Source organism: Aegilops tauschii, chromosome 5 (assembly GCF_002575655.3).
Source record: "Aegilops tauschii subsp. strangulata cultivar AL8/78 chromosome 5, Aet v6.0, whole genome shotgun sequence".
Classification (NCBI taxonomy): domain Eukaryota; kingdom Viridiplantae; phylum Streptophyta; class Magnoliopsida; order Poales; family Poaceae; genus Aegilops; species Aegilops tauschii.
Genome location: NC_053039.3, coordinates 449,046,872 through 449,191,050, shown reverse-complemented (window position 1 = coordinate 449,191,050; position 144,179 = coordinate 449,046,872). Strand labels below are relative to the sequence as shown.

Below are 144,179 nucleotides of genomic sequence, written 5' to 3'. Positions count from 1 at the left end.
ATATATATATATATTTTTTTTGCAAAACTAGTAATGGCTTACCAGTTACCTGGTGCGCCATTAGTAATCAAGGTTACTAATGGCGCATTTTTAGGTGGTGCGCCATTAGTAACCTGAGACCAGCTAGATATTTTGGACAGCCACCTACCACACTCACTTTCCCCACTTCATTCTCTCCACCTCCTCCTCCAAGCTTGTCTCGGCTGCCTCCTCCTCCTCACCTCATTTGCACCATAGATTCACCCAAATTAAGTGGTTAAATTACCTTTTTTTGATAGGTAAGTAAGGGGAAAGCTTTCTTTATGTTATAGATCTACTTTTTTCTCCCTCCAACAACGTGCACATACACTTTTTATGGCCTAGCTAGATCTACGTATGTTTGTGGTGTTGCATATGTTTGTGGTGTTGAATATATGTTTGTGTTTGCAGGTACCGGTATTTGAAATGCGATAGTTGCCAATATTTTGCCAGAATGTTGATTCATTTCCGTTTCGGCGAGAATTTGGCACTATGCATTCTTTTTGGTCCTATGTTTAGGCAAAGTCATGCCAAATTTTTTCTTGGTTCTAAAATATCGTTTTGCTCTACCCCGCAGGCGACCATGGTCTGCACGATGACCGAAGGCATCGTGAATAGGTTTTTGAGCTCCGCGAAGGCCGAGATGCTTCAAAAGAACGAGACGGAGATAAGATGTCCGTGTCGAAGATGCAAGCTGAAGAGCCTTATTGTGGACCCGGATTCCGGACAGGTGCGGGACCACCTGCTCTTGCGTGGTTTTCATGGATGGCTATCGGTGGCAAGGTGATGAAGATGACTATGAAGTCGTCCATGGGGGTCGGGCAAGAAATGAGGAAGGGCAGCAAGACAACCACCGCGGCGAGGGCGGGCGAGAAGACGAAGAATCTCCAGGACATTATCACGACGGTGATGCTGTACACAGTCATCATGTAGAAGATGCCGGACATGATGATGAGGAAGATCAAGACGAAGGGCATGATCATGAAGATGAAGATGCCGGAGCAGACGACGATGGACCATCGATGGGCTGGGTGCAGGACCCTCATATTCAAGAGCTGCTTCTCAAGCACACGGATAACGCAAGAGCTGCCGCCCGAGAGAAAGCCAAGCTGGATCAACTGGAGATAGACGCGGTTACTCCATTGTATGAAGGATGCAGGCCCGAGGATACCCGCCTGAAAGTAACGCTCATGGCTCTGGAGATGAAGGTAAAACACAAAATGACCGACGCATGCTTCGACGAGAACATGTCATTCTGGCACGAATGTCTTCCCAACGGGAACAAGTGCCCGACCAGTTTCGAGGAGGCAAAGAAAATCGTGTGTCCTCTGGATTTACCGCACGTGAAATACCATGTGTGCATGAACAATTGCGTCATTTATCGGGACGAGCACGCGGAGTCTACCATATGTCCGGTGTGCGGCGTCACTCGATACAAGAAGAGGAAGAAAGCTCCTCGAAAAGTGGTGTGGTACTTTCCGATCACTCCTCGTCTGCAGCGGTATTTCGCGGACCCTAATCTAGCAAAGCTCCTGCGTTGGCACGCGGATAGGGAGGAGAAGAAGCGAGAAGATGACGGAAATGATCCGGAGATAAATAAAAAAGACAAGATGCTGAGTCACCCTAAGGATGCGAGCCAGTGGCAAGCGTTGAACTTCAAACACCCAGAATTTGGGGACGATCCAAGGAACATCGTGCTGGGCGCGAGCACCGATGGAGTCAATCCGTTTGGCAGCCAGAGAAGCACACATAGCACCTGGCCTGTGTTTGTGTGGATGTACAACCTTCCCCCTAGTTGTGCATGAAGAGGAAGTACATTCACATGAGTATGCTAATTGAAGGGCCGAAACAACCAGGGAACGACATCAATCTGTATCTGGGGCTGCTGAAAGAGGAGCTAGACACGCTGTGGAAAAGGCCAGCCAATACGTGGGACGCCGCAGAGAAGAATATTTCCCTATGAGAGCCGCACTGCTCATGACGGTGCACGACTATCTCGGTTACGGATATCTCGCGGGGCAGGTGGTCCACGGATTTTCTGGATGCGTCAGGTGCATGGATGACACAACGTATCGCCAGCTAGATAGAGATCCCGGGTCTTCGAAAACTGTGTTCATGGGACATCGAAGGTGGCTTCGCGATGATGACCCATGGAGAAAACGCAGGGATCTGTTCGATGGTGAAACCGAACCCCGAAGACGCCCGCGTACGAGGAGCGGCGAGGAAATAGACGAGCTGTGGAAAAATTGGAAAGAGTGCCCGGAGCCGGGAAAGAAGCGAAAGGCGCCAGAGCCGCTACTGAAGGTATGGAAAACGAGGTCTGTTTTCTGGGACTTGCCGTACTGGAAGATCCACCGTGTGCCTCACAGCCTTGATGTCATGCATATCACAAAGAACGTGTGCGAGAGTCTGCTTGGTACCCTGCTCAACATGCCAGACAGGACCAAAGATGGGCCGAAAGCAAGGGCATACTTGAAATCAATGGGCATCAGGGAGGAGCTTCACGCTAATGATGATGATGAGGCGAAGCAGGACACGGAAAGTCGTCACAAAGGCAAAAAGGCCAAGAAGACCGAAAATGACTACTCTCCCGCGTGCTTCACTCTAAGTTAGGAGGAGATCGAGCAGTTTTTCACCTCCCTCGTAGGAGTAAAATTTCCTTACGGTTACGCGGGAAAGATAAGCAGATACCTAGACTCAGCGAAGCAGAAGTTCAGCGGGATGAAGTCTCACGACTGTCACGTGCTGATGACGCAGATACTTCCAGTTGCAATCCGTGGGATCATGGACGCGCACGTCCGTGAAACGCTATTTGGCCTATGCAACTTTTTCAACGTCATCTCTCGGAAGTCGGTTGGCGTGAGGCAACTCAGAAGGCTACAGGAAGAGATCATGGTGATACTATGTGAGCTTGAGATGTTCTTCCCGCCCACATTATTCGATGTTATGGTGCATCTGCTGGTCCATATCGTGGAGGATATCATCCAACTCGGGCCGACGTTCCTGCACAGCATGATGCCGTTCGAAAGGATGAATGGTGTCATCAAAGGATACGTTCGCAACATGTCACGTCTAGAGGGAAGCATAGCCAGGGGCTTTCTGACCGAAGAGTGCATCTCCTACTGCACGAATTATCTAGGCATCGAGAACCCCGTTGGTCTGCCCGTCAACAGGCACCTCGGCAGGCTCGTTGGATGGGGTCACCGCGATGGTCGCCGCGAAATGCATGTCGACTTCGAGGGTCGACTCGCTGACTTTGAAAGAGCAAACCTAGTCACGCTACAACACATAGACGTGGTCGATCCTTGGGTGGTAGGGCACAAAACCTTTATTGAGAAGACGTACAATGACCGAGGCCAACAAAGGACGGACGGAGATATAATCAAAGAGCACAACTCATGTTTCACGCGTTGGTTCAAGCAGAAGCTTCTGTCGTACCCTTTACATGAGGATTCTTTCGCGGAAGAAAAACTCATATTCGCCTTGTCACAGGGCGCCGAGCACAACCTGATGACCTATGAGGCGTACGATATCAACGGCTACACATTCTACACCAAGGACAAGGACATGAAGAGCGATGGTTATCAGAACTCCGGGGTAACGATGGAATCCTACACTGGTAACGACAAGGACAGATACTACGGAAGGATCGAGGAGATCTGGGAGCTGAGCTAGGCTGGAGAGAAGGTCCCGATGTTCCGTGTCAGATGGGCCAAGAGCGTCCTAAAAGAAGACCGGTATTTCACCACCATGGTTATACCCGAAGCCAAATCCAAGACCGCGGGCGCAAACGTCACCGCGAAAAATGAGCCATGGGTACTGGCTCCCCAAGTGACCAATGCTTCTTCATTACCGACCCGTCAAAGCCCTGCCGTGTTGTCATGAGGAGAGGCAAAAGGAAGATCCTCGGAATGGATGGAGTCGCCAATGAGCAAGACTTCGACAAGTACGGCGACCCGAAGATGGAACATGACGACGACGATGAAGTGCCATACACCACAAGAAGAAGCAGGACCACCCTACCTAAAGGACATCCGTTGGAGAAGAACTCCATTTGCGAAAAAGAAGGGCAAGAAGATTGTGAAAAGATAGCTAGCTAAGATCGATTGTATTTAAATCGTAGTCTTCATTTCTCGATTGTAATTCGACATATTGAAATGATATTTCTTTTGTTCTAGTCCTCATGAATATTTATTTATGTTTATTATGGTATTGAATTTCTAACTCAGAAAAAGTATTGAATTTGTTAATAATTTTTGAACTCATGAATATTTTTAAATTTCATGGGCACGTTTTGAATTCATGAATACTTTTCAGATTTGATGATATTTTTTCATATTCATAAATGTTTTACCAATTCACAAATGAATGCAATTAAAAATCCAAAAAAACAAATTTGATGATATTTTCAAATAACAAATTTGATGATATTTTCAAATAAAAAATTTGATGATATTTTTTTATATTCATAAATATTTTCAAATAACAAATTTCATGATATTTTAAAAAAAATTATTACTATTTTTATAAAAAATTATTACTGTTTCATATTCATATTCATTTTTCTAAAAAATTGTTAGATGCAACAAAAAAAAATTATAAAGTTACTAATGGCGCACCAGAGGTTGGTGCGCCATTGCTATCACTGTTTTTATAAAAAAAATATTACTGTTTCATATTCATATTCATTTTTTAAAAAATTATTAGATGCAACAAAAAATAATAATAATAAAAAGTTACTAATGGCGCACCAAGGTGGGTGCGCCATTGCTATCACTGTTTTTATTAAAAATTATTACTGTTTCATATTCATATTCATTTTCTAAAAAAATATTAGATGCAACAAAAAATAAAATAAAAAGTTACTAATGGCGCACTAGAGGTGGGTGCGCCATTGCTATCACTGTTTTTATAAAAAATTATTACTGTTTCGTATTCATATTCATTTTCTAAAAAATTATTAGATGCAACAAAAAAATAAAAAAAGTTACTAATGGCGCACCAGAGGTGGGTGCGCCATTGCTATCACTGTTTTTATGGCGCACCCCTTGATGGTGCGCAATTGCTAACCTTCCCCCTTATGTGTGATGTCCATCTCGCCAGCCATTCGTCGACCTTCTCCCAATCCCGCATCTCTCTCAGCGCCCGACCCACTGCGCCGACCCACTGCGCCGCCGCCCCTACTGCGCCGCCGCCTGTCCTCCTCCGCCCGTCCAGCACCTTCGGCCTCCTGCCCCTGACTGACTAGACTGCCCTAGCCTCCGCGCGCAGTTCACCGTCCCGGATCTCCGCCCCGGCACGCTCGACTCCCTGCTCGCCCTCAGCGACGACCTCGTCAAGGTACCTGCTTTCCATCCCGATCTTGCCCCCCACCCTAACTCTTCTTGCCCCCGGCCTGATCTGGCCTCTGGCTGTAGTCCAACATCTTCATCGAGGGCGTCTCGCACAAGATCCGCCGGCAGATCGAGGACCTGGAGCGCGCCGGAGGGGTCGAGCCCGGCACCCTCACCGTCGACGGCGTCCCCGTGGACAGCTATCTCACCAGGTCCGTCTCTGCCTGTGGCCAGTGCTGCTGCTTACATTCCTCATCTGCCCACCAGCGCTTGCTTATCTGCTGAGGATGGATGGATGGATGCAGGTTCTTGTGGGACGGGGGCAAGTACCCCGTCAACGCCCCGCTCAAGGAGACCGTCGCCAGCATCCAGTCCCAGGTCAGTGTGCTCTGTTTCCTGTAAGTAGTGTCATGGTGTGGTACTGAAAACCTTTTGTATGCAAATGCAATAGGATAATAGTCTGCTCGAAAGCTTGCTGAAATGTTTTCTGTTCATAGCTGATGAGTAGCATTTCTTCTTTGATTTAGCCATTGTTTGAGCAATTTCATTTCTGCATACATCTGTACTGGGTTTCAGTAGCATCTACTATGGTCCATGCATTGATGCATAGGTATATAACTGATGAGATAAATAATAGCAAGAGTAAAAATGGAGGTGACTGTGTAGCAGAGGTTCATTATAACAGCAATCTAGAGATGGACTGACCAAGCTTGTATGCAAATTCACTGCAGACTCAGCATTGCCAGCCCATTGAACACTTATCTCATGCATCTATAGATAGATAACTTTGGCTGTAGGGATAATTTAACCGCACAGACAACTGGGAATTGTTCTAAATTTCAAATCGAAGACTATCCACCCATTGAACACTTGTCTCATCATTCTGTATGTGTGCATTGGTGAAAAGAGAAGGAAAAATAATTAACAAGTTTAACATTTGGGCAAGTAGAATCTGGCCAGATAGTAAGGGACAGAAAGTTGTGCAATCTGAAATCCTATCTGAGTGGCACATATAAAAAAGCCTAGATTTATTTTTCTTCTCCTTACTCTACTGTATGCTAGGAAAATGTGTACTAGTGCATCCATAGTACTACTAGTGCCACTTAGTGATGCTCTGTGTGCTTGTTTTCTCGATCCAAATGGGTTACCAAGTTGGAAGTTAACTGCAAACAGATGAGGAAGTTGAAGTATTCAGTGCTATCTTGTGATCATTTCCTTCACACCATCCTGTAGGATGTTTAAGATGTTTTTAAAATGGGAAGTAAAATGACCAAATAATCAGATGTACAGTTTTTCACGATGTACACTCAAAACTAATGACTCTGAATCTCTGCTACTGAACATCATTGCCAATTGTGCAAGGTCTTTGTAAAAATAGTAAATATACCAATGGTATTCAAGTTGATATTCTTGCTGTTCGTGGCAAAAGCTGGGGCGATCGAGTAGGAGTAGCTAGCAGTGTTGATGGTGTGTGGTGTAGAGAACCATGCAGATGTCATGGGCAGGCACTCATAGTCTAAATTTCATTGATGTCAAATTTTATTTATGTGTCAAGTTTGAAATCAACTTGACTGAACATCAACTTGTTCTGGTTTAGTGTAGAATCACTTAGTGTAGAATCAACTTGTTTTGGTTTAGTGCAGCATCACTTAAGTTTGGTTTTAGAAGTATTGCTTGTTTTCCAATTTATGCTGTTTTTTGATCTTTTATGCCAATTAAGTGTATTACTTGTGATGATGATGCTGCTGCTGTACTACTTGTGATGATGCTGCTGCTGCTGTACCGTCAATCAACTTGCTTTGTCTCCCATACTTATCTTCCACTTTGCAAGAACTATAGGTTTTGTGGTAGTATCATGCCTGGTCTGTGATACTCGGTCAAATAACTATCGAAATTAAGTTCCTTCTTTTTGCCTGCATTGTTGTATGCTCCTATGAAGATCCTATTGGTACTACTTGTGATGCTGCTATAGGTTGTTGCCTTCATTGGTACTACTTGTGATGCTGCTGCTGTACTACTTGGGAATTTTGTCAACTTGTGATGCTACTGCTGTACCCCGAGAGGCCCTTGAGTTTGCCGGAATGTCGATTAACTTCCGTTCCGGCAAATTCGGGTACTCCATATGTCCTATTTTCAGCAAAGGTCATGCTGAAATTTTCCGTGAATTTTAGCATGACTTTGCTAAAAATAGGACATATGGGGTACTTGCGACTAATGCATGGGCCGGGGTATCTTAGTACTTAATTAAGTAGGATCAACTGCCCCTTTATTCTTGCTGCATTAAACACATATGTTGAATTCATGTGTGGACAGACGAAACCATAAGTCGTTTATAGTTCAGGAAAAGAATGTTATCATTATTGTTTGGGGGGTTGAAATAATCTGTTTGTTTCACTTTGTGCACTTTCTAGTTGAAAACTGTTAAATGGAGATACTAGATTAGCTTTTTGAGGTATCCCATTAAATATTATTCATTACTGCCCGCTCTTAAATTTTTTTGCACAACTAATATGCAACTGCCATAGGTGGCAATAGAGCCAAGTGATTAGGCCCAACTTAGAATTCTCCTTCCCTTTTCTTGATAGGGTATATTATCAGAAGATACCCATAAATATCAGTCAACCTGGGGTGCCTCGGCATCGATAAACCCTAAATGATGAAAACTTAACTTAGCATTTAGGGTGCCTCAGCGTCGACAAACCCTAAATGATAAAACCTTGGCTTTTAGGGTGCCTCGGTGTCGATAAAAACCTAAATGATGAAAGCTTAGGCTTTTAGGGTGCCTCGGCGTCGACAAACCCTAAATGATAAAAGCTTAGCTTTTAGGATGCCTCGGTGTCAACAAACCCTAAATGATGAGACCATGATCTTGTTCCTTGACAATAACCAACTTTTTGACCAAACTTTTTTTCCTATTTAGAGCGAAACATGGCCCACAACGATGAGGCCGGCGGTTCGGGCAAGGCATTCTGGGAGCTGTCCCAGGAGATGGAGGAAGAACCTCACCGCTATGAGGACGTCGCGGAAGACATCGATCCTGACTACACAACCCCTAGTGGCGTCGGGGATGACACCACTGATGGTGCCGCCGAGGATGCCACCACTGATGATGGCAGCGCACACACAGATGGCAGCCAACCGAAGAGACAACGAAAGGACCAGCGCCCGAACGTGCTCGGCACTGTCAAGGAGGAATTTACTGAAGTGTCCTCCGAGGGGCATCCAACGGCGTCCAAAGAAATAGTCAAGGGGTACGCGGGACAGCTCGGGTGCATTCTCGGAGGACCTTCTCGATCAACACCGAGAACCTAAGGCATCGTGACCGAGGGAATTTGCGCAACCTCCGCTTCACGAAGCTGCACGAACGATACAAGTTCCCCGGTGACTTCGCAAACACACGCCTCTCAGGGAATAAAGTGAACAGTGCCGCCCTCACGAAGATGAGCAAGGCCTTGGCTACTTGGAGAGCCGCGGTGAAGAGCATGATTGACAAAGGTGATAGTTATGAGAAGATCAAGGAGAAAAATCCTTCGATCAGCGAAGATGACTACCTGGAGTTCAAGATCAAGTGTGAGAGCAACGCATCTGCGGAATCAAGTCAGTGGGGGAAAGATATGCGGGACTTGAACTTAGGGGTCCAGAAACTCGGTCCCGGCGGTTATAGAGTGGCGGAACCTATATGGGACAAGGAGGACGCGGAGCGTGCCGAGCAAGGCCTACCGCCCCTCTTCGAGAAATACCGTGACAAGCAGGCCAGGAACTATGTCAGGGCCCGGTACAAGATTGACCCGGTAACCAAGGAGCTTACCACGGATCCGAAGACCAAGGCGCTTGAGCGTGTTTTGGTAAGGAATACACCCCCGCATAATTAGCTCCATATGGTTGCATTCTAATTAATGAAGCCAAATTTCTAAGTTGTTCACGTTCCTTCCGCAGGGCACTGAAAGCAGTAGTGCGGGGTCGTCTCAGAGCTCCCCTTTCGACACCCCTTTAAATAGGGCGTTGTACGTAATGAAAAACAAGGATAAGCTCAGTAAGCCGTCATCAGCTGGTCGTGTGGCCGGCAAAGGCTTGTCCACGAAATGGTCGGAGTACTATACCGCTGGGCGAAAGGAGAGAAAGACCAGCTCGGAAATCCAGGAGCCTGAGGTTCAACAACTCAAGGCACAAGTGGCGCGGATTCCGGAGGTGGTCGAAGAGCAAGTGCGAGACCAACTGGGAGCGACAATCACCGCCATTATACCTACCTTGGTTTCTGGGCTGCAGGCGTGGATGGTGGGCAGCCAACAGGGGCCACCCCCGATTCCCAGCTTCACGGGCAGCAACTCGCGCAACGCGCCGGCGGCGCCATTGGTGTCTCCGGCGGAGGCGGCATTGATGTCTCCCATGGCGGCGCCATTGGTGTCTCCCGCGGTGGCGCCGGCATTGCAGCTTAATGCACCCGGGTGTGGGAAGAATACGCCGGCCGGCACCTCGGCGGCAAGCGGCCCCTCCGTCAATTGCACGCCCGCCGTTGGCGGTGCCTCGACATTAGCCGAGCTCGACGCCATCACGGTAACTAATTAAGCCTCTCGGCCGATGACTTCATCTCCTTGCCTTTGACTGGGCATCCCTAACGCCCTACATGCTTTCGCAGGGCGCCGCCGACGTTCTGTGCACTCTCCTGCACTTCGTGAACGACGAGTTGGTCGATGTTGCCAAGGGCAGAATCGTTCAACCGGGCAGCCGCGTGTTCCTGGTAATCAGATGCCACCCACAGTTTATAGGGTTCAACTGGTTCGGGTGCTGCCGGGCTTCGACGACATATTACCTCTGTATCGACCCCATGGGGCTGACGAAGATGATGTGATGACCCTCAGCGCCTGCATAAGCTGGCCCATGCTTTGGCCAAAGAGCCAGATTCGTTTGGGGGCGGGGGACACCACCCCACAGACAACACCGCCAGTCGTGCCGGCGCCAAGCCATGGCAAGACCCCCGCAACGCTACCGGACATGCCGGACATGCATATGGCACAGGATCCGGACATGCATATGGGACAGGATCAGAACGACGATGATGACAGTACATTTACCAACGTCGATAAGTACTTCAACGAACATGGGTACGATGACGAATTCTTGGGGCCTCCATCTCAAGAACCCAACCCTGCAAAAGACGATCTAGCTGGTACCACGGAGAAACCCAATTGCAACAGGCGTCGTCTGGCGTTCAGTTCTCAGGAGACGCCTCCAGCTGCCGCCTTCACCGAGCCTCAGATAGTCGAGGTGCGAAATATTATCAGCCCCAACACACTCAAGAAGGCGGTCTCTGAGCAGAACTCGATCCCATTACAGCAGAAGAAGAAGGGACGGGAAAGAAAGACTAACAAGGGTGCGAGCCAACCGGCACCGAGTACGATCCGTGCTCGGGACGGTCCACCTTCACCTAAGGATATCTCGAGGAGGGTGCATGTGGCGGGTAGGCCGATGTTACCGACTAATCTGCTCAATGCTGCAACCGGTGCTATGCGGAGTCTGCATGACAGTGTTCTTTCTTTGGAGAAGTGGCGTCTCTCCGAGAATGATGTGGCATACCCGGTTTTCGTGGCCAAGGTGCCAGAGGGCAAGGGCTTTGTGGATAGCGCCATCGGGGGTATGATCGTCCTGCGGTTTGATGACATCTTCGCTATGTTTAACCTTCATCCGCTGCACTACACCTTCGTTCGGCTATTTTCGCTGAGTATGGAGATGCGGATCATTAGAGACAAGACCCCGGACATCGTGATAGTCGACCCCTTCTACATGTGTGCCAAGATCTTGGGCAGCGCTGGGGACCGGCAAGTCGCGAGTTCATACCTCGAAGGCGTCATTCTGGCAAACCCAGATAAGGATAACTTCCTCGTGCCTTACTTTCCCGAGTAAGTCATCCCCTCACCGCCCCGTAACATATGATTTCTTAGATTTCGATCGTTCTTTTTTTTCTAACATTCCGTGTTTTGTGCAGTGACACACATTGCACACTCATCCTCTTAAGCCCGAAATATTCCATGGCCACGTATTTCGACTCGGACCGTCAGTCGAAGAAAGACTACACAAATATCAAGAAAGTTCTTGATGATGTTCTCCCCGGCTATGCCAGATCTGGAGGCACCTTCAGCAGGCCAGTTCGTAGGTACGGCAAGCACGTGTTCACCCACAATACGATGTTCCCCTGTGTCAAGCAGCCGCCTGGCGGTCAGAAGGATGCCTACTACGCCCTCCATCACATGCGGGCGATCGTACGGGACCATAATCACCTTCTGCTACCAAATAATCTCAAAGATTGGCCGCACGCTTGTCGGCAATCCAGGACGCGGGCATCAGACAAGAATTCTTTCGCATCCAGTCGGAGTTTGCGGAAATCATCCATCAAGATGTCCTTCGTACCTCGGGGCAGTTCTACCTCAGGTATCAACCGTCCAACAGTGAGATAGAAACAACGCTACAAATGCAGGCTGACAACGCCCGTGATTTCATGACCATCACGATAGACGGCGGCTTCATCCACGCTCCGGTCCCTGAGTCGAGTCGAAAGTAGTGATGCTATGTAGTTCTGAAATATCGATTAGCTCATGTTGTAATTAAACTTTAATGAACTTGTGTGTCTCTTTGGTTTGGACAGTCGCTCAACTTATATGTAATCGATGCTATTTATTAGTAGGACCATGAATCGTGCTATTAATGTCTTGCTTTTCTCTTCCGATCCTTTTGTTGCATACTTATATATTGCTTATGTATTGTCTGTGAATTGCTACTAACGTTTTGTTTGGCTAGTGCATAGAGATGCCGTCGTATGTCGTGTACAAGGGTAAGGTTCCCGGAGTCTACGACGACTGGGAGGAGTGTCGGAGACAGGTTCACCGTTTCAGCGGTAACAATTACAAAGGGTACACCACTAGGGCGGAGGCGGAAGCTAGATACGCGCGCTATCTAGCGGGAGAGAGGAGGGAGCGGAGGAGGAACCGGATGAAGACCAGTTTCATCGCGATGATGCTAATCGTGATGACCGCATCTCTCTTCTATGTGATGGTAGTTTAGATGATCGATATCGACTTGTAATGTGAAGACAAACTCGCTACTCGCGGTCTCGAGACTTGTAATGTTCTAACTTTGTTTGGTCTTCTGAATTCGGAGACTAATATGATGAATTGTATTCAGAGACTAATCTTCTATTGTATTCGATAAATCTGTTGTTTATATGTTGTGTTGTCTATATTCTGTGCAGTAATATATTTTGTAACCTGTGCAAATATCAGAAAAGAAAAAAAATTCCTAATATTCATACTAGTGGCGCACCACACAGCACTTTAGTGGTGCACTGCAATAAACACACTAGTGGCGCACTATCTAGTAGTGCGCCATTAGTAACCCAGAGCACAAGGTAAATATGGCCCCCTGGGAGGCATAGTAATGGCGCACCGTTTGACATACTAATGGCGCACTCCCTGGTGCGCCACTACTGTCTGGTATACTAATGGCGCACCAGGGGTGCGCCATTAGTATTAGTTACTAATGGCGTGATGATAGTGGCGCACCTGTAGTGCGCCATTAATGGCCAAAACAGGTGCGCCACTAATTAGCCTTTTCCTAGTAGTGTCCCTCATTTAATGTTTGAACACCAAAACACCTTCATGCATTGGTTGATAGTCATTTTGCATAGGTCCACGTGCTTAGCATCGTTTCGTCATGGGGTCACCATAATGCTCTCTCTCCTCTTTAATTGCTCTGCCACATCACTTTTTTGCCTATGTAGCACCCTTAGCACCGGTACAACTTGGAGCATTGGGAAGGGTCTGAGTGCTTCAGAGCGAAGGTCCAAGTTTTGGACTGCTAGTGCTACTCTTTCGCAATGAAGATATCACTACAGATGCTGCCATTTTATTACCATTTGCTATTTTTGGTGGATGTTAACCCTGTTATAGTTAACATTGGCTTTTCATGTACTTACACAGGGCTACAATGGGCGATGTTGTTTTTTGCCATCAAGGTTAGCTGCATCCCATGTCTTATACACCATTCATTCCTAAATATATGTATTTTTTAGAGATTCCAGTATAGACTACATAAGGAGCAAAATGAGTGAATTTAGACTCTAATCTAAACTATATTTATAATTCTATATACATCCGTATGTAGTTCATATTCAAATCTCAAAAAAATACTTGTACTTAGGAAGATATGTAGATGTATTTTACATCATTTGTGCAATCTCTTTAGCTTCTAACATTTACTGGTTGCTTGTAGGTACATATAGGAGCGGTACTGATCCACGCTTCGACCCCTTTTGGGTATGGGGCAATGAGATATTCATGAACAAGCGTCCAGTGAAGAAACTAAGAAAGATTGTTAGGTGAAAAAACGGGTGATTGAAATTAAGCTCTTTATTTACACTTTGTCCAAGACAATAGTGAACTTTAGAATGGTAAGTAATATGTTGCCTTTTCCCCTTGGCCACAACAAGTTACTCTATTAGACCTTAGTATCTGATATTTTTCTCTTTTCAGTGGTTTCCAAAGCTATTTACTAATGATTACCTTGCAAACTACATGAACAGAGTGGAGGCAACTAAGGTTAAAGTATATAATTCATGCTACCATGATAATGCTCTAGAAGTCTTCCTGAAGGCAGTGAAGGATGGGCGGGCGATCATCACAAGGGGTTGGACAAAAGTGGTCCGTGCCTATGGCATGCAGGAAAGCACATTATGGGCATTCCGCTTCTTCAAAACCATCGGTAGTCAAAATGATTTACACCTGTCTCTTCACCTTTACCGTCTTTAAATATTGTGGTTCATCATAGTTAATTGCTGTCAAATCCTATAATTACTGAACATATTGTACTAGCAATTTTATTTATGGATTCGTTGTTGAACCATTGTGCTAAGAATTTGAATTGCACGTTTCATATTTCAAAATTTCCAGTTCGACTCATAAATTACAGGCAAAAATAAAAATATACAGGAGCTAATAAAATAATGTGCACACGATTAGAAAGAAAACAGCGTGTGCTATGTAAAAAGAGAACAGACGGTCATGGAACTTTGCAGACGGTTCTGGCAGTAAAAGCGCTTGTGATGGATAGCCCAATGCCACACAGTTTTCTACATCAAATAGTTTGTGATGTAGTTAATAAAAGCAAACAGTTAACCAAGGCAAAGTGTGTGTGATAGTTACACCTTTCACACACGAGCGTATACATAAAACTGTGTGGGATGTACATACGAACGGAAACGATTTTCCTGGATTGACTGTGTGGGATGTACATAAGAACGGAAACGTATTCCTTGGATTGACTGTGTGTGATATATATACGAACGGAAATGTTTTTCTAGGATTTACCGTGTAGGATGTGCATACGAACGGAAATGATTGGGTTTCGATGCCTCGCCCGATAGCACACGAGCTCATTTTGCCCCAGCCTGTGTCCCAGGAGGCCCTATCCCCGACGATTTCTGGGTCGTGTGGGAAGGACCCCCGTATCGCCCACACTCACTTGGCGACGGTTCCAAATGTCGTCGCGGAAAGGGGTTAAAAAATGTTTGTATAGCACCGATGCGTACCAGTGTATGCGCTCGAACTTAATTAGGTCTGAATCTCACCATGACCTATACTACGATAACACGAACCAAATGAAGAATCCGCCATGGTAACCTATCTTGTTGTCGGTCAAGGTGATCATGGATGTCCACGTGGGCCACGAATATATAGGCTTGTCGCCGCTAACCACGCGAGGGAGTGTACCGTTCAAAGGCAACCACTACATGCATATGTATGGGGGTGATGCGTTCATGCATGTTTGAATACCATTTCACAACATTGATGTGGCGCGTCCGTCGAAAATCATACACTCCCCACACAGAGCGAGATCGGTTCACGACGTGTCGTTGTACTAACCACTTCGACTCGATGGGAGGGATTCATGCGTACACATGCATATGTGTGTGCTCAAACTGTATCATGCATGTCATCCCAGATCATGACCTATATATAGAGTACTACAAGCAAAAAACTAATCCCCTCCTAAGTCAAATTAACCTCTCTCGTTGTCAGTCAAAAAGTAGTGATGGACCAAGCGGGCCCACAGATGGAAAGCATCGATATCACTGATAACCGCTTAAGTGGGTGCGAGAGGAAAACCACCATCGCTTTGCATGTGGGCCAAACATATATATGTTGAATACCCAAAATGCACAACTTTGATGTGCCACATGCCTCAAAAACCGTAAACCATGCACCCACACAGAGCGAGGTTCATGAAGCGTACTACATATGATGGTCCCCTTCCCCCCTCTTCGACGCATACTATATGCTCCTCCCGTAATATGTACAACCCAAAGAATCCTCATCGATGGTGAAATTAATTAACCTCTCCCGATGTAGGTCAAAGTGATGCATGCATGCATCGACGATGGCCTCGTGGGCCCACAGATGGAAGCGTCACACGTGAATGTCCTAGTTAGGATAACCACCGCGTGCATGCATGTGGCCCAAAGATGTGTTGTGTGATGTTTGAATAGCCAATTTCACAATTTTGATTTGGCACGTGCCTCGGAAACTGAAAAGTTCCAACACTGAGTGAGGTGTACTTGTTCACGGACGCGTACGTATAGTATATATGCTAGTCCCCTCCCACCTCTTCGACGCGTACTATATACCAACATAATACAAACAAAAAAATTCTACCTTGCTGGTCAAATTAACCACACTGTCGGCTGTTCCTCGAAGTGATCGACGACGACCTCGCGGGCCCACAGAAAGCGTCACACGCGAGTATCGAGTGTCATGTAGGACAACCATTGACTGCATGTATCCAAAACATATATGTATGAAAGGGTTGTGTAATGTTTTAAATAATGAATTCACGACTCTGATGTGGCACCGGCCTGCCTAACAAAATGGCCAACTCACACGGTGGCTCACAACTCGTAGTGTATTGCGAGCCACCCGCCACCCCCAGACGCACACACCCACAGACACACCGCGAATCCACCGCAACTACGATGCATGTTAAATTAATTATCTCGCGGTGAACCTATGTTACAAAAAGAGGGACGTTCTAATTTCGAAAAAAATAGAGATCATTAAGACGTTTTAGTACATTAATTGATTGATTTTCTACAGGTATAATGTGCAAAAATCAAATTTGAGCTACATGCACACGTGACAGTGCACCTAAATAGATTCCAAAAACACATGTGTCTCACTAGGTGCATGTTTACTCTCCGTGCAACAAATTTCAAACATTGAGAATCTTGATTTTAAATTCTAGTACATCCAAAACTTATTTGAAGTTCATAAAACTTATTGTGTTGTCATATGGACACCAATACAAAGTGCCATTGTACATTTTTGTCAAATTTGAGACCAGTTTTGATGTAATCTTTATCTAATTACAAACGGAAGATTATTAATAATTGGGAACCAATATCCCAAACGGATTATTTATTCGAACCGTGAGCGTTAGACCAACAATGGATACGTGACATGCTTTGGTTAAGCAATAAAGCGGCAGCATTAATCATCCAAATAGAAAAATAATATATGTGCCGCCGCGCGGCCCGTGCGCCATGCGAGCAGGCGTGAGTTGACGGGACGCATGCGAGCAGACCGCCGCGCAGGCAGATCGAGAGGCGTGCGTGCAGGTGTGTGAATTGACGGAGGCATGCTCGCTGCCCAGTGTCATCGGGAGGCGTGCGAGTAGCTATGTGAAACTTTGGTAGGCATGCCAGCAGTCCGGTGCGCAGGCTCACCGGGAGGCGAGCCATTGGTTTGACCGCCGCCCACCTCTCTCCCACAACTCCCACTACTCCATATTAGTGGTTCGCCCAAGCGGCTGTAGGATATATGCCTAGAGGCAATAATAAATGCTATTATTTATCTCCATGTTCATAATTATGTTTATGTTCAATGTTATAACTGCTATGGTTCTCGAGTCTGCAATAACACGAGGCTCGGAGGCAGACTCATATGCACGTGTGGAATAACAAACGGTAAGAAGTATTCCTAGTCTAGCCTCTAAGACTAGCTCAAGTGTTGCATGATGGTTCTGTTTTCTTGATCATGGGCATGTCTATGCTAGCAACTTTGAGGGCACAATGTTAAGAGAACATTTGTGTTGAATCGACCCGGATTGATGTTATGCTATGAGATTCATTCATCGCAAGTTAATGGTACATAACACAGAGATGGTTAACGTTTGCACGATTCCTTAAACCATGAGAGTATCGAGTTTCTTCATGCTTGCTTCATGAACTTTGGGGTTTGTTAAACGTCATCCGTAAATGGGTGGCTATTACGGCGGCTTACGGGTTCATGGAAAAGTATGTCAAGTAACTTGATAGCTCAAGATTGGGATTTGCTCCTCCGACGATGGAGAGATATCTCTGGGCCCTCTCGGTGTTACGGTATCCATCATCATCTGGCCAGACACTTTGTGATTTGATCACGGGGATGCCGGAACACGGGAACGAGAAAAGAGAACAATACCGGTAACGAGGTAAATGGCATAGTGGACAAGTTGTTGATCCACGGGGATGCCAACATGTCTCACCTCGGGTATTTGTAACATATCACGAAGCAACATGAATAGCACACGGCAACTGGAGGTTCACTCGAATATTCGTTCGTGTGGGTATAGGGGTCAATATGGGTCTCCACGGCTCCGATGTTGATCATTGATCGGAAAGTGTTCCGGTCATGTCTATGCTTCACCGAACCTATAGGGTCACACACTTAAGGGTCATCTATCTGCTGAATACTAGACAGGGAGTCTGAGAGAAATTTGCTGAAAAAGATTCGGAATGAATGGAAGAGTTCCAAAGAGAGAATAGCGAAATAGTTTCGTAAAACCGAAAAGTTGTTTCGGGATATACCATTAAGTCAAATTGGTTTCGGGGCACGCCTGATAATTCTTGGAGGGTGCCAGAATTGTTCTGGAAACTTCTGGGAATTTTTTGGGATAAAAACCGGAAATGTTCCGGAGCTGCCGGTACCGGTTTGGTTGATTTTCGCAGATGAAATTTACTAATGCGAAATTGTTTCGGAATAAATCCAAAATCATTTTAGTGGGTACTGGAATTATTCTAAGACCCACAGAAATTTTTTCGGATTTAATGGACGCAAAAAATTGTCTTCACGAATAGTGAAAACGCATTCTTGTTTGCCTTTCGCAGATGAAAATCACTAATCCGAAATTGTTTCGGAACGCGTCGAAAAAAAATTAGTGGGTACTGGAAATGTTCTAGGCCCACATAATTATTTTCGGTTCGAACGGACGCTGAAAAATGACATCATGAATAGTGAAAGTGCTTTTTGCTTGGCTTCTTGGAGAAGCCACCTTGAGGGCCTTTTGGTATTATCCCTTTGGCTTCTTGGAGAAGCCACCCTTGGACTTGGCCTATAAATAGGGGTGGTGGGGGCTGCCTGAAAAACACTCCTTACTCTCACACAAATGCCATTGCAATGACCTGGCGTCTCTCTCCCTCCCCGCGAAATAGTTTTGTAGAGCCCCAAGGTTGTCTGGGTTCCGGTGGGAACTAGTTTTGGACGGCGAAGCCCTGCCGGATAGATGACACCGTATGTGTGCAACTCTATAGAGAGATCGTAGTTTCGGTCTTAGTTCGAGAGTGCCTCCCGAAGGGCTGTCCGTGTGACCGTCCGAGTTTCAAAGGTCCTCCCGAAGGGCTGTCCGAGTGATCTTCCGAGTTTCGAAGGTCCTCCCGAAGGGCTGTCTGCGACACCGTTCGGGGGACTGTCCGACCACCTCCCGGAGGGCTGTCCGAGGGGTGGATGAGGGTATACATCCTCGCGGTTGGGAGGTTGTAAATCCTAGATGCGGGGATCTGCACCACCAATCATCATCGACTCTACTTCCGCTGCGCTACGAGTCGGTAACGAAAAAGATCAAACCTTGTATGCAGTCTCCATAGTGGTCATGGGCTGGTGCGTAGGTCGGATTTTTTTGGTTTCTGCTGCGTTACCCTACAGTGGCATCATGATCCGTGCTATGCGTAGATGCAGGTTGCGATCTAGAATACATAGAGATGTATCGGTGTTGCACAAAATAATTAGGTAGTAGATGAGTTCTATTACTGAAAATTATTTGTGCGGATAGCAAATGAAATCTGTTACCAGATGTTCATGTTACTTCCCTTGAATTTGCATAAATCCTGATCTTGATGGCATGGTGGAATCTCACAAAGTTCTGGCAATCCGCGATCCTTTCATGATGCTCCTGAATATGCTAGCAGTTCTTTGGGTTCCACCATAGTTAAAGAAAGATGGATGTTTCACAGACGACAGGGCAATGCAGATATGATCTGCACGGGGGTCATGTGTATGACGAAGTTTAGTATGGGGTTCGAGATTTTATTATCTCGTGCTTCATACACCCCGCAAAGTTAATCTAGCGACTTGAATTATCATACTTGATGATGGACATTGGTAGCTTTGGTTTGTTTCGAAACCTTAGAAGCCACGAAAAAAAAGTTTTTGCATGAACCGATTAGAGGCGTCTAACTTGGTTTTGCAGGAGGGTTTGCATGTGCATATGATGTGGTATAGCAGTGATCATAATAATTCGATTATGTATGAGATGACTATATGATGTAAATTGATTAACATGACCTGCGTGTCATGATTCGGCATGATGGCTGGAGCCATATGATTGTCACTTTAATGACCTGCGTGCCAACCTTAAGTAATGCACTTATTTTATTAGCTATAGAGATAGCAATATTATCTGGTGCATCGACAAGGTGGTGGCAATCTTCGCGAAGGTGAACACCGACGCAAATGCCGAAGACGAAGAAATGAAAGACTTCTCCGTCAGAAAGGGCTATACCATATCATGCTATTATGAATTGCCTGAGATGTTTATCCCTTATGATGCACCCTTCTTGATTGCGCGGTAGTTGCTTTTTATTAGGGTGATCTCTCACTTAAAATATCAAGTAGTTAGTGTTCTCCCAAGTGTAGCACCGTCACGGCACCAATCTCTTTGGGGTATCACATGGATGCATGGGTACGAATGATTAGAGAAGTATGAGGCGGGTGAGTTGAGACCTCGCAGGAAGATCACTTGGTTGTCTCGATGTTCAGGCATGAAAGTCATGAGCTTAGAACACGCGCATCGAAAGATGAACAAGAGTCACATAAAGATGTGATTGGCAAGTTGGCCTACCGATTGCAATTCTCGTCACTTGAGATGGATGCATCCTTGGCGTTGAATTGTAATATGAATCTTGAATCACTCACAATCAATTATGAGAGATATTGATTTGAGTGGGAGCGCACTATTGAATTAACATGTTTAATTCTCAGTGCAATTAATTTTGAACACCGTCTAAGTGTGATTAGCATAAAAGTTATAGAATAATGGCTCGCGTTTCCACCTTCCCTATTAAAATTGAATAGCTATTAAATATCTGGTTAAAACTTTACGATTGATAACGTAATGTGAGGATTGTCCTCAAGAGTGCCGAGAAGGACTTTGTCCTATCGCATGCTTTAGGTATCATCCCGCAAATGCTATGGATGATATGACTCTCGTCCTTCGATCCAAAAGCTAGAATTCCGTTACGCTCAAGTGCAAAAATGTTTGTTTCCATGAGACCCGAATTTCGAAAGTTTTGGGATAGTTATGTGATATTCATGGAACTGAAAATTGTTTTCAGATAAAAACAGAGCAATGTTTGTTTGCAAAGGATTAGTAAAGTATTTACTGGGCATTTGACTGTTAGGAGAGGGCTCCAGAAGAACACCTGTCATATGATGAAAGGTGAATAAAACAACAACTTAAAGAGAAAGGAAGTGTCCAAAGGGTGTTAGTATGACTTACACGCCTAGGAAGTCTGGGGCTAACGCCACTCTTAAGTTGGGTGCTTCTTTTGCGAGTAGGAGAAGTACTAAAAGTTAAACTGTTAGAAGTATAAAGGCAGAAAGAGAGATGACTGGAATATCTAGCTCATGTATGAATGTCATACAAGTTTTTATGTATAGAAGGCTGGTCAAAGATATAGTTCTTGGGAATTATGGTTAAACATGTTAATAACTAATTCTTGGGTATTGTGAGTTAATCACAAAGATACCTGCTCGATTGCATTCTGTTGCGAATCAATGTAAGAGCTACTATGGCCTAAAAAGACTAGCCAGGAATGAGGTTTTAATACGTGCTGGGAACATAGTAAAACTTACTATACCTTCCATCGGTGTATTACCTATGTATTTTGTGTCATAATTCATTTTAGAGTTTCTCACACTCTAGCCCTTTGCATAAGGTATCTTGCAAGAAGATTGTTCATAAGAGAACTTTTGATGTTCAGTATTATGAATAAACATAAGGGCCATACTTTCACTATGAATGAGATGTATGTTATGAATAATGATATTAATATATTACCTCTGTGTTTACTTTCATAATTCATTTTAGAGTTTCTTACATTCTAGCCCATTGCACAATCTTCATTGCAAAAGGGTTGTTCATAAAAGAACAATTGTTGTTCAGTATTATGAATAACAAGAAGGGCCATGCTTCCATCCAAGATGGGATGTATGTTATGAATATTGATGGTAAAATGATACATCCATAACACTGACGCTAAATGTCGCAAGACTATGAGAATACCACACATGTGTGGCACTGCATTTGGTCACATTGGAGAAACCCGCATGGAAAAATTCCATCATGATGGATTTTGAAGTCGTTTGATTTTGAATCATCTGACTCTTGCAACTTTCCTCCGAAAAGTGAAGTGACTGAAATATTGTTCACGGCCATAAGGAACAAGCAACAAACTTATTGGTGATCATACATTTTGATGTGTGTAGTTCAATAAATGTTGTTGTAAGTACTGGATTTATATATCCTCAGAAATGACTCAAGTAGATATATGGATATTTCCTTGATGAGACGTAAGTGTGGATCTTTTGAAATCATTCGAAAGGTTTTCAAAAATGAAGTAGAAGTTATTGTAACAAGGAAATTATGTTTCTACAATTTGATTGCAGAAAGGAATATCTGAGTTACAAGTTTAGCGAATGTCTGATGAGTTGTGAAAAGAGTTTCATAACTTACACCTCCCGGAACACCACTATGAGTGGAATGTCTGTGAACATGTAATCAAACCATTTATGACATGGTAAGATCAAAAATGACATAAATAAATTTGCCATTATCACTTTTAAAGAGTAATGCTTTAGAGACTGTGGCTTTTACACTGAAAAGAGCTCCATCAGGTTTGTTGAAATGACGGCATGGTATTTACGCCCAACCATGTTATATCTTTTCTTACATTTGGAATATGGGTCTTGTGTAAAAGGTTACAAACCTATTCCAAATCAGACAGGTGCTACTTTGTAAGTTATCCCAAGTCATTGGGTATTCCCCCACCACTATACCGAGGCAAAGGATTTTTGCCACAAAACGGTATGCTTTTAAAGAGAATAGTTCTTGCAAAAGGGTAAGTGGGAGGACAGTGCAACTCGACGAGATAACAAGTATCTTCGTCATCAGGTCAAAGGAAAGGAACCTTGGAAGTGATTCCAGTGTTTCCTACTGCGACTGATACGGAAGCCTCTACATGAGATGTATGGACTTCAGTCGAACTTGCAGCTGAACAACGTAGGCAAAGCTCGTGCAAACCTCTCAGGTGCGCAAACGAGATATTGTTGTTAGACAACAGTATACCTATGATACACAAGGAAGCGTTGATGGGCCCTAACTCCGGAAATGGTTAAATGACAATATAATCCGAGATAGTTTCCATAAATGATTCAAGATTTAAATCTTGATAAACCCTCCGAAAGACTTGGAGTCTAATGGATTGTAATGGGACTATAAAATGATACGGATAAAAATGTTTTATCCATTAAGCTCGACTTGTTGCAGTAACAAGTTCAAGGAGTTGACTACAATGATATTGTCTCACCGTAGCAATGCTTAAAGTCGGTTCGGGTTAAACTAGCAATTAATACATATTTCAAAACGTGAGATATGAAACATGGATGACAAAAGAATTTCCATGAAATGGAAATACAACCTAGGACTTTTATGTGATACAATCCAAAGTATTTTGTTGGTCCATAGGATGCTAGTAAGTATGCTAGCTTCAGAGTTCCAGCAATGGACATAAGAGAGCAAAATGGAGCTGGAATCTTTGTTTTTGATGGAATGGTCAAAGGGGTTTGACTTCATAAATGGGTAATGAAGATGCTTGTGGTTTCAAGAAAGTAAGTGGGAGCATAATAATATTTCCGAAAACCTTATGTGCTTGACACATTGTTAAATGGAAATAAATTTCTTGACACGAATTAGGACGTCATTTGAAAATAGTTTTCTGATGAAGCGCTTGGGCTAAATAGCCTTGATATTAGGCATAATGATTTATGGAGATAGATTTACCTAATGGGGCTGAGCAAAAATACATATTGACATGTTGCTAAAACCGTTTAGCACTAAGAACGACAAGGAGTGATTCTTGCCGAAGTCACATGGAAAGCGTTTTTGCAAGACTCGGTGTCCCAAAACACTGATGAGCAAAATACATGATGGAGATTCCACACACTCCTGTGTTTGGATTAATCATGTATTCCATGGTATGTAAAACAACCAGATATGTCCAATACTCCCAAGCTGTTGCGAGTGTAGATACCACAGTGATCAAAAGTACTGATCATGGGACAACAGTGAAAAAGGGTCATTGAGTGCTAGAGTAGCACTGATGACATGTTTTCTCGCAAGCGGAGATCATGAAAAGTTCGTTGTAAAATGTTACATTGATACAGTCTTCATCATTTCTCCATGTGATTTTCGATTTAAATTGAGGGTTTTGTGTAACACACAAAATGGTGGCACAGTTAGTTTGAAATTGTTCCAAACAAGACACTGTGGAGAATTCTATTACAAAGGCTAAGTATGTTGACGCTTTAGAAACGACAAACAAGATGTTGGATCGTATAGTTCATTAATGAACTTAGTATGGTTCCAAGAAGGCTTTGGTCAATGGGACACTATTGCGGATAGTTGCTCCATAGCTCAGTCTGAGGAATCAGGTTTCGACCAATGATTCACGTATATACAAAGCCAAGTCCGCACAAATATGAATTTTGTGAAAGCGTGAAAACGCGAGGATATGCAGAGATACACACGGAGCTGAAGTTGTCAGACCCGTTGGACATCAGGCTATACCACATGCGAAGCATTTTTTACACCGGTATGCCATAGGTGTAAAGTGCATTAGCATTAACTAGATTATTGACTCTAGTGCAAGTGGGAGTCTGTAGGAGATATGCCTAGAGGCAATAATAAATGCTATTATTTATCTCCACGTTCATAATTATGTTTATGTTCCATGCTATAACTGATATGGTTCTCGACTCTGCAATAACACGAGGCTCGAAGGCAGACTCATATGCACGTGTGGAATAATAAACGGTGAGAAGTATTCCTAGTCTGGCCTCTAAGACTAGCTCAAGTGCTGCATGATGGTTCTGTTTTCCTAATCATGGGCATGTCTATGCTAGCAACTTTGAGGGCACAATGTTAAGAGAACATTTGTGTTGAATCGACCCGGATTGATGTTATGCTATGAGATTCATTCGTCACAAGTTAATGGTACATAACACAGAGATGGTTAACGTTTGCATGATTCCTTAAACCATGAGAGTATCGAGTTTCTTCATGCTTGCTTCATGAACTTTGGGGTTTGTTAAACGTCATCCGTAAATGGGTGGCTATTACGGCGGCTTACGGGTTCATGGAAAAGTATGTCAAGTAACTTGATAGATCAAGATTGGGATTTGCTCCTCCGATGATGGAGAGATATCTCTGGGCCCTCTCAGTGTTACGGTATCCATCATCGTCTGGCCAGACATTTTGTGATTTGATCACGGGGATGCCGGAACACGGGAACGAGAAAAGAGAACAATATCGGTAACGAGGTAACTGGCATAGTGGACAAGTTGTTGATCCACAGGGATGCCAATATGTCTCACCTCGGGTATTTGTAACATATCACAAAGCAACAGGAATAGCACACGGCAACTGGAGGTTTATTCGAATATTCATTCGTGCGGGTATAGGGGTCAATATGGGTGTCCACGGCTCTGATGTTGATCATTGATCGAAAAGTGTTCCGGTCATGTCTATGCTTCATCGAACCTATAGGGTAACACGCCTAAGGGTCATCTATCTGCTGAATACTAGACAGGGAGTCTGAGAGAAATTTGCCGAAAAAGTTTCGGATACAATGGAGGAGTTTCGGAGAAAGAATAGCGAAATAATTTCGTAAAACCGAAGAGTTGTTTCGGGATATACCATTAAGTCAAATTGGTTTCGGGACATGCCTGATAATTCTTGGAGGGTGCCAGAATTATTCTGGAAACTTCTGGGAATTTTTCAGGATAAAAACCGGAAATGTTCCGGAGCTGCCGGTACCGGTTTAGTTGCTTTTCGCAGATGAAATTCACTAATGCGAAATTGTTTCGGAATAAATCCCAAATCATTTTAGTGGGTACTGGAATTATTCTAAGACCCACAGAAATATTTTTGGATTTAATGGACGCGAAAAATTGTCTTCATGAATAGTGAAAACGCATTCTTGTTTGCTTTTCGCAGATGAAAATCACTAATCCGAAATTGTTTCGGAACACGTCGAAATTTTTTTTAGTGGATACTGGAAATGTTCTAGGCGCACATAATTATTTTCGGTTCGAACGGACGCTGAAAAATGACGTCATGAATGGTGAAAGGTGCTTTTTTCTTGGCTTCTTGGAGAAGCCACCTTGAGGGCCTTTTGGTATTATCCCCTTGGCTTCTTGGAGAAGCCACCCTTGGGCTTGGCCTATAAATAGGGGTGGAGGGGGCTGCCTAAAAGACACTTCTTACTCTCATACAAATGTCATTGCAATGATCTGGCTTCTCTCACCCTCCCCGCGAAATAGTTTCGTAGAGCCGAAAGGCTGTCTGGGTTCCGGGGGAAACTAGTTCTGGACGGCGAAGCCCTGCTGGATAGATGACACCGTATTTGTGAAACTCTGTAGAGAGATTGTAGTTTCGGTCTTATTTCGAGAGTGCCTCCTGAAGGGCTGTCCGTGTGACCGTCCGAGTTTCAAAGGTCCTCCCGAAGGGCTGAATGAGTGACCGTCCGGGTTTCGAAGGTCCTCCCGAAGGGCTGTCTGCGACACCGTTCGGGGGACTGCCCGACCACCTCCCGGAGAGCTGTCCGAGGGGCGGATGAGGGTATACATCCTCGCGGTTGGGAGGTTGTAAATCCTAGCCGCGGGGATCTGCACCACCAATCGTCATCGACTCTACTTCCGCTGCGCTACGAGTCGGTAACGAAAAAGATCAAACCTTGTATGCAGTCTCCATAGTGGTCCTGGGCTGGTGCGTAGGTCGGAAAATTTGTGGTTTCTATTGCATTACCCTACAGCGGCCGCACCCCCCATCCTCGCCACACACACAATCCTATCTCTCCGCTTGCATCCTCGATGCCGCTCTCAGTCCTCAAGGCCGTCAGTGTATGAGGATGTCGCCGAAGCGCCCCATCGGAGGGACTGGCGACGCCGGGGCTGCTAAAGCACCGGAGCACGGCGTGGAGATGGTGACAGAGGTTGCCGTCACCGCCGGCGAATGATAACCCACAAGTATAGAGGATCGCAACAGTTTTCGAGGGTTGTGTATTCAACCCAAATTTATTGATTCGACACAAGGGGAGCCAAAGAATATGCTCAAGTATTAGCAGTTGAGTTGTCAATTCAACCACACCTGAAAGACTTAATATCTGCAGCAAAGTATTTAGTAGCAAAGTATAGTATGGAAGTAACGGTAACGGTGGCAAAAGTAACAGTAGCAGTTTTGTAGTAATCGTAACAGTGGCAACGGAAAAGTAACTAAGCAAAGATCAATATGTGAAAAGCTCGTAGGCAATGGATCAGCGATGGATAATTATGTCGGATGCAATTCCTCATGCAATAGTTATAACATAGGGTGACACGGAACTAGCTCTAGTTCATCAATGTAATGTAGGCATGTATTCCGAATATAGTCATACGTGCTTATGGAAAAGAACTTGCATGACATCTTTTGTCCTACCCTCCCATGGCAGCGGGGTCCTATTGAAACTAAGGGATATTAAGGCCTCCTTTTAATAGAGTACCGGACCAAAGCATTAACACTTAGTGAATACATGAACTCCTCAAACTACGGTCTTCACCGGGAGTGGTCCCGATTATTGTCACTTCGGGGTTGCTGGATCAAAACACATAGTAGGTGACTATTGACTTGCAAGATAGGATCAAGAACTCACATATATTCATGAAAACATAATTGGTTCAGATCTGAATTCATGGCACTCGGGCCCTAGTGACAAGCATTAAGCATAGCAAAGTTATAGCAACATCAATCTCAGAACATAATGGATACTAGGGATCAAACCCTAACAAAACTAACTCGATTACATGATAAATCTCATCCGACCCATCACCGTCCAGCAAGCCTACGATGGAATTACTCACGCACGGCGGTGAGAATCATGAAATTGGTGATGGAGGATGGTTGATGATGACGATGGCGACCGATTTCCCTCTCCGGAGCCCCGAACGGACTCCAGATCAGCCCTCCCGAGAGAGATTAGGGCTTGGCGGCAGCTTCGTATCGTAAAACACGATGAATCTTTCTCTCTGATTTTTTTCTCCCCGAATGTGAATATATGGAGTTGGAGTTGAGGTCGGTGGAGTCTCAAGGGGCCCACGAGGCAAGGGCGCGCTCCAGGGGGGTGGGCGCACCTTGCACCCTCGTGGACAGGGTGTGGGCCCCCTGATGCTGATTCTTTCGCCAGTATTTTTTATTAATTCCAAAACGTGTCTCCATGGATTTTCGGGTCATTCCGAGAACTTTTATTTCTGCACAAAAAATAACACCATGGCAATTCTGCTGAAAACAGCGTCAGTCTGGGTTAGTTCCATTCAAATCATGCAAGTTAGAGTCCAAAACAAGGGCAAAAGTGTTTGGAAAAGTAGATACGTTGGAGACGTATCAGCGAGTTATCGCTGCACCTTGACGTCGTCGAGCTTCCACAGCCGGAGGCGGAGTTCCACACCGACTCTGGTGACGACCCCCCCGGTGACGACTCCGACGACGACGAATAGCTGGTTAGTCATCTATATACATTTATGTGTCAAATATGTCATAGGGTTTCTCTGGTTACTCCTGCCTCCCCCTTTTTGGAATAGAAATCATATGGTTATGTTCTCCCAATCCATGAAATCTGAGTAAGTTTCGTTAGATCCGTGTAGTCTATTGATTGTTTGAATGCTACAAGTGATAAGTGATTAGTTGTTTCATCAGTGAAAATGATTTCTGCTAGTAATCCGACTAGGTTTAGTGTTCGTGCTAATAATTCCTAGCCAAGAGTTGACAATTGATTTTGAATGACCTACATATGTTTATGCCATTATTTTCTTCAAGATTGGTCTGTACATAGACGACTGTGCTTAAATATTGAACCATAATCTCTGGATATGTATAAATAAATAGCCATAAATTCCTAATCCTACTTCACGGCATGTAATCATTGATTTGATGCCAAATTTGTTTTACTATTTCTATAGGTGTTGTCTGACGATGTGGACAGCGAGGATGAAGATGGCCAGAGGAGGTACAAGAGGAAAATCCTGAGGGAGCTTTATGCGGGAAAGCATAACAGGCGTATTAGGACCTGGAACGGTGGCTATCGATGCCCATTTTGCAACCACAAGCTTCATGACGCGTATCTAAGTGTTCTGGCGCATGCAATAGGACGGGCCGTTGGCTACTTCAAGCAGAAGTATTCTCGCAGGGTGGCGCACGGCGCGTACGCCGAGTACCTGGAGAAGCTTCAGGGTCGTGCCGGCATGTGAGATGAGATGTGGGATCGAACTATGTCCGCTTGAGTATGCTTAATGACAGTTGAACTATGTACTTATGATTGAACTATGCTTGTGTACGTGTACGCTTATTATCTATGTCTGAGTATGTTTAATCTATGTTTACTTATGTCTAACCGTGGGATATGGATGCAATCAGTTCGGTTGATGGAATCTAACTCCGTCTTGGTTTATTGGTCCCCTTTATAATTTGTGTTAAATCTTGACCAAAGGTTTAACTGATAAAATGTTAGTGCAGGTCAGCAAAAATTATATCGTTGGATGGGTATTTGAGCATAGTGTTCAATGATATAATTTTTGGTGACATGCATAAACATTTCTTAGTTAAATATTTTGGTCACAATTTGGTAAAAATTACAAAGGAGACCAATAAACCAGGACGGAGGTAGTACGTCAATCACACATGGTTCCCAAAATTCGGACCGTGTGCAATGACTTTCATTTTGCCTGTTGCGTCAATCACACACGGTTGGCTCTAGCAAACCGTCGCCTCCAAAATTCTTTGTGGGACAGAAAATCCTCACCACCCAATTCAAAAAAGAAAAAAGAAAACCCTCACATTCGTCACGTCACAAAAACCCTCACCCCACCCGCCACCCCCTCCGGTCCCCATTCACACCTGCACAAGCTCCTTCGCGTCTATGCATGGCAGCGCCTATCGCGGCGGTAACTGATACGTCTCCAACGTATCTATAATTTTGATTGCTTCCTGCTATATTATATTCTGTTTTGGACATTATTGGGCTTTATTATACACTTTTATATTATTTTTGGGACTAACCTATTAACCGGAGGCCCAGCCCAGAATTGCTGTTTTTTTGCCTATTTCAGAGTTTCGCAGAAAAAGAATATCAAACGAAGTCCAACGGAATGAAACCTTCGGGAACGTGATTTTCGGAATGAACGTGATCCAGAGGACTTAGACCCTACGTCAAGACATCAACCAGGAAAACACGAGGTAGGAGGGCGCGCAAACCCCCCCTGGGCGCGCCCTCCACCCTCGTGGGCCCCACGTTGCTCCACCGACGTACTTCTTCCTCCTATATATACCCACGTACCCCCAAACTACCAGATACGGAGCCAAAAACCTAATTCCACCGCCGCAACCTTCTGTACCCGTGAGATCCCATCTTGGGGCCTTTTTCGGAGCTCCGCCGGAGGGGGCATCGATCACGGAGGGCTTCTACATCAACACCATAGCCTCTCCGATGATGTGTGAGTAGTTTACCTCAGACCTTCGGATCCATAGTTATTAGCTAGATGGCTTCTTCTCTCTTTTTGGATCTCAATACAATGTTCCCCCCCACTCTTGTGGAGATCTATTTGATGTAATCTTCTTTTGCGGTGTGTTTGTTGAGACCGATGAATTGTGGGTTTATGATCAAGTTTATCTATGAAAAATATTTGAATCTTCTCTGAATTCTTTTATATATATTTGGTTATCTTTGCAAGTCTCTTCGAATTATCAGTTTGGTTTGGCCTACTAGATTGATCTTTCTTGCAATGGGAGAAGTGCTTAGCTTTGGGTTCAATCTTGTGGTGTCCTTTCCCAGTGACAGTAGGGGCAGTAAGGCACGTATTGTATTGTTGCCATCGAGGATAACAAGATGGGGTTTATATCATACTGCATGAGTTTATCCCTCTACATCATGTCATCTTGCTTAAAGCGTTACTCTGTTCTTTTGAACTTAATACTCTAGATGCATGCTGGATAGCGGTCGATGTGTGGAGTAATGGTAGTAGATGCAGGCAGGAGTCGGTCTACTTGTCTCGAACGTGATGCCTATATACATGATCATACCTAGATATTCTCATAACTATGTTCAATTCTATCAATTGCTCAACAGTAATTTGTTCACCCACCGTAATACTTATGCTCTCGAGAGAAGCCACTAGTGAAACCTATGGCCCCCGGGTCTATTTTCCATCATATCAATCTTCCAACACTTAGCTATTTTTATTGCCTTTTATTTTACTTTGCATCTTTATTACAAAAATACCAAAAATATTATCTTATCATATTTATCTGATCTCACTCTCGTAAGTGACCGTGAAGGGATTGACAACCCCTTTATTGCGTTGGTTGCGAGGATTTATTTGTTTGTGTAGGTGTGAGGGACTCATGCGTGGCCTCCTACTGGATTGATACCTTGGTTCTCAAAAACTGAGGGAAATACTTACGCTGCTTTACTGCATCACCCTTTCCTCTTCAAGGGAAAACCAACGCAGTGCTCAAGAGGTAGCAAGAAGGATTTCTGGCGCCGTTGCCGAGGAGTCTACGCAAGAGTCAACATACCAAGTACCCATCACAAACCCTTATCTCTCCCGCATTACATTATTTGTCATTTGCCTCTCGTTTTCCTCGCCCCCACTACACCCTTGCCGTTTTATTCGCCCTTTTCCGTTCATCTTTTCGTTTGCCTTGATGTCTTACTTGGCTCGTTTGCTCGTTTGGTTGAAATAGTTGAGTATTTATTCCTAAACAGAGAAGCTAATATCTATGGATCCTCATCCGCTTGCCAATCTTTTTAAGAGATCCAATTATGATGAACCAATTCCTAGTGATTTAGATGCACTAGATTATCTTTATAAGGTTTTGCTTGAAATCCGTGAATCTGAAAATTGTGATGAAGTGCTTTATGAAGTGATTCACGATAGATCTTTGAATAAAAAGCATGATTGCAATGATTTTATTATAAATTCTATTGATGTAAATTATGCTAATAATATGCAAAACCCTAAGCTTGGGGATGCTAGTTTTGCTATGTCCACTACTTGTTGCAATAATCATGATTGGGGAGATTCTTCTTATGATCTTGAAAATTTATTTAAGCCCCATGATGAATATAAGATTGATAATAGTGTTTGAAATAATATTGAAAGTGCGTTTGGAAGAGTGCCAACTTTAGATCCCACATATTTGGATAATATTCAATCTTATGAAATTTTTGATAAAAGTGGGCTTGGAGAAATTATGACTTTAGTTAATGATAATCCCACTATTTTGGAAGAGTGTCAACTTCGCATGCATGTGGGTCGTGTTGAGAATATGTTATGTGATAGTTATATTGTTGAATTTTCTTATGATCTTACATGTAATTATTATGAGAGAGGAAAATATGGTTATAGAAATTTTCATGTTACTAAATTACCTCTCGTTATGTTGAGATTGGTATTGTTCCTTTCCGCTCCGTTGCATATGCTAGTTTTTGCTTGCTATGATAATTTGTTTGCCTATAATATGCCTATGCATAGGAAGTATGTTATACCTAAGTGTGTTTGTCACATGTTTTATGATGCTCTCTTTATGCTTCAATTCTTGTCTTTCACGTGAGCATCATTGAAATCTTAATGCCTAGCTAAAAAGGCTTTAAAGAAAAGCGCTTGTTGGGAGACAACCCAATATTTTTCCTTGCTGATTAGTAATAAATCTTTGATGTAGCCTCTGGTTAGATGTGTTTTTATGTTTTAATTAGTGTTTGTGCCAAGTTAAACCTATAGGATCTTCTTGGATGATAGTTATTTGATCTTGCAGAAAATTACAGAAACTTTCTGTTCACGAAAATAATTGTTAAAAATCACAAGAACGTGATAAAATATTTATTCCAATTGCTTCTGATCAATAAACAAATTATCTAGGTCGTCCTATTTTGGCTGAATTTTTGGAGTTCCAGAAGTTTGCGTTAGTTACAGATTACTACAGACTGTTCTGTTTTTGACACATTCTGCTTTTCGTGTGTTGTTTGCTTATTTTGATGAATCTATGGCTAGTAAAATAATTTATAAACCATAGAGAAGTTGGAATACAGTAGGTTTAAAACCAATATAAATAAAGAATGAGTTCATTACAGTACCTTGAAGTGGTGTTTTGTTTTCTTTCGCTAACGGAGCTCACGAGATTTTCTGTTAAGTTTTATGTTGTGAAGTTTTCAAGTTTTGGGTAAAAGATTTGATGGATTATGGAACAAGGAGTTGCAAGAGCCTAAGCTTGGGGATGCCCATGGCACCCCAAGATAATCTAAGGACACCTAAAATCCAAAGCTTGGGGATGCCCCGGAAGGCATCCCCTCTTTCGTCTACTTCCATCGGTAACTTTACTTGGAGCTATATTTTTATTCACCACATGATATGTGTTTTGCTTGGAGCGTCTTGTATGATTTGAGTCTTTGCTTGTTAGTTTACCACAATCATCTTTTCTGTACACACCTTTTGAGAGAGACACACATGATTCGGAATTTATTAGAATACTCTATGTGCTTCAGTGATATCTTTTGAGCTATATAATTTTTGCTCTAGTGCTTCACTTACACTCCCTCCGTTCCAAAATAGATGACTCAACTTTGTATTAACTTTAGTACAAAGTTGGGTCATCTATTTTGGAACTGAGGGAGTATCTTTTAGAGCACGGCGGTGGTTTTGTTTTATAGAAACTATTATTCTCTCATGCTTCACTTAGATTATTTTGAGAGTCTTAAACAGCATGGTAATTTGCTTAAATTGGGAAATTGATCCTAATATGTTAGGTATTCAAGACTAGTAAAAAACTTTCTTATGAGTGTGTTTGAATACTAAGAGAAGTTTGATGCTTGATGATTGTTTTGAGATATGGAGGTAGTGATATTAAAGTTGTGCTAGTTGAGTAGTTGGGAATTTGAGAAATACTTGTGTTGAAGTTTGCAAGTCCCGTAGCATGCACGTATGGTAAACGTTATGTAACAAATTTGAAACATGAGATGTTCTTTGATTGTCCTCCTTATGAGTGGCGGTCGGGGACGAGCGATGGTCTTTTCCTACCAATCTATCCCCCTAGGAGCATGCGCGTAATGCTTGGTTTTTGATGACTTGTAGATTTTTGCAATAAGTATGTGAGTTCTTTATGACTAATGTTGAGTCCATGGATTAGACGCACTCTTACCCTTCCACCATTGCTAGCCTCTTCGGTACCGTGCATTGCCCTTTCTCACATTGAGAGTTGGTGCAAACTTCGCCGGTGCATCCAAACCCCGTGATATGATACGCTCTTTCACACATAAACATCCTTATATCTTCCTCAAAACAGCCACCATACCTACCTATTATGGCATTTCCATAGCCATTCCGAGATATATTGCCATGCAACTTTCCACCGTTCCGTTTATTATGACACGTTCATCATTGTCATATTGCTTGCATGATCATGTAGTTGACATCGTATTTGTGGCAAAGCCACCGTTCATAATTTTTCATACATGTCACTCTTGATTCATTGCTATCCCGGTATACCGCCGGAGGCATTCATATAGAGTCATACTTTGTTCTAGTATCGAGTTGTAAATAAATAGAAGTGTGATGATCATCATTCATAGAGCATTGTCCCAAATAAAAAAAGAGAAAGGCCAAATAAAAAAAGGCCCAAAAAATAAAAAAATAAAAAAGGGGAACAATGCTACTATCCTTCTTCCACACTTGTGCTTCAAAGTAGCACCATGGTCTTCATGATAGAGAGTCTCTTATTTTGTCACTTTCATATACTAGTGGGAATTTTTCATTATAGAACTTGGCTTGTATATTCCAACGATGGGCTTCCTCAAATGCCCTAGGTCTTCGTGAGCAAGCAAGTTGGATGCACACCCACTTAGTTTCTTTTGTTGAGCTTTCATACATTTATAGCTCTAGTGCATCCGTTGCATGACAATCCCTACTCCTTGCATTGACATCAATCGATGGGTACCTCCATAGCTCATTGATTAGCCGTGTTGATGTGATACTTTCTCCGTTTTTGTCTTCTCCACATAACCCCCATCATTATATTCTATTCCACCCATAGTGCTATATCCATGGCTCACGCTCATGTATTGCGTGAAGGTTGAAAAAGTTTGAGATTACTAAAGTATGAAACAATTGCTTGGCTTGTCATCGGGGTTGTGCATGATGAGAGCATTCTTGTGTGAAGAAAATGGAGCATGACTAAACTATATGATTTTGTAGGGATGAACTTTCTTTGGCCATGTTATTTTGAGAAGACATAATTGCTTAGTTAGTATGCTTGAAGTATTATTACTTTTATGTCAATATTAAACCTTTATCTTGAATCTTTCGGACCTGAATATTCATACCACAATTAAGAGAATTACATTGAAATTATGCCAAGTAGCATTCCGCATCAAAAATTCTGTTTTTATCATTTACCTACTCGAGGACGAGCAGGAATTAAGCTTGGGGATGCTTGATACGTCTCCAACGTATCTATAATTTTTTATTGATTCATGCTATATTATATTCTGTTTTGAACATTATTGGGCTTCATTATACACTTTTATATTATTTTTGGGACTAACCTATTAACCGGAGGCCCAGCCCAGAATTGCTGTTTTTTTGCCTATTTCAGAGTTTCGCAGAAAAAGAATATCAAACGGAGTCCAAACGGAATGAAACCTTCGGGAACGTGATTTTTGGAACGAACGTGATCCAGAGGACTTGGACCCTACGTCAAGACATCAACCAGGAAGGCACGAGGTAGGGGGCGCGCCCTCCACCCTCGTGGGCCCTATGTTGCTCCACCGATGTACTTCTTCCTCCTATATATACCCACGTACCCCCAAACTACCAGATACGGAGCCAAAAACTTAATTCCACCGCCGCAACCTTCTATACCCGTGAGATCCCATCTTGGGGCCTTTTCCGGAGCTCCGCCGGAGGGGGCATCGATCACGGAGGGCTTCTACATCAACAACATAGCTTCTCCGATAATGTGTGAGTAGTTTACCTCAGACCTTCGGGTCCATAGTTATTAGCTAGATGGCTTCTTCTCTCTTTTTGGATCTCAATACAATGTTCTGCCCCTCTCTTGTGGAGATCTATTCGATGTAATCTTCTTTTGCGGTGTATTTGTTGAGAGCGATGAATTGTGGGTTTATGATCAAGTTTATCTATGAACAATATTTGAATCTTCTCTGAATTCTTTTATGTATGATTGGTTATCTTTGCAAGTCTCTTCGAATTATCAGTTTGGTTTGGCCTACTAGATTGATCTTTCTTGCAATGGGAGAAGTGCTTAGCTTTGGGTTCAATCTTGCGGTGTCCTTTCCCAGTGACAGTAGGGGCAACAAGGCACGTATTGTATTGTTGCCATCGAGGATAACAAGATGGGGTTTATATCATATTGCATGAGTTTATCCCTCTACATCATGTCATCTTGCTTAAAGCGTTACTCTGTTCTTTTGAACTTAATACTCTAGATGCATGCTGGATAGCGGTCGATGTGTGGAGTAATAGTACTAGATGCAGGCAGGAGTCGGTCTACTTGTCTCGAACGTGATGCCTATATACATGATCATACCTAGATATTCTCATAACTATGCTCAATTCTGTCAATTGCTCAACAGTAATTTGTTCACCCACCGTAATATTTATGCTCTCGAGAGAAGCCACTAGTGAAACCTATGGCCCCCGGGTCTATTTTCCATCATATCAATCTTCCAACACTTAGCTATTTTTATTGCCTTTTATTTTACTTTGCATCTTTATTACAAAAATACCAAAAATATTATCTTATCATATTTATCAGATATCACTCTCGTAAGTGACCGTGAAGGGGTTGACAACCCCTTTATTGCATTGGTTGTGAGGATTTATTTTTTCTGTGTAGGTGCGAGGGACTCATGCGTGGCCTCCTACTGGATTGATACCTTGGTTCTCAAAAACTAAGGGAAATACTTACGCTGCTTTACTGCATCACCCTTTCCTCTTCAAGGGAAGACCAACGCAGTGCTCAAGAGGTAGCAGTAACCACTTAGCACGCCGCCTGCCGCCGCCACTAGGCTGCCGACAAAGCCCACCGCATTTCGCCACTTCCGCTTGCCGCCGCCTATCGCCATCGACTTTCTCGACGCTGCTCACGGTCGACCCAGCTCCGCTCAGTTGGGGAATCTGCAGTACTGAGGTTTCTTTCTCATGGAAAACAAGGTAACTAATCTAATGATATATTATCTCATCTCTTATCCCAATTCATCTGTCTCCTTTAATCACCCGGCCGAAATCGCCGTGAATTCATTTTTATTCGAGTTGATTTGAGGATTTTTCTTCCGTTCATAGAGTGTACAGTGCGCAGACACATCAGGACCTTGCGGCCTCTGCTAGACATTCCATCTCACCGTACCAGATGACTTGAGGATGTGCGCGGTATGTTCAATCTCACCCTAAATCAGCTGGCATGGCCTACTTTCCTGAACATATTCTAAATATTACTACATTTGGATAAAAGGTGCCAGATGCACCATATACGTCAAAGGGGATTTTTCCCCTCTTCTTTCTATATTAGGCAAATTAATGATGTATTGTTCTTTTGATTACTCTCATATTTTCATGACATCATGTTTATCCTATCTGTTTAATTATAGATTTTTGTCCTTCGATTTTGACTGTTGTACAGTTCTTTCAATTTGGGCTCATATTTGCATGTTACCATATTTTCTTTAACAATCCTACCATTTTCTGCAGCGCGTCCCTTGCTATGCAACATAATCTGTAGTGCACAATCTTTCCCTTTACATAAATCAAGACTGCAGGGATGTCATACTACACACAAACCATGGATTTACAATCATTGCTACTGTAAGACTTGATGAACGTGGTGACTCCTATTTTGGCACTGGCTTTTGGAAAGAAATTTCTAAGTTTTATGAACTGAAAGTTGGCACTAGAATTGCACTGCACATAAAAGGGCGTGGTCATAAGATATATGGTAACTTCCCCGACGATATCATCCGTCCAGACTTTGTTCGAAGTAAGTTTTCTTTTCAACTATCTGCATGTTGACTTACCCAGCAATATCAAATTAATTGTGTAGTATTTAAGCAACCAACTGTTATTCCCTTTCTTACTATATTCCTACCTAATAACTTCTAGTTACCAATACATTTTTTCTATTGCCCTGTTTTAACTAAATACTCCCTGTACTCCCATTTCTATCAGAAAGTGCCGCTGACAAGGAGACTCCGAAGGTGGAGAACGGGGCTGCCAACAAGCGGAGGCGGGGCGAGCTAGAACCGCAAGCGACTCCAGCAGGCCTAGACTTCATCAGCAGCCTCCCCGATGATATGTTGATAGTCATCATCTCCCTCCTCCAAATCAAATATGGGGCACGGACAACCGTCCTTTCCCAGCGGTGGCGCCCCCTATGGAACTCCAGCCCTCTCGACCTCATCGACACCCACGAGCTCTACCATGGCTATCGCAAAAGCTTGGATGCGTTCTCCAAGATCCTCGGCAGTCACCTTGGCCCAACCAGAGGCCTTAGAATGGGCAAGTTCTGTTCCAATGGCAAGGACTGAGCCAAGCTTGACGAATGGTTTCGATCCCCCACCATAGATCAGCTCAAGGAGCTCACTTTTGATGATGGGCATATGCGTTCGCTGCCAACGTCCGCACTCCGCCTTGCGCCCACGCTGCGCGTCGCCAAGTTCAGGAACTGCCATCCCCCCTTAATGACGCGCCCGCTCTTATTCTACCACAACTGAAGCACCTCGAGCTCTTCGTCTCCTGCCTCTCAAATGGTGACATAGAGCGCCTGCTCTGTGGCTGTACTACACTCGAGTACCTTCGTCTTCAGGCGATCAATGGGTTGAGTACCTTCCACATCACCTCCATGACTCTTCGAACTATTGATGTGTGTTGCTGGTGCGGCAGGAAGACATCACAAGATGTGTACCACGGTATGGTCATAGAGGACACACCTGCACTTGAGAGATTACTTGTAGTTGATCAAGAAGGTCCAACAAGAATCAATGTCAATTCTGCGCCGAAATTGATAGTGGTAGGCTTCTCGTCTGACAAATACTCCGAACTTGTTATTGGATCCACACCCGTTCAGGTACAACAGCCGCCTTCTACCTCTCCTTCTACAAATTAACATCATTTCTAATTTTGAAGATGTTTGTTCGTCTGTCATTCAGAAAATGGTTCCGACAAGCTTGACCCCGAAACTGCGCACAGTGAAGGTCTTGGCACTAGAATCTATCAGCCCCAACCTGGAGCAAGTTGTCAGTTTCCTGAGATGCTTTCCATTCCTGGAGAAGCTATATATCGAGGTGATGTTCCTTTCCTGTTAAATGTTAACCATAAGGGAGTTCAATTTGTGACACCTTTTTCAAAGTTTACAATTACAATGTACTACGATTTCTGAAGGATTCTTTTGGAGGATTTCAGTACATACATGTTCCCCCCCATATTGGTTGCTTGATCCATATGGTTACAATCAATAAGCATTTCTCCTTTGGATTCATCTGTACTAGTTTTCTTAGGGAACTTTTCATCCACTCCAACCTCTTGTGAAGAAGGCTACATTTTTCTAGAATGTAATCAAATGCCCATGTTAATCATGTCAGATCGAAGATGGCATGTTAGTGCATTTTACACCTGCAAACCAAATAGGCATGTAGTAATGTTCAAAACTGCATGTAGGCACTAACACGTTTTCTTATTTTGCAGATAAGATTAGGCCCGGTGGTGGATAATGTGATACAATAAAACTATCACGTCGAATGCCTAGATCTACATCTATCAGAAATTACTTTGAACTCCTACCGAGGGACCTTACCGGAGATTATATTCGCCAGGTTCTTTGTTCTCGGAGCAAGGGTGCTGAAGGAAATGGGGTTTGCCCTACATTTATTTTGCAAAAATGAATGGTTTGTTGATCAGCGCCGGCGCCTGCGGCAGAATGGAATAGGCTCCAAAAATGCTGAATTTCATTTTGGAACTTTAGATGACAGAGTAATCGGAAGTCATCGTGTCAACTGATACGTCCATTTTGCATCATGCTTTTATATCAATATTTATTGCATTATGGGCTATTACTTCACATTATGTCACAATACTTATGCCTTTTCTCTCTTATTTTACAAGGTTTACATGAAGAGGGAGAATGCCGGCAGCTGGAATTGTGGGCTGGAAAATGAGCAAATATTATAGACCTATTCTGCACAACTCGAAAAGTCCTAAAACTCCATGAAAGTCAGTTTTGGAATATATTAAAAATATTGGGCGAAGAAAGCACCAGAGGGGGGCCACCCACTGTCCACGAGGGTGGAGGGCGCGCCCTACCCCCTGGGCGCGCCCCCTGCCTCGTGGGCCACCTGGAAGCCCCCCGATGCCCATCTTCTGGTATAAGGTGTCTTTTCCCTGGAAAAAATCAAAAGGAAGCTTTCGGGACGAAGCGCCGCCGTCTCGAGGCGGAACCTTGGCGGAACCAATCTAGGGCTCCGGCGGAGCTGTTCTTCCGGGGAAACATCCCTCCGGGAGGGGGAAATTGTCACCATCATCATCACCATCGATCCTCTCATCGGGAGGGGGTCAATATCCATCAACATCTTCACCATCACCATCTCCTCTCAAACCCTAGTTCATCTATTGTATCCGATCTTTGTCTCAAAACCTCAGATTGGTACCTGTGGGTTGCTAGTAGTGTTGATTACTCCTTGTAGTTGATGCTAGTTGGTTTATTCTGTGGAAGATTATATGTTCAGATCCTTTATGAACATTAATACCCCTCTGATTATGAACATGAATATGATTTGTGAGTAGTTACGTTTTTTCCTGCGGACATGGGAGAAGTCTTGTTATAAGTAGTCATGTGAATTTGGTATTCGTTCGATATTTTGATGAGATGTATGTTGTCTTTCCTCTAGTGGTGTTATGTGAACGTTGACTACATGAAAGTTCACCATTGTTTGGGCCTAGGGGAAGGCATTGGGAAGTAATAAGTAGATGATGGGTTGCTAGAGTGACAGAAGCTTAAACCCTAGTTTATGCGTTGCTTCGTAAGGGGCTGATTTGGATCCATATGTTTCATGCTATGGTTAGGTTTACCTTAATTCTTCTTTTGTAGTTGCGGATGCTTGCGAGGGAGGTTAATCATAAGTGGGATGCTTGTCCAAGGAAGGGCAGTATCCAAGCACCGGTCCACCCACATATCAAATTATCAAAGTAACAAACGCGAATCATATGAGCATGATGAAAACTAGCTTGACAATAATTCCCATGTGTCCTCGGGAGCGCTTTCCTTTATATAAGAGTTCGTCCAGGCTTATCCTTTGCTACAAAAAGGATTGGGCCACCTTGCTGCACCTTGTTTACTTTTGTTACTTGTTACCTGTTACGAATTACCCTATTAGAAAAATATCTGTTACCGATAATTTCAGTGCTTGCAGAGAATACCTTACTGAAAACTGCTTGTCATTTCCTTCTGCTCCTCGTTGGGTTCGACACTCTTACTTATCGAAAGGACTTCGATAGATCCCCTATACTTGTGGGTCATCAAGACTCTTTTCTGGCGCCATTGCCGGGGAGTGAAGCGCCTTTGGTAGGTTGAATTTGGTAAGAAAAAATTTATATAGTGTGCTGAAATTTACTTTCACTTGTTACTATGGAAAATAATCCTTTGAGGGGCTTGTTCGGGGTATCTTCACCCTGACCAGTAGAGCAAAGAGTTGCTCCTCAACCTACTGAACCTATTGAAAATGTTTACTTTAAATTTCCTTCGGGTATGATAGACAAACTGCTAGCTAATCCTTTTACAGGAGATGGAACATTACATCCCGATATGCACCTAATCTATGTGGATGAAGTTTGTGGATTATTTAAGCTTGCAGGTATGCCCGAGGATGTTATCAATAAGAAGGTCTTCCCTTTATCTTGGAAGGGAAAGGTATTGACATGGTTTAGGCTATGTGATGATATTGGATCATGGAACTACAACCGATTGAAATTGGAATTTCATCAGAAGTTTTATCATATGCATCAGGTTCATTGTGATTGTAATTATATATATAATTATTGGCCTCGCGAAGGAGAAAGTATCGCTCAAGCTTGGGGAGGCTTAAGTCAATGTTATATTCATGCCCCAATCATGAGCTCTCAAGAGAAATTATTATTCAAAAATTTTATGCTCGGCTTTCTCTCAATAATCGCTCCATGCTTGATACTTCTTGTACTGGTTCTTTTATGATGAAGACTATTGAAGACTATTATGATGAAGACTATTGAATTCAGATGGGATTTATTGGAAAGAATTAAACGCAACTCTGAAGATTGGGAACTTGACGAAGGTAAGGAGTCAGGTATAACACCTAAGTTTGATTGTGTTAAATCTTTTATGGGTACCGACGCTTTTCGTGAATTTAGCACTAAATATGGACTTGACTCTGAGATAGTAGCTTCTTTCTATGAACCATTTGCTACTCAAGTTGATCTCCCTAAGGAGAAGTGGTTTAAATATCATCCTCCCATTGAAGTAAAAGTTGCATAACCTATTAAAGTTGAAGAAAAAACTATTACTTATAATGTTGATCCTATTGTTCCTACCGCTTATATTGAGAAACCACCTTTCCCTATTAGAATAAAGGATCATGCTAAAGCTTCAACTGTGGTTCGTAAGAGTAATACTAGAACACCTACACCCTCTGAGAAAATTAAAGTTGAACCTAGTATTGCTATGGTTAAGGATCTCTTGGTCGATAATATTGATGGGCATGTTATTTACTTCTATGATGAAGCTGCTAGAATTGCTAGACCCGATACTAAAGGTAAACATAGACCTGTTGTTGGCATGCCTGTTGTCTCGGTTAAAATAGGAGATCATTGTTATCATGGCTTATGTGATATGGGTGCTAGTGCGAGTGCAATACCTCATTCCTTATACAAAGAAATTATGCATGATATAGCACTTGCTGAAATAGAAGGTATTGATGTTACTATTAAGCTTGCCAATAGAGATACTATTTCACCAGTTGGGATTGTTAGAGATGTTGAAGTCTTGTGTGGGAAAATTAAATGTGCTACTGATTTTCTTGTTCTTGCTTCCCCACAAGATGACTTTTGTCCCATTATATTTGGTAGACCCTTCTTGAATACTATTAATGCTAGGATAGACTGCGAAAAAGATATTGTTACTGTTGGTTTAGGGGATATGTCTCATGATTTTAATTTTGCTAAATTTCGTAGACAACCCCATGATAAAGAATTGCCTAGTAAAGATGAAATTATTGCCTTGCTTCTATTGCCGTGCCTCCTAATGATCCGTTAGAAAAATATTTGCTAGACCATGAAAACGATATGTATATGAATGAAAGAAGGGAAATAGATGAAGTATTCTTTAAATAGGGACCTATTTTGAAACACAACTTGCCTGTTGAAATTCTAGGGAATCCTCCTCCACCCAAGGGTGATCCCGTGTTTGTGCTTAAACCATTACCTGATACTCTTAAATATGCTTATCTTGATGAAAAGAAGATATATCCTGTTATTATTAATGCTAACCTTTCAGAGCAGGAAGAAGAGAAATTATTGAAAACTCTGAAGAAGCACCGTGCTGCTATTGGATATACTCTTAATGATCTTAAGGGCATTAGTCCCACTCTATGCCAGCACAAAATAAAAATTGGAGAAAGACGCTAAACCGGTTGTTGATCACCAAAAACGGTTAAATCCTAAGATGAAAGAAGTGGTAAAAAAATGAAATAATAAAGCTTCTGGAGGCTGGTATAATTTACCCTGTTGCTGGTAGTCAGTGGGTAAGTCCTGTTCATTGTGTCCCAAAGAAGGTAGGTATTACTGTTGTTCCTAGTGATAAATATGAATTGATCCCACAAAGAATTGTTACAGGTTATAGAATGGTAATTGACTTCCGCAAATTAAATAAAGCTACTAGAAAAGATCATTACCCTTTACCTTTTATTGATCAAATGCTAGAAAGATTATCCAAACATACACATTTTTGCTTTCTAGACGGTTATTCTGGTTTCTCTCAAATACCTATGTCAAAAGAGGATCAGGAAAAGACCACTTTTACTTGCCCTTTCGCTACCTTTGCTTATAGATGTATGCCTTTTGGTTTATGTAATGGACCTGCTACCTTTCAAAGATGTATGACTGCTATATTCTCTGACTTTTGTGAAAAGATTGTTGAGGTTTTCATGGATGATTTCTTCGTGTATGGAACTTCTTTTGATGATTGCTTAAGCAACCTTGATCAAGTTTTGCAGAGATGTGAAGAAACTAATCTTGTCTTGAATTGGGAGAAGTGCCACTTTATGGTTAATGAAGGTATTGTCTTGGGGCATAAAATTTCTGAAATAGGTATTGAAGTTGATAAAGCTAAAGTTGATGCTATTGAGAAGATGCCGTGTCCTACGGACATTAAAGGTATAAGAAGTTTTCTTAGTCATGCCGGTTTTTATAGGAGGTTCATTAAAGACTTCTCAAAAATTTCTAGGCCTCTGAGTAATCTCTTACAAAAAGATGTTCCTTTTGTCTTTGATGATGATTGTGTAGAAGCATTTGAAATACTTAAGAAAGCCTTGATTTCTGCACCTATTGTTCAGCCACCTGATTGGAATTTACCCTTTGAAATTATGTGTGATACTAGTGATTATGCTGTAGGTGCTGTTCTAGGACAAAGAGTTGATAAGAAATTAAATGTTATCCAATATGCTAGTAAAACTCTAGACAGAGCCCAGAGAAATTATGCTACTACTGAAAAAGAATTTTTAGCAGTTGTATTTGCTTGTGATAAGTTCAGACCTTATATTGTTGATTCCAAAGTAACTGTTCACACTGATCATGCTGCTATTAAATACCTTATGGAAAATAAAGATGCTAAACCTAGACTTATTAGATGAGTTCCCTTGCTACAAGAATTTGATTTGCATATTATTGATAGGAAGGGAGCTGAGAACCCCGTTGCAGACAACTTGTCTAGGTTAGAAAATGTTCTTGATGACCCACTCCCTATTGATGATAGTTTTCCTGGTGAACAATTGGCTGTCATAAATGCTTCTCGTACTGCTCCATGGTATGCTGACTATGCTAATTACATTGTTTCTAAATTTATACCACCTAGTTTCACATACCAGCAAAAGAAAAAGTTTTTCTATGATTTAAGACATTAATTCTAGGATGACCCACACCTTTATAAAGAAGGAGTAGATGGTGTTATTAGACGTTGTGTACCTGAGCATGAACATGAACATATCCTACGCAACTGTCACTCCGAGGCTTATGGAGGGCACCACGCTGGAGATAGAACTGCGCATAAGGTACTGCAATCCGGTTTTTATTGGCCTACTTTTTTCAAAGATGCCCGTAAGTTTGTCTTGTTTTGTGATGAATGTCAAAGAATTGGTAATATTAGTAGACGTCAAGAAATGCCTATGAACTATTCACTTGTTATTGAACCATTTGATGTTTGGGGCTTTGATTATATGGGACCGTTTCCTTCCTCTAATGGGTATACACATATTTAGTTGATGTTGATTACGTTACTAAGTGGGTAGAAGCTATTCCAACTAGTAGTGCTGATCATAACACCTCTATTAAGATGCTTAAAGAAGTTATTTTTCCAAGGTTTGGAGTCCCTAGATACATAAATACTGATGGTGGTTCACATTTTATTCATGGTGCTTTTCGTAAAATGCTTGCTAAGTATGATGTTAATCATAGAATTGCATATCCATACCACCCACAGTCTAGTGGTCAAGTAGAACTGAGTAATAGAGAGATTAAATTAATTTTGCAAAGACTGTTAATAGATCTAGAAAGAATTGGTCCAAGAAACTTGATGATGCATTATGGGCCTATAGAACTGCATATAAAAATCCTATGGGTATGTCTCCGTATAAAATGGTTTATGGAAAAGCATGTCACTTACCTCTCGAACTAGAACATAAGGCATATTGGGCCATTAAAGAGCTTAATTATGATTTCAAACTTGCCGATGAGAAGAGACTATTTGACATTAGCCTACTTGATGAGTGGAGAACCCAGGCCTATGAGAATGCCAAACTGTTTAGAGAAAAAGTTAAAAGATGGCATGACAAAAGGATACAAAAGCGTGAGTTCAATGTAGGTGATTATGTTTTGTTATACAACTCTCGTTTAAGATTTTTTGCAGGAAAACTCCTCTCTAAATGGGAAGGTCCTTACATTATCGAGGAGGTCTATCGTTCCGGTGCCATAAAAATCAACAACTTTGAAGGCACAAATCCGAAGGTGTTGAACGGTCAAAGAATCAAACATTATATCTCAAGTAATCCCATAAATGTTGAAACCAATGTTATTGACACTGTAACCCCAGAGGAGTACATAAGGGACACTTTCCAGAACGTTTCAGACTCCGAAAAGGAATAGGTATGTGGTACGGTAAGTAAACCGACTCCAAAACAGTTCTAATAGCAATTTTTCTCCGTTTTGGAATATTTAAAAAAATAGGAAAATAAGAAGTAGTCCGAAAGGGACACGAGGCATCCACGAGGGTGGAGGGCGCGCCCTACCCCCCTGGGCGCGCCCCCTGCCTCGTGGGCACCTCGTGTGCCCTCCGGACTCCGTTTTATTGCACGATACTTCTTTTGATCGGTAAAAATTCATTATATAATCTCCCGAAGGTTTTGACCACAGTACCATGACAAAATCCTCTGCTTTTGTTTCGAGCTGTTTTTCTGACAGATCTAGATCACCAGGACGTCTGCAAGCGCCCCCAAGGACAAGTTTTTCGAGAAGGTCATAAACCCCTACCTCGCGGAGGTGCTGCAACACCCTCAAACCATTGAGATGCGTGAGGGGGTGCCGCACATCCACGATGTTGAGGGACCAAGGAGGACCGAAAGCGTGGAGACAAGACTCGAAGCAATGGAGCAACAAGTTTTCAAGTGCCAGGGGATGGTGGAACGCGGACTCAACGCCAACCACATGACGATCGCGGAGTTCACCAACAACCACAAGCTGGATGCCAAGAACATTGGGGAGACCATCTTCAAGCTTCAGGAGAAAATCGAGCACCTCGAAGCCCAAATCTATGACCTGCAAAACCAAAACTATGAGTATGAATATAGATTCAAGAGGATGAGTTTGGCTGCAGATTTGAGGATCCCGGGGACTCGATCATCCTTCTATGATGGTGAGCCTATGCCTTGGAAGATGGACGACAAGCCTACATCATCAACAACTCCATCATCACCACCTCCGAAGAAAGAGACATAAATACATGGGTATGGGCACTCCCCTTGGCAACTGCCAAGCTTGGGGGAGGTGCCCCGGTATCGTATCACCATCACACTTCTATCTTTACCTTTTCCTTAGTTCGATCCTTTTGGTTATATCTTGATCTAGTAGAATAAAGTTTAGTATGATCTAGCTTTGAGTTTTTGTGTTGATCCTTATCTATGTAATCGAGTCTGTGAGCTATATATAATAAAGATTAGTCTTGAGTCGAGGGCTTGGTTATCTTGCTATGATCTTGAGGGAATAAAAGAAAAAAGAAAGAATAAAAAGAAATAAAGAGATCATATTGATCTTATGGAGAGTAATGACTTCACATATAAAGAGTATGAGGAATAAAAGTTGTTGAGAGTTGACAAACATAGTTTTGGTCATCGTTGCAATTAATAGAAGTAATAAAGAAAGAGAGGTTTTCACGTATAAATATACTATCTTGAACATCTTTTATGATTGTGAGCACATTAAAATATGACATGCTAAAAAGTTGATGTTGGACAAGGAAGACAACGTAATGGGTTATGTTTTCTTATATCCGAAATAAACTATATTGTCATGGATCATCCAACATGTTGAGCTTGCCTTTCCCCCTCATGCTGGCCAAAAATTTTGCACCAACTAGAGATACTACGTGTGCTTCCAAATATCCTTAAACCTGTTGTGGATCGTAGCAGAAATTAAAATTTTCTACACATCACCAAGATCAATCTATGGAGTTTACTAGCAACGAGAGGGGAGGAGTGCATATACATACCCTTGTAGATCGCGAGCGGAAGCGTTCAAGAGAACGGGGTTGATGGAGTCGTACTCGTCGTGATCCAAATCACCGATGATCCAAGCGCCGAACGGACGGCACCTCCGCGTTCAACACACGTACGGAGCGGTGATGTCTCCCACGCCTTGATCCAGCAAGGAGGAGGGGGAGGTTGAGGAAGAAGGCTCCAACAGCAGCACGACGGCGTGGTGGTGGTGGAGTGACAGTTCTCCGGCAGGGCTTCGCCAAGCACACGCGGAGGAGGAGAGGTGTTGGGGAGGGGAGGGGCTGCGCCTTGGATGTGGTGCTGCAGCCCTCCCCTCACCCCTCTATTTATAGGGAGAAGGGGGAAGGGGCCGGCCCCTCTAGATGAGATCTAGAGGGGGGGCGGCGGCCAAAGGGGGGAGGGAGCTTGCCCCCCCTTTAGGATTCCCCCAAACCCTAGGCGCATGGGCCCTAGGGGGGTTGGCGCCCAGCCCACTAAGGGCTGGTTCCCTTCCACCTACAGCCCATAAGGTCCTCCGGGGCAGGTGGACCCTCCCGGTGGACCCCCGGAACCCCTCCGGTGGTCCCGATACAATACCGGTATACCCCTGAATATTTCCGGTGACCGTATGGTGACTTCCCATATATAAATCTTTACCTCCGGACCATTCTGGAACTCCTCGTGACGTCCGGGATCTCATCCGGGACTCCGAACAACATTCGGTAATCACATACAAACCTTCCTTATAACCCTAGCGTCATCGAACCTTAAGTGTGTAGACCCTACGGGTTCAGGAATCATGCAGACATGATCGAGACACCTCTCTAGCCAATAACCAACAGCGGGATCTGGATACCCATGTTGGCTCCCACATGTTCCACGATGATCTCATCGGATGAACCACGATGTCGAGGATTCAAGCAATCCCGTATACAATTCCCTTTGTCAATCGGTACTTTACTTGCCCGAGATTCGATCGTCGGTATCCCAATACCTCGTTCAATCTCGTTACCGGCAAGTCACTTTACTCGTTCCGTAATGCATGATCCCGTGACTAACTACTTAGTCACATTGAGCTCATTATGATGATGCAATACCGAGTGGGCCCAGAGATACCTCTCCATCATACGGAGTGACAAATCCCAGTCTCGATCCGAGCCAACCCAACAGACACTTTCGGAGATACCTGCAGTGCACCTTTATAGCCACCCAGTTACGTTGTGACGTTTGGTACACCCAAAGCATTCCTACGGTATCCGGGAGTTGCACGATCTCATGGTCTAAGGAAATGATACTTGACATTAGAAAAGCTTTAGCAAACGAACTACACGATCTAGTGCTATGCTTAGGATTGGGTCTTGTCCATCACATCATTCTCCTAATGATGTGATCCCGTTATCAATGACATCCAATGTCCATGGTCAGGAAACCGTAACCATCTATTGATCAAGGAGCTAGTCAACTAGAGGCTCACTAGGGACATGTTATGGTCTATGTATTCACACATGTGTTACGATTTCCGGATAACACAATTAAAGCATGAACAATAGACTATTATCATGAATAAGGAAATACAATTCCCTTTGTCAATCGGTACTTTACTTGCCCGAGATTCGATCGTCGGTATCCCAATACCTCGTTCTATCTCGTTACCGGCAAGTCACTTTACTCGTTCCGTAATGCATGATCCTGTGACTAACTACTTAGTCACATTGAGCTCATTATGATGATGCAATACCGAGTGGGCCCAGAGATACCTCTCCGTCATACGGAGTGACAAATCCCAGTCTTGATCTGAGCCAACCCAACAGACACTTTTGGAGATACCTGCAGTGCACCTTTATAGCCACCCAGTTACGTTGTGACGTTTGGTACACCCAAAGCATTCCTACGGTATCCGGGAGTTGCCCGATCTCATGGTCTAAGGAAATGATACTTGACATTAGAAAAGCTTTAGCAAACGAACTACACGATCTAGTGCTATGCTTAGGAATGGGTCTTGTCCATCACATCATTCTCCTAATGATGTGATCCCGTTATCAATGACATCCAATGACCATGGTCAGGAAACCGTAAATATCTATTGATCAACGAGCTAGTCAACTAGAGGCTCACTAGGGACATGTTATGGTCTATGTATTCACACATGTGTTACGATTTCCGGATAACACAATTAAAGCATGAACAATAGACTATTATCATGAACAAGGAAATATAATAATAACCATTTTATTAGCCTCTAGGGCATATTTCCAACAGTCTCCCACTTGCACTAGAGTCAGTAATCTAGTTACATTGTGATGAATCGCACACCCATAGAGTTCTGGTGTTGATCATGTTTCGCTCGTGGAAGAGGTTTAGTCAATGGATCTGCGACATTCAAATCCGTATGCACTTTACAAATATCTATGTCTCCATTTTGAACATTTTCACAAATGGAGTTGAAGCGACGCTTGATGTGCCTGGTCTTCTTGTGAAACCTGGGCTCCTTGGCAAGGGCAATAGCTCCAGTGTTGTCACAGAAGAGAGTCATTGGCCCCGATGCATTGGGAATAACTCCTAGGTCGGCAATGAACTCCTTCATCCAGATTGCTTCATGTGCTGCCTCCGAGGCTGCCATGTACTCCGCTTCACATGTAGATCCCGCCACGACGCTTTGCTTGCAACTGCACCAGCTGACTGCCCCACCATTCAAAATATACACGTATCCGGTTTGTGACTTAGAGTCATCCAGATCTGTGTCGAAGCTTGCATCGACGTAACCCTTTACGACGAGCTCTTCGTCACCTCCATAAACGAGAAACATATCCTTAGTCCTTTTCAGGTACTTCAGGATGTTCTTGACCGCTGTCCAGTGTTCCATGCCGGGATTACTTTGGTACCTTCCTACCAAACTTACGGCAAGGTTTACATCAGGTCTGGTACACAGCATGGCATACATAATAGACCCTATGACCGAGGCATAGGGGACGACACTCATCTTTTCTCTATCTTCTGCCGTGGTCGGGCATTGAGCCGTGCTCAATATCACACCTTGCAATACAGGCAAGAACCCCTTCTTGGACTGATCCATATTGAACTTCTTCAATATCTTGTCAAGGTATGTGCTTTGTGAAAGACCTATGAGGCGTCTCGATCTATCTCTATAGATCTTGATGCCTAATATGTAAGCAGCTTCTCCAAGGTCCTTCATTGAAAAACACTTATTCAAGTAGGCCTTTATAATTTCCAAGAATTCTATATCATTTCCCATCAATAGTATGTCATCCACATATAATATGTGAAATGCTACAGAGCTCCCACTCACTTTCTTGTAAACACAGGCTTCTCCATAAGTCTGTGTAAACCCAAACGCTTTGATCATCTCATCAAAGCGAATGTTCCAACTCCGAGATGCCTGCACCAGCCCATAGATTGAGCGCTGGAGCTTGCGTACTTTGTCAGCATTCTTAGGATCGACAAAACCTTCCGGCTGCATCATATACAATTCTTCCTTAAGGAAGCCGTTAAGGAATGCCGTTTTGACGTCCATTTGCCATATTTCATAATTGTAGATTGCGGCAATTGCTAACATGATTCGGACGGACTTCAGCTTCGCTACGGGTGAGAAGGTCTCATCGTAGTAAACTCCTTGAACTTGTCGATAACCCTTAGCGACAAGTCGAGCTTTATAGATGGTAACATTTCCATCCGCGTCCGTCTTCTTCTTAAAGATCCATTTATTTTCTATCGCTCGCCGATCATCGGGCAAGTCTGTCAAAGTCCACACTTTGTTTTCATACATGGATCCTATCTCGGATTGCATGGCTTCAAGCCATTTGTTGGAATCTGGACCCACCATTGCTTCTTCATAGTTCGAAGGTTCACCGTTGTCCAACAACGTGATTTCCAGGACAGGGTTGCCGTGCCACTCTGGTGCGGAACGTGTCCTTGTGGACCTACGAAGTTCAGTGGTAACTTGATCATGATTGTCATCATTAACTTCCTCTCTAGTCGGTGCAGGCACCACAGAAACATTTTCTTGAGCTGCGCTACTTTCTGGTTCGAGAGGGGTCATCTCATCAAGTTCCACTTTCCTCCCACTTACTTCTTTCGAGAGAAACTCTTTCTCCAGAAAGGACCCGTTCTTGGCAACGAAGATCTTGCCTTCGGATCTGAGGTAGAAGGTATAACCAATGGTTTCCTTAGGGTATCCTATGAAGACGCATTTTTCCGACTTGGGTTCGAGCTTTTCAGGTTGAAGTTTCTTGACATAAGCATCGCATCCCCAAACTTTAAGAAACGACGGCTTAGGTTTCTTTCCAAACCATAATTCATACGGTGTCGTCTCAACGGATTTTGACGGAGCCCTATTTAAAGTGAATGCGGCAGTCTCTAAAGCATAACCCCAGGATGATAGCGGTAGATCGGTAAGAGACATCATAGATCGCACCATATCTAATAGAGTGCGATTACGACGTTCGGACACACCATTACGCTGAGGTGTTCCAGGCGGCGTGAGTTGTGAAACAATTCCACATTTCCTTAAGTGTGTGCCAAATTCGTGACTCAAATATTCCCCTCCACGATCTGATCGTAAGAATTTTATTTTCCTGTCACGTTGATTCTCAACCTCACTCTGAAATTCCTTGAACTTTTCAAAGGTCTCAGACTTGTGTTTCATTAAGTAGACATACCCATATCTACTCAAGTCATCAGTGAGGGTGAGAACATAACGATAGCCACCGTGAGCCTCAACGCTCATTGGACCGCACACATCAGTATGTATGATTTCCAATAAATTGGTTGCTCGCTCCATTGTTCTGGAGAACGGAGTCTTGGTCATTTTGCCCATGAGGCATGGTTCGCATGTGTCAAATGATTCATAATCAAGAGACTCCAAAAGTCCATCTGCATGGAGTTTCTTCATGCGTTCGACACCAATGTGACCAAGGCGGCAGTGCCACAAGTATGTGGGACTATCATTATCAACCTTACATTTCTTGGCATTCACACTATGAATATGTGTTACATCACGTTCGAGATTCATTAAGAATAAACCATTGACCAGCGGGGCATGACCATAAAACATATCTCTCATATAAATAGAACAACCATTATTCTCGGATTTAAATGAGTAGCCATCTCGCATCAAACGAGATCCAGATACAATGTTCATGCTCAAAGCTGGCACTAAATAACAATTATTGAGGTTCAAAACTAATCCCGTAGGTAAATGTAGAGGTAGCGTGCCGACGGCGATCACATCGACCTTGGAACCATTCCCGACGCGCATCGTCACCTCGTCCTTCGCCAGTCTCCGCTTATTCCGCAGGTCCTGCTTTGAGTTACAAATATGAGCAACCGCACCGGTATCAAATACCCAGGAGCTACTACGAGCGCTGGTTAGGTACACATCAATAACATGTATATCACATATACCTTTGGTATTGCCAGCCTTCTTATCCGCTAAGTACTTGGGGCAGTTCCGCTTCCAGTGACCGTTTCCCTTGCAATAAAAGCACTCAGTCTCAGGCTTGGGTCCATTCTTTGTCTTCTTCCCGGCAGCTTGCTTACCGGGCGCGGCAACTCCCTTGCCGTCTTTCTTGAAGTTCTTCTTACCCTTGCCTTTCATGAACTTAGTGGTCTTATTCACCATCAACACTTGATGTTCCTTTTTGATCTCCACCTCCGCTGATTTCAGCATTGAATATACCTCAGGAATGGTCTTTTCCATCCCCTGCATATTGAAGTTCATCACAAAGCTCTTGTAGCTAGGTGGGAGCGACTGAAGGATTCTGTCAACGACCGCGTCATCCGGGAGATTAACTCCCAGCTGAGACAAGCGGTTGTGCAACCCAGACATTTTGAGTATGTGTTCGCTGACGGAACTATTCTCCTCCATCTTACAACTGTAGAACTTGTCGGAGACTTCATATCTCTCGACCCGGGCATGAGCTTGGAAAACCATTTTCAGCTCTTGGAACATCTCATATGCTCCGTGCTGCTCGAAACGCTTTTGGAGCCCCGGTTCTAAGCTGTAAAGCATGCCGCACTGAACCACGGAGTAATCATCAACACGTGTTTGCCAGGCGTTCATAACGTCTTGGTTTGCTGGGACGGGTGCTTCACCTAGCAGTGCTTCAAGGACATATGCTTTCTTGGCACCTATGAGGATGATCCTCAAGTTCCGGACCCAGTCCGTATAGTTGCTACCATCGTCTTTCAGCTTGGTTTTCTCTATGAACGCGTTGAAGTTGAGGGCAACATTAGCGTGGGCCATTTGATCTACAAGACATATTGTAAAGGTTTTTTAGACTAAGTTCATGATAATTAAGTTCATCTAATCAAATTATTAATGAACTCCCACTCAGACAGACATCCCTCTAGTCATCTAAGTGATACATGATCCGAGTCAACTAGGCCGTGTCCGATCATCACGTGAGACGGACTAGTCATCATCGGTGAACATCTTCATGTTGATCGCATCTGCTATACGACTCATGTTCGACCTTTCGGTCTCTTGTGTTCCGAGGCCATGTCTGTACATGCTAGGCTCGTTAAGTCAACCTAAGTGTATTGCGTGTGTAAATCTAGCTTACACCCGTTGTATGCGAACGTTAGAACCTATCACACCCAATCATCACGTGGTGCTTCGGAACAACGAACCTTCGCAACGGTGCACATTTAGGGGGAACACTTTCTTGAAATTTTAGCGAGGGATCATCTTATTTATGCTACCGTCGTTCTAAGCAAATAAAATGTAAAACATGATAAACATCACACGCAATCAAATAGTGACATGATATGGCCAATCTCATTTTGCTCCTTTTGATCTCCATCTTCGGGGCGCCATGTTCATCATCGTCACCGGCATGATACCATGATCTCCATCATCATGATCTCCATCATCGTGTCTTCATGAAGTTGTCTCGCCAACTATTACTTCTACTACTATGGCTAACGGTTAGCAATAAAGTAAAGTAATTACATGATGTTCCAGTTGACACGCAGGTCACAAATAAATTAAGACAACTCCTATGGCTCCTGCTTAATTCCTATTACAAGAACATGATCAATCTCATACATCACATATATCATTCATCACATCCTTCTGGCCATATCACATCACATGACACTTGCTGCAAAAACAAGTTAGACGTCCTCTAATTGTTGTTGCAAACTTTTACGTGGCTGCTATAGGTTTCTAGCAAGAACGATTCTTACCTACGCCAAAACCACAACGTGATATGCCAATTTCTATTTACCTTCATAAGGACCCTTCTCATCGAATCCGATCCGACTAAAGTGGGAGAGACAGACACCCGCTAGCCACCTTATGCAACTAGTGCATGTCAGTCGGTGGAACCTGTCTCACGTAAGCGTACATGTAAGGTCGGTCCGGGCCGCTTCATCCCACGATGCCGCCGAATCAAGATAAGACTAGTAACGGCAAGTAAATTGACAAAATCGACGCCCATAACAACTTGTGTTCTACTCGTGCATAGAAACTACGCATAGACCTAGCTCATGATGCCACTGTTGGGGATCGTAGCAGAAATTAAAATTTTCTACGCATCACCAAGATCAATCTATGGAGTTTACTAGCAACGAGAGGGGAGGAGTGCATCTACATACCCTTGTAGATCGCGAGCGGAAGCGTTCAAGAGAACGGGGTTGATGGAGTCGTACTCGTCGTGATCCAAATCACCGATGATCCAAGCGCCGAACGGACGACACCTCCGCGTTCAACACACGTACGGAGCGGTGACGTCTCCCACGCCTTGATCCAGCAAGGAGGAGGGAGAGGTTGAGGAAGAAGGCTCCAACAGCAGCATGACGGCGTGGTGGTGGTGGAGTGACAGTTCTTCGGCAGGGCTTCGCCAAGCACACGCGGAGGAGGAGAGGTGTTGGGGAGGGGAGGGGCTGCGCCTTGGATGTGGTGCTGCAGCCCTCCCCTCACCCCTCTATTTATAGGGAGAAGGGGGAAGGGGGCCGGCCCCTCTAGATGAGATCTAGAGGGGGGGCGGCGGCCAAAGGGGGGAGGGAGCTTGCCCCCCAAGCAAGGGGGGCGCCCCCCTTTAGGGCTCCCCCAAACCCTAGGCGCATGGGCCCTAGGGGGGTTGGTGCCCAGCCCACTAAGGGCTGGTTCCCTTCCACCTACAGCCCATAAGGTCCTCCGGGGCAGGTGGACCCTCCCGGTGGACCCCCGGAACCCCTCCGGTGGTCCCGGTACAATACCGGTATACCCCCGAATATTTCCGATGACCGTATGGTGACTTCCCATATATAAATCTTTACCTCCGGACCATTCCGGAACTCCTCGTGACGTTCGGGATCTCATCCGGGACTCCGAACAACATTCGGTAATCACATACAAACCTTCCTTATAACCCTAGCATCATCGAACCTGAAGTGTGTAGACCCTACGGGTTCGGGAATCATGCAGACATGATCGAGACACCTCTCTAGCCAATAACCAACAGTGGGATCTGGATACCCATGTTGGCTCCCACATGTTCCACGATGATCTCATCGGATGAACCACGATGTCGAGGATTCAAGCAATCCCGTATACAATTCCCTTTGTCAATCGGTACTTTACTTGCCCGAGATTCGATCGTCGGTATCCCAATACCTCGTTCAATCTCGTTACCGGCAAGTCACTTTACTCGTTCCGTAATGCATGATCCCGTGACTAACTACTTAGTCACATTGAGCTCATTATGATGATGCAATACCGAGTGGGCCCAGAGATACCTCTCCGTCATACGGAGTGACAAATCCCAGTCTCGATCCGAGCCAACCCAACAGACACTTTCGGAGATACCTGCAGTGCACCTTTATAGCCACCCAGTTACGTTGTGACGTTTGGTACACCCAAAGCATTCCTACGGTATCCGGGAGTTGCACGATCTCATGGTCTAAGGAAATGATACTTGACATTAGAAAAGCTTTAGCAAACGAACTACACGATCTAGTGCTATGCTTAGGATTGGGTCTTGTCCATCACATCATTCTCCTAATGATGTGATCCCATTATCAATGACATCCAATGTCCATGGTCAGGAAACCGTAACCATCTATTGATCAAGGAGCTAGTCAACTAGAGGCTCACTAGGGACATGTTACGGTCTATGTATTCACACATGTGTTACGATTTCCGGATAACACAATTAAAGCATGAATAATAGACTATTATCATGAATAAGGAAATATAATAATAACCATTTTATTATTGCCTCTAGGGCATATTTCCAACAAAACCCAGTTTTGCCATGAGAGTCCACCATATCTACCTATGGATTGAGTAAGATCCTTCAAGTAAGTTGTCATTATTGCAAGCAATAAAAATTGCTCCCTAAATATGTATGATCTATGAGTGTGGAGAAAATAAGCTCTATACGAGCTTGTGATATGGAAGAAATAAAAGCGACGGACTGCATAATAAAGGTCCCTATCACAAGTGGTAATATAAAGTGATGTTCTTTTTCATTAAGATTTTGTGCATCCAACCGTAAAAGCACCTGACAACCTCTGCTTCCCTCTGCGAAGGGCCTATCTTTTATTTTTGTCTTATACCTTATACAAGAGTCATGGTGATCTTCACCTTTCCTTTTTACACTTTATCCTTTGGCAAGCACTATGTGTTGGAAAGATTCTGATATATATATATATATCCAATTGGATGTGGGTTTTCATAAAAGCATTATTGTTGACGTTACCCTTGAGGTAAAAGGTTGGGAGGCAAAACTATAAGCCCCTATCTTTCTCTGTGTCCGATTAAAACTTCATACCCATAAGTATTGCGTGAGTGTTAGCAATTGTGAAAGACTAAATGATAGTTGAGTATGTGGACTTGCTGAAAAGCTCTTATATTGACTCTTTTCGATGTTATGATAAATTGTAATTGCTTCAATGACTGAGATTATAGTTTGCTACTTTTTCAATGAAGTTTCTGATTCATACTTTACATTGTGAATAGATTGTTACTTTAGCATAAGAAATCATATGACAATATATATATATATGTTGCTATTCTAAGAATGATCATGATGCCCTCATGTCCGTATTTTATTTTATCGACACCTCTATCTCTAAGCATGTGGACATATTTTTCGATATCGGGTTCCGCTTGAGGACAAGCGAGGTCTAAGCTTGGGGGAGTTGATACGTCCATTTTGCATCATGCTTTTATATCGATATTTATTGCATTATGGGCTATTACTTCACATTATGTCACAATACTTATGCCTTTTCTCTTTTATTTTACAAGGTTTACATGAAGAGGGAGAATGCCGGCAGCTGGAATTTGTTGGGAATCGTAGCATAATTTAAAATTTTCCTACGCTCACCAAGATGCATCTATGGAGTCTACTAGCAACGAGGGGAAAGGAGTGGATCTACATACCCTTGTAGATCGCGAGCGGAAGCGTTCCAATGAACGTGGATGACGGAGTCGTACTCGCCGTGATCCAAATCACCGATGACCGAGTGCCGAACGTACGGCACCTCCGCGTTCAACACACGTACGGTGCAGCGACGTCTCCTCCTTCTTGATCCAGCAAGGGGGAAGGAGAGGTTGATGGAGATCCAACAGCACGACGGCGTGGTGGTGGATGTAGCGGCTCTCCGGCAGGGCTTCGCAAGCTTCTGCGAGAGAGAGAGAGGTGTTGCATGGGAGGAGGGAGGCGCCCAAGGCTTAGATGTTGCTGCCCTCCCTTCCCCCACTATATATAGGGCCAAGGGAGAGGGGGGGGCGCAGCTTTGCCCCTTCCTCCAAGGAAGGGTGTGGCCAGGGGGGAGTCCTTCCCCCCCAAGGCACCTCGGAGGTGCCTTCCCCCTTTAGGACTCTCCTTTTTTTCTTATCTCTTGCGCATGGGCCTCTTGGGGCTGGTGCCCTTGGCCCATATAGGCCAAGGCGCACCCCTTATAGCCCATGTGGCCCCCCCGGGGCTGGTGGACCCCCTTGGTGGACCCCCGGACCCCTTTCGGCACTCCCGGTACAATACCGATAAAGCGCGAAACTTTTCCGGCGACCAAAATAAGACTTCCCATATATAAATCTTTACCTCCGGACCATTCCGGAACCTCTCGTGACGTCCGGGATCTCATCCGGGACTCCAAACAACTTTCGGGTTTCCACATACATATATCTCTACAACCCTAGCGTCACCGGACCTTAAGTGTGTAGACCCTACGGGTTCGGGAGACATGCAGACATGACCGAGACGCCTCTCCGGTCAATAACCAACACCGGGATCTGGATACCCATGTTGGCTCCCACATGTTCCACGATGATATCATCGGATGAACCACGGTGTCGAGGATTCAATCAATCCGTATGCAATTCCCTTTGTCAATCGGTATGTTACTTGCCCGAGATTCGATCGTCAGTATCCCAATACCTTGTTCAATCTCGTTACCGGCAAGTCTCTTTACTCGTACCGCAATGCATGATCCCGTGACTAACGCCTTAGTCACATTGAGCTCATTATGATGACGCATTACCGAGTGGGCCCAGAGATACCTCTCCGTCACACGGAGTGACAAATCCCAGTCTCGATCCGTGCCAACCCAACAGACACTTTCGGAGATACCCGTAATGCACCTTTATAGTCACCCAGTTACGTTGTGACGTTTGGCACACCCAAAGCACTCCTACGGTATCCGGGAGTTGCACGATCTCATGGTCTAAGGAAAAGATACTTGACATTGGAAAAGCTCTAGCAAACGAAACTACACGGTCTTTTATGCTATGCTTAAGTTGGGTCTTGTCCATCACATCATTCTCCTAATGATGTGATCCCGTTATCAATGACATCCAATGTCCATAGTCAGGAAACCATGACTATCTGTTGATCAACGAGCTAGTCAACTAGAGGCTTACTAGGGACAGGTTGTGGTCTATGTATTCACACATGTATTACGATTTCCGGACAATACAATTATAGCATGAATAATAGACAATTACCATGAACAAAGAAATATAATAATAACCATTTATTATTGCCTCTAGGGCATATTTCCAACAGTCTCCCACTTGCACTAGAGTCAATAATCTAGTTCACATCATCATGTGATTAACACTCACTGGTCACATCACCATGTGACCAACATCTAAAGAGTTTACTAGAGTCATCAATCTAGTTCACAGCATTATGTGATTATCACTCAATGTGTTCTGGTTTGGTCATGTTATGCTTGTGAGAGAGGTTATTAGTCAACGGGTCTGAACCTTTCAGAACCGTGTGCTTTACGAATATCTATGTCATCTTGTGGATGCTACCACGCGCTATTTGGAGCCATTTCAAATAATTGCTCTACTATACGAATCCGGTTTACTACTCAGAGTCATCCGGATTAGTGTCAAAGTTCGCATCGACGTAACCCTTTACGACGAACTCCTTTCCACCTCCATAATCGAGAAAATTCCTTAATCCACTAGGTGCTAAGGATAAGTTCGACCGCTGTCATGAGATCCTTTCCCGGATCACCATTGTACCCTCTTGACCAACTCATGGCAAGGCACACTACATGTGCGGTACACAGCATAGCATACTATAGAGCCTATGTCTAAAGCATAGGGGACGACCTTCGTCCTTTCTCTATCTTCTGCTGTGGTCAGGTCTTGAGTCTCACTCAATAATCACACAATACTCACACCTTGTAACACAGCCAAGAACTCCTTCTTTGCTGATCTATTTTGAACTCTTTCAAAATCATGTCAAGGTGTGCTGTCTTTTGAAAGTATCATCAGGCGTCTTGATCTATCTCTATGGATATTGATGCCTAATATGTAAGCAGCTTTATCCAGGTCTTCCTTTGAAAAACTCCTTTCAAACAACCCTTTATGCTTTCCAGAAATTTTACATCATTTCGGATCAACAATACGTCATTCACATATACTTATCAGAAATGTTGTAGCGCTCCCACTCACTTTATTGTAAATACAAGTTTCTAACAAACTTTGTATAAACCCAAAAACTTTGATCACCCCATCAAAGCGTATATTCTGACTCCGAGATGCTTGCTCTGATCCATGGAAGGATCGCTGGAGCTAACATACCTTTTAGCATCCTTAGGATCGACAAAACCTTTCTGATTGTATCACATACAACCTTTCCTTACGAAAACTGGTAAGGAAACTTGTTTTGACATCCATCTGCCAGATTTCATAAATGTAGCTAATGCTAACATGATTCCGACGGACCTAAGCATCGCTACGGATGAGAAAAACTCATCGTAGTCAACTCCTTGAACTTGTGAAAATACTCTTTGCCACAAGTCGAGCTTCATAGAAGGTAACATTACCGTCCATGTCCGTCTTCTTCTTAAAGATCCATTTATCTCAATGGCTTGCCGATCATCGGGCAAGTTCACCAAAGTCCATGCTTTGTTCTGATACATGGATTCTATCTCGGATTTCATGGCCTCGAGCCATTCGTCGGAATATGGGCCCACCATCGCTTCTCCATAGCTCGTAGGTTCATTGTTGTCTAGCAACATGACTTCCAAGACAGGATCACGCATTACTCTGAAGTAGTGCGCATCCTCGTCGTCCTACGAGGTTTGGTAGTGACTTGATCCGAAGTTTCATGATCACTATCATAAGCTTCCACTTCAATTGGTGTAGGTGCCACAGGAACAACTTCCTGTGCCCTGCTACACACTAGTTGAAGCGACGGTTCAATAACCTTATCAAGTCTCCACCATCCTCCCACTCAATTCTTTCGAGAGAAACTTTTCCTCGAGAAAGGACTCGTTTCTAGAAGCAATTACTTTTGCTTCCAGATCTGAAATAGGAGGTATACCCAACTGTTTTTGGGTATTCTATGAAGATGCATTTATCCGCTTTGGGTTCGAGCTTATCAGCCTGAAACTTTTTCACATAAGCATCGCAGCCCCAAACTTTTAAGAAACGACATCTTAGGTTTCTATAAACGGTGTCGTCTCAACGGAATTGCGTGGTGCCCCTTTTAAAGTGAATGCGGTTGTCTCTAATGCCTAACCCATAAACGATAGTGGTAATTTGATAAGAAACATCATGGTATGCACCATATCCAATAGGGTGCAGTTATGATGTTCGGACACACCATCACACTATGGTGTTCCTGGCGGTATTAATTGTGAAACACTTTCCACAATGTCTCAATTGTGTGCCAAACTCGTATCTCAGATACTCATCTCTATGATCATATCACATACATTTTATCCTCTTGTCACGACGATCTTCAACTTCACTCTGAAATTGCTTGAACCTTTCAATAATTCAGACTAGTGTTTCATCAAGTAAATACACTCAGTATCTACTCAAATCATCTGTGAAGTAAGAACATAACGATATCCACTGCATGCCTTAGCATTCATTGGACTGCATACATCAAAATGTATTACTTCCAATAAATTGCTCTCTTGTTCCATCTTACTGAAAACGAGGCCTTTCAGTCATCTTGCCCATGTGGTATGATTTGCATGTCTCAAGTGATTCATAATCAAGTGAGTCCAAACGATCCATCTGTATGGAGTTTCTTCATGCATATATACCAATAGACATGGTTCGCATGTCTCAATCTTTTCAAAAATGAGTGAGTCCAAAGATCCATCCACATGGAGCTTCTTCATGCGTTCTATACCAATATGACTCAAGTGGCAGTGCCACAAGTATGTGGTACTATCATTACTATCTTATATCTTTTTGGCATGAACATGTGTATCACTACGATCGAGATTCATTTTAGGTGCAAGACCATTGAAGGTATTATTCAAATAAATAGAGTAACCATTATTCTCCTTAAATGAATAACCGTTTTGCGGTAAACATAATCCAACCATGTTCAACGCAAACACCAAATCTCGATGGTAGAGGGAGCATGCGATGCTTGATCACATCAACCTTGGAAACACTTCCAACACATATCGTCATCTCACCTTTAGCTAGTCTCCATTTATTCCACAACTTTTATTTCGAGTTACTAACACTTAGCAACCGAACCAGTATCTAATACCCTGGTGCTGCTAGGAGTACTAGTAAAGTACACATTCATATAACGTATATCCAATATACTTCTGTCGACCTTGCCTGCCTTCTCATCTACCAAGTATCTAGGGTAGTACTGCTTCAGTGACCGTTCCTCTTATTACAGAAGCACTTAGTCTCGGGTTTGGGTTCAACCTTGGGATTCTTCACTAGAGCAGCAAACGACTTGCTGTTTCATGAAGTATCCCTTTTGCCCTTGCCCTTCTTAAACTAGTGGTTTTACTAACCATCAACAATTGATGCTCCTTCTTGATTTCTACTCTCGCGGTGTCAAACATCGCGAATAGCTCAAGGATCATCATAACTATCCTTGATATGTTATAGTTCATCACGAAGCTCTACTAGCTTGGTGGCAGTGACTATGGAGAACTATCACTATCTCATCTGGGAGATTAACTCCCACTCGATTCAAGCGATTGTGGCACTCAGACAATCTGAGCACACGCTCAACGATTGAGCTTTTCTCCCTTAGTTTGCAGGCTTAAGAAACTTGTCAGAGGTCTCATACCTCTTGACGTGGGCACTAGTCTGAAATCCCAATTTCAGTCTTCGGAACATCTCACATGTTCTGCGACGTTTCAGAAACGTCTTTGGTGCCACAATTCTAAACCGCACCGAACTATCACGTAGTCATCAAAACGTGTATGTCAGATGTTTCGTAACATCTACAGACGACGCTGAGGTTCAGCACACCGAGCGGTGCATTAAGGACATAAGCCTTCTGTGTAGCAATGAGGACAATCCTCAGTTTACGGACCCAGTCCGCATAATTGCTACTACCAACTTTCAACTAAATTTTCTCTAGGAACATATCTTAATCAGTAGAACTAAAGCGCAAGCTATGACATAATTTGCAAATACCTTTTTGACTATGTTCATGATAATGAAGTTCATCTGATTATGAACTCCCACTCAGATAGACATCCCTCTAGTCATCTAAGTGAAACATGATCCGAGTTCAACTAGGCCGTGTCCGATCATCACGTGAGACGGACTAGTCAAGATCGGTGAACATCTCCATGTTGATCGTATCTTCTATACGACTCATGCTCGACCTTTCGGTCCTCCGTGTTCCGAGGCCATGTCTGTACATGCTAGGCTCGTCAAGTCAACCTAAGTGTATTGCGTGTGTTCCGAGGCCATGTCTGTACATGCTAGGCTCGTCAACACCCGTTGTATTCGAACGTAAGAATCTATCACACCCGATCATCACGTGGTGCTTCGAAACGACGAACCTTCGCAACGGTGCACAGTTAGGGTGAACACTTTCTTGAAATTATTATAAGGGATCATCCTACTTGCTACCGTCGTTCTATGCAAATAAGATGCAAAAACATGATAAACATCACATGCAATCAAATAGTGACATGATATGGCCAATATCATTATGCTCCTTTGATCTCCATCTTCGGGGCACCATGATCATCTTTGTCACCGGCATGACACCATGATCTCCATCATCATGATCTCCATCATTGTGTCTTCATGAAGTCGTCACGCCAACGATTACTTCTACTTCTATGGCTAACTCGTTTAGCAACAAGTAAAGTAATTTACATGGCGTTATTCAATGACACGCAGGTCATGCAAAATAATAAAGACAACTCCTATGGCTCCTGCCGGTTGTCATACTCATCGACATGCAAGTCGTGATTCTTATTACAGGAATATGATCAATCTCATACATCATATATATCATTCATCACATCTTCTGGCCATATCACATCACATAGCACTTGCTGCAAAAACAAGTTAGACGTCCTCTAATTGTTGTTGCAAGTTTTTACGTGGTTTGTAGGTTTCTAGCAAGAACGTTTCTTACCTACGTATGACCACAACGTGATTTGCCAATTTCTATTTACCCTTCATAAGGACCCTTTTCATCGAATCTGTTCCGACTAAAGTAGGAGAGACAGACACCCGCTAGCCACCTTATGCAACTAGTGCATGTCAGTCGGTGGAACCTGTCTCACGTAAGAGTACGTGTAAGGTCGGTCCGGGCCGCTTCATCCTACAATGCCGCCGAAACAAGAAAAGACTAGTAGCGGCAAGAAGAATTGGCAAACTCAACGCCCACAACTACTTTGTGTTCTACTCGTGCATAGTAACTACGCATAGACCTGGCTCATGATACCACTGTTGGGAATCGTAGCATAATTTAAAATTTTCCTACGCTCACCAAGATGCATCTATGGAGTCTACTAGCAACGAGGGGAAAGGAGTGGATCTACATACCCTTGTAGATCGCGAGCGGAAGCGTTCCAATGAACGTGGATGACGGAGTCGTACTCGCCGTGATCCAAATCACCGATGACCGAGTGCCGAACGTACGGCACCTCCGCGTTCAACACACGTACGGTGCAGCGACGTCTCCTCCTTCTTGATCCAGCAAGGGGGAAGGAGAGGTTGATGGAGATCCAACAGCACGACGGCGTGGTGGTGGATGTAGCGGCTCTCCGGCAGGGCTTCGCAAGCTTCTGCGAGAGAGAGAGAGGTGTTGCATGGGAGGAGGGAGGCGCCCAAGGCTTAGATGTTGCTGCCCTCCCTTCCCCCACTATATATAGGGCCAAGGGAGAGGGGGGGCGCAGCTTTGCCCCTTCCTCCAAGGAAGGGTGTGGCCAGGGGGGAGTCCTTCCCCCCCAAGGCACCTCGGAGGTGCCTTCCCCCTTTAGGACTCTCCTTTTTTTCTTATCTCTTGCGCATGGGCCTCTTGGGGCTGGTGCCCTTGGCCCATATAGGCCAAGGCGCACCCCTTATAGCCCATGTGGCCCCCCCGGGGCTGGTGGACCCCCTTGGTGGACCCCCGGACCCCTTTCGGCACTCCCGGTACAATACCGATAAAGCGCGAAACTTTTCCGGCGACCAAAATAAGACTTCCCATATATAAATCTTTACCTCCGGACCATTCCGGAACCTCTCGTGATGTCCGGGATCTCATCCGGGACTCCAAACAACTTTCGGGTTTCCACATACATATATCTCTACAACCCTAGCGTCACCGGACCTTAAGTGTGTAGACCCTACGGGTTCGGGAGACATGCAGACATGACCGAGACGCCTCTCCGGTCAATAACCAACACCGGGATCTGGATACCCATGTTGGCTCCCACATGTTCCACGATGATATCATCGGATGAACCACGGTGTCGAGGATTCAATCAATCCGTATGCAATTCCCTTTGTCAATCGGTATGTTACTTGCCCGAGATTCGATCGTCAGTATCCCAATACCTTGTTCAATCTCGTTACCGGCAAGTCTCTTTACTCGTACCGCAATGCATGATCCCGTGACTAACGCCTTAGTCACATTGAGCTCATTATGATGATGCATTACCGAGTGGGCCCAGAGATACCTCTCCGTCACACGGAGTGACAAATCCCAGTCTCGATCCGTGCCAACCCAACAGACACTTTCGGAGATACCCGTAATGCACCTTTATAGTCACCCAGTTACGTTGTGACGTTTGGCACACCCAAAGCACTCCTACGGTATCCGGGAGTTGCACGATCTCATGGTCTAAGGAAAAGATACTTGACATTGGAAAAGCTCTAGCAAACGAAACTACACGGTCTTTTATGCTATGCTTAAGTTGGGTCTTGTCCATCACATCATTCTCCTAATGATGTGATCCCGTTATCAATGACATCCAATGTCCATAGTCAGGAAACCATGACTATCTGTTGATCAACGAGCTAGTCAACTAGAGGCTTACTAGGGACAGGTTGTGGTCTATGTATTCACACATGTATTACGATTTCCGGACAATACAATTATAGCATGAATAATAGACAATTACCATGAACAAAGAAATATAATAATAACCATTTATTATTGCCTCTAGGGCATATTTCCAACAGTCTCCCACTTGCACTAGAGTCAATAATCTAGTTCACATCATCATGTGATTAACACTCACTGGTCACATCACCATGTGACCAACATCTAAAGAGTTTACTAGAGTCATCAATCTAGTTCACAGCATTATGTGATTATCACTCAATGTGTTCTGGTTTGGTCATGTTATGCTTGTGAGAGAGGTTATTAGTCAACGGGTCTGAACCTTTCAGAACCGTGTGCTTTACGAATATCTATGTCATCTTGTGGATGCTACCACGCGCTATTTGGAGCCATTTCAAATAATTGCTCTACTATACGAATCCGGTTTACTACTCAGAGTCATCCGGATTAGTGTCAAAGTTCGCATCGACGTAACCCTTTACGACGAACTCCTTTCCACCTCCATAATCGAGAAAATTCCTTAATCCACTAGGTGCTAAGGATAAGTTCGACCGCTGTCATGAGATCCTTTCCCGGATCACCATTGTACCCTCTTGACCAACTCATGGCAAGGCACACTACATGTGCGGTACACAGCATAGCATACTATAGAGCCTATGTCTAAAGCATAGGGGACGACCTTCGTCCTTTCTCTATCTTCTGCTGTGGTCAGGTCTTGAGTCTCACTCAATACTCACACAATACTCACACCTTGTAACACAGCCAAGAACTCCTTCTTTGCTGATCTATTTTGAACTCTTTCAAAATCATGTCAAGGTGTGCTGTCTTTTGAAAGTATCATCAGGCGTCTTGATCTATCTCTATGGATATTGATGCCTAATATGTAAGCAGCTTTATCCAGGTCTTCCTTTGAAAAACTCCTTTCAAACAACCCTTTATGCTTTCCAGAAATTTTACATCATTTCGGATCAACAATACGTCATTCACATATACTTATCAGAAATGTTGTAGCGCTCCCACTCACTTTATTGTAAATACAAGTTTCTAACAAACTTTGTATAAACCCAAAAACTTTGATCACCCCATCAAAGCGTATATTCTGACTCCGAGATGCTTGCTCTGATCCATGGAAGGATCGCTGGAGCTAACATACCTTTTAGCATCCTTAGGATCGACAAAACCTTTCTGATTGTATCACATACAACCTTTCCTTACGAAAACTGGTAAGGAAACTTGTTTTGACATCCATCTGCCAGATTTCATAAATGTAGCTAATGCTAACATGATTCCGACGGACCTAAGCATCGCTACGGATGAGAAAAACTCATCGTAGTCAACTCCTTGAACTTGTGAAAATACTCTTTGCCACAAGTCGAGCTTCATAGAAGGTAACATTACCGTCCATGTCCGTCTTCTTCTTAAAGATCCATTTATCTCAATGGCTTGCCGATCATCGGGCAAGTTCACCAAAGTCCATGCTTTGTTCTGATACATGGATTCTATCTCGGATTTCATGGCCTCGAGCCATTCGTCGGAATATGGGCCCACCATCGCTTCTCCATAGCTCGTAGGTTCATTGTTGTCTAGCAACATGACTTCCAAGACAGGATCACGCATTACTCTGAAGTAGTGCGCATCCTCGTCGTCCTACGAGGTTTGGTAGTGACTTGATCCGAAGTTTCATGATCACTATCATAAGCTTCCACTTCAATTGGTGTAGGTGCCACAGGAACAACTTCCTGTGCCCTGCTACACACTAGTTGAAGCGACGGTTCAATAACCTTATCAAGTCTCCACCATCCTCCCACTCAATTCTTTCGAGAGAAACTTTTCCTCGAGAAAGGACTCGTTTCTAGAAGCAATTACTTTTGCTTCCAGATCTGAAATAGGAGGTATACCCAACTGTTTTTGGGTATTCTATGAAGATGCATTTATCCGCTTTGGGTTCGAGCTTATCAGCCTGAAACTTTTTCACATAAGCATCGCAGCCCCAAACTTTTAAGAAACGACATCTTAGGTTTCTATAAACGGTGTCGTCTCAACGGAATTGCGTGGTGCCCCTTTTAAAGTGAATGCGGTTGTCTCTAATGCCTAACCCATAAACGATAGTGGTATTTTGATAAGAAACATCATGGTATGCACCATATCCAATAGGGTGCAGTTATGATGTTCGGACACACCATCACACTATGGTGTTCCTGGCGGTATTAATTGTGAAACACTTTCCACAATGTCTCAATTGTGTGCCAAACTCGTATCTCAGATACTCATCTCTATGATCATATCACATACATTTTATCCTCTTGTCACGACGATCTTCAACTTCACTCTGAAATTGCTTGAACCTTTCAATAATTCAGACTAGTGTTTCATCAAGTAAATACACTCAGTATCTACTCAAATCATCTGTGAAGTAAGAACATAACGATATCCACTGCATGCCTTAGCATTCATTGGACTGCATACATCAAAATGTATTACTTCCAATAAATTGCTCTCTTGTTCCATCTTACTGAAAACGAGGCCTTTCAGTCATCTTGCCCATGTGGTATGATTTGCATGTCTCAAGTGATTCATAATCAAGTGAGTCCAAACGATCCATCTGTATGGAGTTTCTTCATGCATATATACCAATAGACATGGTTCGCATGTCTCAATCTTTTCAAAAATGAGTGAGTCCAAAGATCCATCCACATGGAGCTTCTTCATGCGTTCTATACCAATATGACTCAAGTGGCAGTGCCACAAGTATGTGGTACTATCATTACTATCTTATATCTTTTTGGCATGAACATGTGTATCACTACGATCGAGATTCATTTTAGGTGCAAGACCATTGAAGGTATTATTCAAATAAATAGAGTAACCATTATTCTCCTTAAATGAATAACCGTTTTGCGGTAAACATAATCCAACCATGTTCAACGCAAACACCAAATCTCGATGGTAGAGGGAGCATGCGATGCTTGATCACATCAACCTTGGAAACACTTCCAACACATATCGTCATCTCACCTTTAGCTAGTCTCCATTTATTCCACAACTTTTATTTCGAGTTACTAACACTTAGCAACCGAACCAGTATCTAATACCCTGGTGCTGCTAGGAGTACTAGTAAAGTACACATTCATATAACGTATATCCAATATACTTCTGTCGACCTTGCCTGCCTTCTCATCTACCAAGTATCTAGGGTAGTACTGCTTCAGTGACCGTTCCTCTTATTACAGAAGCACTTAGTCTCGGGTTTGGGTTCAACCTTGGGATTCTTCACTAGAGCAGCAAACGACTTGCTGTTTCATGAAGTATCCCTTTTGCCCTTGCCCTTCTTAAACTAGTGGTTTTACTAACCATCAACAATTGATGCTCCTTCTTGATTTCTACTCTCGCGGTGTCAAACATCGCGAATAGCTCAAGGATCATCATAACTATCCTTGATATGTTATAGTTCATCACGAAGCTCTACTAGCTTGGTGGCAGTGACTATGGAGAACTATCACTATCTCATCTGGGAGATTAACTCCCACTCGATTCAAGCGATTGTGGCACTCAGACAATCTGAGCACACGCTCAACGATTGAGCTTTTCTCCCTTAGTTTGCAGGCTTAAGAAACTTGTCAGAGGTCTCATACCTCTTGACGTGGGCACTAGTCTGAAATCCCAATTTCAGTCTTCGGAACATCTCACATGTTCTGCGACGTTTCAGAAACGTCTTTGGTGCCACAATTCTAAACCGCACCGAACTATCACGTAGTCATCAAAACGTGTATGTCAGATGTTTCGTAACATCTACAGACGACGCTGAGGTTCAGCACACCGAGCGGTGCATTAAGGACATAAGCCTTCTGTGTAGCAATGAGGACAATCCTCAGTTTACGGACCCAGTCCGCATAATTGCTACTACCAACTTTCAACTAAATTTTCTCTAGGAACATATCTTAATCAGTAGAACTAAAGCGCAAGCTATGACATAATTTGCAAATACCTTTTTGACTATGTTCATGATAATGAAGTTCATCTGATTATGAACTCCCACTCAGATAGACATCCCTCTAGTCATCTAAGTGAAACATGATCCGAGTTCAACTAGGCCGTGTCCGATCATCACGTGAGACGGACTAGTCAAGATCGGTGAACATCTCCATGTTGATCGTATCTTCTATACGACTCATGCTCGACCTTTCGGTCCTCCGTGTTCCGAGGCCATGTCTGTACATGCTAGGCTCGTCAAGTCAACCTAAGTGTATTGCGTGTGTTCCGAGGCCATGTCTGTACATGCTAGGCTCGTCAACACCCGTTGTATTCGAACGTAAGAATCTATCACACCCGATCATCACGTGGTGCTTCGAAACGACGAACCTTCGCAACGGTGCACAGTTAGGGTGAACACTTTCTTGAAATTATTATAAGGGATCATCCTACTTGCTACCGTCGTTCTATGCAAATAAGATGCAAAAACATGATAAACATCACATGCAATCAAATAGTGACATGATATGGCCAATATCATTATGCTCCTTTGATCTCCATCTTCGGGGCACCATGATCATCTTTGTCACCGGCATGACACCATGATCTCCATCATCATGATCTCCATCATTGTGTCTTCATGAAGTCGTCACGCCAACGATTACTTCTACTTCTATGGCTAACTCGTTTAGCAACAAGTAAAGTAATTTACATGGCGTTATTCAATGACACGCAGGTCATGCAAAATAATAAAGACAACTCCTATGGCTCCTGCCGGTTGTCATACTCATCGACATGCAAGTCGTGATTCTTATTACAGGAATATGATCAATCTCATACATCATATATATCATTCATCACATCTTCTGGCCATATCACATCACATAGCACTTGCTGCAAAAACAAGTTAGACGTCCTCTAATTGTTGTTGCAAGTTTTTACGTGGTTTGTAGGTTTCTAGCAAGAACGTTTCTTACCTACGTATGACCACAACGTGATTTGCCAATTTCTATTTACCCTTCATAAGGACCCTTTTCATCGAATCTGTTCCGACTAAAGTAGGAGAGACAGACACCCGCTAGCCACCTTATGCAACTAGTGCATGTCAGTCGGTGGAACCTGTCTCACGTAAGAGTACGTGTAAGGTCGGTCCGGGCCGCTTCATCCTACAATGCCGCCGAAACAAGAAAAGACTAGTAGCGGCAAGAAGAATTGGCAAACTCAACGCCCACAACTACTTTGTGTTCTACTCGTGCATAGTAACTACGCATAGACCTGGCTCATGATACCACTGTTGGGAATCGTAGCATAATTTAAAATTTTCCTACGCTCACCAAGATGCATCTATGGAGTCTACTAGCAACGAGGGGAAAGGAGTGGATCTACATACCCTTGTAGATCGCGAGCGGAAGCGTTCCAATGAACGTGGATGACGGAGTCGTACTCGCCGTGATCCAAATCACCGATGACCGAGTGCCGAACGTACGGCACCTCCGCGTTCAACACACGTACGGTGCAGCGACGTCTCCTCCTTCTTGATCCAGCAAGGGGGAAGGAGAGGTTGATGGAGATCCAACAGCACGACGGCGTGGTGGTGGATGTAGCGGCTCTCCGGCAGGGCTTCGCAAGCTTCTGCGAGAGAGAGAGAGGTGTTGCATGGGAGGAGGGAGGCGCCCAAGGCTTAGATGTTGCTGCCCTCCCTTCCCCCACTATATATAGGGCCAAGGGAGAGGGGGGGCGCAGCTTTGCCCCTTCCTCCAAGGAAGGGTGTGGCCAGGGGGGAGTCCTTCCCCCCCAAGGCACCTCGGAGGTGCCTTCCCCCTTTAGGACTCTCCTTTTTTTCTTATCTCTTGCGCATGGGCCTCTTGGGGCTGGTGCCCTTGGCCCATATAGGCCAAGGCGCACCCCTTATAGCCCATGTGGCCCCCCCGGGGCTGGTGGACCCCCTTGGTGGACCCCCGGACCCCTTTCGGCACTCCCGGTACAATACCGATAAAGCGCGAAACTTTTCCGGCGACCAAAATAAGACTTCCCATATATAAATCTTTACCTCCGGACCATTCCGGAACCTCTCGTGACGTCCGGGATCTCATCCGGGACTCCAAACAACTTTCGGGTTTCCGCATACATATATCTCTACAACCCTAGCGTCACCGGACCTTAAGTGTGTAGACCCTACGGGTTCGGGAGACATGCAGACATGACCGAGACGCCTCTCCGGTCAATAACCAACAGCGGGATCTGGATACCCATGTTGGCTCCCACATGTTCCACGATGATATCATCGGATGAACCACGGTGTCGAGGATTCAATCAATCCGTATGCAATTCCCTTTGTCAATCGGTATGTTACTTGCCCGAGATTCGATCGTCAGTATCCCAATACCTTGTTCAATCTCGTTACCGGCAAGTCTCTTTACTCGTACCGCAATGCATGATCCCGTGACTAACGCCTTAGTCACATTGAGCTCATTATGATGATGCATTACCGAGTGGGCCCAGAGATACCTCTCCGTCACACGGAGTGACAAATCCCAGTCTCGATCCGTGCCAACCCAACAGACACTTTCGGAGATACCCGTAATGCACCTTTATAGTCACCCAGTTACGTTGTGACGTTTGGCACACCCAAAGCACTCCTACGGTATCCGGGAGTTGCACGATCTCATGGTCTAAGGAAAAGATACTTGACATTGGAAAAGCTCTAGCAAACGAAACTACACGATCTTTTATGCTATGCTTAAGTTGGGTCTTGTCCATCACATCATTCTCCTAATGATGTGATCCCGTTATCAATGACATCCAATGTCCATAGTCAGGAAACCATGACTATCTGTTGATCAACGAGCTAGTCAACTAGAGGCTTACTAGGGACAGGTTGTGGTCTATGTATTCACACATGTATTACGATTTCCGGACAATACAATTATAGCATGAATAATAGACAATTACCATGAACAAAGAAATATAATAATAACCATTTATTATTGCCTCTAGGGCATATTTCCAACAGAATTGTGGGCTGGAAAAGGAGCAAATATTAGAGACATATTCTGCACAACTCCAAAAGTCCTGAAACTCCACGAAAGTCGGTTTTGGAATATATTAAAAATATTGGGCGAAGAAAGCACCAGAGGAGGGCCACCCACTGTCCACGAGGGTGGAGGGCGCGCCCTACCCCCTTGGGCGTGCCCCCTGCCTCGTGGGCCACCTGGAAGCCCCCCGATGCCCATCTTCTGGTATAAGGTGTCTTTTGCCCTGGAAAAAATCAGAAGGAAGCTTTTGGGACGAAGCGCCGCCGTATCGAGGCGGAACCAATCTAGGGCTCCGGCGGAGCTGTTCTGCCGGGGAAACTCCCTCCGGGAGGGGGAAATCGCCACCATCGTCATCACCATCGATCCTCTCATCGGGAGGGGGTCAATCTCCATCAACATCTTCACCAACACCATCTCCTCTCAAACCCTAGTTCATCTCTTGTATCCAATCTTTGTCTCAAAACCTCAGATTGGTACCTGTGGGTTGCTAGTAGTGTTGATTACTCCTTGTAGTTGATGCTAGTTGGTTTATTCGGTGGAAGATTATATGTTCAAATCCTTTATGCACATTAATACCCCTTTGGTTATGAACATGAATATGATTTGTGAGTAGTTACGTTTGTTCTTGAGGACATGGGAGAAGTCTTGTTATAAGTAGTCATGTGAATTTGGTATTCGTTCGATATTTTGATGAGATGTATGTTGTCTTTCCTCTAGTGGTGTTATGTGAACGTCGACTACATGACACTTCACCATTGTTTGGGCCTAGGGGAAGGCATTGGGAAGTAATAAGTAGATGATGGGTTGCTAGAGTGACAGAAGCTTAAACCCTAGTTTATGTGTTTCTTCGTAAGGGGCTGATTTGGATCCATATGTTTCATGTTATGGTTAGGTTTACCTTAATTCTTCTTTCGTAGTTGCGGATGCTTGCGAGGGGGGTTAATCATAAGTGGGATGCTTGTCCAAGGAAGGGCAGTACCCAAGCACCGGTCCACCCACATATCAAATTATCAAAGTAACGAACGCGAATCATATGAGCATGATGAAAACTAGATTGACGATAATACCCATGTGTCCTCGGGAGCACTTTCCTTTATATAAGAGTTTGTCCAGGCTTGTCCTTTGCTACAAAAGGATTGGGCCACCTTGCTGCACCTTGTTTACTCTTGTTACTTGTTACCCGTTACGAATTACCTTATTACAAAACTATCTGTTACCGATAATTTCAGTGCTTGCAGAGAATACCTTACTGAAAACTGCTTGTCATTTCCTTCTACTCCTCGTTGGGTTCGACATTCTTACTTATCGAAAGGACTACGATAGATCCCCTATACTTGTGGGTCATCATCAACCCCATACATGACTTCTCAGTGGCTGACCCTTTTGCAAAATTGTGAGGTTTCGAAACCGGACTTAGAAGTGGTAATATTAGTTTGAACCTCTCTGATATCCATGTTCAGCGGATTAGCGCGAGTGTTTGCAGCTGATGAGGTGTTGTGTTGTCAAGCATGCACTGGAATCCTCCGGTATGAACGCCGTGACAATACGTGACGATTACAGGCCAGCCGGCCCCCATTTATTACAGCGGCCATTTAACCCTTGTGTCTCTTCAACCTTTCGATCACGCCCCACCTTGCAAGAAGCACACCCACCACGAGAAATTCTTTGAGGGTATCCTGCGCGGCTCCAATGGCGCTTCGAGTGGCTGCCGACGACGAGCAACAGTTCACCATGCGTGTCGTGGTGGACACCCACAAAAGGTTCATGGACCTCTCGATGGTGTACACCGACGACCCGGTCTGGGTGGAGCACTCCATCCACATCATGGAGCTGTTGCTTGCCGAGGAGAAGTACAAGGTGGTCGGGTTCGACCTCGAGTATACCCGCTCTCATGCCGAGTCTCGTCCCAAGGTTACCATCGCCCAGATGTGCGTACGCCACCACGTCCTCGTCTACCACTACTGCCTGGCTACAAGGCCTTGTGAGCGGTTTGCCAGGTTTGTCAACAGCCCCACTACATGTTCGCTGCGGTGGAAATCACCAATGATGTAAAGGCGCTCGAGAATTCGGGCATCGCCTGCTAGAATCTTGTTGACATCCAGGGCCAATACAAGATCCGGGGCAGCAAGGAGCATGAGAAGGACTCACTGGTTCACCTTGTCGAGGCCATCATCGACCCCTACTATAGAGACATGAAGGATTCGTGCAACAAGGACAAGCGTGCCTGGCACTCCGCCTGGATGGAGAAACTCGACAAAGCTCATGTCGTGTACGCGGCCAAGGAGGCGTACATGAGCTACAACATGTACAGGAGGATCGTTGACATGAGGAAGTGCCTCCTTCCCCAAAACGGCCAGGGATCTAGTCGAAAGCAGGGCAATGGCAAGCGTCGTCGCAAAAATAAGTAGATGATTAGATCCTCGTTTCTCTTAGTTTAGTATGCATGTAATTGCTTACTTTGGTGTGTGGAAATGTTATGTGTGTAGTCACTTGTGTAATTGTATGCTTAATTTGGTTATGCAATGCTGTCTTTTTAACTATATATGTTGATGCTCTGTAGATAGAGCGTAGATGTTGTGCGGACAAAGAAAATCACATCGCACACGGACTAAACAATGGAACCCGTCGGTGATGTTTTCATCAATCACTCACAATTGTATACCAGCAATTGTTTGCTCACAACACACACGGCTTGTTAGCAGCAATCGTCTGTGTTGTTATCGGTCTTCGCACACGTTTCCGATTACAGACCTGTTTGCCGTGTATCACACACATCTTGTTAAGTTGAACCCTTTCTATTCTCTTGTCTCAACGCAAACAGTTCATCCGAGTGAACCGCATGCTGTATATCGCACACACCTTGATCTAGCTGACCGTTTCTTTTGTGTTGCCTAATCACAAACAGTTCATCCGAGTGAACCGTATGCTGTATATCACACACACCTTCATCTGGCTGCCCGTTTCTTTTGTTCCTCCTCATCGCAAACAGTTAATTGAACTGAACCGTGTGCCCTGCATCGCACACGCAACTAAAATCTGAACCGTGTTTGATGCATTCTCCATCGCAAACGTTTTGCACATTTTTTGACGTTTTTTTACACCACCGTTTGCGATTATTGCATCGCACACAGTTTCGTCAAAGGGTCTGTGATCGTAGTGTCGCGTTAGCAGCATCCTGCAGTAGTGATCCATAAATTTTTAGCAAGCGAAGATGCAAGCAAAAAGAAGGCACATGGTAACAAAAGATCAAATGGAAGAAGGGCGAATAAAAAGGAAAATCTTTTTGTGTTTTTCTGAAAATCATTTTAGAAGTGGGGGAGAGGAAAACGAGAGGCAAATGGCGAATAATGTAATGCAAGAGATGAGAGTTTTATAATGGGTACTTGGTATGTCTTGACTTGGCATAGATCTCCCCGGCAACAGCGCCAGAAATTCTTCCTTCTATTTCTTGAGCTTGCATTGGTTTTTCCCTTGAAGAGGAAAGGGTGATACAGCAAAGTAGAGATAAGTATTTTACTCGGTTTGAGAACCAAGGTATCAATCCAGTAGGAGACAACGTACAAATCACCAAGACCTGCACAAACAATCAAACAACTTGCACCCAACGCGATAAAGTGGTTGTCAATCCCATCACGGTTACTTGCAAAAGTGAGATCTGATAGAGATATATAAACAGTAAAGTAAATATTTTTGGTATTTTTGGTTTATAGATCGGAAAGTAAAAGATTGCAAAAATAGTAGATCGGAAACTAATATGATGGAAAATAGACCCGGGGGCCATAGGTTTCACTAGAGGCTTCACTCAAGATAGCAAATAATACGGTGGGTGAACAAATTATTGCCGATCAATTGATAGAAAAGCGCAAAGTTATGACGATATCTAAGGCAATGATCATGAATATAGGCATCACGTCCGTGTCAAGTAGACCGAAACGATTCTGCATCTACTACTATTACTCCACACATCGACTGACTCCTGCCTGCATCTAGAGTATTAAGTTCATGAAGAACAGAGTAACGCATTACGTAAGATGACATGATGTAGAGGAATAAACTCAAGCAATATGATGTAAAACCCAACTTTTTATCCTCGATGGCAACAATACAATACGTGCCTTGCTACCCCTACTGTCACTGGGAAAGGACACTGCAAGATTGAACCCAAAGCTAAGCACTTCTCCCATTGCAAGAAAAACCAATCTAGTTGGCCAAACTAAGCCGATAGTTCGAAGAGAATTACAAAGATATCAAATCATGCAGAAAAGAATTCAGAGAAAATTCAATTAATATTCATAGATAAGCTGATCGTAAATCCACAATTCATCGGATCTCAGCAAACACACCACAGAAAAGTATTACATCGAATAGATCTCCAAGAACATCGAGGAGAACATGGTATTGATAATCAAAGAGAGAGAAGAAGCCATCTAGCTACTAGCTATGGACCCGTAGGTCTGTGGTAAACTACTCACGCTTCATCGGAAGGGCAATAGAGCTGATGTAGAAGCCATCCGTGATCGAATCCCCCTCCGGCAGGGTGCCGGAAAAGGTCCCTAGATGGGATCTCATGGGTACAGAAGGTTGCGGCGGTGGAAAAGTGTTTCTGTGGATGCCTCTGATGGTTTGGGGATATTTGGAAATATATAGGTGAAAGAATTAGGTCAGGAGAGTCACGGGGGCCCACAAGGGTGGGGGCGCGCCCTACCCCCTGGGCGCGCCCTCCGTCCTTGTGGCAGCCTCGTGGCTCCTCCGAATTCATCTTCAAGTCTCCTGGTTGTCTTCTGGTCCAAGAAAAATCATCGCGAAGGTTTCATTCCGTTTGGTATTCCTTTTCAGCGAAACTCAAAAACAAGGAAAAAACAAAAACTGGCACTGGGCTCTAGGTGAATAGGTTAGTCCCAAAAATAATATAAAATAGCATATTAATGCATATAAAACATCCAAAACAGATAATATAATAGCATGGAACAATCAAAAATTATAGATACATTGGAGACGTATCATCTCCCTAATGGAGATTTGCCAGCTCCTTGACGACCTCAGTCATGCTGGTGAAGACACTGATCTGCTCTTCCATCAGGCTGCCCCACTTCCTCTTCCTATCGACCATAGGGACATGCTCAAATGGCTTGTCAGGGCCATCAAGGACTGCCTCTACGTGTGTGGTGCCTGGGAACACCGGCATGGAAGAACCAAAAGGCTTGCCGGAGCCCATGGCATGCTTGCCGGTTGCCAGCCCGAAGGAGAAGATATGTTGCATCTGGTTGTAGTTCTGGATGGGTGTGTTGAGGAACTCTGCGTCTTTGGATGGTCGTAAGAAAGAAGCACAAGCGTTATTAGTTGCGAGTAGGCAATGTAGTCAATGTGAAAAACCAGGGGACAGTGAGCTAACTGTGACATGGCCGGTGTAGTGCTCTGCCTCCAGAATGATCGAGCAAGTTTTCTGATCCCATGAGGCGCTGCTAAGGTCTCTGAGCTTGGACACTTGGATCCGTCGAGCTCTCTGAGGGAGTCCTGGATTAGGGGGTCCTCGGAAAGCCGGACTATATCCTTTGGCCGGACTGTTGGACTATAAAGATAAAAGATTGAAGACTTCATCCGGTGTCCGGATGGGACTCTCCTTGGCGTGGAAGGCAAGCTTGGCAATACGGAAATGTAAATCTCCTCCCTTGTAACCGACTCTGTGTAACCCTAGCCCCCTCCGGTGTCTATATAAACCGGAGGGTTTAGTCCGTAGGACAACAACAATCATACCATAGGCTAGCTTCTAGGGTTTAGTCTCTACGATCTCGTGGTAGATCAACTCTTGTAATACTCATATCATCAAGATCAATCAAGCAGGAAGTAGGGTATTACCTCCATCGAGAGGGCCCGAACCTGGGTAAACATTGTGTCCCCCGCCTCCTGTTACCATTCGCCTTAGACGCACAGTTCGGGACCCCCTACCCGAGATCCACCGGTTTTGACACCGACATTGGTGCTTTCATTGGGAGTTCCACTGTGTCGTCACCATAAGGCTTGATGGCTCCTTCGATCATCGGCAATGATGCGATCTAGGGTGAGGTTTTCCTCCCCAGGCAGATCTTTGTATTCGGTGGTTTCGTACTGCGGGCCAATTCGCTTGGCCATCTGGAGCATATCGAAAGCTACGCCCCTGGCCATCAGGTCAGATTTGGAAACTTGAACTATACTGCCGACATCCGCGGGGACTTGATCTTCGACGGATTCGAGCCCATGTCAGGTGCGCCGCACAATCACGACGAGCATAATTTAGCTCTGCCGTCGGACAGTGTTCGGAAGATCACACCTGCAGCCACTCCGGCCCTCAATCCGAAACAAATTGCGCCATCTGAGGACGGGTGGATGGACCCCGCCTCAGAGGCCGCACACTCGGTGGCGATAGAGCCGAATACTAAGTTCACCTCCTATGAGACCTGTATTGCCGAACCGTTGGATTCGTCCCCGGCCCCGGACTCCGAGCCGCCTGCGTCCGTGCCCATCAAATCCGATTGGGCACCGATCATGGAGTTTACCTCCGCGGATATCTTTCAGCACTCGCCTTTTGGCGACGTATAAACTCATTGAAGTCTCTCTCCTTGTCAGGAGACCATTGGCCGAACTATGTCCGGCTAGAATGGGATGCGGACGACGAAGAAATTCGCGCCCCACCCACCACCCACTTAGTAGCCACTGTCGACGATTTAACCGACATGCTCGACTTCGGCTCCGAAGACATCGACGGTATGGACGACGATGCAGGAGACGAACAAGAACCACCGCCCACAGGGCGCTGGACTGCCACGTCATCGTATGACATATACATGGTGGACACCCCCAAAGAAGGGGATGGCGATAAGACAACGGAGGATAATCCCTCCAAGAAGCAACCCAAGCACCGACGTCAGCGGCGCCGCTCTAAGTCCCTCCATAGTAAAAGCAGCGATACCGGCACAAGAGACAATAACGCTCCGGATAGGGCCGAAGACGACGATAATCCCCTCCAGCCAAACCTCGAGCGGGAGGATGAACAAGCTAGCCCTCCGGAACACGCAGCAAACGGAGAATCAGTGGATGACAATTACATGCCTCTCTCCGAAGACGAAGTGATCCTCGGCGACGAAGAATTTGTCGTGCCTGAGGATCCCGTCGAGCAAGAGCGCTTCAAGCGCCGGCTTATAGCCACAGCAAACAGCCTGAAGAAAAAGCAACAACAGCTTCGAGCTGATCAAGATCTGCTAGCGGATAGATGGACTGAAGTCCTGGCAGCCGAGGAATACAAACTCGAGCGCCCAACCAAGAGTTACCCAAAGCGCAGGTTGCTACCTCGACTCGAGGAGGAAGCATTAAAACCTACATCACCAGCGTATGATGCGGCAGATCGGCCACCTCGTGGCCGAGACAGAGAGGCATATCAGCCCGAAGTTCAGCCCGCACCCCGCCACCACTCAAACAAAAATACCAAGGCCCGGGGCAACACGCAGGACCTGCGAGACGTATTGGAAAAGAAGGCAAAACATGCAAGATCGATCTACGGATCACGGGGGCGCGCACCAACGCGGGACGATGACCGTCACGCCGGATATACTAAAAGCAAATCCGGCCGGGCCGAATATAGCAGACAAGACTCATATGAACTGCATCGTGATATAGCCCGGCACAGAGGCGCCGCACTCCCCCTATGCTTCACAGATGAAGTAATGGATCACGAATTCCCAGAAGGGTTTAAACCCGTAAACATTGAATCATATGATGGTACTACAGACCCCGCGGTATGGATAGAAGACTTCTTCCTCCACATTCACATGGCCCGCGGGGATGACCTACATGCCATCAAGTATCTCCCGCTAAAACTCAAAGGGCCGGCACGGCATTGGCTTAATAGCTTGCCGGCAAACTCCATCGGTGTTGGGGAACGTAGCAGAAATTCAAAATTTTCCTACGTGTCACCAAGATCAATCTAGGAGATGCTAGCAACGAGAGGGGAGGAGTGCATCTACATACCCTTGTAGATCGCGAGCGGAAGCGTTCAAGAGAACGGGGTTGATGGAATTGTACTCGTCATGATCCAAATCACCGATGATCCTAGCGCCGAACGGACGGCACCTCCGCGTTCAACACACGTACGGAGCAGGGACGTCTCCTCCTTCTTGATCTAGCAAGGGGGGAGGAGAAGTTGATGGAGATCCAGCAGCACGACGGCATGGTGGTGGAAGTAGCGGGATCCCGGCAGGGCTTCGCCAAGCGCAAGCGGGGAGGAAGAGGTGTCATGGGAGGGAGGGAGGCGCCAGGGCTTGGGGTGCTGCTCCCATGCGCCTCGCCACTATATATAGGGGTGGAGGGGGCTGGTTTCTTGCCCTCCAAGTCCATTGGGGCGTTGGCAAAGGTGGGGGAAAGAAATCCCATCATTTCCCTTCCCCACCGATTGTTATCCCCCTTTTTTAGGGATCTTGATCTTATCCCTTCGTGATATGATCTTATTCCTTCTAAGGTGGGATCTTAGTGCGCCTTGACCAGGGGTGTGAGGCCTTGCCCCCACTACCCACGTTCATGTGGGTCCCCCCATGCAGGTGGGCCCCACTTCGGAACCTTCTAGAACCTTCCCGGTACCATACCGAAAAATCCCGAACATTTTCCGGTGGCCAAAATAGGACTTCCCATATATAAATATTTACCTCCGGACCATTCCGGAACTCCTCGTGACGTCCGGGATCTCATCCGGGACTCCGAACGACTTTCGGATTTCCGCATACTAATATCTCTACAACCCTAGCGTCACCGAACCTTAAGTGTGTAGACCCTACGGGTTCGGGAGACATGCAGACATGACCGAGATGACTCTCCGGTCAATAACCAACAGCGGGATCTGGATACCCATGTTGGCTCCCACATGTTCCACGGTGATCTCATCGGATGAACCACGATGTCGAGGATTCAATCAATCCCGTATACAATTCCCTTTGTCAATCGGTACGTTACTTGCCCGAGATTCGATCGTCGGTATCCCAATACCTTGTTCAATCTCGTTACCGGCAAGTCACTTTACTCGTTCCGTAACGCATGATCCCGTGGCTAACTCCTTAGTCACATTGAGCTCATTATGATGATGCATTACCGAGTGGGCCCAGAGATACCTCTCCGTCATACGGAGTGACAAATCCCAGTCTCGATTCGTGCCAACCCAACAGACACTTTCGGAGATACCTGTAGTGCACCTGTATAGCCACCCAGTTATGTTGTGACGTTTGGTACACCCAAAGCATTCCTACGGTATCCGGGAGTTGCACAATCTCATGGTCTAAGGAAATGATACTTGACATTAGAAAAGCTCTAGCAAACGAACTACACGATCTTGTGCTATGCTTAGGATTGGGTCTTGTCCATCACATCATTCTCCTAATGATGTGATCCCGTTATCAATGACATCCAATGTCCATGGTCAGGAAACCATAACCATCTATTGATCAACGAGCTAGTCAACTAGAGGCTTACTAGGGACATGTTGTGGTCTATGTATTCACACATGTATTACGGTTTCCAGTTAATACAATTATAGCATGAACAATAGACAATTATCATGAACAAGGAAATATAATAATTACCATTTTATTATTGCCTCTAGGGCATATTTCCAACAATCGGAAGCTGGGAGAGCCTGGCAGATGCATTCCTAGACAATTTCTAAGGCACTTATGTGCGACCGCCGGATGCTGACGATTTAAGTCATATGACTCAGCAGCCAGGGGAATCGGCCAGGAAATTCTGGACCCGGTTCCTAACTAAGAAGAACCAAATCGTCGACTGTCCGGATGCAGAAGCCTTAGCGGCATTTAAGCATAATATCCGCGACGAATGGCTCGCCCGACACCTCGGCCAAGAGAAGCCAAAATCAATGGCAGCCCTCACAACACTGATGACCCGCTTTTGCACTGGCGAAGATAGCTAGTTGGCTCGTAGTACCAATACAGCAAGCAAACCTGGCACATCAAAGGCCAGGGATAGCAACGGCGAACCACAACGCATCAAATACAAGCGCCGCAAATATGGTGAAAACGCCAAAGATACGGCAGTCAATGCCGGGTTCAGGGGCTCAAAGTCCGGTTAGAGAAAGGGGCCACTCAAGAATAATAATTCGGGTCCTTCCAGTTTGGACCGCATACTCGATCGCCAATGCCAAATCCATGGCACCCCAGGAGTGCCAGCCACCCATACCAACAGAGAATGCTGGGACTTCAAACAAGCCAGCAGGGCAGGCGCCAAAGACGGAGAAGGGGGGCCTCAAAGCGATGATGGCGACGAAGAGCCCAGATCACCGAAGACATGAGGGCAAAAGAAATTCCCCCCGCACATTCAATCGGCGAACATGGTAAATACCACCCAAATTACCAACTCGGACCGGATACGCACCCTTAGGGATGCCGACTTAACGGAACTAGTCGTCCCACGATATAAACTAGGGCCGGTCACCTTCAACCGCAGGGATCGTCCGGTTAACGCCAATCATGGCAATCCAACCGCACTAGTCCTCGACCCGATAATAGACGGGTTCCACCTCACTCGAGTCCTTATGGACGGAGGCAGCAGTCTAAATCTGCTTTACCAGGACACAGTGCGCAAGATGGGCATCGATCATTCGGCGATCAAACCCACTAAAGCCACTTTCAGAGGCATTATACCAGGAGTGGAAGCCAGCTGTACAGGCTCCATCGCCCTTGAGGTAGTCTTCGGATCACCAGAAAATTACCGTACCGAAGAGTTGGTCTTCGAAATCGTCCCTTTCCGCAGTGATTATCAGGCACTGCTCGGACGAACCGTGTTCGCTCGATTCAACGCGGTGCCACATTATGCCTACCGTAAGCTCAAGATGCCTGGTCCACGCGGCGTCATCACGGTCAATGTCAAGGCCAAACCTTCCCCCGGCACAAACAAATACACCACTGCTTTAGCAGCAGAAGCAACGAGCAGCACCTTGCAGCCGAACCTCGAGTCAACGTCCAGGCTCCCGGACACCGTCAAGGGACTCCGAACTGCTTCGCAGAAGGATAGCCCGGCTCGTCCAAAGCTTAATTAAACACTCCGGCGAAGGCCAGGACAGGCCGAACTCAGCGGCTCAACCGCTCTTCGGCACGCAAATATTTCTTGCATTTCCTTCGCAGGTTCACCTTTGCGCCGACTAGGACGGACTATACGGAGGCAGCGTGAACGCGCAAGGGAATCCTTAGATATTCCCCGCAATGACCATCCGGCTATATTACGGATCCGCACTCAGCTTCTTCCCCCCTGGTCTCAGCAGGTTCCGCCATCATATTCCCTTTTTATCACATTACTTGTACTCATACGCATAGACGTACTATTAAATACAACATGTGGATTTATATCACGTTTACCTGCCGTTATTTCTTATTGAAATTCTTATGTCAAGTGGCATCCGTACACAACGATCTGCCTTAAAATATGCCAGGGGCTTCGTTTTACCCATAATACGGCAATAAAGTCCGAACACCTTCATGGAAGTTCGGCACCCCGAACCTATAGCATTATATGCATCAGCTCCGAATCATATCTTGGGTCAAGAGTTGGATTTGCCCGGCTCCCACGTTTTGGTACCTTACGTTCCGCTATATCGGCTAAGGTAGCACTGGGAGAACTACTGCGATTGTGTCCCGGTTCTTCCGGACGAGCACCTCAGTAGAGAAAGCCCAAAACTGACTGTCATGATACGGCGAGAGCTGGTCAGCTGTTCGAGAGGTCACAAAATCTTTAAGGATTTCTCCCGCATAATGCCATAACCAATGCAGCGTGCGATGGATCAGTTTTTCCCGATCAGGTGCTTATAGAGCCCCTAGTACGGTCTTTCGAACACCAGGGGCTGCGCCTACCATACTAAAGCTCCTATGGCTAAGTGAGAGTGATAAAGCCCTATAGTCTGATTGTCTGGTTCGTTGTGCTGAGCGCCTCCTTCGAAGGACCCAAAACTGGGATAAAGAGTGCTCAGGTTTATCCCGAACACCCCCGTACTTCTTACGTGGGGCAGAAGCCGACGACTGGCCAACTCTCAGGTTTAACATATAAAACGGCCGCACAGGAGGGTAAACTTTTATATGACAAGCAACAAATCAATGACCTTGTTCAAACATTACAAAGGACAACATGATGTGCATTCATGGGAATATAATGTCCTTGGTACATAGCTCCGCTGTAAGGTAGGATCCTTTCCGGACACTCTCATAATACAATTCGGGCTTGCGGTGCTCCTTTCCCTCTGGCGGCCCTTCGGTCATCAGCTTCTCAGCATCCATCTTCCCCCAGTGCACCTTTGCGCGGGTGAAGGCCATTCGCGCACCTTCTATACAGACCGACCGCTTGATGACGTCAAGTCGAGGGCAAGCACTTACAAGTCGCTTCACGAGCCCGAAGTAGCTGCTTGGAATCGGCTCAGCAGGCCATAGCCGGATAACCAAATCTTTCATGGCTAGTTCTGCCGCCTTATGCAGTTCGATCAGCTGTTTCAGTTGATCGGCAAAAGGCACCAGATAATTCGGTGCCAAATACTGCGACCAGAAGAGCTTATCTGCGGTGTTCCTTTCTTCGGCTCAGTAGAATTGGGCGGCATCTGATATGCTGCGGGGTAGCTCGGCAAATACCCCTGAGAAATCTGGATTAAAAATTATAAATATAGTTTTCCCCTCAAATACTTGCTTTACATGGAAAAAGCCTTACCGCCGCGATCTTCCTCGCCTCTTGGATCCCCTGCAGGGCGCTTTGGGTTTCCCCCCGGGCATCGCTCGCGGCCTGATGCGCCTGGGTGAGTTCGGATTCCTTCTCCGTTAAACTCTGCTCCAAGGTCTCGCACTTCCTCACAGCCTCTTGCAGCTCCTGCTCAGCTTTAATAACCCTGGCCTCGTGCTTCTCACGAAGAGCCTGCTCTGTGGCCGCCTTTTCCTCGGCCTCGGCTTTTTTAAGGGCCTCGACTTCGGTCACAATCCCTAGCACAAATCATGAAGCTTATTTCATACTGAAAATTCATTCGCAATAAACGCGAGCAAGGCTTGTGCATACCTTGTTTATCTCTCGACTGCATTCTCAATTGGCCAAGTTCTTCTTTGGCTCGCTCCAGACTTTGATTCAGTCTGGAGATCTCCGCAGTACGAGAGGCAGCAGCCGCTACAGGCGCCTGCTTATAACAGAAGAGAAATCAATATCATTCAATGAGTCTTCCTGCGATCATAAATTCGATCCCCTGTCCGGTTCTTTCTTTCACCGAACAGTGTATCAGGGGCTACTATCTATACTATGACACTCTTCGAAAACTCATAAACATACCTCAAAGCCTCTTATAAGGCTGGTAAGGCTTCGTTCAGTCCACTCTCAGTTGACTGAATCTTCTCAATCACCGCACCCATAAGGGCACGGTGTTCATCGACGATGGAGGCGTTCTTCAACGCCACCAACAAAGCACCCGACACCTCTGGTTGGACAGAGGTCGCCGATGGAACAGGCACGCACCCTCCAGCTGAGGGAGGCTGCCTGCTTGATTCTGGAGCCATATAGATCTCCGGAATCACATCCGGCTGGGAGCCGAACTCAGGATGGCCCCCGCCGTCAGCTCCCATGGGAATCTTTTCCCCCACGTGTCCGGCTCCTAAGGTTTGACCTCCAGGCGCCGCCTTCACGGTTTTCCCTTTCCTCCTTGGCCAGGGTCCTTCTGGGACGACGCCTCGGTGCTATGCACCTGTTTGGAGGAAGGGGCCTTTGGGGGCGTCCCGCTCTCCATAGCATTTGAGCTCAGCAAGTCCTCTGATGAGGATTGTTTGGTACGGGACCTCGCCGGACTACAAAAAATATGGCTTAGGTTGAAATACTATGCCATGATAAGTCCGGACGCCTAAAAAGTACTCGGACTTTATATACTTACGAGTTCACCAGGGGCTGGGCCCTGGGATCCCATGCCGGGCCGCTGTCGGCGGCGGCAGTGGACTCCTCCGGAAGAGGAGCCTTTCCCCTTTTGGGCAGCTCGGCCTCCAAGTGTACGGAGGCCGTCCTCTTCCTTCTCCCCCCCGCAGGGGATTCATCTTCCTCCTCCTCCTCGTCCTCTTCGGAGGCGGAATGGGCATCGGAGCCTTCGGATATTGTGTCCGAGGTGCCACGGCGACGAAGGCCACCCCGGGTCTTTTTGGCCTCCTTCTCGGCCGTCTTCGTCGGCACCTTGTAAGGCGTCGGGGCCAGCATCTTCGTCAGAAGTGGGATGGCCGGTTCTTCGGGCAGCGGGGCCGGACAATGGATCCGCTCCGCCTTCTTCGTCCAGCCCTGGGGGAGTTGTATAAAATACGTTAAGTGCTTCCTTTGGGTTACGCGGATAGAAAAGTTTGATAACTCACCGAACTTGCAGGGCGGGACAGTTGGTACCCGTGGTCCTCGGCGGAGTCCGGCCACGATTTGCTGGACTTGAAAAGCACCTTCCAGATGTCCTTGTGCGAAGAGCCAAAGAGCTCTCGCAGGGTTTGGTGCCTGGCCGGATCAAATTCCCATAGATTGCAAGTCCGATGCTGACAAGGCAGGATCCGGCGAACTAGCATCACCTGGACCACATTGACAAGTTCAATGTTCTTGTCTCCCATATCTTTAACGCGCGTCTGGAGCACCGATAGTTCGTCGGACGAGGACCAGTCCAGGCCTTTCTTGACCCAGGATGTAAGCCGTAGGGGGGCGCCAGATCGGAACTCGAGAGAGGCGGCCCACTCTGAGCCGCGTGGCTCAGTGATATAAAACCACTGTTGTTGCCACTCCTTGGCAGAATCATTAAAGGTTCCCGTTGGCCATATAACGTTGGGCATCTTGCTCACCATGGCGCCCCCGCACTCGGCGTGCTCGCGGCCCACCACCTTGGGCTTCACATTAAAAATCTTCAGCCATAAACCGAAGTGCGGCGAAATGCGGAGAAAAGCCTCGCACACGACAATGAATGTCGAGATGTTGAGGAAGGAATTAGGGGACAGATCGTGAAGATCGATCCCATAATAATACATGATGCCGCGGACTAACGGGTGGAGGGGAAACCCTAGCCTGCGGACAAAATGAGGGAGGAATACGACCCTCTTGTGGGGTTCCGGAGTAGGGACGATTTGTCCCGCCGTCGGGAGATGGTGGCTGATTTTCTTGGCCAGGTACCCAGCCTCCCGAAGCTTTTTGATATCCTTCTCTCGAACGGTAGAGGCCATCCATTTGCCTCCTGCTCGGATCCGGACATCTTCGGAAGGCCTTTTGTGGGCAGAGAAGATGAACGCTTGGGCGCTGGAGCTTGAGCGGAGGGGAATGAATCGGGAAGAGGCGTGGGTGCAAAAGGGAGTCCTTATCCCCTTATAAAGGCAGCAGGGATTCTGCGCCTCCCCACTTGCCTGGTAAAACCTCTTATTCCCCAAGCGCCGTAATTAATGGCGCGGCTAGGTTACCCACACCTGTATTGATGAGAATCCCGTGATAAGGGGACACGATCTCTGCTTCGACAAGACGTGCCAAGGAAACCGCCTCGCAATACATGCTGTGGCTGGTTGTGAAAAAGGTTCGAATAATGACCGGGCCGTGATGTGATGTCATCAGCAGATTAGATTTGTGAAAATATTATTCTCTCTACGGTAGTATGTGGAATTTCTTTTGCAGAGCCGGACACTATCCTTGTGTTCAAAATCTTCTACGGAGTATTCGGAGGAGGAACCCGCCTTGCAATGTCGAAGACAATCTGCGCGCCGGACTCATCGTCATTGAAGCCTGGTTCAGGGGCTACTGACGGAGTCCTGGATTAGGGGGTCCTCGGACAGCCGGACTATATCCTTTGGCCGGACTGTTGGACTATGAAGATAAAAGATTGAAGACTTCGTCCCGTGTCCGGATGGGACTCTCCTTGGCGTGGAAGGCAAGCTTGGCAATACGGATATGTAGATCTCCTCCCTTGTAACCGACTCTGTGTAACCCTAGCCCCCTCCGGTGTCTATATAAACCGGAGGGTTTAGTCCGTAGGACAACAACAATCATACCATAGGCTAGCTTCTAGGGTTTAGCCTCTACGATCTCGTGGTAGATCAACTCTTGTAATACTCATATCATCAAGATCAATCAAGCAGGAAGTAGGGTATTACCTCCATCGAGAGGGCCCGAACCTGGGTAAACATTGTGTCCCCCGCCTCCTGTTACCATCCGCCTTAGACGCACAGTTCGGGACCCCCTACCCGAGATCCGCCGGTTTTGACACCGACACTCTCCACTTCTTGAGGCGGTTGTACACCTAGGTGGCAGTCACCTCCTGGCCACAGAACTCTAACACCTCCTTGGCAACGGTGCTCAAGTGCACCTCCTTGAAGCCCTTATCAGTCCTAACCCCAGTAAAGATGAGCTCACATCTTGTTCAGCATGAACGTGGATATGAACGGCTGTCACTTCATGTTGTCGCCCCTACCATCACTTGTAGAAAACGGGCCTTTACTCTCGGTTCTAGAGGGCCTTTAGAACCGGGACTAAAGGGTGTGGACTAAAGCCCAAAACCTTTAGTCCCGGTTTGTAAAGGAGCTCCACGCGGCCGGTTTCTAGAGCTCCACCTTTAGTCCCGGTTGGCAACCGGGACTAAAGGAATTTTTTTGAAATTTGGTTTTTCTGATTTTTTTTGAGAAAAAAATTCTAATTTTTTTTGAATTTGTTTTTTGAATTTTTTCCCGATTTTCAAATTTCTGAATTATTTGACAATTTAACCTCTAATCAGCCCTCATCACTGCTCAAGTATGTACCACTCATTCCAAATCGTCTAACTTCCCGGCTGGTCACCCATCCTCTCACTACCCCAGCCTAAGCATGCTTAACTTCCGAGTTCTATTCTCCCTAGTTTCCAAGTCTGCACTTGCTGTTTTCCTGACAATAGTAAGCTGTTAATCCTATTAACCCTTAGGAGTTGAACTTGAGCATGAAGCACCGTTTGAGATTGTAAGAAACAATAATTAATTAGTAACACTAATATTTCTTGAATAAGTAGTTTGACAACAGTTTGACAAAAAATTCAAAAAAACTTAAATTTGAGGATAAACTTTTTTCCTTTCAGAATTTGAGGATTCTAAAAAATTTCAAAATGGCCTATTGCCGTCGAAATCGGAACCGGATTTTCGTGCTGAACATTTTGATATATTATACGTTTTTTTCCGACATCGTATGTAAAAGTTATAGCCGTTTTACTTTTTCATAACATTTTTTTGCAAAACATGTCGAAATTTATGCTTTTTAATTTTCCTGACTAGTAGATGTAGTAACATAACTACATCTCGAAGGATTTTATTTTTTAAAGTTTTTTATCATTTTCTTTTTTTGAAAACTGAAATGGCGATAAGGGGGGGGGTAGAGTTTGATGGTGTCCAACAGAAGCATACTACAACATGGTGTCCATACAATCCTACCGTCGACTACATCTTCTAGCACCGTCCCAGCCAGAGTCACAACTAAGGTTAACCAAGCTAGAGTCACGTTCTATTAAAGTGGCAAAAAGAATTACTTTTAATATAGCAAAACTAATTCTATCAACTATTATTAAAGGCTAAACAACTATTAATACAAAACTTTAGCAAAATTAATATTAATTAATTATAAAAATTTATCTACTATTGTCTAACAGAAGCATACTACAACATGTTAAAATCTATAGAAAGAACTAACTAAAAATAATTGAAAACAACAATTAAAGGACTAAAACAACTATATAAGCAAAACAATATTGTTTTAATTAAAATCATAATATAAATTATTCTAAAAATAACCAAATAAATCTTACTGTGACAACAATCTAACATGTGACTACGAGCAAAAAGAATTAAATTAAAAACTATTTTTAAACTCAAATTATTCACAATCTAGGGTTTGAAGCAAATTTGAACAAATTCACATTTGAATCATTCAAATTTGAAAACTAATGGCACAAACAGAAAGTGGACAAAATTTTGAATCTGATGCAAAAAGAATCACTAAAAAACATCAAATATCCTAAAAGATATAAGCAATTTAAAACAGAAACTAGACACAAAAAACAAATGAAAAAACAAATTTCAAAACCCCTTTAGTCCCGGTTCGTGGCTCGAACCGGGACTAAAGGGGTTGAGGCTTTAGTCCCGGTTGGGTTACACCGGGACTAAAGCCTCAACCCCTTTAGTCCCGGTTCGTGGCTCGAACCGGGACTAAGGGCCTGTTCGGTAGCTCGCCAGCTCCCAGCTTCCACGAATCCGCGAGGGAAGCTGGCCCGAACGGCCCAGCTCCAGGAAGCTGGCTTCCCAGATCGAAGCAGCATCCACGTACAAAAACTTGGAGCCGCAGTTTTGTCGATCCCAGAAGCTGGATTCCTAGAGTTGGCGTTATTTACGATCAGATGCCAACGCGAAGTGCCTCACGTACCGGTTCGTTATGTTTCCCTCCGATCTGGGCCAAGCCCATCCTCTCTCCTCCTGTTTCACACCGATCCTACTTGTTGAGCCGACTGGACTCCAGCCCGCCCAGGCAGGCCGGCCTGCTAGCGCGACGAGAAGCCGAAGTGATCGAGCCAAACACTTTTCCATCGATCCCGATTCGTGGAAGAAGCTGGCGATCGAAAACAGAAGCTGGATTTGAGGATTTCCTGTAGCCAGGGAGTTGCCGAACAGGCCTTAAAGATCTAATCTTTAGTCCCGGTTGGAGCCACGAACAGGGACTAAAGGTACCATTTGAACCGGGACTAATGCTTGCCCAGCGCCCTAGCCGCTCGAACCGGGACTAATGCTCACATTAGTCCCGATTCGTAATGCAACCGGGACTAATGTGTAGATTGAGCTTGGACCAAAGCCCTGTTTTCTACTAGTGCATCCTTCTTTGCCTTTGTGGCTCCCGTCAGCGCAGCGGCAGTAGGAGCAACAGTTGGATCAACGAGCACAACTGCCACAAAAGAGAACCACCGACTGATACCTCGAACACCTCTGAATCAGGAGGCATATGCGACTCGAGGGGGCTGGGAGTCCTCGACATAGGACACAACGTACTGGCTGTCAGACATGACAAGTGACTGACTAAGATCTTGGGTCTGCGTGGTCATGTACTACAATCGTAGTATGCATTGACAGTAAGCATAACACCCAAAGTATTGGACAATCTATGAAAGGAGGATCATACATCACAACTAGCTATGAATCTATTGTGTTCATCACTATCACACTACTCTAGCATGCTACAAATCCACCACCAATATATACCACAACATCACAATCTACCATCTGCTCACAGGTCTGCGCATGAATCAACCCTACCACATGCTTGCACATAAAACCCTACAACCACATGCTCTCAGATCTAGCTACAACGAACAGGGAGAAGAGGGTGATTGAACTCACAGAGGTCATGGCTGCAGCTCGAGGGGGAAGCGGTAACGGTCGAAAAGTTGAGGATAGGGGTCGCCCCCGTCATGGACCGCCCGCCGGTGAAGGAGCACCGCTTACCTACTTGTCGGTGCCGATGCGCGTCGGTGGGAAAGCTCGAAAGGGGGGAGAATGGTGGTGGGACTTTGGGCGGTGAGAGGAGGGGGCTAAATAGGGGTGACCGAATCGACGGGAGGTGAGCCGAAATCCTCCCGCCGATTTTACGGAGACGCGCGAGAGCTCGCAACATCTCCATGGTCGCACGAGCCAGCACGCCTCGTTCCCCTGCCCTGCTTCGGCCGAGCCTGGCTTTCCAGAAACTGTCGATTCGGGCGTAGCTGTTGGGCCTGTTTAGGAGGTGCTTTAAATTTCATGCGATGCACGCCGAACAGTATATGCGGGCTACCAAACAGGCCGGACACTTTCCGCGCGGGCCTGGTTTGACCAAATGCAGGCAACCAAACACGGCCCAAATGAACGGACAACGATAAAAAACCTGAAAAAAGCACCAATATTCAATTTAGGACTTGAAATCTGATCGGGTGATTCTTTTTTTTATTAAGAGGAACTGATTGGGGGGTGCTATTAGTTTTCGTAAACTTCCAACCATAGGCCTCTTGTGTCCTTTGGTGAGTTGTGCGGGTGAATGGCACGTGGCAACCTTCTCATCAAAAAGGAAAAATTATAAGGCCAGATTCGCACCCACATTAGACTCCAGTCCCCAGTCCGCCGCCCCGTCACCGGAGTTCCGCCCGCCGCCCGCCGCCCGCCGCCCGCCGCGCCCGCATTTTCCTCACCGCCAGTATGTATCCGCCTCCCGGCTTCTTCTGCAGTACGGGCCCTAACGCCGGCTACACCATGTCCGACACTGAACGCGGTAAATCCCCTCCGCCCCCATCCCCATCGAACCCTAAGCCCAGATGTGATTTGCTTGCTCTGTTCTTGTGCAGATTTTAGTATGCAGTTAGCTCATACACCAGTTTTGGGATATTTCAAGGGTTCAATTAGTGCTAGTTCGTCCTGTAAAGGTTCATGCTCTTTGGGGGCAGTTCATAGTGGAACCTGTTATTCATTAATTTTCCAATCTGAAACAGCAGCGGACATCTTTGGGAGCTGCATATTAGCCATCTAATTTTCGCAACCTGAATAGCTTTTGTGAAGTTGTAATTTTTGGCCTCTTACTATATCTTCTTGTGAATCACATATTGTTTCTACACATTTATGTTTGTTAAATGGACAACTGTGTGTGATTATTAACCCCTCTATGTGTACTCCTACCTTGGCATAGATATGGCGGCACTTTTTACAAACTACAATCGTGTTCTCAAGGCGGCTCGGGACGCCCACCCGCACCCTGACGCTCTGGGACGCCTCGAGCGGGTGCTGCTGGGCGCCGTGCTGCGTTGTCTCTCCGATGACACGGATTCGTTCAGAAGGAGGATGGACGACTTCCTTGTCAAATTCAGCAACTTCAACAGGAAGATGGACGACATCAGCGCGCGCCTCCAGGCCACGCGCAGCCCTAAAGGCCGCCGCCGCGGCATCTCCCCCGCTGCCCAGCTCGCCGGCCTTTATGGAAATGATCTCTTCCGCGCGCTGATGGGCGTGCAGCTGCCCGTGGCCACACCTGCGGAGGTCTGCCTGGAGGTCGCCCTCGCTGCACAGCGCCTCATCGTGCATGACCAGCTCGACTTTTTCATCAACCTCTGTGAGAAGACAGTCTTCGGGGCCGACACTACGACGATCAGGGAGTACAACATCATGGCCTTCAAGGACCACAGGAAAACCTTGGAGAAGTTCGTTCAAGAGCACATTGACCTCGCCGAAGCCGCTGCCACTTCACGTCCACCTACCGGACAAGCAGAGTAAAAGCTCGATTGCCATTATTAACCTAGCTAGCTGCAAAGACGAAGGAGGGTTGTTGATGTATCCTATTTGGCTTCCTTATGTAGTTTGCTGCATCATCGTTGTCGAGCCAAGAACAACTACTTATGTATGCATTAGTGTATTACGCTACTTGTCAGCGATCGAGTCTGTCTTAACTCTTGAGTAGTAGTAATAGTTGCTATCAAGCTGTGCCTGTGCGCTTGCTCGCTATAACTAATTTTGTACAACGTAATTTGTTTGGCACCAAGTTCTGTTAGTAATAATATGAATGTTACTTTTGTCGTTCTGTATTACATGCCTTTTATTTTAATTCATGCACCATGCATCTATATATTTTGCCCGTCCTTTAGTTTGATGAAGATGCATACAAATGTTCACAAGCTGACATGAACAAATTGACATTGATTAACAAATGTCTTGAGTGTTTGTTTCACAAGTGTTTCATCTTCCAAGCCTGCAAGCAAGCCTGCTAACCATGGTTTCAAATGAAGCTGAAGATTATGATTAACAAACACATGCCAGATGGCGTAATTGTCCTTGAGTATTTTCAGTCTGCCGACTGCCTAATGCAAAGTTGTTTGGATTCAGGGGTGTCCAGTTGTTCAGTAATGTTTAAACGTTGATGATTTCCATTTTAAGAATAAAATCTTCCATACACTGGTAAGTACTAATTTATCTTTTCTTTTGTGATTTATGTACTACTTGCTTATTTCTTATCCCAAAGTCCCGATGGCCCTTTAATAGCTTCTCTCAAAATTTCATCATTCTTTTCCCCCTAATAACCTGGCTATGGAACTATTGGCATCTAAATGAACAGTTGCATCAAATATTTATTCACTGAATGCAATGTATATCTACGAGAAAAACAACTGCGGCTACTGGCGTTGCTGCTTGATTGCTTGCAAGATTATAGTGCAATACACAGCAATTTTCCTTCTCCATTTCTTATATCTACCTATCTACACTATCCAGGTAAACTACAGAAAACAGAGGACAAGAACATGCTCTGCATGCATGTTCTTCAGGAGCTACAAACAGCCAATTTGCTCCAACAGTTAGAATTGTGCAACCAGTGTAGTGACAAGAAGTCACCATGGAGCTCAGCAGCGCGTTCTCGACTTCGAAGTGGCATTTCTCCTGTGCAAGCACATGACATACTCCATCACAAGGCAGTGTGATCTTGCCATCGCTTGCGAAGCCCAACGCCTCCTGGGACATCCTCAGGAGCTCGCTGAAGATCGTCGTGCTGAGGTACACCAATGCTACCTCAAAGCGCATCCCATTGGCTGTGTACATGACACAGTGGCCCTTGACTGCTACAGAGATGCAGCACATCTCATCTTCTTTGGCTGTTGTCAGCCTCTTCCTCTTAAATGCTGCCATCCTCTGCCACTTCTTTGCAAATTGAGCAAGTCGCTTGGCGCTGACCATGGTTGTTTCCGGCTCTTGTTTTTCAGCTGGAAACCAGAGAAGTGAGGTATGGATGCTGCAATGCTTAGTTGGTGGTGTATGAGCTGATGGTGTTGAGCATAGCCGTTCACTGAATTTTTTTCCGAGAGGAAGGACATGGTGAGGGTGGAGTGTAGTTGTCATTACAAAAGATGATAAGAGACATGGTCATGGCCATGGGATCAGCACATGCAGTGTTGTAGTATGATTCATTTGGATTAGATTGTGATGGGGTCAAATGTTTGGAACATGCTGGATCCAATAGCAGTGACATTAAACCATTGGTTTGCTCTCATATCATTTGTCAGTTTGGCAAGCTGGTGAAGACAAGGCCATGATCTATTCTGTGATTTGGATATGGATGGATCGGGTTGAGATATTATCACTGTCAATGATCGGTCGCCTCTTAACTTTCGGCCTCAGATTGGTTGTTGATCGGTCAGATGCGTTCGTCTGCCTGAATCCATTTGCTCAACAGATGTCGCTGTTTTTTCAGCTTGTGATCTGATCCATCCATTTCACTCTTTTTCCCCCATTTTGACTTCTAAGTCAGAAAGAAAGAAATACAAACTCTGTTCTGAAAGGTATATTTCACTACTTAATTCTTCACAAAACTGAGATTTTTATCTAGGATTATTCAAGTGTTTGGTAACTACTAACTAGTTCTCAGTTGCTCAATCTGCAGGTGTCCATTAGTTATTCAGCAGTTTAATGGAAGTTTTCTTTCATCTAATTCTAGGCAGGTAACATTTGTTAAACTCATGTGGTATGCATACTTGAATCTATACCCTCTGTTTTCGTGTTCAATGATAGGCAAAGCTCCTATGTCATTCTTCAAGGAAAACATGTGCAGGACTCATTAGTTTTATGGTTTCTAAAATATGAGCGCATATTGGTTGTAGTTTTAAAGTGTATGCCTTGACTCGGTTTGTTAAAACACAAATATAGCTGTGTTACTGAAGCTTTGCCAGTTACGTACTGAGTCTGAGACAAACAGTTGAACACTTAGCCTGATCAGAAAGCTTGCAAATTTCATGAAATTAGTTTTCCATTTCCAATCTACTAGCATCATATTTACATCTTCTGTTGAGCAAAAATGGTGCCTAGGATAAGGATCCTAGCTACCTGCCATTCTTCAGAAGCTAACAAACAGCTACATACTGGCTAAGCCCTATGCATGGCGCCGCCACACTGCCGTCAAAACAGCACGGCCTCGCGATGGAGCTCAGGAACGCCATCACTACTTCGGCGGAGGCATCTCTCCGGAGCAAGCGCATGGCGTACTCCATGACCACAGCGTCACAGGGCAGCGTGATCCGGCCATCGTTGCTGCCTGAGAATCCAAACTCCTCCTGAGACATCCTCAGGAGCTCGCTGAAGACTGTCGTGCTGAGGAATGCCAGTGGCACCTCGAACCGGCTCCCATCAGCGGTGTATACCGTGCAGTGTCCCTTCACTGCTACTGGGGTCATCGGCCGGCACTCCTCGGCTGCTCTTTTTGCCATTGCATTCTGGGTGATCCTCTTCCTCCCCATGGCCGCCATTCTCTGCCACTTGTTTGCTAGTTGGGCAAGCCTCTTGGCACTGACCATGGCTGATTCTCCTTGTTTCTTGGCTAATAGTTCAGAGAAACTTTTGTAACAGGTGCTGTAGTGGTTGGTTTGTGGATGAAGTGATAATGAGATGGTGGTGGTAAGCTGATAGATTTATAGGTGAGAGGGGAGAGAAGCATCATGATGTGCCGTTGTATCTATCAATATCATGACAAGTTGGCAAGGGACAGAGACATGATGAACTCGGAACATGCAATGCTGCAAGAGTGCAGGGGGCGAGCAATGTGATCTTGATTTGATTCCTCTAGGGACATGAGTTTGCCACTTGTTGGAAACTAATTGCTGGCATACTGACTTGTTTCAAGTAGTGGCCAAGAATAGACTTACATGACCTGGAAGTGGGCCCATTTCCGTGTGTGATTGCGCAATGAGATACCAATTGATCTTCTGGGTGGTAATGATATCCTAAATTCCTAATAATAATTTTAAGTATATAGGGCGGCCCTTGAGATGGAGACATGCAATTGTTGATGCTTCCAGCAATCTATTCTTTCTGAACATCGAGTCGAAAGCTTGTGCTGGTCTAGCACATGGTCTGTTTGATTTTGGCTTCGGCATCTCACATGGTGACTCCTGCTTCTTGCATTTCTCGTCTCTTGGACACATGAACACATGTACATCTCGCATGGTGATTTCTGCTTCTTGCATTTTGCCTGTGAAAAAGTGGCATGTCACATTTTCAAGCTGGCGCTGATGTCTCTGATGTGTGTTGTGTTGACTTGTAGTATTTGAAATGCGATCTTCTCAGTTAATATTTAATTTTCTTGGACATGACCATATGGCCCAGAAAATAAGAATGATTAATTCCTTTTTTTTGCAAGGGAAAAGGAGTTTTATTCCATATTGAGAGAGTTACAGTCGAGAGGTAAAAGATCCTCAATACATGGTGGTCCTACATGCATCCACACAGCCGTGGTACACTCTATACGACTATAATTTGCCAAACGATCGGCAACTCTGTTTTGATCCCTGTTCAACTTCTGAGGAATAAACTCCCTATGTCTCATCAACTCCTTAATTTCAGCCAGAAGATGACCATAGGCAGAACGAAGAAGTCCGTTCCCTGATAGACATAACAACGCCTCACTTGAGTCAGATTGAACGATGACCGGAAGAGTGGAATGTTGTATAGCTAGCGCCATCCCTTGCATGATTGCATGAATCTCAGCTTCCATGATTGCATGAATCTCAGCTTCCAGAGAATCGTTGCAATTGAAAATAACGATATGTTGCAAAAATAAGTGAACCGTCATGTCGTCTAAGAATCATTCCTGCCGCCGCCGCGCCAGATTCCACTGAGAAAGAACCATCAACTGATAAAGCAACATACTCAGTAGACGGAGGAGGCCAAGGTTTAGGACTAGGGGCAGGTCTCACTTCAGGCAAAGCCCAATCAGCAACCGGCATTTTACCTTTAATTATTTCCTCTGTACTGAACCTTTTAGCATCTCGAATAGACTTCATATAACTGTCCAAAAAATCAACCGTAGTTGCCAACGGGGGAACCTCTTTATCATGAGTAAGATCATTACGTAATTGTCAAATACGCCAAATAAGCATAATCATACAATCACGCTCTGCATCGGTACAATTAAGCAGCACGTTCAGTAACCATTCTTTGCCACTATTAATAAGTAGCTGGTCCTGGGGGAGCAACCAGACCTTCCTCATGGCCTCCCAGATTGCACGTGCATGGCTGCACACAATCAAAGCATGGTAGCTATCCTCATCAACAATACCACAAATTGGGCACGTACTGCGCGTCGCTAGGTGCCTATATTGCATGCACGTAGCAGTAGCAAGTGCTCCTGAAGCCGCTCGGCACGCCGTATGCTTCATCCGCAGTGGCACCGAAGATTGCCATATCAGGTTCCAGATGGGTCGGTTCCCGTCAGGGTTAGCGCTGGACGCCCCTCCGGCGAACTGGTCATCATGCACTGTCGTCGCCAAGTGGTACGCACTTCTAACTGAGAACTGACCATTCTTCTCCGGATGCCAGGCAAAGAAATCTTGACGTTGTCTCGATGAGGTATGAATTTTGAGGATTTCACGTACGTCCATCGGCCAGAAGAGGTCGTTCAATCGTTGCACCATTCATGCACAATTCTCATCAACAAAATCAGACACCCGATTGAATCGACAATTCCTTTTAGGTGTAGCGGGTCGGAAATTATGGCCACGGGGAATCCAAGGGTCCCTCCATGTCCGTATCAAAGAACCATCTCCAACCCGCCAAATGATCCCTTTTTTAACCAGCTTTAGACCATGTTCAATACCCTTCCATACAGTTGAAGGATTTGCAGTAAAAACTGCATCCAACAGGTTCTCATTGGGGTAGTACTTCGCACGTAATAAGCGAGCACACAAACTGTCTGGAACATTAAGTAGTCGCCAGGCCTGCTTTGCAAGCAATGCTTGATTAAATGCATGCATGTCACGGAAACCCATACCACCTTTGGACTTTGGGAGTCTCATTTTATCCCAACTCAACCAAGCCATCTTTCTTTTATAGGTGTCAAGCTTTAACAGCTCGCTAGGTGCTCTCCGACTATTTTCCAACAAAACAAAAGTTTATAGATGGCCATCTCAAATTTCAACCAAGAACTGTGGTGGTGTTTCAACTAAAATGCTCGCGAATTTGGAAAAACCGTAAAAGGGAAAGCCAAAAAAGGAGAAAGAAAAATGTGAAAAAGGAAAAGGGAAATTTAAAAAAGAAAATAAAAAACGAAAATTAGAAGAGAAAGGAAAAAAAGAAAATGAAGAAGAGAAAAACCGAAAGAAATAACAAGAAAAAAGAGAGGAAAAACCGGTTTGGGAACCATGCTGAATAGGAGAACCATGCGGCTCGTGCGGTCCGTGTCGTGCCAGCACGTTTAACCAGCGGTTTTTTCTTTTCTTTTTCGAGGGCTGTTTAACCAGCGGCTCTGCCTGGGCCTGGGAGGCCAGCACGAGTCTCCAGTCCGCCTACCCCCGCGTCATCGGAGTGCCGGCCGCCGCCGCTCGTCGCGCCCGCATTTTGCCTCACCGCCGGTATGTATCCGCCTCTCTGCAGTACCCGCCCTAACGGCGACTGCGCCAACTACGCAACTCACCGCCGGACATCCCCTCCGCCCCCATCCCCACTGAACCCTAAGCCCAGATGTGATTTTCTTGATCTGTTCTTGTGCAGCTTTCAGGCAAAAAATTTAGTATTCCTAGTATGCAATCAACTCAATTTACACCAGTTTTGGGATATTTTCAAGGGTTCAGTTAATGCTGGTTCGTCCTGTAAGGTTCATGTCTTTGGCCCAGTTCATAGTGAAACCTGTTAATCATTATTTTCCAATCTAAAACAGCAGCTGACCAATTTGGGAGTCGGCTATTAGCCATCTACTACCATCAATTTTCGCAACCTAAATAGCTCTTCTCAAGTTTTAACTTTGGCCTCTTACGAGATATATATATATATTCATGCCTGAAACTGAAATAACAATATGTCTTCTTGTGAATCATTGTTTCTGCATTGATGTTTGTTAAATGGAGAACCGTGTGTGATTGTTAACCCCTCTATATGACTATATCCAATCCTACCTTTGCAGCAAGACTGAGTGAGGGTGATCGCTCATGTCAACAGTGTGGCCGGCCATTGACATGGAGGTGATAGAGGCGATTATTGCGAGAGCGAAACCTCTTCTGAAGGTGTCCATGGACTCCCACGCACAGCCCGATGCTCTGGAACGCATCAGTCGGTTGCTGGGCGGTGCCGCAGTAAATTGCATCTTCGACGCCACCTTTGCCGATCGGTTCAAAGGGACGTTGGACGACTTGGTTGACAAATTGGAGCATGACACTAGGAAGGTGGACAACCTCACTGCTCACCTCCAGGCCATGCGCCGCCCTAAAGACCACTGCAAAGGCAGCCGCCGCGGTGTCTCCCCTGCTGGCCAGCTCGCAGGCCTCCATGGAAATGATCTCTTCCGCACGCTGATGACCCTGCAGCTGCCCGCGACCGCACCTGCGGAGTTCTATCTTGAGGTTGCTCTTGCCGCGCAGAGCCTCATCGTGCATGACCAGTTTGACATTTCCATGCACGTCTGTGAGAGGATCGTCTTCGGGGCCAACTCTACGGTGACCAAAGAGTACAACTTCATGGCCTTCAAGGACCACAGGAATACCTTGGAGAAGTATGTTCGTGAGCACATTGACCTCGCCGCTGCTGCTGCCAATTCACGTCGCCCCACTGGCCTAGCAAAGTAAAAGCTCGATTGCCATAATTAAGCTAGCTAGCTAGCTGCAGGTAAGAAAAAGGAGGGTCATAGATGGATCCTTAGTTGGCTTCCTTATGTACTCCCTCCATCCCAAAATATAAGAGCGTTTTTGACACTAGAACACTCTTATATTATGGGACAAGTGCGACTACTTATGTATGTATTATGCTACTTATCAGCGATCAAATTTGGTAATAGCTGCTAAACTGCACCCTGTGCACCTGGCCTGCTATAACTAATTTCGTACAATTTAATTTGTATGGCACCAAGTTCTGTTATTAATAATCTAAATGTTACTTTTGTCATATTGTATTACAAAGCTTCTATTTTAATTCATGCACCATGCATCTATATATTTTGCCTGCCCTTTATTTCTGATGATGGTGCAGTGATACATGCAGATGTTCACATGTTGACATGAACAAATTGACGTTGATTGACGAAAGTCTTGAGTGTTTGTTTCACAAGTGTTTGATCTTCCAAGCCTGCTAACCATGGTTTCAAATAGTATAGGTGACAATTACGAATAGCAAACACATGCCAAATCTGTGCTGGCACAATTGTCATTGAGTATTTTCAGGCTGCCCACTGCCGTATGCAAAGTTGTATAGATTCAGGGGTGTTCAGTTCTTCAGTAACATTTAAACTTTGATGATTTCTATTTTAAGAACAAATCTTCCTTGTACTGTAAGTACTATTTTCTCTTTTATTTTGTGATTTATATGCTACTTGATTATGCCTTATCCCAAGTTCCCGATGGCCCTTTGAAAGTTTATCTGAAAGGTTCATCATTGAAAATGGCTCCTGTATGATTGTATCACCTGGTCATGTCACTTATTCATTCTATTTTCCCCTAATAACCTGGCTTAGATGATAGGTGTATTAAAACTTGTGTATTTTCCATTCAGCTTTATGAAAGCAGTATTGATAAATCGACATCTAAATGAACAGGTGCAGCAATTATTTATTCACTGTATACAATGAATATGTTCCCGGTTGATTGCTTTCAAGATTGCAGTGCATTACTCAACTATCAAAGTAAACTATTGAAAACAGAGGACAAGAACAAGCTCTGCATGCATGTTCTTCAGGAGCTACAAATAGCAAGTTTGCTTGTTGGCTCCAACAGTTGGCATTGTGCAACCAATGTGGTGACAAGATGTCACCATAGAGCTCAGCGACGCGTTCTCGACCTCGGCAGAGGCATTTCTCCTGAGCAAGCATATGACATACTCCATCACTTCGGCAACACAAGGCAGTGTGATCTTGCCATGGCTTGAGAAGCCAAACTCTTCCTGGGACATCGTCAGGAACTCACTGAAGGTCGTCGTTCTGAGGTACACCAATGGTACCTCGAAGCGCCTCCCATCAGTTGTGTACATGACAGAGTGGCCCTTGACTTCTACAGAGATGCAGCACTTCTCATCTTCTTTGGTTGTTGCTGTCGTCAGCTTATTCCTCTTAAGTGCAGCCATCCTCTGCCACTTCTTTGCCAACTGAGCAAGTCACGTGGTGCTGATCATGGTTGGTTGATTACGGGTCTTATTTTTCAGCTGGAAATTCAGAAAAGTGAGCTATGCCTGATGTAATGCTTAGTTGGTGGTGTATGAGCTGATGGTGTCAATCATAGTCGTTTGCTGAATTTATAGCCCAGAGGAAAGACATTGTGGCTGTGAAGTAGTTGTCATCAGAAAAGATAACAGGGGAAAAGACCATGGGATCAACACATGCAATGTTGTAGTATGATTAATTTGGATTAGATTGTGCTGGGCCAAATGTTTGGAGCATCAAAGCATAGGTTTGCTCTCATATCATCTGTCAGTGTAGCAAGCTGGTGAGGGATAAGGCCATTTTCTGTTCTGTGATTCAGATTATGGAAGGATTACTTTTAGATATCATCAGTGGCAATGATCATGCTTTTCTCTGAAGGTCTGAACTTGATGTCTGGTTGAAAAAAAACGTAGGACTAAATGATCAGGAATTCGTTCATGGTCGTGACTGGTTGCTGCTAAACTTTCAGTCTCAGATTGGTTGTTGATCAATCAGATGTTGTACCTCTGCCTGAATCAACTTGCTTGACCAACTTCGTTCTTTCTTCAGTTCATGGTCTTGTCTGTCATGACCAGTCTCCAGTCCAGCGTCTCATGTGGTTTGCATTTCACTGTTGCTTCCCCCATTTTCACACAGGTCAGAAAAAAAAAAGGATACTCTGTTTTGAGAGGTATATTTCATAACTTTAATTTTCATATAATTGCTAAATGCGCAGGTGTCCATTAATTATTCAGCTGAGGATGCAGTTTAATGGAAGTTTTCTTTCATCTAAGTCTAAGCTGCTATCTGATCGTATGCCATGCTTACTTGAATGTATGAGCGTTTGCTTTTCTCTTCACTAAATTCTTTAAATATGTCTAATTCTTTAAAAGAAAATGTGTGCAGAACTGCGTTAGTTGTAGTTTCTAGGTGTACGCCTTGACTGAATTTGTTAACACACAAAAATATAATTGTGCTACTGAAGTACCCACTCTGAAACAGACAGTTGAACTAAATATTTTGCTAATTGCATCACAATTTTTTTGTTCCCAATTCTAATGTACTAACTTTGTATTTACATCTTCCATTGAACAAAATATGGTGCCTGGAACAAGGATCCTAGTTAGCTGCCGTTCTTCAGAAGCTAACAAACAGCTACATACTGGCTAAACCCTACACGTGGCACCACCACACTGCCGTCAAAGCAGCACGACCTGGCAATGGAACTCAGGAACGCCATCACTACCTCCGTGGAAGCATCTCTCCTGAGCAAGCACATGGCGTATTCCATAACCACAGCGTCGCAGAGCAGCGCGATGCGACCGTCGTCGCTGCCCGCGAACCCAAACTTCCCCTGAGACATCCTCAGAAGCTCGATGAAGACCGCCGTGCCGAGGTACGCCAGTGGCACCTCGAACCGACCCCCATCGGCTGTATACACCACGCATTGTCCCTTCACCGCTACTGAGGTCGTCGCACAACACTCCTCGGCGGCTCTTTTCACCGTCGTACTCTGGGCGAGCCTCTTCCTCCCCATGGCCACCATCCTCTGCCACTTCTTAGCCAGTTGGCATTCCTCTTGTCACTGACCATGGCTGTATCAAGTGGGATTCAGCTAGGTGTTGTAGTGGTTGGCTTATGGATAAACTAATGATGAGACGGTGTGGGTAAGCTGGTAGATTTATAGGTGAGAGGGGAGGGAAGCATCATGATGTGCAGTTGTAGCTTTCAATATCATGACAAGTTGGCAAGGGACAGAGCCATGAACTCAGAACATTCAATGCAATGCTCCAAGAGTGCAGGGGTAAGCATAGCAATGCGACCTTGATTAGATTTCACTTCGCCAAAATTTGGAGACTATCAGTACTTGGGTGCTTGGACATTACAAATGGCTGCCATGCCGACCTGCTTCAAGTAGTGGCCAAGAAGAGACTTGTATGACCGAGGACTACCTGAAAGTGGGTCTATTTCTGTTTGTGATTGCGCAACGAGATACCAATTGATCATTTGGGTGGTAATGATGCCCTACATTCCTACTGATTATAAGTATATAGAGTGGCCCCTGAGATGGAGACATGCAATTGTTCAGGCTCGTAGCAATCTATTCTCTCTGAACTTTGAGTTGAAAGCTTGTGCTGGTCTAGCACATGATCTGTTTGATTTTCGGCATCTCACGTGGTGACTGCTGCTTCTTGCATTTCATCTCTCGGATACAGGTGTACACATGACTAGAATCAGACTTATTGTGAATCAGCCACCTTTATTGTTTCCTGTGAAAGTGGCATATCACATTTCCAAGCTGAAGCATACTATGTCTCTCATGTGTGTTGTGTTGGCTGCTCGGTTCCAATGCATGTATTATATCTGAAATTGTGACTTTTCAGTTATATTTGATTTTTTTCGACACGACCATATAGCAAAAAATAAATAAGAAAGAGTCAGAAGGGGATTTATTCCTTGTGGACAGACATTTTCAGCATTTTTAATTGTCGGCTCTATGTAGTCCCCTTTGTTTCGAGGAACTTATTAAGATGGAAACAAGGATGATTCATATATCAACGCAAGAAAGACCTGCTGAGACATATATGTTCTCTAAACATATATGAGAATAATTCATACTCATACTCGTATATGTAGAGAACATGTTTCAGCAGGTATTTCTTGCGTTGATCTTTTGACCGCTTTAAAATCATAGTACAATCTGCCTGGATTAACAATTAATTTGGGATTGAAACTTATGATGTGATGGTAAAATTAATATTTTGCAATGCCTGGATTAATGTGTAGGTGACAGGAGGAGGCTGGGTTACATGAATCAATGTCTGTCTGTCAGTGTGGCAAGCTTGCTGGAAAGGCTGATTTGATCTCTCCAGTCACCCCAGTCCCCAGGTACTGCTACTGTTGTTGTCCCTGACAAAAACACATATTGTTATCTTGGCCTTACACTACAAAAACACATATTGTTATCTTGGCCTTACACTTGCTGTTAGCACTGCATGTTCTGAGGCTCATGCATGCCTACTTGTCGCCCATGTAGAGTAGAGGATGTGGGCTAATCTCAGATTACACATGTCATAGGCACAACGAAGATTTGTCAAAGTGATATACATGAAAACGTGATCAAGTAAAGTCCACTACTGCAAAAAATGATTAGAATTTTTCCACAGGACATTGACCTCGTTATGTAAAGACAAAAATAAATTCCTTTTCCTCACATTTATTTTTGGAATAAATCTGTAAAGACAATAGTTCAGCTACAGTACCAAACTTGAATGCCCTGCGACAGGAGGAGGCGTGCAACGTGCAATATAGACAATCATAAATTTCCTGCCCAACAATCGTGCTAACAAACAGGTGTAAACCAAAAACCGTGAGTTACTTTGTAATCTTACAGCTTAGTGTCTTGACCACTGAAGAGATTCTGTCACATGCTAACGATCATAAGCAATTCTCACACTACATATCTTGTAATATTATAGCTAGCTAGCTAGGTGTGTGGACCATTGAAGAGATTTTATCTTCTTGTTGCATGAGCAGCTCTCACACTACATATCTCCATCTCGGCAGGGGCACCCAAAATGATTATTTTGCAGTATCTGGTTGCACAATCACAAATCCATGGCCCCAGACAAATCAAATCAAGATCACACCATAGTCTTTCAGCATTGCATGTTCTGAGCTCATGGCTATGTCCCTTGCCAACCTGACAAGAATTCAAGATAGCTGCACCTAAACTTTGTAGTCTTTCTCCCTCACCTCTATATAAAACCATCAGCTTAGCAACACCATCACCTCACCAGTTCACTCACAAACTAAACCAGCATTACTCCACCTAGCCAATAGACAAGAGGAGCAAGGCAGACATGGTTAGTGCCAAGAGGCTTGCTCAGATGGCAAAGAAGTGGCAGAGGATGGCGGCCATGGGGAGGAAGAGGCTCACCCGAACCACGACAGCGGCGAAAGGAGCAGCCAATGACGAGTGCTGTGAAACTTCACCGTCGGTGGCGATGAAGGGCCACTGTGTGGTGTACACCCCCGACAGTGTGCAGTTCGAGGTGCCACTGGCATACCTCGGAACGGCGGTCTTGAGCGAGCTCCTGGCGATGTCCCAGGAGGAGTTTGGCTTTGCAGGCGGCAATGATGGAAGGATCATGCAATCTTTGATTGCATATTTCAATCATCAAATTCAGAAATAAATCCAAATATTCTTTAATACACATGCTTAATCCGACGTTGGTCAAATTAATCACGCATATCACTTATTGCATCTCATAGAAGATGAGAATTCTTTTCCATGGAGAGTACATGAAGACATTCGTCTAGCAAGACTCTCAATGATATATCTCTTTCTTGGATTAATATCCAAAATTGGCTTCTTTGAAGCCATTTTTTAGAGAGAACATACTCCCTCACGTTATGACCTTTCTTGGTCATCTTTCAGGACACAAGTACCCAACTTTTTGCTTTCATAAATAAAAGCATTGAAAACTTTTAGTCTGAGGAAAGTAACCAATAATCAACAATAATGAGCATAAAAATAACCCCACGTTGGTCTGGTTAAAGATATGCACATTAAACTTTTAAACCTTTCTTTTACATTCTAAAGCACCGTTAGGCAGAAATAGAATAAAACATCACCTTTTTACATTAATTCCACATCACCGTTGGGCAGAAATGGAAATAATGCACATAACTCATAAATAATGCGATGATAAAATTTCTATTAAGTAACTTTGCTAAGAAAATAATCATCATTATCAACTTTATTGCAGCAGAAAACTAGCAATATAAATTTCCCAATCTTTATCAAATTCTCTGAAAATTGGTCACTTTGGTACAAAATTTATCAGAGATTTGAACTTTTAACTATAAGACTCATTGAATTATAATATTGTCATCATCAACGTTGGTCAGAAAATAACAATACCATAATTAAACTTTAATCAAATATCTTTCTATTGTCATAGCAGAAGGTATCTGAATCTGATTTCACCCACAAGTGGAAAAACTTCTCTCAAAAATTGTTCTTCCAATTAAATTTTCCCATTGGTTCCAATTTAATTGGAGGATAAAACTTTCTCTTATTTAGTAGCATCACTGTATACTTTTCTACTCTCTAAACAAATTATCCCATTGGTTCAAATTTGAGTAGAGGAGCAACAAGTTAAACTTTTACTTTAGTTCTATTCACTTTTAAAAGAACACTTTTATTTTATTTGCAGCGGAAAAACATGAATAAAGAAAATTCATGAACTTTAAAAAAAAACTTTTCAGAATTGCCCAAAACTGGACAAAAAAAACTGTGTGAAAATTTCCCCAAAATTGGACAAAAAATAAATAAAGCACGGCAGCTCCAGCCGGCCTCGGCCTGGCGCGTGAGCCCCGCAGCGGCCCACGGCCTGCTCCTCCACGCGCTCGCGCGAAACGGCCTTGCCTCGACCTGGGTCAACGGCCTCGCCTCGACCTGGGTCAACGGCCTCAGTCCCAGCGCGCGCCTCCTCTGTTGGCCCAAAAGGCCTGCAACCGCCCGCCCTGCTCTCTTCTGGCCGTCGGATGAGATCCTACGGTCCAGCGCGCCTGTAGCCCGAGCAAAACGGTCTCATCCGACGGTCCAGCGCGCCTGTAGCCCGAGCAAAACGGTGCCCAGCGCCAGCAGGGGGAAACCTAATCCATTCCCCCACCCCTGCGCGCCGCTCGCTCTCTCTGATCTGTCCCGGTCGCCGTGCAACCGCGCCGCGCCTGTCCGCCGGCAACGGCGTCGAGCGCCACAGCGCCGCGCGGGCCGCCTATCCCTTGGCCCTCCGTTCCTCCCTCCGCATTCCTGTAACAGAGAGAGAGAGAGAGGCGCGGCTTAGCCTTCCTCTTCTCCACTGCGCGCGACGGTGCCGAAGTGGCGGCGGGTTAGGGCCGCGCCAGCCGCCGGCGACGACGTCGATCTGTCACCGCGCCGCGAGCCCCTCCCCATTTCTTTCCCCCTTCATTTCTTTCTTTCTCCATCCACCGCCGCCTACTGGCCAGTGAGAGAGAGAGCTGCGACGGCTCCCGCTGCTCCCCTGCGCCGGCGTGCGTCTGAAGACGGCGCCCCTGCTGACCCTTTTGCCGGCGTGCGCGAGCACCCTAGGGTGAACGCGTCGCCGTCAAGCGGCTCGGTTGTGGTGCCCTTTGCCCCCGAAGGGGTTGCACATCGAGATCGAGAGGAACGGCGCGGCCGGTGCGGCGGCGCCCTTTTCTTGCAAGATTTCTTTTCCCTTTTGCTTCCCTGTTTCTCTGCGAGGGTTAGGGTTCTTGGGGGAAATTTCTTTCTTCAACCGGTCGATTCGGTTCAGTCTCTTTTCTTTTCTTTTTCCATGTGAATCCACGCACTAGATCGTGGCTGATACCATTGTTGTAAATACAGGATCACCTAGGTGTGGATCAGTGGGATATTATCTGTATTCGGGTGTTTACCTTAGCCTTCCGGCCATCGCTGGTTCGTCGGATGATGGTCTGCGCACGGGCAGCGACGGTCGGTGTAGAGGGCAACTGCGAGGTGGCTGATGGCGTCGGTGGGGAGTGGCAGGGCGTTGTGGAGCTTCCCATCGCTGACCAGCCTTCCTCGATCGGTGAGGTTAGAGAGGTGGGCGACGGTTCTGTTGCACACTTTCCCTAGTGGCCACCACCTTCCTCTTATAGCCGGCGCGACAGGGGCCCACAACCCAGTTGGGTTGGGCTCCCCCGATCAGGGAGCGAGTCAAGGGTCGGGCCCATTGGTGGAGAGATCAATACTAACAATTTGTTCTCCACGAGCCATGGTTTGAATACTTCTTTGTTTGAATGAGTTTTTCTCCTCTTCGTTCTCTTGGTGGCATGATGACATGGTCCGAGATGCAACGATTCATCAGAATCGTCGATGGCGTCCAGTAGACATGTTTGTATGTGCTTCTCCCATGCATGTGTCATAAGTGTTGTACGTGTTGCTTCGCATGCGACACTGCTCTGCCCATGGTCGGGAACGACAGGTAAGAACGCGGTCATGGCCAGGAATAGTGGGGAGGAGTGCAACAGTGATAGGGACAATGGGGAAGATAAAAAGTTAAAAAGAAAACTCACCATAATCTCGCCGGAGTCCAGTGAGGGTGCATGGGCGTTAGGGCCATGGTCGGGGAGGGTAGGCAGGAGCACTGCCGTGGCATTGGTGGAGGAGATTGAGAGAGTTGTGGGTAGAAAGAGATATTACCTGAGGGTGGACTTTTTTATAGCAAATTTGAGGAAGTAACAATGGGTTTGAGGAGGACAACTATTATTTTTAATATGCTATATGCAAGTTTGGAAAAAGTGCCAGGCGTAAGTGAGGCTATTGGGCATCGCCTAGTGCCTGGGCGGTGCTTAACCACATTAGGCATGGCTTAGATAGTTGTATAGTTTATGATGAAAGCTTATGATAGGGTAGAGTGGGAGTATTTACAAGCAATCATGTTGAAACTTGGTTTCTCTCAGAGGTGGGTGGATATTGTCATGGGACTGGTATCTTCAGTAACTTTCTCAGTTCAGTTTAATGGGAAGAGGTTGGAGGAGTTTACACCAACACGTGGGATTAGACAAGGGGACCCGATATATCCATACTTGTTCTTGCTAGCAGCAGAGGGCCTTTCGTGCCTGTTAAAATCCAGAAGTGAGTCATCCAACATGAGTGGTTTACAAGTGGCGCCCTCGTCACCTAAGGTGAATCACTTATTATTCGCTGATGACAGCCTGCTGTTTTTCAAGGCAAATAGTATGGGTGCTACCGAGGTGAACCTAGTCCTGGACAGATACTGTCAGGCCTCAGGGCAGCGTATCAACTACAATAAGTCATCGGTTTATTTCAGCAAAGGGGTTCCCGACAGTATCCGGACAGAGGTGAAGACGGTGTTGCAAGTTCCAAATGAGACCCTAAACGAGAAATATTTAGGTATGCCCTCGGATATAGGCTCATCTAAAAGCGGTGCATTTAAATACTTGAAGGATCGTCTATGGAGTAAGTGCAAGGGTGGATTGAGAGCACAATGTCTTCAGCAAGCAAAGAGGTTTTGGTGAAAGCGGTCGCCCAAGCAGTTCCGGTCTTCTCCATGTCCTGTTTCAAATTGCCACGAGGTTTGTGCGAACATCTCAATATGTTAATCCGGAAATTTGGGGGGGGGGGGGGGGGGGGGGGGCAAGGCGGGAAAGCGAAAACCCCATTGGATTTCGTGGAAGACTATGACCCAGCCAAAAGGAATGGGTGGTCTAGGTTTTAAAGACTTTGAACTTTTTAACTTGGCCATGTTAGCAAAGCAGGCATGGAGGCTGTTGCAGGAGTTAGACTCTCTCAGCGCGCGCATTCTGAAGAGTATATATTACCCGAGTTGCTCAATTCTGGACGAGAGGACAACATTGATCAATGGCCAAGACATTGATCAATTTGAAACATATAAGTCTAAGACTCCATGCCATGGTCGGGGAGGGTAGGCAGGAGCACTGCCGTGGCATTGGTGGAGGAGATTGAGAGAGTTGTGGGTAGAAAGAGATATTACCGAGGGTGGACTTGTTTTTAGCAAATTTGAGGAAGTAACAATGGGTTTGAGGAGGACAACTATTATTTTTAATATGCTATATGCAAGTTTGGAAAAAGTGCTAGGCGTAAGTGAGGCTATTGGGCATCGCCTAGTGCCTGGGCGGTGCTTAACCACATTAGGCATGGCTTAGATAGTTGTATAGTTTTAATATCAAGGTGTATTTATGGTATTATATGTGAATTGATGCTAATATCAATGTTTATTTATGTCACTCCAGCAGTGAACATGCAGGGAGCTGAGTGCCTCGTGCTCGACTTGTAAACAGGTTTGGGGCTTTCCGACAACAGTGCTTTGATGGCGACGGCGAAGCCAGTTCACATAAGGCCTTCCCTGCCCCTTCGATGATGGTGGTCCTCCTCATAGAGGCGCCGAGGAGCATTGTGTGTGTTCCTCGAGGGAATATCCATCCGCAAGGCTAGGGTTTCCTTTTTTTCTTCTAAAGAGTGTGATCACAACCATCCTATGGTGATGTGCGCTCAGATGCCATTGTGTGAAATGTGAGGTTGTTTTGTGTATGAGGCATCAAGTGCTTGTTCTCTCACAATGGTGAAGGCATGCATAGGATGCCCAAAAATTATAGCACAAGGTCGGTGTTTGTAGACAAGTGAGTTTTGTGGCCTTCATCGATGTGCCACAACGATACATGATTCGCCATTCGCGATAGATGCTTTCTCCGGCTCATAAAACTTAGCCGTAGTGGTACGATAACTGTTCAAGTCAATAGTGTGGCCAGCCATGGACATGGGGGCGATTTTGAGAAGCGCCACTCGTCTCCTTGAGATGGCCGGGGGCACCCACCCACATCCTGATGCTCTGGGACGCCTCCGACGGGTGCTGGGCGCCACTGCGGCACATTGCATCTCTAACCCCACCTTCACCGATTCTTTCAAACAGATGTTGGACAACTTCGTTGGCAATTTCAGCAATGACACCAGGAAGGTGGACAACCTCACCACTCGCCTCCAGGCCACGCGTAGCCCTAAAGGCTGCCGCCACGGTGTCTCCCCCACTGCCCAGCTCGCCGGCCTTCATGGAAATGATCTATTCCGTGCACTTATGGCCCTGCAGCTGCCCGTGACCGCGCCTCCGGAATTCTGCCTTGAGGCCGCTCTCGCCGCGCAGAGCCTCATCGTGCATGACCACCTCGACCTTTTCATCCACCTCTGTGAGGAGGCCACCTTCAAGGGCGACAGTACGGTGGTCGATGAGTTCAACTTCATGGTCTTCATGGACCACATAAATACCTTGGAAAAGTTCATGCAAGAGCACATTGACCTCGCCAACGCCGCTGCCACTTCACGTGCAACCACTGGCCAAGCGAAGTAAAAGCTTGATTCCATAGTTAAGCTAGCTAGCTGCAAGTAAGACGAAGGGGGGCCAGGAGGGTCATTGATTGATCCTTATCTGGCTTCCGTGTGTACTTTGGTGGATCTCGTTATCGAGCCAAGAACAAAAACCACTACTTATGTATGTATTATGCTACTTGTCAGCGATCGGGTGTGTCTTAAGTACTAGTAATGGTTTCGATCAAACTGCGCCCTATGCACTTGGCCTGCTATAATTAATTTTGTACAATGGAATTTGTTTCGCACCAAGTTCTGTTATTAATAGTCTGTATGTTTCTTTTGTTGTGTTGCATTACCTGCCTTCTATTTTACTTCATGCACCTTGCATTCATATATTTTTCCTCTCCTTTATTTTCTGATGATGGTACATATGAATGTTGACATGCTGAAATGAACAAATTCACATTGATGAACAATTGTCTTGAGTGTTTGTTTTATAAATGTTTTATCTAATAAGCCTGCTAACCATGGTTTCAGATGAAGCTGAAGATTATGAATAACAAACACATGCCAAATCTGTGCTGTCATAATTGTCCTTGAGGAGAACGTGCATTTAGCATGGTGGTAATGACCTCCTGAGTGGGGCTACCAACCAGGGCTCGAATCCTGGGTTGTCACAAAAAAAGGCCCCTCGCTGTGTATACTTGTGTCGTGCAAGCCAGCGTGTTCACTGTGTATACTTGCACCGCTAGCTGGCGTCCGGGGCCTTTTCTCGACCTTACAATGCAATGCCTTCAGGATATCACTCCCCTTGGGTTGAGTTTTTTAAAATTGTCCTTTAGTATTTTCAGGCTGCCGACTGCCTTATTCAACGTTGTATGGATTCAGGGGTGTTCTTCAGTACCATGTAAATGTTGATAATTTCTATCTTAAGAAGAAACCTTCCTTATACTGCTAAGTGGTACTATTTTCAGTTAGGAATTCAGAGAAGTGAGCGATGGATGTTATAATGCTCTGTTGGTGGTGGATGAGCTGATGAAGTGGTGCTGTTGAGCTTAGCCATTTGCTGAATTTATAGCCGAGAGGAAGGACATTGTAAAGGTGAAGTGTAGTTGTCATCAGAAAAGATGGCAGGGGACAAGGCCATGGGATCATCACATGCAGTGTTGTAGTATATGTGATTATTTTGGATTAGATTGTGATGGGGCCAAAAGTTTGGAGCATCAATGTGGCAAGCTGGTGAGGGACAATGCCATGATCTGTTCTGTGACACTGTTATGGATGGATTGGGTTTAGATATCATCCGTGTCAATGATCATGCTGCTATCTGAAGCTCTGATTTAACTCCTGTCTTGCTGAAGTGAAAAAACAGCATGTAGGACTAAAAGGTCAGTAACTCGTCCATGGCCGTGATCGGTCGCCACTCGCCGCTAAACTTTCAGTTTTAGATTGGTTGTTGTTCAGTCAGATCTCAGATGTTGTACTTCTGCTTGAATCAACTTATTTGACCAACGCCGTTATTTCTCCAGATCATGGTCTTGCTGTGCATCAGTCTCCAGTCCAGCATCTCATGTGGTCTCCATTTCGTTGTTGCTTCCCCCATTTTCACTTATGTCAGAAAGGGTTAAAAATGGTATATTTCGTAACTTTAGTTCTTATACAAGTGTTTGATAACTAGTTCTCATACTGTTACTAAATCTGCAGGTGTCCATTAATTATTCAGCTGTACTTGCTGTTAAATGAAAGTTTTCTTTTGTGTGATTCTAAGCTGCTAACTCATATGCATGCATACCTGAATGTATAAGCGTTGGCTTGTTAAGTCAAAGCTCCTGCCTCATTCTTCAAGAAAAACATGTGCGAGACTAGTTTTTTTTCTGTCTAAAATAGCAGCATGCATTAGTTTCAGTAGTTTCAATGTGTACACATTTTACTCGGTTTGTTAACGTACAACTATAATTGTGTTACTGAATCTTTACCGCTGCATACACACTCCAGAGCAGACAGTTGAACTGAACACTTTGCAAATTCCATCACAAAACTTTGTTCCATTTCTAATCTTCTAACTTCATATTGACATCTTCCATTGAACGAAAAATAGTGCCTAGAACAAGGATCCTAGCTTGCTGACATTCTTCAGAAGCTAACAAACACCTACATAATGGTTAAGCCCTACGCATGGCACCACCACACCGCCATCAAAGCAGCACGGTCTTGCAATGGAGCTCAGGAACGCCATCACTACTTCTGTGGAGGCATCTCTCCTGAGCAAACACATGGCGTATTCCATGACTGCAGTGTCGCAGGGCAGCGTGATGCGACCGTCATCTCCGCCCGCGAATCCAAACTCCTCCTGAGACATCCTCAGGAGCTCACCGAAGACCGCTGTGCTGAGGTACTCCAGTGGCACCTCAAACCGGCTGCCATCCGAGGTGTATACCATGCAGTGTCCCTTCACCGTCAGTCCGTCACTGAGGTCACCGCGCGGCATTCGGCAGCGGCTCTTTTCGCCATTGTAGTCTGGGTGATCCTCTTCCTCCCAATAGCCACCATGCTCTGCCACTTCATTGCCAGTTGGGCAAGCCTCTTGGCACTGACCATGACTGGTTCTCCTTGTTTTTTTTGGCTGAACGTCCAGAGAAACTTTTGTAGCAGCTAGGTGTTGTGGTGGTGCTTGGCCTGTGGATGAAGTGACGTGCTCAGATGGCAAAGAAGTGGCAGAGGATGGCGGCCATCGGGAGGAAGAGGCTCACCCAGACCACTACAGCCGCAGAAGGAGCAGCCAATGACGAGCGCTGTACGACTTCACCGTCGGTGGCGATGAAGGGCCACTGTGTGGTGTACACCGCTGACAGCGTGCGGTTCGAGGTGCCGCTGGCGTACCTCAGCACCGCGGTCTTGGGCGAGCTCCTGATGATGTCCCAGGAGGAATTCAGCTTTGTAGGCGGTGACGACGGGAGGATCACACTGCCCTGCGATGCCGCGGTCATGGAGTATGCCATGTGCTTGCTCCGGAGAGATGCTCCGTCGCGAGGCCGTGCAGCAGCTTTGGCGGCAGTGTGGTGGGCGTAGGGCTTAACCAGCAAGTACTAGCTGTTTGTTAGCTTGTGCAGAAGAGCTGCCGTAGTGTTTAGGTTCAGCCCTGTTATGTAGTGTTCAGGTTCAGCCCTGTTCTGTTTGTTGGGTATGTGAATATACAGTTGCAAGCGGTAGATTGGACTAGGATACTAGTGAAGATTACTACTTACGTACCTTGCATAACATGGTCAACAATTATAATCCCAATAGATAACCAAGGGTGTATAAACAGTTCGTCGGAGTAGAGGGATACTGGGAGAGCAGAGAATGTGATCAGCCCTTCTCTAGCATTGTGATGGACCCAGATACCAGCATTGTGATGGACACTGTCCAATAAGTACCAAACTGATGGCACCAGAGAATTCAAATCAAGATCACACTGCACTCTTGAAGTTACTGCAGTTGGTACTAAGCTCATGCATGGTCCTGTCCCTTGCCAACTTGCCACAACTACCAGCACCTGAGCTGCATTCTTCTTCTTCTTCTTCCTCGCCTATATGTCCATCAGCATAGCACCGGTGTTAGAAATACGTGGTTCAAAGTGGAATTTACTCATATTGCATTGCACTGGAATACCTTGGGTACTTGCAGTCGTGGATTAACTTGTGGCTGTACTTCCTCCGGCTGAAGCTGTCGTCTCTGAACTTTGAACCAAGAAATGAACAAGGATAAGCATCCATTGTGAGTGCAACGAGGCCTGCTCAGAATGGCAGCCATGGCATGTAATATACGATGCTTAAGGTACACCGAGAATCCCGGTAAGCAGAGGCCATGGTTAATCTTTCTTTATATGAAAAATGTTACCAAAGATTCGAAAACAATATGGTACCAAACTGACCCTAAAAAAGAATGCGGTACTAATCACCAAAATGACATGGAGGCAAGATGATTAGAATCTCTCAGAGATTATCGACCTTGTTCTGGTCAGTCAAAACTCGTTTTGTTCTTTTTTTTCACTTTTGAAATAAATCCTGTAACAAAAGTTTATACGAAATTATGTCGACCATGGCTCTCCACCTATATATGCTCCTTCAGAAAAAAGAACATAGATGGCTATTTCAAGTTGCTCCCTCACTTAACAAATAATCATCAGCTACTTGTAAACTTGTGGTAGCTAGGTTTGATCTGGTTCTTTAGCAACAATCTATCATGACCTCATGCCCATGAACAACTGTCAGACTATATATATCCATCTCAGGGGCCACTCTACATATTCCATTTCATAAGGATGTGATTAATCGAGCAGCCAAACTTGTGATATTGTACCTGTTTGCACAATCACAAACATAAATGGACCGGCTGGTTTGAATGAGCTATAGCTTCTCAATGCTAAAGTGACCGATGGGTTGGCGGTGCTCTCAATGCTAGGGCTACATGCTGCTTTTTTTTTCTAGAATTTCAGGGAAGGTCACATGCATATATAGCACACGCCTACACGGGTGGCATTATAAAAGTGGGACAAACTAGTGCGCCGGGTGCTTCAGGAGGGAGAAAACATACTCGAGCTGGAGGAGGGAGAAAATATACTCGATCAAAAGAAGGCGCTGCGTTGTGGTGTATCAGGTATCCACTTAGCGGTGTTTAATGGGATAGAGAGGCAATAGGGACTCAGAAGAAGGACATTGGAAAATGTTGAGTACTGCAGACTAGAATGGGCGTCCAGTGACCGAGAAAACATTTCCATCTAGACGATATATAGTGGACGAGGGAGGTCGGCAGCATGGAGTCGATATGCCATCTACGCCTCACCGTCCTGGCTTTCACCGCTTCTTCTCCAGTACGCGCCCTAACGGCGGCTGGACAAACTCTACCATTCACAGCAGGACATCCCCTCTGGCCCCATCTCCATTAAATCCTGAGCCCAGATGTGATTTGCTTGCTCCATTGTTATGCAACATTTTTTTTATTCCCAGTATGCAATTAACTCAATCTACACCCAGTTTTGGGATGTTTTTAAGGTTCTATTAGGACCAAGTTCATTGTCTTCTGGCCAGTTCATAGTGGAACCTTTTAATCATTAATTTTCCAATGGATGCAGAGGTTGGGGGTAATCCTCCTTTTCAAAAAAAGAAATCCAATCTGAAACACCAACGGACATCTTTGCGAGCTGGCTATTATGCATTTTTTGACGCCATGATTTTCGCAACCTGACCTGAAGGAAAGAAATACAGCTAAGTCAGAAAGAAATAAAGGTATATTTCACTACCTAATTCTTCACAAAACTGAGAATTTTATCTAGGATTATTCAAGTGTTTGGTAACTAGTTCTCAGTTGTTCAATCTGCAGGTGTCCATTAATTATTGAGCAGTTTAATGGAAGTTTTCTTTCATCTAATCTAATTCTAGGCACGTAACATTTGTAAAACTCATGTGGTATGCATACTTGAATGTATCACCCTCTGCCTTTCTCTGTTTTTTCTGTTCAATAATTGGAAAGCTCCTGTGTCATTCTTCAAGAAAAACATGTGCAGGATTCATTAGTTTTATAGTTTCTCAAATATCAGCGCACATTAGTTTTAGTTTTGAAGTGTATGCCTTGACTCAGATTTGTTAACACGCAAATACAGCTGTGTTATTGAAGCTTTGCTAGTACGTACTGACTTGGAAACAAACAATTGAACACTTTGCCTGATCAGAAAGCTTCCAAATTTCATCACAAATCTTTGTTCCATTTCCAATCTACTAACTTCATATTCACATCTTCCATTGAACAAAAACTGGTGCCATGAACAAGGATCCTAGCTAGCTGCCATTCTTCACTAGCTAACAAACAGCTAGATGCTGGCTAAGCCCTACACATGGCGCCACCACACCGCTATCAAAGCAGCACGGCCTCTCAATGGAGCTCAGGAGCACCATCATTACTTCCGCAGTGGCATCTCTCTTGAGGAAGTGCATGGCAGCGTCACAGGGCAGCGTGATCCTACCATCATGGCCGCTTGCAAACCCAAACTCCTCCTGAGACATCCTCAGGAGCTCGCCGAAGACCACCGTGTCGAGGTACACCAGTGGCACCTTGAACCGCCGCCCATCGGCTGTATACACCATGCAGTGTCCCTTCACCGCTACTGAGTTTATTGCGCAGCACTCCTCGGCTGCTCTTTTCACGGTCGTAGTCTGGGTGAGCCTCTTCCTCCCCATGGCCGCCATCCTCTGCCACTTCTTTGCCAGTTGGGCGAGCCTCTTGGCACTGACCATGACTGCTTCTCCTTGTTTCTTGGCGGAAAGTTCAGAGAAACTTTTGAGCCCGCTGGGTGTTGTTGTGGTGCTTGGCTTGTGGTTGAACTGATGATGAGATGGTGGTGGTAAGCTGATAGATTTATAGGTGAGAGTGGAGAGAAGCATCATGGTGTGCAGTTGGCAAGGGACAGAGACATGATGAACTCAGAACATGCAATGCTGCAAGAGTGCAGGGAGGCAAGCAATATGATGTTGATTTGATTTCTCTGGGGCCATGCCATCAGTTTGCCAGTTGTTGGAGACTATCAGTACTAGCAGTGTAGTCTTGGGTGCTTGGACATTACAAATTGCTGTCATACTGACATGTTTCAAGTAGTGCAGGGTGCAAGTATGACCAAGGGCCACCTTGAAGTGGGTCCGTTTCTGTTTACATTGTGATTGCACGACGAGATACCAATTGATCATTTGGGTGGTAATGAACTAATGGTATCCTAAATTACTAATGATTAGAGGTATAGAGAGTGGACCCTGAGATGGAGACATCCGGGCTGGCATGCAATTGTTCATGCTCCTAGCAATCTTGCACATGATCTGCTTGATCTTCGGCATCTCACATGCTGACTGCTGCTTCCTGCATTTTTTTCTCTTGGATACAGGAGTACATAACTAGAATCAAACTTGTTGTGAAGCAGCCAGCTTTATTTGTTTCCTGTGAAAGTGGCATATCATCGTTTCTAGCTGAAGCAGACGTCTCATGTGTATTATATTTGAAATGTGATTTTTTCAGTTATATTTGATTTTTCTTGGACATGACCGTATATAGCTAAAAAATAAGAATGATTCAGAAGGGGAATCAGTTCCCTGTGGAAATATGCATGTATTAATTCCTGGGACACATGCATATTCGGTTTTTTACGTTAAGCATTTTATTACTGCTATATACTGTAGAATCATAGTACAGTTTGTGGCTGAAACTTATGAGGTGATGGTGCAGCTTTCTGTAGTGCATGAATCTATTTATAGATGATAGAAGGCTGAAGGATGGGTTAAGTGCGTGCACCTGCGTGTCACTGCAGCAAGCTGGCTTGAAAGGACATGAGCAAGCAGTATATGCAATGCTTGCTGCCAGTGCCAACAGCCATGTATGCACATCAACATCGAATATATACTGACCAGTTCAGTTAAGTGCATGCACCTGTCTGTCAGTGAATGCAGCCATTGCCACTCTCTTTACAGGCAGAGCATCTCTCCCTTCACCCATACACTGCCATCTCATTGTTGCCTCTAACAACAACATCGTTATCATTGTTTGGACTTACATTTGCATTGCCGTTAGCATTACACATGTCTGTCTTGTCAGTGTGGCAAGGCCGTGAGCACGGAGCATGCTGTTATCTTGGATTTACACTCGCAGTTGGCATTCTGGTCAGACCAGCAAGGCAACACACACTGTTTTGATCTTTGACAAGACCAAACTGTTATCTTGGCTTTACACTTGCAGTTAGCATTGCATGTTCTGTCTGTCCTTTGCCTCTACTTTTCAGCCGTGCGGCCCTGCGTTTAAGTACACCAAAAAAGTACGTATATACTCTCTCTTTGCCAAATTACAGTGCATATAAATTTTGGTCAAAGTCAAACTTTGTAAAATTTGATCAAGTTTATAGGAAAAATTATAAACATTTACAATACTGAATATATGCATATGAAAATATATTCATTGATGAATCAGGTGTCTGGACCGACCACTGAAGAGATTCTCTCACTTAACAACAGTGAGAAAAAGGGTTTCCCCCCGCTTTATATTATAAAGCATACCACCGAGCATCCAACGTAACAATGTCAAGTACAATAAGTCATAGAATCATGCTGGAGGCACAGCAAGACAAGCCCCAAATAAAACTAAGAGGAGAAGCTAATCCGGCTCGGGAGGGGGAGGAGGAGGCGGTGGAGGAGGAGCAAAAGACGCTGCCGAGGCACGAAGACCCGCCATGATGTTGTCGATGACGCCTCGGTCGCTCCGCTTACTAAGCGGTCTCCAGAGCTGCAAGAAGCCACACATTTTGTAGATCACATCAGTCACACGAGACGGAATCACTCGTTCGATGACTAATTTATTGCGGGTACACCAAAGGGACCAGGCAAGGGTACCTAGCGCGACCCAAATAGGGGCGCGCCTAGGCCCGGGGAGCCTAAATACCTCCCCGAACAAATCTGGAAGGTTGTCATGGCACCATGTGCCCCCAACCACTTCCCGGAAGCAACTCCATAAGAAATGGGCTGCCGGGCACCGGGAGAAGATGTGGTTGCAATCTTCCGGTGCCAAACAAATGGGGCAGAGACCATCCCCAGGTCCATTATGCTTACAGACCTCAGTGCCTAAGGGCAGGCGACCTCTAACCCATTGCCATAGAAATATACGGATCTTCAGGGGGAGTTTGATCTCCCAAAGCACCGCGAGCTCCACTGGACCAGGAGTAGGAACAATCGCCTGGTACAGAGATCTAGTCGAAAATCTACCGCTTGGCTCGAGGTGCCAAGAGAGCGTATCCGGTTCTAGAGAAGGAGAGTGAAGTGCAATACACTCAAGTAACTCATCCCATTGCGCGAGTTCAACCGCCCCGAAGGTGCGGCGGAAGGCAATCGCGCCTAGGTTCTCTAGGGCCGCGGCCACAGAGATCTGTGGGCGAAGACAGATAGAGAATAGCGCAAAAAAACGATCTGCAAAGGGGCGGGAACCCGCCCATCTATTCAGCCAAAAAAGTGTGGCAGCACCGGAGCCTATCTGGATGGAAGTCCCAATGCGCAGAACCGGTAACAGAGAGATCACCGATTGCCAGAATTGGGAACCTCCAGACCTAGAGGCAAACGCTAACGGTTGCCCGCGAAGGTACTTCCCACGGATAATCTGAAGCCACATGCCACCCTCCTCAGTCTGGATCCGCCAAAGCCATTTGCACAGGAGGGCAATATTCATTCGCTTGGAAGAAATAACCCCCAAGCCTCCCTGGTCCTTAGGTTTACATATCTCAGGCCATTTGACCATATGGTACTTCTGTTTATTGTTCTCGCCCGCCCAAAAGAATCGGGAGATTAGTTTGGTAACTTCATGATGGAGGGATTCGTGTAGACTATAGAATCCCATGATATACATCAATAAGCTAATAAGGGAGGAGTTCATTAGAATCACTCGAGCGGCTTTGGAAAGCCATCTCCCTTGCCAAGGCTCCATTCTAGGTTGGAGCTTGGCGATTATTGGACGGAAATCCTTCTCCAGGAGCCGTTCGTCACTAAGGGGCATGCCAAGATAGGTCATCGGGAAGGACCCCAAGCGGTAGTTCAAATGGTTGGCAATCCGCTGGGCCTCCCCTTGGGAATATCCCAGGACCATTACCTCGCTCTTGGCAAAGTTTATTTTGAGGCCCGACATTTCCTGGAAGCAGAGAAGGAGGAATTTGAGGTTCTGAATATCTTCATCCGACCCTTCCACCATCATAATGGTGTCATCCACATATTGGAGGTGGGTCAAACCCCCAGGGGTCACCAAATGGGGGCAAATCCCCCTAATGTGACCCACGCGCTTGGCCAAGTCCAGAATCGAGGCGAGCGCATCAACCACAAGGTTGAAGAGAAATGGGGAGATCGGGTCTCCCTGTCGGACCCCTTGGCCAGTCGTGAAGTAAGGTCCAACCTCCCCATTGATGTTAACAGCCGTCCGGCCACTCGTAACTAATTGCATCACCCTGGCCACCCAGTGGGGGTCAAAGCCACGTTTTAGCAACACTTCCCGAAGGAAGGACCAGTGAACGGTATCATAGGCTTTGTGGAAATCGATCTTGAAGAACACCGCACGGAGGTGTTTGCTATTAACCTCATGGATAAGCTCATGGAGGGCAAGGATCCCATCTAAGATATATCTCCCTTTCGTGAAGGCCGACTGGTTCGGATGATGAATCCGGGGAGCAATAAGGGCCGCCCTAGTGGCGTACCCTTTCACGAGAATCCGAAATATCACATTGAGGACTGTGATAGGATAGAATTGTCTAATGTCCGCCGCTCCCGGCACCTTGGGAATCAAGGAGATAATCCCGTAGTTAAGCCGGGACACGTCTAGGGTGCCCCTAGAAAACTTGCTGAAAAGATCAAGGATGAGATCCTTGACCATCGGCCAGAAGGCCTGGAAAAACCGAACCGGCAAGCCATCGGGGCCTGGGGCCGATGTCGGGTTCATAGCTTTGACAAAGGTCTCAACTTCCGCAACATCGAAGGGGGCCAGGAGGGTCGCATTTTCCTCGGGGGAAATCTGTTGGTCGCGCGACCAGATGTGGTCGGCAAGGGCGACACCATTTCGCGGTCGTCCCTGAAATAGTGACTTCTAAAGTCAACTATCAAGCGGATAGCCTGAGGGTCTTGAAACAACTGTCCACCCTCCCAAAGGAGGGGGATGGAACAACATCGCCTACGGCCATTAGCGATGGCCTGGAAGTAAGCAGTGTTGGCATCCCCAAATAGCACCCAGTTAATGGAGCCACGTTGGCGCCAAAACTCTTCCTCCTTGGAGTAAATCTCCATAAGGGAGTCCTCCAAATTGTATCTATGCATCCATTCCTCCGCGGAGATCCCTGCGATATCTGCACGGAGGTCAAGGTCCTGGATCTCCTCGAGGCAGGAGGCCTTCTGAATCCGAAGGTCCCTCCCAATGTTCGCCCCCCATACCTTCAAGAACTGTCGGGATCGTTTGGACAAATGATGCCATTCATCGAGGATCGACATCTGCCTATGGGGCTCGGCGCGAGCCGAGACCCAGTGGGTCTGGACGGTTTCCACAAAGCCTGGTTGCCGGAGCCATAAATTCTCAAAACGGAACCGCGGGGGAGGGCGCGGTCGTTCATCCATAGAAGCTAAGAGAAGAGGAACGTGGTCAGACCCAATACGGGTAATAGCCTGGAGAGAGGCCAAAGGGAACCGAAGTTCCCAATCGGGGGAGACAAACACCCGATCAAGCACACTAATTGTCGGGGAAACCTGTCGATTAGTCCAGGTAAATCGCGCCCAGGCCCTGTCTAGCTCAAGGAGACCCAGATCCGTGACCCAGTCATTGAAACGACGCATCTCAGCCAAGTCAACCCGTGCGTTATTCTTCTCGTCGGCGGACTGAAGGAGGTTGAAATCGCCTCCAACCACGACTGGGAGGGTCGCGGAGGAGATCTTGGCATGAAGCTCTGCCAAGAAGGCGGCGGACCGACTGTGATCGGCCGGGCCATAGACCACTATGATCTCCCATTCGAAGTTCACGTCGCGTTCCCAAACTTCCATACTAACAAAGTGGGATCCACGGTCCATGGAGCCCACCTCAAAGGTGGCATCCTTCACTCCTAAGAGGATGCCACCGGAGTGACCTGTCACCCCACTAGATGGCAACCAGTGCCAAGCGAAAAGGTGTCTGCTAAGACGCTCAAGTTCCACTAGAGAGAGCTCAGTGCGCATTATCTCTTGGATCACCACCACATCTATGGCTTCCTCACGCATGTATTCTACAAGCTGCCTGCGGCGGCCATCATGACCAAAGCCCCGCAGGTTCCAAAATAGAGAGCGCATGATCACTCGCCTAACGGGTCCTCCCTGGACCCAACAGTGGAAGTAGCGCTAAGAGCACGGCGTAATTGAGCAGTACGAGACCGAGTCCGGCCACGAACCTCACTTGGGTCGGCCTCAGGGTGGACACGACCACGGGGACGGCGAGGTGGAGGGGTGGGGGCTTCCGCAGCTGCTGCCGCCTCGCGAGCCCTAATGGCTGCGAGGTGGCCCTCCAGGATCTCTTTTGCCTGGAGGGACGCAAGCTGCTCAAGGGCCGGGCCCTTCTCGCCACGGAAAACAATAGCCGAATCAGCCGCTACCTTGGCAAGGTGACCAAGAGGAACCCCAGCAAGAGCGGAAAAAGATGCATCACAGAAATCATCGGAATCAGAGCAAGGGGCCTGAGAGGCAGACGGACCTGTGTCGAGGTTGCGGATGGTGGCACGTCGCGAAGCCTTCTCCACCGTGTTCGAGGACGCCCCGGATAGTCCTGACGCTGCCCCAAGCCTGGCACTCTTCCGGGCAGATGACACCGGGGTAGAGGCCGAACGAGGACGGCCCCGGGACCTGGGGAGCCTGGAGGACGGGGAAGGAGGCGGAGCCACGGGAGACTCCGGAAGCGTCGGCACCGAGAGGTCCTCCCGGCCTGGCACCGGGGACACCAGCCGCGGGGAGGACGGAGGACGAACCTCCATGCTACCCCGGCTGACCTCGCTCTCCTGCTCCTCAGATACGGACAAAGGAGGAAGGAAAGGTGGAGGGAGAGTGGCGCCAGGGGGAGGGTGGCGGCCTCGTCGAGCATGGCCGCGATCGCTGCGATGTCCTCACACTCGTCCGCAGGATCGGCGTCGAAGGAGCCGTGACCCACACTGTGAGTGGTCGAGGGGTGGGAGGAGCCAGCAGGAGGACCGTCATTCCCAGGATCAGTCGAGTCATCGTCGGAGGCCTCAGAGCGGGGTGAGTGGCGACGAGGACCTCGGGGGGAGCCCGGAGCATCAGCCCCCCATCTGATCCTGGAGCGGCGCCACCTCCCGCCTCCGGGTTGAGGGGATCAGTGGGAGTCCCACCCTCAACGGAGACGTGCAGGTCGTAGCCAACGTCGTTGAAGAACATGCGGATCGTCGTCTTGAGCTTGGAGGGGTCGGGGGACTTGATCTGCATCCGCACAGCCGGGCCCTTGGGCAGAGAGGCGCTGTCAACTGCCACAAACTTGCCCAGCAGGCGGGACAAGCCACGGAGGACACCCTCGTCGTGGGCAGGCGCGGGGAGCCCACGAATCTGCACCCAAACCGTGGACGGGGTGGCCACTGCGAGAGGGTCCACCGAAGGGACCGAGATGCGGACTGAGAGCTGGTTGAGGGCGAGCATGAGTCTGGCGCTGTGGGTGCCATAGCGAAGGCTGACGGGGTCGGGGAAGATCACCGAGAACTCCCGGTCTGAGATCGGGGTGACCTCCCAATCCCAGTCCGGGTTGAACAGGTGGCGAAGCTCGTCGGAGATGATGGCCGGGGACGCCGTCTTTCCGTCCAAGACCGAGATGAGAGCGGACATGGGCGGAGCGGCCCGGGCCTCGGGGAGGTCCATCTGGAAGAAGCCTAGATCATCAAGCGCGTAACCGAACAACCCAAGCGCCCCAATGGGCTGGTGGTCGGGGCAAAGCGCGGCAGGATGGTCCGTCCTCGAGCAGCGGAAGCAGGCCAGAGGCTGAGTGAAATCCACCTGGCAGTGCCCGGCCACCCCGCAGTTGAAGCACGTAGCCGCCGTCACGGCAGGCGGAGGGACGGCCGGCACCGGCGGGTGGGTGACTGAGGAGGACGGACCACCTAGCTGAGATTGCGCTCCACGCTTCTTCTTCTTCTTCTTCTTCTTAGCAAACGCTCCACGACCATTGCGGTTGTTGCCGTTGTTGGGGCTGGCCGGAGGGAACTGGGCCTGGCGGTGGGGAGGGTCATAGCGCCGGGGCGGGGAGGCCTCAGAACGACCAGACCGGGGCGGAGACCGGGACGGACGGGGAGAAGGACGATCCCGATCCCGACCACGCCAAGACGAGGGGGAGCGCTCCCGGGGACGGGCCGCGCGCCAGTCAGCGCCCTTGAACGGCGCCACGTCCTTGGCGCGCACCAGAGCATCCCGAAGCTCAGTCTCCCGACGCGATCCCTCCGGCGACGACCGAGTGGCCACATCGCGGCCCGGCGGACGGCGGTTGGGGCGCGGCTCGCCGTCACCGGCATCGCAAGCCATTGGGGGCTAGTAGATGGAGGCGGGGGCAGGAGCGCGAGACGCGGGGGTCGGAGAGAGCGACACAGGGGAGGAGGGGGTGGCGAGGCGGGGTGGTGGCGAGGGGGATGCGGGACGGGGCTGGGACGAGGAGCCAGCGCCCCGCAAGAACCCTAAAGAGGGTGGCTGGATTGGGCCGGGGGAGGGGAGAGATCCGCTCGGCCCAGCATGGGCCGGCCCGACCAAGGAGGGCCAGGGAGAGGGAAGGAGCGCCCCCGACGTGGCCGGCCCACAAGGCCCACGTCGGCCCAGCCCACCACACGGGAGCTCGTGGGGGGAGGGAAGGGTTTCCACCCGCGGACGCGGCGCCGCCGCCGCCGCCGACGGAGGGCACGGCACGGCCTCGAACGGCCGGAAAGCGCAGAATTTTGGACCCCCCATGCACCGCGGTGGCCGGAGCCGAGCAGAAGGGAGCCAATTCCGGCCGCGGGGACCGACAAGCGCCGGAAGAACGTCGCCACGAGAGCGCCGCCGTCCCAAGATCGGCCCGTCCGGCCACCCCCCAGTTCAAAGACCGGGCCCCACGACCCCGACGACTAGCACCATTGCCAGCGCCAGGGTGAGGTGGGGAAGGTGGTGCAGTCGGGCGGGAGCCGCCGCGCTGCAAGGGACGGGGAGGGGGGAGAAGGGAGGAGTCCGTCGGGGGGCCAACAGGAAGGGGACCGGACGAGGGGACCGCACCACTAGCCGGGAGAGCGGCGGGGAGAGAAGCGGCGACGGTCTCGGCAAGCCGGTCACCGAAATGCCGGGGAGGGAGGCGAGCGCCAGCCGCCGCCGTGGCGGCATCAGCCAGGTCTTCCTTCGCAGCAACGTCCGCCCAATGCAGGCCGTCCGCGCGAGGAGCGGGAGAGGACGGGGATGGGGAGGGCCGAGACGGCACCGCGGAGGAGCCGGGAGGAGGGCAAGGGCAGGGCGCAGGCCGCCGGCGAGGGGGGCGGGGGCGGCGCAATCGCCAGAGGCAAGACGCGCGAGGTCACCCATCGCCGCTGTCTGGATCAAAAATACTTAACAACAGTCATGAGCTAGCTAGACCATTGACGAGATTTTATCACTCTTGCACTAGATATCTTCATCTCAGCAGGGGCCATAGAACTCTATGGAGTACCCCGACCAATTTTATTTTTTAAAAGCCTACTAGGCAAGTCTTAATTAGTATTAGGCTTCTAAATAAATAAATTTGGTTGGGCTTCTAAAATAAGTTGGGCAGGAGACAGCTTATTATAGAAGCCAGCAAAAGAATTGGCCCTAAAACAGATGAGTATGGCAGCACGCTATGATTTTCAAGCACACCCAACAAAAATAAAACTACACAGCTAGTTATGTCCAACAACTGATGAACCCAGACAAATCAAATCAAGATCACATTGCACTCTTGCGGTTAGCATTGCATGTTCTAGAGCTCATGGCCGTGTCCCTTGCCAACCTGTCAGGATAAACTGCATTGTCCTCTTTACTTTCTCCCTCGCCCCTATAAATCCATCAGATTAGCACCACCACCACCACATCAGTTCATTCAGAAACCAAAGCAGCATTACTACACCTAGCCAATAAAGAAATACAAGGAGGAGCAAGACAAGCATGGTTAGTGCCAAGAGACTTGCTCAGATGGCCAAGAAGTGGCAGAGGATGGCAGCCATGGGGAGGAAGAGCCTCACCCTGACCACGACAGCGGCGAAAGGAGCAGCCAATGATGAGCGCTGTGCAACTTCGCCGTCGGTGGCAGTGAAGGGCCACTGTGTGGTGTACACCGCCGACAGTGTGCGGTTTGAGGTGCCGCTGGCATTCCTCGGCACGGTGGTCTTCTGCGAGCTCCTGGCGATGTCCCAGGAGGAGTTCGGCTTTGCAGGTGGCGATGACGGGAGGATCATGCTGCCCTGTGATGGCACGGTCATGGAGTACGCCCTGTGCTTGCTCCGGAGAGATGCCTCCACGGAAGTTGTGATGGCATTCATGAGCTCAATCGGGAGGCCGTGCAGGTTTGAAGGCAGTGTGGTGGGCGTAGGGCTTTTAACCAGCAAGTAGCAGTTTGTTAGCTTCTGAAGAATGGCATGCAACTGTAGAGGATCTAGATTTAGCCCTGCTCTGTTAATTGCATGATATGAATATAATTAGCAAGTTGTAGATTGGACAAGGAAATTTATGAAGATTACCTTGCATTTTTCAACATGGTGAACTTTTGTAACTCCAATAAAGAAAACGTTGGGTGTATGTGTATATATATCAAAGTTTTAAATAGCCGGCTATAGCCCTGGTATAGCACTTTGAGCAGGGCACTGCTAAACGAAAGGCTATAGGATTCATGTACAATTGTGCGAAAAGTTCTGATATAGCCGGCTATAGCCTCGCTATAGCTGATTTTGAGGAGCGCCGCTATTTGGCATAGCCTGCTATTTAAAACAATGATATATATATATATATAATTAAGCATACATATCTTATTGGCAAGAGGTACCAAATGTGTATCATTTCTTTTGTCTGATGTGATGATTCAGGAAAGCTGATAGCAGTTTTCTTCACCTAAGTTAGGTCCAGCTTGCAGCTTCTACCATGTCGAATGTAACCATCTTAACAAGCTGCACTAGTTATTGATAAAAGTTATGATATAAATACAAGTCTAACAACATATCATGATAGTTGAATGCTGACACAGTGACCCGATTCATAGCTGCATAGAGGGACTCAATGGCGCGGATCTTCATATAGCTCCACTAGGCCTATGTGGTGTTAGTCGAGTCAACGATCGCCTACGGCAAAGTCACAGCCGTTTTGCTCAGGGTTTAGGGATGGTGATGACACCTCTAGGGGAGTGATGACGGTGACAACTGCGTGCTGTCTCGGCGAGGCACTCTTCGGAGTGGTGTGAGTGGGTATCTTATATGGGCCGCTCAGCAGTTGTGATGGTTTTTCACCCGGTTTTCCCTAATAAACCGGGCAATCTGGTTTTCGCTCGGTTTTTTCTAAGTAACCGAGCAATTCTTTTCTTCCTAATGAATGCGGGAATCCTGCCATTTCGAGAAAAAAATGGACGATCATTTGAAGTCATGAAGAAGAGTCTAATGAAAGTCTCATCTTTTTGATACTGGAATCTAGTCCGTCATTGAAACTTGGTTATACTACACATTTTCCGCTTCTCCCTCAGGGCAGAAGCTCTTTGCTTCCCGGTTCCTCGCTTTTCACTCAAACACCACATTTGTGCAACATGAGGCTTGGTCTATTCGGGTGTTCTTTGGTTCTCCCAGTCTTGTCTTGTTTGGTCAGGTACTCCAGAGTCAACCGTTATACTGCGAGCAAAGTTTCACCTAACGAATCATATGCGGTTATATTGCCAGCACAGTTTCTCTCAATAGAGTAGCATATGAATGGATGGAAACGAGCTAGCCAGCATAACACTTAAGGTGAATTCCATGTAAATTGTAATTGAACGGATAATTCATCTGTAAATGAGTCCAACTTTCCTTTGAAACTCATGTCCTCATGTTTGAAAGCATTTGATTTGTAAAGCACAAGTCTCTCGTTGCTATATGTCTCTGTGATGAAACTCTGTCCATTTTTGTACAAGTGAATCGTAATGAAGTTCTTCTGTTCTGGATCTGAGCTACTAGCAAATACGAATGATCATGCATACGACTGAAATCAGGGAGCAAAGCAGCTGTGCATACGAGTAAATTGTGCGCATTTGCCACTAATTAGAGAAAAGGTACTAGAATGGGCACTTGTCCAGCTAGCACAGCAGAGGGCCGCTTCAGGAGGCGCACATATATCGGTGTGCCCCAACCCCTAGTATATATACATCATGGCGAGCAACATCAAAGATGGAAGTGTGTAACATAAATGGCAAATAAAAAGGCAGGTGAATCAAGCTAGGTACATAAGAGGCGCTCGCTGGGGATGCCGGCGGCAACCCGCCTGCCGCTAGATTGGCGTGTGGGAGGCCGGTTCTGGGCGTTGGCCGACGAGGGCGATGAGGGGGAAGACAGCGAGGAGGAGGCTGGGCCGCCGGCGACTCCGTTCACGTCGGTTGCGCCGAGCTCGCCGGAGTCGGAGGGATCGCGATCGACGTTGATCTGTGAGCTTTTGAACCAGGGTTACGACGAAGATGATCTTAAGTTGGTGGTCGAGACGTTGGTTCCGGCCACCGACCCGGCGAGAGACGGCCTTGACGCGACGGATCACAAGGAGGTGATCCGGCGGCTGGTACTTCGGCGCACTTCGACTCGGCCTTGGCAGGGGGCGATCCCCAAGGTAAGGTTGCCGGCGTTAATTCTTGGTGATTTTCTAAACCCGGGAGCTTGGATGCAGGTTCAACGGCGACGACAGAAGGTGCGGCGGCCGGCGATGCCACCGGAGGCGGAGGAGAGGCAGATCTCGATCCGGGAGGCAAGGTTGGAGCGTTTGAATTTTCTTTTGGGACATAATGGGCCGGTTTCGGGAGAGGGACAGGCGGGCTCAGGCCATGCGGCCTAGCCAGTTTTTTCTGAGCATGCGGCTCAGCCGGTTGAGGATGGGCTGCACGAGCTGATGGTGGCGGCCCAACCCAACATGGGCATGACTAGGGTTCGGCCGACGAGGGCGCGACCTGGTTTTCGATCTTGCGGGGTCAGACGGGCGCTGCAGGTTCGAGCGAACGCGGCGCCGATTGACAGGCCTTCCTTTGCCACTGTACTCATGGCGGGGAGGGGGATGGATCAGGCACCAGCACAGGCAGCGGCTGCAGGTGCGTCAGGACCGGGAGCGGGCCGGTCTGCTGCTGGCGCCGCTAATGGCGGGCGCGACGGCGCTGTTGGGGCGGGGCACAACGGTGACCGCGGTGGTGCGAGTGCTGGGCGTGGAGGTTTTGCGGGGCGTGATGGCGGAGCAGGATTCGGCCGCGTCGCCGGAGGTGGTGGAGGCATGGCTTATGGAGGAGGCGGCTATGAAGGGCCTCCGCGCCATGATGGTCCTGTTGGCAGCTCTGCGGCCGGCAATGGTCGTGGAGTGGCAGGCGGCGGCGGTTATCGTGGTGATGGCCGTGGAGCTTCGTCTGGTGCCGGTCGTGGCGACGCCGGCGGCCGTGCATTTCGCGCCCCGTCCGGGGGCTTTGTCCAAGGGCCGGCGGGTCCTCTGCAGTAGGTGCCTCGCCGGGGAGGCTTTTTCAGAGGAGGACACGGTGGCACGGGCAGATTTGGTTGGAATGGTGGCCGTGTCCCGCGCCGCGACCCACCACCACGGCGCGACCCGTCGGCGGCCACTGACTTGGCTACGCCGTCAGGGGAGGACACCGCTGCTGCTTCGAACTCGGTGGCTGACACAGCAGTGGATAAGCGGCTCCCCGCGGAGGCGGCTGCGGTGGTTCGGGATCTTGCGAACGCGGTTTTACCGGCAGCGTCCATGCCGGTGGAGGGTGCTGCTGACAAAGGTGAAACAGACAAGGCGAGCAAAGGTCAGCGCAAGAGGGAGAAGATCTATTGTTATCGTTGTGGAGAGCCCGGTCACTATGCGGTCGGATGTACAACGGAGCTGTGTGATATATGCCTAAGACCGGAACATGAGGAGGAATGCCCACTTCTTTCAGCTCCTAAGCCGGTGGTGAACTTCTATGGTGTATGTGATGAAAAACTTATGTTTTTGAGACGCCCACGATGAGGTCTTGACCACGGCTGGAGAATGCCAGAACCGGCATCATTCGTGTGACTAAGGGCACTCTTTCTGAGGACCAAATTATTCTGCAACTTAAGAGATTGGTCTCTAATTCCTTTCAGTGGGCTCTCGTTCGGATTGATGAGACGACGTTTAAGGTTGACTATCCTACCAAGTTTGATCTGGACAAGATTAACGAGTTTGGCATGTGTAAGGTGCCAGGCAGTGCTTGTATTCTTGAGTTTGATGAGTGGAAGCGAAACGATCCGGTGGGAGTTCCGCTTGTTCAGATCTGGGTCAGATTCTTTGGGCTTCCCCCGGAACCGCTTAACGATTTCCTTGAGACTTGGAGCCTTGGCTCTCTTATCGGAAAGACCTTGGAGGTGGATATGCCTTTCACTCGCAGCGCAGGCATGGCATTGCACATATGCGTGTGGGAGTTCTGGATGTGGATGCGGTGCCGTGCTTCTTAGGGGTTTATGAGGGCTTGAGTTATGATCTGAGGATTGAGATTGAGGGAGTTCCAATGATCCAGGATGCAGACAAAGGCATGGGTACAGATGGTGGGACTGATGGTGGGCACGGCAGGCAGGATGATCTCATGGACCATGATCAGCCTACTAACCAGTCTTCTGCTTCCGGAGGGCAGGGTCAGGTGTCTGAGGCCCCAGTGGGCAAGACCTCTGCTTCGGCGCCCATGACGGGGCTTCGACGTGGTACGCTTGATGCGGCTGTGGCACCGGTTCGGCTTCAGAGCGATGAGCTGGAGGATGATGACCCTACCCCTACGATTCCGGGGAGCACGACTCCCGCTCCCACATCGGCGCCCATGGCAGGGCTTCCTTTCGGGTCTTTTGGTGCTGTCTCGACACCTGGGCGCTTATGGGGTGATCTGATGGAGAGGGATGACCCGGTTGAGGAAGAACTACCTCCGTTATCACCAGTCCATTTCACTTTTTCTGAGGGTGGTGCTACTTTGGCGGCGCCGACGTCACCTAGGGAGAGGAACTCAAGGCAGGCAACCTTACTCCTTCACTCTTCTGCTGACTTGGTGGATCCATCCATCGCTGTGGCGGCGTCTCCGGTTACGGCACCTCGGCGTGCTGCTCCTTCACCACAACGACCGCAGGAGGTGAAAGTTGTGATGGAGGGGTCTGGGGCCTCTTCTACTCTGACTCCACAAGAGGACACGGCTTGTCCACAGTTGTCGCAGGAGGTGACGACTGTGGAGGTGACGACTGAGGGCGTGGTTCAGATGCCGGTACCGGAGGCGGGCGCTCCGATGTCACATCCCACGTCCTCATCTGCTGGACGGGTGACAGACTTCTCCATCCCAGAGGTGGTGGCCTTTGGAGGCATCCCAGATCCGACCTCTGGAGGGAGGAGGTCCAGCCGGCGCATTCAGGAGCAGCCGGATGCGGATGATTTTCAGCTAGGGCGCGCCATGCGGATGGCCAAGATCCGAGACATTGAGTCTTCTACAGGTCTGTCTTTAAATACCAATATTTCAGTTTTGCATTTTTCTGAGCATGATATTATGCATAGGGCGGATAAATTGAGCATTTCTCTGGGTGTTAACGATCGCGAAGTAGCTGCTTCTATCAATGAGCTTCTTGATTTAGAGGCGAATAGAGCAATGGTTATGCTTAAAAATATAGCTGCTGTCAAACCAATGAAAGAAAGTGAGATTAATGAGTTGGGAATGTGCGAGTTGGAGGGTTTATGCGAGGATCTCATTCCTGCGAACCTTCTGCATGAGGAGACCTTGGAAGTGGAGGGGCATGCTGCCACTCTGCCATCAAGTGTAGGTCTCGGCGAGGACTCCAGTCATGCGGACTGTGAGATCTTGCCAGAGGCACCTAGACGCAAATGGCAAAAAAAGGTATATGGCCTTTCTGCGGTGCGTCGAAGTGCTAGGCTTAAGTTCAAGAAGAAATTTCACGATGATTCATGAGAGGCACGTTTTGGAATAGCAGAGGTCTTATGGACTTGGCTAAGCGTAGGTTTTTGGCGGAGGCCTCTCGGGAATACAAACTTGACTTTGTTGCGTTGCTAGAGACCGGTCGTGATAATTTCACCTTGCAATTTCTTGGGATGATTTCGGGTGGTCTTGATTTTGATTGGCATTGTTTGCCACCTCGGGGAAGATCTGGCGGGATCCTCCTCAGGGTCAACTGCGAGTCTCTTGAGGTGCTAGACGTATTCTGGGGTGAATTTGCAGTTAAATTCCATGTGCGGTCGAAAGCTGACTTGTTCAGGTGGGCTCTAGTGGCTGTGTACGGGGTGGCACAGCCTGAGCTCAAACCTGACTTCCTTGCAGATCTAGTTAGGATTTGTGGGGATGACACTCTACCAATTTTGGTTGGTGGTGACTTCAACATTATTAGAAGAAGAGAAGTGAAAAATAATGACAATTTTGATGGCAGACGGTCCTTTATGTTCAATGCGATTATTGAAAGCCTGGACCTGCGAGAGATTGAACTCACGGGGAGGCAATTTACTTGGGCAAATACTCTTCCGAATCCGACGTATGATAAACTTGATAGGGTTCTTACGAGTATAGAGTGGGAACAAAAATTTCCTTTAGTGACGGTGCAGGTGTTACAGAGGGGAATATCTGATCATACACCCCTTCTTGTGGACTCCGGTGAGGCGGTTCACCAAGGAAATAAGAATGTTTTCTCTCTTGAAACTGCGTGGTTTGAGAGAGAGGATTTCCTTGAGTTGATCACAAGGGAATGGGCAGCGGAACAAAGGGGAGAGTCCAATATTGATCGATGGCAGTATAAGATTAGACATCTTAGACAGTTCTTGAGAGGCTGGGCTAAGAACAATAGTGGCGTTTATAGGAAAGAGAAAGAAAGATTGTTAAAGATTATTAATGATCTTGACATAAAAGCGGAGAGCACTTTGCTGGACATGGATGAGCGAGTGAATAAAAGAGAAGTTGAGGTTAGTCTGGCAAAGCTTCTTAGAGAAGAGGAATTGAAATGGGCACTTAGAGCGAAAGTGCGCCGGGTTGTTCAAGGGGATAATAACACACAATTTTTCCATATGATTGCCAATGGGAAACATAGGAAAAAAAGAGAATCATTCAACTTGAACAAGATGAGGGTACGATTGTAGGCCATGAAAATCTAAAAATGTATATTTCCAACTATATAAAAATCTATTTGGGGCCCCGGCTGAGAATTATGTCGCCCTCGATGAGAGCATGGTGGACGACATTCCTCAACTGAGGGATGATGAGAACGAAGTGCTCACTGCACCTTTCTCTGAGAAGGAGGTGTTTGAAGCGATATCACAAATGGAAAATAACAAAGCACCTGGTCCGGATGAGTTCCCAGTTGAGTTCTATAAGAAATGTTGGGGTATTATTAAAGGTGACTTGATGCCTATGTTCCATGATCTATTTAATGGCCACCTTCAGCTTTTGAAACTAAACTTTGGCACCATCACATTGTTACCAAAGAAGGTGGAAGCAATTCGCATTGAGCAATTCAGGCCGATATGTTTGCTCAATGTGAGCTTCAAGATTTTCACAAAGGTTGGTACGAATCGTCTGACTCAGATTGCCCATTCTGTGGTGCAGCCAACCCAGACTGCCTTCATGCCAGGATGACACATTCTCGAGAGAGTGGTCGTTCTACATGAGACCTTGCACGAAATTCACTCGAAGAAGCTTGATGGAGTGGTCTTCAAAGTGGATTTTGAAAAGGCATACGATAAAGTGAAATGACCATCTTTACAGCAGGCCTTGCGTATGAAAGGATTCGATCAGGCCTGGAGGAAGCAGTTTGAATCCTTTGTATAAGGAGGTAGTGTCGGAATCAAGGTAAATGACGATATTGGTCAGTATTTCCAGACGCTAAAAGAATGGAAATGTATTGAGGATCGGTTTGAAAAGAAGCTGAGTTGCTGGAAGGGCAAACTCTTGTCTTATGGAGGAAGATTGGTTCTTATTAATTCTGTACTCACAAGTATGCCAATGTTCCTCCTTTCATTCTTTGAAGTCCCGGTTGGGGTACGGAAAAGATTGGACTTTTATCGATCTAGATTTTTTTGGCAAATTGATGAAAACAAAACTAAATATCGGTTGGCAAAATGGGACGTAATTTGTAGACCAAAGGACCAGGGAGGCTTGGGTATTGAAAATTTGGAGGTGAAAAACAGGTGCTTACTCAGCAAATGGCTGTACCGTTTATCAGTAGAAAGAGAAGGGGCTTGGGTTCAGCTGCTGCACAATAAATATCTATATGCCAAAACGCTAGCCCAGGTTATGGCACAACCGTCTGATTCCCCGTTCTAGAAAGGGGTTATGAGGATGAAGGTCGCCTTCTTCAACATGACTAAATTCATTGTTGGGAATGGACGTGATACTAGATTTTGGGAGGATACCTGGTTAGGAGAATCCCCGCTGGCCTTGCAGTATCCATCCCTTTACAACATTGCACAACAGAAAGAGGTCTCCGTTGCTACAGTGTTGGGATCCATTCCTCTTAACATGCAGTTTCGGCGGTCAGTTATAGGTGAGTGGTGGGATAGATGGCTACATCTTGTGCGTAGGTTAATGGAGGTTAACCTGTCGGATGTACCAGACACTCTGCAATGGAAGCTCTCCAGGTCAGGAGTTTTCTCGGTTAAATCCATGTACACGGATTTGATTAATATCGGGACTATCCTGAGGACGGTTCATATTTGGAAAGTTAAGGTGCCTTTGAAAATAAAAGTGCTTATGTGATTTGTGCATAAGGGCGTAATTGTAACTAAAGATAACTTAGCTAAGCGTAAGTGGGAAGGAAGTAAAAGATGTTGCTTTTGTGATCAGGATGAAACAATAGAGCATCTATTTATCACATGTCCGCTTGCTAAATTACTTTGGAGAACTATTCACGTTATGTTTAACATCATTCCGCCTCTCACGATATCACATATGTTTGATAGCTGGTTGGCTGGGGTGGCGCCAAAGACTGCGGCACATATCCGAGTGGGAGCATGTGCATTACTTTGGGCTTTATAAAATTGTCGAAATGACGTTGCCTTTAACAGACAAACCATCACCAACTTTTTGCAGGTCATCTTCAGAGCGTCTACTTGGATCCGTACGTGGTCATTACTCAGCCATGCGGACCACAGGGAACCACACAAAACCACTAGAAACCTCAAATGACAGATGCAAAACCCACCTAATAAAGAGGTTAATTATATCCGCATTGCCCCATGAATGCGCCAGTTTCCACTTTTTTTTTATCAGGTCAATTATCTAGCACCAACCGCTAACAATTGGGAACAGCTATTCCCGCAAAAAAAAAATAACAAATTGCACTGGGTTAATGAACCTATAGCCGCTGATTACATAGTGCTGAATTTTCGCTTAATGACTAATGTACCCGCTGTTTCTTTTCCTTTCAAGATTGGACAGAATGGCACATACATAGCACATGCATGCATGTGCGTGCAGCACTATAAATCATCCGACGTTGCAGCAGGAAAAACACATACTCTCAAGCTAAGGAAGGCAGCATGGTGCGCAAATTTGATGGGTCGTCCAATATCCACTTTGCGATGTGACATAGGACTAGGAGGCAACAGGGACTCACAAGCAGGAAAGACATGAAAAACTTGGCGTCCAACTCCTCATGCAACGCCTCAAACTAGAGGGTAATGCACGTGCACCGCTGGCCGCATTGGAGTCTATGCTTCTGGATGTTACAGAATCTTCTACCTCACGGCTGCTTCACAAAAGTCGCACAAGAACACACGAGACGGCAGTTTGGCGACCTGCTGTTTCACACGGCCAGCGTTTTTTCTTCTGTTTGTTTCTCTTAACTGAAATCAATTTTTTTGCGGGTGTAATTGAAATCAAATATGATTACACTGCTTAAATAAAATACTCGCAGGCACACAGCCGACCAAACAAACCTCCGCTGGTTTTGTGCCAGTAACTCACGCACCAACACACCCCACTAACTAACTAACCCATTTTATTTTTTATTTTGGAAAAGGAGGATGTACCCCCGGTCTCTGCATCTGGACGATGCATGCAGTCATTCTATTAATTATTCATAAAGACCATATAAGGTGATACATCAATAAGCATGAAGCCATCATCTTGGCAACGCCTGTTGCTATTCCTATTCCCTCGATGAAGGTGTACCGTTTCTGGGCCTAATACCAAACAGACATCGCACCAAAATCTAACATCTAAAGCCGGATGCCCCATCCAAGCCACACACCGGTCCGGCACACTCCCAGTGAGCACCGCACGCTGCAAAGGCCATCACCTCCATCTTCCATCTATCCATCCTCAGAGCAGAACTGATGCACCTACCTTGCCAGGCCTCACTGTCATTGACGTCACCACGACGCCAGACAGCGCCGTCCTCCTGCGCGAGTCCGCCAACCCGCATCGGACGCCGGGACTCCACTGCGCCACGCTGCCGAGATCCGTCGGCGTTGATGCGTATGATGAAACACCGCTCCACCTCCTAATCCAGATCGCCGCCAACGCCCACCCAATGGTGTTCATAGTCACACAGCTCCCAAGGCGGCGCCTTCAAGAAGGGAACGACGCCGAAGGCGCCGTCGCCACGCACCACGGTTAGGGCTTTCACCCGGGAGACAAATGACGCGGTTGAAGTAGAAGCAGGTCTGACGAGCGTCTCCATGAAGAAGAAAGCGGCACCCTCGGGCGTCACCGCCGCCGCGGCCGAAAGGTCGACTAGGGATTTCTCCCTATATGAATCCTCACCTCCAGCTCCGTCCGCATCGAGGATCGGCAAGTCTTGCGACCCAGATCCGTACGGAGAAGCACACCTAGCAAGGGACAAAGGCTACAAGACGTCCCGATCCAGATCAGGCATCTCCGGGCGAGCCCAACCGCCGGTGTCCCGGACGGCCGGAAGGATCAGACGGAACAGCCAGGTCCGATCCATGGGCTTACCCCGGATCGCCGCACCAGCTGACCACGCAGAGGCAAGCTCCTCCGAACGGCCGGACGGATTAGGCGGATCTGATCCAGGCGCCTACCCGAGCACGAGAAGCTCCCCGCCGCCACCTTCCTTGGCTGCGTCCAAGGTCTGCCCGGCGCCAGCCTTTGGCAGCGGCGAGGAAAGGAGGGAACGCGGGGAAGCCTAGCGGTGGCGGCGCGAGATCGCCCCCGTGTCGCCCTACCTAGCGGGGCGGCGTGGGAGCCCGAGTCGTGTCCAGCCTTGGTAACCCATGGCCTTATCCTTCTCCTAAAATGTCTGTAAGAACCAAAATTCGGCCTGAAACAACAGATTCACTCGGCAAAGTCTCAGACAGACTTGTTGCCTTGGCCCTTCAGAACTACTCTCTCCGTAACAAAATGTAAATCGTTTTTATGCCCTATGCAAAACCTAAAGCGTTTTTATGCCCTAGGCAAAACCAAAATTCGTCTTACAATCCTCCGAGTAGTACGCACTCTCATCTTATTTGAAGATCTTGAACCACTTGTGCCCGCACAAATGGCGAACTACTACATGAAGCCAGCCTTCCAGTTTTTGGTGCTTTTCCTGGTTCTTCTCGGATGCTTTGCGTCTCGCGCTCAGAGTTAAGAAAGAGGGCATGGACCGGACATATTCTCATGCTAGAGGCAGTTGATGCGGCCATGCGACTTGTGTTACTGCTGCTTGTATGGCAACAATAAGGGAAAGTGCTATGCAACTGATGTCGACTGCAAGCTGAGCTGCCCTCCGCCTAAATTCACCCTACTATGAACCTGAACATTTCTTTTCTTGTTTCTCATGTAGTACGTATGTACTTCTTACCCCATACTCTCAAGTATAACTGGGCAGAATAAAAAAAGACGTCTTACATTTTGATATAAAGGGAGTAACATGCAGCACTGCAGCTTCACGCGCCAGTTAATATGAACTATGATACTAACTAGGTGGGTGAACCATGCATTTGTGCGGCTAGATTTAAGAAATTATATTTGCAACCTTTTGTTTGCTTATTATTGGTTTCACCACCGTCAACAACTATTCCATTTAATTTGTTTATACATACTTAGAACATGGTTAATATTACAGCCAGTCATGTCATGTAAAGCCAACCTTGTAGCCGGCGTGCACAATAGTAAGTTTTATATGTGTACTCATCTATTAGTGGTTGGCCCACCTTATAACCTCACAAAGCGTCTAGGGGCTCGTGCTAGAGCCGGCTACTAACCAATAGCATGCTTCTCTTCTCTCTCCTCCAACTAAACAAAGATATAATATTCTAATCCTTATAGTCTCCTTATATCACCTTATTATACTTGCTCTTGTTGACATGTCATTCAAAATATAATTAGTTCGCTAGCTGGCTTCACCAACCATTATCAATTTGCACCGGGATGAATGAAACTAGCCTCTCAACACTTGAGCAATCAATGATACTCTCATCAGTCCACACACACACACACATATATATTGCAGCGAAGGTCACATACATAGCACAAGCCTACATCTGTGACATTATAAAAGTGGCATGAACTAGTGCGCAAGGCTCTGTAGGAGAAAAAACACATATTGTCGTTGATCAAAGAATTCTGAATGCTGCATATATCTGATTGGGTCAGCAATGTGTCATAGGATTGGGAGGCAACACGGACTCATAAGCTCGAGCAACATACGAGTAATGTAGACTGGAACAGGCATCCAGTGGCTCGTGAAACTCCTCAACGAGAGGATAATGGACGAGGGAGGCCTGGCAGCGTGGATTCCACGTATCATCTTCATGTAGTAGATAAAATTATGGATGCTGCAGAATCACGTCAAGCCACAAAAATAAAGGTGTGGAATGGCAGTTGGGGCAAGAACAACGTAACATATCCATTGTAAAAGAGAAAACCAAGGGACATTGGAAGTTGGGTAGTAGTTTATTTACAAATTAAACTATGATGTGACGTTTGCGTGACCAGAAAGTGTAGTTCTATTTTATTTTACTTATTATTATATCTGATTTTATATTTGCACATTTTGAAATATGTTAGAGCTTGTTTTTAGCGTAAACAAGTATCATGTGAAAACTTACTTGGCAATGTTTTCTACCCAATTAATTGTCCATGGCGAATCAATAAATCTGATAATTTTTGGGTTAAATTCAATAATTATTTCTTGTAGTTCTACCTTTTTTTATCTCCACCCGCTTCATCATTGTATCATGCATAGATATGCTTCCATGCAGGGGCGGTGCTAGCAATCTGACAAGATTTGGTTGCTGCCACATCTGAAATTTTCTACAAGACCTATACATACTTGTACATCTACAACTTTGAACCGGTAAGATTCAACACATATTAGGCTTGGTTGCTGACCTGCTGGCAGTCTGATGCATACATCAGTGGTTTGCGGGTTGTGACTTGACACCATGTATGAATAAATACTTGAATAGAGATTATACAAAAAATGAGGGCAGAAAAGGGTTTAGTTTGCTTTTGCCATAACGATAGGGCACCATGAGGCAAGAATACACAGATGCACCCGAAAGAATATATTCATCAACTCGATGGTGCAAAGAAAATGACTATTTCTCCAACATTTATTGTCATGATTTTCATTAGAAGGAAAATTGAGAATAAACACATGAGATGGCCACTTTAATTTTTCTTCACAAAAATATCAATACTAATCAACCCCACTTGTTGTTAGAAGGATGATATTTTGGAGATTAGCATAACTTGAACATCACTTTGTACTACAATATCACTATAAACTATTGTATTGAATCAGGCATGAAAGTATTTTCCGGCAAAAATCTGTATTCTTACGCCTTTTCAAACATACATGTAGTCATGTTTTCTCCAACATTGTAACCATATTTTAAATTTGGACTAGTATCTCCAGAATGAAAAAGCTTTAATTAACTGATTAGCTTCTTTAACTTCTATGGCTCAATCTTAATGGCTCCTTCTATGGCTTTAATTATGGACACATAGGATTTTGACCTTTCGAATCTTTTCCTATGTATGAAGTTGGTTTCACGAGAACTAAGGTATTGTATTACATTGGAATTGTGTCCATATGTTGACCTAATTCTTAAGGATTCTTAGCATTAGGTGAGATCACATGAATAATTTCTAAGGATTGGAATGGAGAGAGCACCCCAATCCTTTACTTTTACTATTCATATGATTTGAAATTCTATAAACATGAGCCCTAAGTTTATGGAGCATATTAGTATTGCAGACAATTGACCCTTGAATACTAGGCATAGCACATGTCTCTTGCATGTATCAAACTTGAACACGAGGCATAACATGTCTCTTACATATACAACTCAAATAATACAAGGGTGAGTTGCATCAATGACGGAAATATGTGTATCATAAATGGGGCATAAAAAAGCATAGGAGAATCAAGCAAGGCGCATGCATGAGGTAGGTGGTCGAAGGGCTTGCTCATTCATGCACCTAGCTAGGAGAACGTCACATAAGACAACAACTGGTCTCAATAGTGCCTTTACAAATTGGCTCGTTTATGTTATCAACAGGTACTTGATTTCATCGGCCTAGCTAGCTATACTCACGCGCATGTTTGTGATTGTTTGTCATGCATACAGTCGCTGAATGAGCAAGACTCTCATTGCTATAGATGAGGACATGTTCATTACATCACCGCACTGTGTGGGATTCGGAGGTGAC

At 46.0% G+C, this 144,179-nt stretch overlaps 9 protein-coding genes across 13 annotated transcripts; 5 read left to right on the top strand and 4 right to left on the bottom strand.

The window, feature by feature from the left end:
- Positions 1-93,928: 93,928 nt before the first annotated feature.
- On the top strand, positions 93,929-95,390 carry LOC109782063 (uncharacterized). The gene is made up of 2 exons (XM_020340647.4): positions 93,929-94,102; positions 94,514-95,390. The coding sequence occupies exons 1-2, from the start codon at positions 94,030-94,032 to the stop codon at positions 95,092-95,094; spliced, it is 654 nt and encodes a 217-aa protein (XP_020196236.1). The 5' UTR covers positions 93,929-94,029; the 3' UTR covers positions 95,095-95,390.
- A 673-nt stretch (positions 95,391-96,063) lies between these two features.
- Positions 96,064-96,543, bottom strand: LOC109782077 (auxin-responsive protein SAUR68-like). Its single transcript, XM_020340660.1, has one exon. The coding sequence runs from the start codon at positions 96,541-96,543 to the stop codon at positions 96,064-96,066; it is 480 nt and encodes a 159-aa protein (XP_020196249.1).
- Positions 96,544-97,250: 707 nt separating this feature from the next.
- Positions 97,251-99,771, bottom strand: LOC109782076 (auxin-responsive protein SAUR36-like). Its single transcript, XM_040390776.3, has one exon. It carries the CDS (start codon positions 98,151-98,153, stop codon positions 97,704-97,706), a length of 450 nt encoding a protein of 149 aa, XP_040246710.1. The 5' UTR covers positions 98,154-99,771; the 3' UTR covers positions 97,251-97,703.
- A 1,304-nt stretch (positions 99,772-101,075) lies between these two features.
- Positions 101,076-103,071, top strand: LOC109782075 (uncharacterized). Of its 2 annotated transcripts, XM_045229119.1 has the most exons (3): positions 101,076-101,204; positions 101,753-102,450; positions 102,823-103,071. In XM_045229119.1, exon 2 carries the CDS (start codon positions 101,778-101,780, stop codon positions 102,408-102,410), a length of 633 nt encoding a protein of 210 aa, XP_045085054.1. In that variant the 5' UTR covers positions 101,076-101,204; positions 101,753-101,777; the 3' UTR covers positions 102,411-102,450; positions 102,823-103,071. The 2 variants fall into 2 exon arrangements, with proteins under 2 accessions (XP_045085054.1, XP_020196247.1); XM_020340658.3 differs by lacking the exon at positions 102,823-103,071 and having other exon boundaries at positions 101,753-102,726.
- An 821-nt stretch (positions 103,072-103,892) lies between these two features.
- LOC109782071 (uncharacterized) lies at positions 103,893-114,131 on the top strand. 4 transcript variants are annotated; one of them, XM_040390773.3, is made up of 4 exons: positions 103,893-104,608; positions 104,688-104,785; positions 106,739-106,840; positions 112,742-114,131. In XM_040390773.3, exon 4 carries the CDS (start codon positions 113,260-113,262, stop codon positions 113,848-113,850), a length of 591 nt encoding a protein of 196 aa, XP_040246707.1. In that variant the 5' UTR covers positions 103,893-104,608; positions 104,688-104,785; positions 106,739-106,840; positions 112,742-113,259; the 3' UTR covers positions 113,851-114,131. The 4 variants fall into 4 exon arrangements, 3 of the variants coding, with proteins under 3 accessions (XP_040246707.1, XP_073354202.1, XP_045085055.1); XR_012183032.1 differs by lacking the exon at positions 112,742-114,131 and adding an exon at positions 107,519-108,442 and having other exon boundaries at positions 104,688-106,840; XM_073498101.1 differs by having other exon boundaries at positions 104,688-106,840; positions 112,745-114,131.
- A 1,819-nt stretch (positions 114,132-115,950) lies between these two features.
- Positions 115,951-116,298, bottom strand: LOC109782070 (auxin-responsive protein SAUR36-like). The gene has a single exon (XM_073499280.1). It carries the CDS (start codon positions 116,296-116,298, stop codon positions 115,951-115,953), a length of 348 nt encoding a protein of 115 aa, XP_073355381.1.
- A 212-nt stretch (positions 116,299-116,510) lies between these two features.
- Positions 116,511-116,879, top strand: LOC109782068 (auxin-responsive protein SAUR36-like). Its single transcript, XM_020340652.4, has one exon. It carries the CDS (start codon positions 116,511-116,513, stop codon positions 116,877-116,879), a length of 369 nt encoding a protein of 122 aa, XP_020196241.1.
- Positions 116,880-119,647: 2,768 nt separating this feature from the next.
- On the bottom strand, positions 119,648-120,232 carry LOC109782067 (auxin-responsive protein SAUR36-like). Its single transcript, XM_020340651.4, has one exon. It carries the CDS (start codon positions 120,230-120,232, stop codon positions 119,648-119,650), a length of 585 nt encoding a protein of 194 aa, XP_020196240.2.
- Positions 120,233-129,493: 9,261 nt separating this feature from the next.
- On the top strand, positions 129,494-129,937 carry LOC109782062 (auxin-responsive protein SAUR36-like). Its single transcript, XM_045228188.2, has one exon. It carries the CDS (start codon positions 129,494-129,496, stop codon positions 129,935-129,937), a length of 444 nt encoding a protein of 147 aa, XP_045084123.1.
- Positions 129,938-144,179: the final 14,242 nt, after the last annotated feature.

What these genes read in the sequence shown, in the direction of transcription:
- LOC109782071 (XM_040390773.3), top strand. Translation starts at nt 113,260, where the DNA reads ATGGACATGGGGGCGATTTTGAGAAGCGCCACTCGTCTCCTTGAGATG.
- LOC109782077 (XM_020340660.1), bottom strand. Translation starts at nt 96,543, where the DNA reads ATGGTCAGCGCCAAGCGACTTGCTCAATTTGCAAAGAAGTGGCAGAGG.
- LOC109782062 (XM_045228188.2), top strand. Translation starts at nt 129,494, where the DNA reads ATGGTTAGTGCCAAGAGACTTGCTCAGATGGCCAAGAAGTGGCAGAGG.
- LOC109782068 (XM_020340652.4), top strand. Translation starts at nt 116,511, where the DNA reads ATGGCAAAGAAGTGGCAGAGGATGGCGGCCATCGGGAGGAAGAGGCTC.
- LOC109782070 (XM_073499280.1), bottom strand. Translation starts at nt 116,298, where the DNA reads ATGCCGCGCGGTGACCTCAGTGACGGACTGACGGTGAAGGGACACTGC.
- LOC109782076 (XM_040390776.3), bottom strand. Translation starts at nt 98,153, where the DNA reads ATGGTCAGTGCCAAGAGGCTTGCCCAACTAGCAAACAAGTGGCAGAGA.
- LOC109782067 (XM_020340651.4), bottom strand. Translation starts at nt 120,232, where the DNA reads ATGATGCTTCTCTCCACTCTCACCTATAAATCTATCAGCTTACCACCA.
- LOC109782063 (XM_020340647.4), top strand. Translation starts at nt 94,030, where the DNA reads ATGTATCCGCCTCCCGGCTTCTTCTGCAGTACGGGCCCTAACGCCGGC. An exon ending in CATGTCCGACACTGAACGCG is followed by an intron (nt 94,103 to 94,513) that starts GTAAATCCCCTC and finishes ACCTTGGCATAG; the next exon opens with ATATGGCGGCACTTTTTACA.
- LOC109782075 (XM_045229119.1), top strand. Translation starts at nt 101,778, where the DNA reads ATGTCAACAGTGTGGCCGGCCATTGACATGGAGGTGATAGAGGCGATT.